This window comes from Lonchura striata, chromosome 15 (assembly GCF_046129695.1).
Source record: "Lonchura striata isolate bLonStr1 chromosome 15, bLonStr1.mat, whole genome shotgun sequence".
NCBI lineage: Eukaryota > Metazoa > Chordata > Aves > Passeriformes > Estrildidae > Lonchura > Lonchura striata.
The window spans coordinates 17,315,113-17,456,363 of record NC_134617.1 but is presented as its reverse complement, the minus strand read 5'-3'; the positions used below and the strand labels follow the sequence as shown (position 1 = coordinate 17,456,363).

The window sequence follows — 141,251 nt, the reverse complement described above, 5'->3', positions numbered from 1 at the left end:
CATTTCAACCATCTGAATAGTCATCAAATAGCGGGATTTATGTCCCGGGAGCTGCCTTGGGCTTGCTGATGTCTGTGGCTGGTGTCTTTGTTCCCGATGAGCTGTCTCGAGGTGCATTTTGAGCTGTGCTGAGGACGAGGGACACAGGCTGCCTCGTGCATCCCTGTCTTGTACGACAAGAGTGCATGGGTGGTACAGGGGCTCCACGTGGGTCGTACTGAAGGGGAGGGTGGGGGTTACTTCCAATTTCTCTGCCCAGTTAATCCAGTGTTTACAGGAGCCTCAGGGAAACAACAGTTGGAATAAACACAGGGTATTTATCCCTGTGGATGAGAGCAGTGTTCCCTGCCAGCCTGGTTCAGGTGAGACAGGATTGTCTGGCAGTCCCTGCTGTGTCTCTCTGAAGGTCTGTCAACAGAGAGAGAGAGATACCTGAAGGGACCTGCACAGACTTTAGGCCCTACCAGCTTGAGCTTTTTCATTCCAGGAATTGTAACTGTGGAGCATGTGGGTGCCCGGTGGAGGAGAGGACACATTTTTGGGCTGGGTTTTGATCTGATCCTGTTGATTGTCCTGTCCACGTTTTGCACTTGGGCTGTGGGGTGGACAGCTTAATCGAGCTGTTGTGTACAGCCAGCTGTTTGACTTCCCAATTTCTGAAACACCCTTCTGGCAGCACAGGCCCTGGCTAGCTGTGGGGGAGCATGGTTTATCTCTCACTCCCCCACTCATCACGAAATGCTCGTTTACATCCGTGGGAAACTCCTTAAAGCACTCCAGTCAGCCGAGGAAGAGATCAGTGGTGTGCAGGCAGAGGGAGGGCAGCAGAAGCTCCTGCAGCTATACCGCAGCATGGCTGTTTCAGGGGGAGTCATTTAAGTGTAGGCAGTGAAAGTCGTGATGGAGATGTAGTCTGAGAGTGCTGAAGATGCTGCACATCCCATCAAGCTGAGTTTTAATCTGTTGATGCTTGATGCTGCTATGAAATTGATAATTCTTAGCATTTGGATGATCTTTCCCAAGCAGTCTTAAATCTGCGAGTGAAATACCTCTGTGAATTTATGTTTTGTAAAGCCCATGCTATATACCCAAATTCTTTTGTTCAGAAGTTTTAAGCTCAGAAAAACTTTATTGAACAAGGATGGAAAAATGGAATGAGAATTAAGGATTATTGAACTGTCAGTGGGACTTAATTTTGGGCAGCTGGTTTTCCAAGCTTTGCTTAATTGTTTGTGTGAAAGATCTCCCAGGAAGGGCTGAGCAGCTCTGTGGGTGGATGCAGAAGGCAGAGCTCGGCATAACTGGAGGAACACCAACATCTCAGAGCTCCTCCTGCCTTTGCCTTGAGCCCCAGCCCAAAGCAGCCCCTGTTCCATGCCCTCATGCACAAACCCTCAGGATAAAAATGGCTCCACAATTTGCCTCTCTAAGCATTATTTTGTGCCCAGGGTATTAGATGTTACAAAGTAATGCGTGGTGATCAAATCTGTATAGGCAATTCTTTTCCTAAATGGGCCCTAAAATCAATGGGTTATTAGCTCTCCTCCACTCCGTGATGAAAGCCTGGTCCTGTTAAACATGCAAACTACACAATATTCAATGCTTTGGTTTAAAAAAATGTTTTGCTCAGCTAGGTCATAATTTAGCTCATTTATAGCTGACATAAATAATACTGAGATTTACACCACACCTCTGAACTTTACTCGAAGCATGTATTTCTTCACCAAAATCATCCCCACTGCTGAGGAGTAATAATTTAAGGGCTATGACTCCCCAGGTGAGCACTTGCTCTTGAAGCTGTTCCTCCTCAGTCAGTAGATTCCTTCCTTATGTGCTGCCTGAGGTGGACCAGGTAGACGAAGTATTTCCTTCTGTGCAGGTGGGCATTTTTTGAGGAAGAGGTATTTCCTTGGTTTAGGATATTTGGAGCATTTCCCTTCAATGCCATGTGTTTTCCCTTGCCCAGTCTTTTAAGCTCCTATCTTTTTCCTGACTCAGCAGCAAAATAAATATTTCTACTTGGTGCCTACTTGTTTTTTGCCTCCTGTAGGCACCCAGGTGGCTTTGATGGGCAGAGCTATAGTGCACTTTGTGGCAGTGTGGCACCTATGCTTTTCTCCTCTTTTAGAGGGGGTCTCAGCATTTCTAGACATTTCAAATATCTTAAAAATCTGTTGTTAAGGTCAGAGCGGTAATGGTATTTAGATAAATACTCCCATGAATTTAAGGATAAGAAATAAAATAGTCTTCCCAGATCATTGTGACAAAATAAACCAGCTGCCTGAAGGCATCTCTGCATCGTGCATTGTCCATGTGTCCTTTGCAGGCTGTGCCCAGAGCTGGAAATGCTGGGTGTGCCAAGCAGAGACACTTTGAGAGGCATCTGTGCTCTTCAGGCAGCACAGATGGAAGTTTCCACACTTCTGCAGGAGGGGTGTGAGCTGTGCTCCACCTCAGCCTCACAAACTGTGTGATCACAGAATCATGGAATGGTTTGTGTTGGAAGGGACCTTAAAACTTATCCTGTTCCACCCTCTGCCATGGGCAGGACACCTTTCATAGTCCAAACTACTCCAAGCCCTGTCCAGCCTTGAACATTTTGGTGTAGGTGATGTTGGGTGTCCACCAACTGTTCTTCCCTCAGCAAGCCTGAGCTTGCTGGGGTGCTGGAGTTGGGCAGGTTCTAAACACCCTCACAAGCTCAGACCTTAGGCCATTTTTCAAAAGATAAAAGTAAAGCAAATAGCAAAATCTGCATGTGGAAAGTGGACTCTAAAGATCTCCCAGTAACATCTGCAGTATCTATACAGACATCAAGGATACTCTGCTTGTCCTTGAAGAATGTTCTGAGCTGAGCCTGCAAGTATTTATCTCCTGGGAGTTCAAAGGAGTGATTTTGCACCTCTGTGGAGGATGTCCCACTTCCACGTGAAGAGGCAGAGAGAACAGGACCTTTCTTATTACCAGCATGTGCAGTTTGCTGGGTCCTCCTCCGCTGCTCTGCCCAGTGGCTGGACCACAAGAATCAGACCCCCCTGTACCTCAACCTAGTTTGGGCCAGTTTGCTGGAATGATGGGTGGGAGAAAATCGCCCTGTCTCCAGCTCTGCTGCACATCTGAGCTCCCTGAACGAATCTCTGCAGCTCATCAGGTAGTTCTGGATGGTGCACGTTGGCAGTGAGATACGTTTTGCTCTCTGCTATGACCAGATTTCTTCATGAACTAATCCAAGTAGGAAGAAGTGCCATGGTAAATTGGTATGAGCCCTGTGGCCAGGTGAAAGTCTTCACGTTTAACAGGAGGTTGGACTGTCTGGTCCATCATCTGTGTGCCTGAACCTCCACCTCTTTGCTCAGGTGAATCTGCATTCTTATATTTCCTAATAGGGATACCATGATCTCATTGCCTTGGTTTTCTTATCTCTCATCTTTGGACTGAGTAGCAGCTGGACAGCAGGGATAAATTCATACCATGGCTTGCCTACAGAAGTACTAGGCTTCCTCAATCTTTTGAAAACAGAAGGCCATCAACCCTGCCAGACTCCTTAAATGACTTAAACCCAATGCCCCAAGTGTTCCAGAATGCCCATATGATCCCATTAATTTGGCATCCAGTATATGCTGCATTATACATACCGACTTCCATTGGCACATGCCACATCCAATCCATTAGTTGTGCACAAATGCACTTAAGTTTTTTATTGCTCTTAGTTTTGTGTCATCAGCAAAGAAAGGTAAAGTTGATCTTCATCTAAATCACTGACATGGATTATTGCAATTGATTACAACTAAGAAAGAGCTTTTCAAGTTTCAAAGTTATGTTTTCTTTTATTTCCCCAAGTAGTAATCTGTACTGTTTAAGTTATTGCACAAGAACTGTCTCAGTGAGAGCTGCTCATATTACATTCCTTGTTGAGAACATTTGTGTGCTAGGCTGTCGTGATTCCCCAGCTCTGTGCAGAACTTTTATTCCTTCTGGTGGCAGAAAGGCACTCGATGTTCTTCACTCAGTCCAGACAGAGAAGGAGGAAGAGGAGCATTAGCTGAAGCTAATGTTTGGGAAGTTGTATTTTAATCTATGATTTGAAAAATCCTATTTTATTCATAGTTTTAGCCACCATTCTTCCCAGGCTTAACTTCCTAATTGGACTAGTGTGTTACCCATCTCAGGACACTTGTGCCACCCAGGTATCCAGAGAGCAGCATACAAAGGAAAGATATGACTCATCTCCACAGCATTTTTCTGACCAGTGATTATGTACAACTGAAAAAAAAAAAATCAGGGTAGCTGTTAGTCTGTCTTCTCAAATCATCCTTCTTGCCCTGTGTGAGCTGCTCCATGCACTTGGGCCCTGCTTTACAGCTTGATGCCCACCAGCACTTACACTGTGCCCTGGTCAGGCAGAGACTTGCACCCAAACTAATCTTTGCACAGCTCAGGAGCCTTGTAGGAATTACGGGGTTAAAATCAACTCTGTGTTTGCGGGAGTGATCCCTCAGCTTGAATTTAAGGTGCTGAACTCCCAGGTACTTCCACAGGACAATAGGTGCCAACATGGTTCTGAAAGACCCTCTACATCTTCAGGGCAGCCTGGCAGTGCCTCTGCTCTGCTTCTCTCCACTGATTCAGGTCTCTTCAAAACTCTACATCAGCTCTAAGGGCAGCAGTTCTTAAAACATGACCCTGAAACTAAACTGAAAGACTAATTATTATTAGTTAATAAAGCTTATGGTTTATGGACTGGAGTGATAGAGAAGGCTGGCTCAGTGTGGAGCTGTTAAACACCAGGGCTGCTGGAACGGTTCAGCAGCTTTATACGAGCCAGAGGGCCAGCCCTTCAGAGGGTGTAAACCAGCAAAGATCCATTAACTTCAGTAGATTTCATCTACTTTACATCAGCTGAGGACATGACCCCAAGAACTTAATTGGTGGTATAATGTAAAGCCATTACAGTCCCTTGTTCACCCACACACACTGTTCCCATTACTGGAGATGGGATCAGTGTGTGGGGGAATGCCAGCTGCAGGTGGGCATGGCTGGTGCCAGTCCTGGGCTGCTCCCACCAGGGCTGCTGCCCTGCTAGGCTGCTCCCAGCCTCCAGGGAGCCCATGCTCTCAAGTGGAGTGGGAAACCAAAGCAAAACAGTTAATAATTAAAGAAGCCTTCAACTCCCTTGGACTGGTGGGATGGAGCAAGAGCTCCGAGGACACCTGCGAGGGCTGGGCATGTGCTGTGGGCCTCACCAGGTGGGCACCCTGCCAGGAGGGCTTGAGGCTGGAGTGGGTGGAACAGTAGCTTCTCTCATGCCATCACTGCAGATAGGTATGTCATGAACCATGGCCTGACCTGTGTTTCCCTTGGAAATCTGGAAAATAGGGAATTTTAGCACAGCTAAAATGTTTCTAGATCTGGCAAAAGGTATTCCAGGGGCAGCCTGGGATGAAGCCTCCTGACTGCAGCCCACAGGCAGAGGCTCCAGGTTGTGCTGTTCCTCCATGCCAACCCTTCTCCTGCCCCCCAGATGTGCCCAATTCTGGCTCTGGCAGTGTGAGAACCCCAGGCTTGGTCAGGGGTCTCATGTGGTGGTAAAGTCTCTCCTCCAACCCCTGCTGCCAAAGAAAAACTGCGCAGGCTCTTGTTGTTGGGTCTCAAGGCAGTTTATTGTTGGTTATCTAAAAGATTGTCTTCTCGGGCTGTGGCTGCTTGGTCAGCGGCCTGGGCAGAGGCACACACACACACAGACATCCTCCCTGTCTGCTGTCTTCTTCTCCCCCCACCCAGGGCTGCTGCTATCTTTTATATGATATACTACGTATTACATGTTTATAGTTTTCCCCCAATACCTACTACCTATATTACAAAGTGCTTTTCTACTCTAAACCAATCTGTGAGTGCCAACATCACCAAGAACATGGAGGCAAGGAAGAAGAAGGAGGAAGAACAGGATCAGCCCACTTTCCTCCATCTTAGAATTTCTGACCCCCATGAACAAAGTAAAAACCCCCCTGTACAGGTGCTAAAACCCCCCTGTACAGCAGTAAAAAAATTTCCCCTCTACTTTGTAGCTACTTCTACTATACTATCTAACCTTTTGTTACTGCTTGTTCCACCTTCAAAGTTGGTAACTCATTCCATGGCTGAAACTCAAAATCACAGCTGTTTCCAGCTGCCTGTCAGGGTCTAAAATGCTTCTGACCAAGGCCTGGAACCTCCAAAAATGTCTGAGGGACATTTTGAGTTCCAACATGGCAGCACAGGAGCACCAGAGCTGCAGACTGGGAAGAGGAAACAGTGATTCTTTCATCAAATTCCTTTTCTTATGTCTTTTATATCCTTGAAGTTGGCACATGGGCAGGCAGGTGGGTGCATCTGCAGGTTGATGTGTAGGAGATGGTTCCTTCATAGGCATCAGAGATGTTGTGGTAATTAATCTTGTTTATGGTTCTGGTACCTAAAAATCTCTTTGGGGAGCTGCAGTCTTGCACCCTACATCATGGATTATCCTAATCTGTGCTCCTGAGCAGAACTTCAAAGCAGTACTCAGTCATGCTTTTCCTGGAGTTTCTAAAAATACTCTTTTTATCCTTGGGCATCCTGTCTCCATGCTGCCTTTCTGCTCCTGGCTGAGGCACATGTTGTTGTCTCTCAGGTCACAGCCTGCCTATTTCTGGTCTTGTGCAGCTCCCCAGCCTTTATTTTCAGTCAGTTTTGGCAGCTTCTGAGCCCTCTGATCCCAGTGTTCCTCCATTCCCAGCTTTCCTCTCCGCACAGGTGCATGGTTGCTCTCTGCTTGCAGCCAAGAGACCCCTCAGCATTTCACTGCTCAAACGGCATCCTAATGCTGCTCAGTTTTCTTTTTGTAGGGTTGCAGGGTTAAAAAATGTGGGATGTTGCCTCTTGCCCAGAGAAGCTGAGATGGGTAATTGATTCTGAAAGCAGTTTGCACAGTCGGGGACTTGCTTGCTGAAGCTGTCGTGTTGCACTGGGGAGCTTTGCCATTTCGGTGCTCCAGCAGAGCAGCTGTTGTACCCAGCATTGCTTCAAGATTGTCATGGGCTGTGGAGGTTCCCCTGTCCTCAGACTGTTCATCAGGACTGCTTTCAACTCAAATGTGTCCCCTTTATTCAGCAGGAGGTCAATGGTGAATGTGGGGCTTATGGGGAAGGAGCCTTTTCTGTGTTGAATCAGCATATCAGGGTTAGTGGTTTCACTTTGAAACTCCATTTTAGAGCCTTCAAGCCCAGTGCATCCATGCCCTCTGCTACCACCCATGTGGAAAGGGAGACTGTCTCTGAAAGCTTGAGCAGGGAAAAAGTCTTTTCCACCCTTTCTAGGCTGAAATATTTTGGAGTACCTGAAGTAAGTGAAGTGTTCAGGATAGAAATGCTTGCAGGACATTTTTCAGAGATCTGAAATGTGATCCTCCACTAAATCATCAAGGGTACAAATGTAGGGGTTTAGGAGTTTTTTTCTGCCGTGTCATTCTAGTGGCTTTCCTACATTGATCTCTGTGAAGCTGACCTTCTCTGTCTCCAGCCAAGTGCTCAGAGGGGAAAGGATGTACTTTTGCTAGGGTGAAACCACTACCCCTTTCCCCTGCCATAGGGAATAAGGCAGGGAAAATAAAGCAGCCTGTGTCCCTTCCTCAGGTCAGGTTTTCCTTCAAACTGCAGGCAGTTTTCCAAAAACATTCTTAGATGGGGCTTGCAACCCCTGTGTGATTGACTCTGTCAAACTGCTCTGAGGGAGATCCTTCTGGCACAAATCTCTGTTTCCTGATAAAGATTTTACCTTCCTGTGCTGCTCAAGATTCACATGTACAACTGGTTTTCCCTGTTTGCTCTGCAAGGTCCCCAGACAGGTCTGCAAAGGCCTTTGTCACACCACACAGAGCAGAGTCTGTCAGCCCCTTTGTCCATCCAGTCTTGTGGTCCTACATCTCAGATGAGATTTCCATGAGTGGGAGCGAAACCAGAGGAAACCAGGCTGACATGCACAACACAAATTACTGATCACTAGTTCAGATGGAAAAAAGAGACTGTCCCTCACTCTGGTCCATCTCTGTTTACTTCTGCTTCCTGTCTTGCTTTGGATGCCAAGCCGCAGTTTCCCAGCTGCAGCTGGAACACCTCCCACACTGCCGGCTCATTTTCTCAGAGGTATTTATTGCTTTGCTCATCTTCTTCTCTGGCCAGGACTTTTCCTTCTTATCAATTCAAATTAACAACGAGGCAGAAATGCACGAGGTGTGACCCACACTCTGGCCACATCAGTTGTGGCACTGAGTAAAGTGGGAAAACTCTGATGGATTGAAGGGGAATGGAGCATGAGCTGGTGAGACTGGTGGGCAGGAAGGGATGGAAATGTAGCAACTGGGAAAGTCACAGGGGAAGATCAGAGAAAGGAGACATCTCAGACCTCTGAGCATGCACAGAAAACTGAGAAGGAGGGGGAAAGCTGGGAATGAACAAGAGCAAAGCTGGGAGAGAGCAGGGGAAGGGCTGTGCAAAGCTGCAGTGGTGAGGAAGAGACATGAGGATGCCTGGAGCAGTGGGAAGCTGTGCCGGGGAGCTCTGCTGGACTTTCAGGTGGAAAAGAAATCTTTTTTGTGTTTAAAACCTCAGTGCAGTGGGGCTGTATGTGAGCAAGCAACCAGGTACTGCCTTAGAAATGGAAATCGCTCGGCGTGAGTTCCTGATGAGGGGCTGATGAGCGGCAGGGAGGCAGTGCATAGTGCACTGAGCAGTGCTTTGGGGTCCCACTGGACAGCTCCGTGGAGAAATCACCGTCCCCCCGGGCAAGACAGAAAACAGCGAACGGGGTAAATTTCGGCAAGAAGGACCCAAAAATCCCGCAGAGTGTAGTAAGCAGGGGTTACGGAACAGCTGAAGAAAGTGGCTGGGAGCAAGAGAGAGAAATGGGGCCCGAGGAAACGCAGGCAAACGCCCCCGAAGAACAGGAAGCTCCGAGAAGCGGCTCCAGCAGCGGCTCGCAGCGAGTGGCTGGAGCACGGCCGGGGGAAGCGGGGCCGCGCTGCCCAGCCGACATCTGCTCTCGGTGACAATAGCACGGCCTGACAAGTTCATTGTGGCTCGGCACTGGGCAGCAGGTGGGAGAGGCAGCGTGTGCAGCCACCTGCTCGGCCGCCTGTGCGCCCGTCCCCCGGGGCTGCCGCGGGAGCTGCGCCGCCTCCCAGCCCCCGGAGGGTGGCCCAGCCCTGGGGGTGGTCCGTGCTGCCCCCAGGTAGGGAGGGAGACTGACACCCACTGATGCGGGCTGTGCTGGTGGGGGGCTCTTAAAGTAGCTGTGGAAGAGCCGAGCTTGTACCTTTTATAGATTTCACTTGGGTAGAGAGCAGCATTTCCCCCCCCCCCCCCCCCCCATCATCTCAAAATAGTAAATCTCCCTTAAGATAATTTTTGTGTCTGGAATTCAGTGACGTGTCATGGAAGGCTCAAATGAATGTATGTATGAAAATAGATGAGGCAAAAACAAAGCAGCCAAGCCAAATCCTACACCTGTAACTCTTCCTGAACCCACCAGGCAGTGGGAGAGCTCAGCTGCTCCCAGCGCTTGGCTGGTGCCTCCTGAATGTCATTAGTGTACAATAGGGTTTGATCGGAATTGGCACCGCTCGTCGCTCCTTGCCAAGGAGTGAATAGGCTGAGAGCGACTGAAGCAGCCGAGGATGCAGCCTTCTGCACCGAGCTCAGTAAGTACTCGAGCAACAGTCAGCTCTGGTTTTGAGGCCAAAGTCAATTCTGAATAACACAAATAAACTCGGGCTGTGTACTCCCGATCAGCCCTGCCGTAGCCCAGGCAGAGCCAGGAGGGAATTTTCCCCCTTCTCTGTGTGTAAGTGCCAGGAACAGCAGGGTCTGTCAGATTCGGGGCAGCATGAGGAACTCGCTGTGTCGTGATGTTTGCTGCTCAGGTCTTTTCGGAGCTCTTCGACGATTCCTCGTATGCTGGGATAAAGCGTTCATAGAGCTGTTCTGTTTTACTGAAAATCCGGCTCACGGGCCCCATTTCACAATCCCGTCGGCTGCCAAATTCTTCAGCGCACGTTTCACTTTGAGTTTTCACCTTCCTAAGTGCATGCGTTGTGTTTTGCTGATCGCGGGTGCGAAGGCAGGTCCGGAGCGGGCGGCGGGGCGGGCGCAGTGACCCGCGGTCTCTGCGCGCCCCCGAGGGCGCTGCTGCAGGGACGCCCTCGGGCTGAGCTGCACACAGCTGCAGGGAGCAAACACACACCCGACCGCACAGATCCGCTTCTATGGTGGCGTTAAAATAGCAGGCTTGCCTCTGGTGCGACAGCAAACCCCCCCGCTAATGGGGAGGGGAAAGAGAGGCTGGAAATGTTGATGTTTTCCTGCAAAAGCCAAGCTCCACGTTGCTGATTTTGATGCCAGATACGGTATGGCAGAGCTGGTTTTCACAGGAACCAGCTGTGAAACAGGAGCTGTTCCTCCTCCCGGGAGCTCGAGGGGGTGCAGCACCTTTCAGGGGGGCACAGCCTGTCTGTCCATCCTCCTGTCTCCCCATGCCTCCGGTCTTAAACTGGTCCTTAAAAGGATTGCAAGGCTCGCTGCTTCAACCGTGCTTACCCAGCTCACAGAGTATAGCATCTGAGTTCTCTAATTAAAGATGTATTTCCAGATTTCAAGGGATCTTAGGGTTACAAGTTTTTCGATACCAACCTCCGACGTTTTAAGATGTTCGCTTAGAACAACAGGAAGTTTTAAATGGGTGTTTAAAAAAAAAATCAGCCTTAGGTATTTAGAGATTTACTTTTAATTATGAAGAGTAAATTAAAATGTAGTTGTTCCATGGCAAGGTCATCTTAATTCAGTGTCTAATTATACAGGTATTAAATTTCTCCCAAATAAAGCCTTATTTGAGCTAAGATAATTCGTTTAAATAGTAATCCAGTCTTGAATGAAATATCCCTAATGATGAAGAATTGATTCAAAATTTAAGTACTTAATCACAGCCACAATATAAATTAATATATTGCTCCAGGGTTTTTGTTTGTTTGTTTGGTGGGGGTTGTTTGTTTATTTTTTGTTGTTGTTTTTGTTTGGGTTTTTGTTGTTTTTGTTTTTTTCCTGGATTTGTATAATTCTAGCTTCTAGCCCTTGGAACCAATGGCACACTTGTTTACTCAATGCTGCTGAGCCCTATACAGGAGACTCAGGTTTACATCACCTCCTGGTTTCTCTTTGTTCAACTTAGCAAACTGCTCCCATCGTCTGTCTTTACTTCTAGAGGAGTCTCTTCTGCTGGAAATGTACTTTGCTGGAAGCCAAGGCAAAGTCCTGGAGCAGAGGATGCTCTCAGGAATAAGTGTGATGCTTCCCTGCTTCTCACATATTCTCTTGAACAGCTTCGGGTTTTGTGCTGTGGCTCATCCAGTGTGTGAGTTTGCTGAATTAATCTTGCCAACATTGAAAATTAGCAAACAGTCTGTTCCCAGGACGGCTTAAATTTGATTCCCTAGGAAGTTATACAAGCGACCTTATTTTATCTTGGGATGGCGTGTAACCACATCACAACCCAGAAATTAGTGGGGGACAAACTGGAGAACTCCCAGCAGCTCTGAGAGCATGAAGGAGTGGTTTTGGAAATGTGGGATAAGAATTGTAGTTAGATCTTGATTATGCTAAAGTGGGCAGGAGTAAAATAATTAAAGTGTAGATATTTGCTTTCTCCTGAGTTTCAGCGTTAACAGCCCGTTCTGCCAAGCAGGGCTACCTCATGTGTCAAGCTTGCATCCTGGATGTTTCAGATACAGAAAGTCTCAAGAATATTAATCTCTCTTATTCTCGAGACTCGGGGGTAGTCTGAAACCGATTAAATTAAAATGTAATTCTTGAGCTGGGTTTGTTTGGCTCGGGGTAAAGCCAGGTCCGGGTGTTTTGTGCTGCTGGGCCGGGCAGGGAGCGGGGTCGGAGCTCACCCGGGCAGCCGGGGCCCGGTGACGCCCGGGCTGCCGCTCCGCCGAGGCGCTCTTGTCCTGCCTCCCAAAACGAGCTGCTGCGAGGGCTGGCAAGGGCAGGCTCTGCAAGCTGCACTGCGGGCTCTGCGGCGGGAGAGGAGCGCGTTCGTGGGGCATTGCGCGGGCCGGGCCTGGCTTGCGCCGTGCGCCGGCCAGAGTTAGCCAGGAGGAGCCGCGCTCCTCCCGCGCTGCCTCCGCCAGTCACCGCGGCTCCCCGAGCTCGGAAGTGCTGCGGCATTCCCCAGTAAACAAGGGTGTATGAACGATTCTCTTTCCCTCCTCTTATCCGCTCTTCCCAAACATGTAAACTCTGAGCAGACTTTATTCTTCTTCAATGATCATTCAATTGTCTCCAGACTGTACCTTTTGGTAAATTTATTGCTGGCTATTTAAAAACAAAACAAAACGAAACAAAACAAAACAAAACAAAACGAAAAAATCAACTCAAATGCATTTTGCATATTAACACGTAACTCTTGTTCCTGTCTGCTCATTTTGGAAATGGTTGCATTGCTTTTATCAACAAAAAAATGGCTAATAAAATTGGCCTCAGCACCGTTGCTTTGCAATTCTTATGAACAGTAAAGTGCCTCTTACAGTCATTGATGTTAAAAGCTATTTCTAAATTATGGTGCCATTTATTATCTCTAGTGTCCAAAGTAAGTTTAAATGATGCTTATAATTCATGTTTTACCAAATTTCCTTTTCCCCCTGAGGATACCTCTGATTAACTTATGCACATTTAAGCGCTTTTTAAAATCTTCTTTTATTGCCATTATGCTCTGAAAATCTCAGCAATTCTCAAAAATGGGTAATAAACTTGAGATAAAATGCTGCAGTTTTAGATCAATGCTGACATATCACTGTGGTGATTTCTTCAGAGCTAAAATGATAATGCTTCATATTTACAGAATATATACTAGGTTATTACTACAGCATTACTATTTTGTTCTAAGATGAAATGAGTAATTTACCAATTTATTAAACAGTTACATTTAAGTATTGCTTAGGACATTACCACACCAATCTGTTTACTTAGCTTGAAGAGTTACCATTAAGAAACCCTGTTTATTTAGGTAAAATTTGTAATGATCATTCCCTTCATTAAGAAACTTATTTTTCTGCAAGCCTAATTGCCTGGAAATGAGTTCCTCCTTATTTACTATGGTGAATTTTGCTAAGCCAGCTAAAACCATCACCCTCACAAGAAGTGCTGGAGAAATTAATAATACATACACGGAACTGTTTTAATTAGTATAATACCAAATGTTAATAAAAGATTTATGATCCAGTTAAAAGTTTTAATGATCACAACAGGAAAAGGGCTGAAATGTGGTGGTGGTGATCAGTTAAAAATAAACAAATACTGCCAAACTCTCCAAATTGAGGATAGAGGAGATTTTTTTTCTTCTCCTGCCCTTATGCATGTTCTGGCTCAGCAATATGTAAGGTCAGGCTCTGACCCCATGGAAAGCAGAGTAAGTCCAGAATGGCAGGAGGATAGCCGTGGGGATTATCCTGTGTGACAGCAGGGCAGGAGACCCCCAGTGCAGGGGGAGAGACTGCATTTAACTCAGCTGCTGCCACTGGGCTGGGAGTAGCCAGCCCAGGTGGGTTTAGCAGAGCTCCAGCATCACTGGCACAGCCTTTTAGCCCAGTTCTAGGAATGTAGTCTGTGTTCTAAGAAGCTCAGAAGGCCAGCAGTGGGGGATGCAGACAGAACCAGCTTGACTCCAGCCAAAGGCAGATGCAATAAGCAGTGGCTGAATTTCCAGATGTTATTTCCTCAAGAAGAGCACACCAAAAAGCCTCTCAAGTCCCAAGTATCTCATATGCACCCTGCAGCTCTGCTCGTGTGTAGCATGGACAGCCCCTGCCGAAGGCTGAGCCTGCGGCCAGCTGGACACGCAGAGGGAGGAGCCCTTGCAGAGCTGGGCTGGGGAGGGAAGGCAGCACAACACCCATCCAAGTCTTTGAACATTGGAATGAGGATCTCAGGTGAGAGACCCTCTGTAACTGCATGGGTAGTGTGGCTGGGAAAGGAGCTGTGTGGGGGGATATCGAGGGACATTGGTCACTGCTGAGACCTGCTCTGAAGGTATTTAGTCAGATGAGATAAATTAAGATCCTGCCTTAAACCCCCTGGAATGTGTTGGGCATCGTACCGGTGTCTTCAAGATGAAGCCCCAAAACGTGATATTGGAAGCATGAAGACTCTGAGCAGAAATGGATATTGCTTGCTTGGATTTGGGGGATTTAGGGGAAGGAACAAGTGCTGTGATCCTTATTGTTTTCTTGAATGCTGCCTGGATTTGTCTCCCAGCAGCACCAAGAGGAGTGGGACTTTTCAGGCACAGTTTGGAGATATCAAAGCCAGTATCAGAAGCCAGTCTTGTGCTGCATCCCATCAAAGTGCTCAACCTCAGATGGCACATGCTGGATCTCACTCCCTGCATGGGTCCAGCAGGAGTGGAGCTGCTGCATGGTGCACAGGTCATGCCTTACCAGGGGCAAGTACCAGCACATGCCAGCAGTGTGTCTCTGACCTGAGGGGCAGCAAGGGCAGAGGGGAGCTGGGGAAGAACATTCCCAGCAGATTTTCTCCAGTTGAAGGCCTGCTACTGGAGGATGAATATGTGTAAGATCACAGAATCACAGGATTAAATAGGCTGGAAAAGACCTTTGGGATCGTTGAGTACAAGACAAATATCCTGCTGCTGGGGCTGGGCTTCCTTGCTGCATTGGGTGAGGCCAGTACTCCAGAACAAATAATTGATGGGAAAGTTTGTGTCAATAACAAAATTGGATGTCCTATCCCTGTTACAGCCTTTGCTTTTGGAGCACTGAATGGCTAAGCAGTAGTAAACCAGAAGCACTTTGTCATTACCTTTTGCCAGCGTCCCAGGCCAGGCACAGCTTGGGAAAGGTTGGTGAACTCCTCTTGTTCCCCAGCAGTAAAAGCCCTTATTGCTTTTGTGCCAAGCCCTTCACCTTGACACTCAGCATGCTGGAGTGGATCTACACTGTTTTCTTGGGCCTGTTTCCTCTTAGGAAGTTCCCTGTGAGAAACCTGAACTGGGATCCCAGGCTGAGTCCTCAGTGTTGCCTGTGCAGCTCTGGAGAACAAATGAATTATCAAGAAATTTACTGAATTGTCTGGGCAATGTGGAGATTTTATTCATTCCTAAACTTCAGAATGTGACTTTCCTTATTTGTTCTTTCCAAGGCCAGAAAAGGAAGCACCATATTTATTCTTGCTAATGTAGCAATATTGATTAAGTCATAAAGCACATACAAATACATATTGACTCACATTAAAGTATCTATCACTTACTACTTGTTCCTCAATAGCACTACAGTTAAATTTAAAAAATGCATTAAAATTGGCATTACTTCAAGGAAAGTAGGATCTGCCATCATTATTAATATTAGGTTTTAGTGGGGGAAAAAAAAGCTTTAAAGAGGATGCAAGTGTTAAAAATGGAAACCCACCTCTCTTTTCCCTGAACAGTGACCAGATACTTCTGGCTGTCCCAGTCATTTGGTCCCAGGTCCTGAGCTGTCAGGTCAGTACTTCGGTTGTGTCGGAAAACTTTGTTGTGGGTGATATCCTGCACAATGGGATGAGGGGTTGGATATCCCTCAGTATCAGCACATCCCTGCAGAGCTGGGGGCTGTTGCTGTCCATGGTTAGAAGGGGAGGGCAGGTCTGTGCTTGGCTGGCTGTCAGAGCACAGTGGGCAGCCTCCTGCCCAAAGATGGGTTTGCAACTCATCTGCTCCCGCTAAACTGATGTTTAAAGCCTAAAATTAGTATTGAGATGCTCACAACCTCTATTTAATTCTAGAGGTTCCTCCCAGTGCTGTGCCCCCTGCTTTCTTCCTCCCAAGTCTCTCAGGTGCCAGGATTTTGGCAGGTCCCAAAGGCTGTCACAGATAACCTCACCCTGGTTGTGTGCAGCAGGCTGCATCCACATGGACCCCAAGCAAGGAACAAGCATGGACAATGCCACCACCTTTTCCCACTGGAAGCCATGTGCTTCTTCTCAGAAGCCAGAGTGTCCCTTTGCCCTGGCCCCAACAATGACATGAGGTGGTGTGGAATACCCTGGCCAAAGCCAGGAAAGAGAGATGAACCTAATTTCTGGGAGTACAAATGGGGCAGAAATTGCAGAAAAGGCACTCAGTTTATCTCTGAGGGGAAATCAAGCACCTTTGGACCTCAGGGCTGGGTGACTCTGATGAATACACCAGGTTGATAAGGAACTGAGTGTACCCAGGCTCCAGGAATCTCAGGAGCTTCTGTGGCTGCTCCAGAGGAGGAACATGGCCATGGCAGGAGGGTGAGGAGGAGGTGGTGGGATGGGCTGTGCTGCCTCACTTCTGCTCTGCAAAGCCTCCAGGACCTGGAATTGTGCTCCAGGTTGACTGCAGAGATTTAAGGATTTCTATTAGTTTGAAGATGCTGGATCTCTATGAAGATTTGGCCGCTGCTTCACACAATCTGGGAGGTTGAACATGTGCTGCCTCCTCACGTACAGCACTAAATTAGGGAAAACAGGAGAGAAATTGTTTTAATACCCATATATCATATAGCCTTTTCTGTGCAAAGAAAAACTCCAGGAAAATACTGTCCACATGTCTATTTTATGGTTCTGGCTGTCTTTTCTTTTCTTTATAATTAGCCTAATGTGATATCTGATCTCTGCTCTTTTTAGTGTTTGTGTGCCAGTCTGACAACCATAGTGCTGTTATTTCTTAGATAAGTTAATAACTTCTTAACAACTGGACAAGGTATCTTTATTTAACTGCATAAAGAGATTTAACTTTTCCTGTTAAGCTGTGACCACTGGTTTATGTTTTGTTAATGACATGTAATGTTGGTGTGAGGCTCAGCTGGTACACACGTGTCAGAGAGGGCCTGGATGTCTGGTTTTAGAGACAGTGAAAGGGGTGGGGAGGAGGAACTTGGTCTCCATTAATCTGATTTTATTAGGAAAGCCCTCTTATGAGCCTGGCTAGTTGCTGCTGTGGCTTCATGGCCAGAGTGTGGGCCACAGGCTGGTACTGCAAAATCAGGGTTGGGCTTAGGTCACCTCGCCTCCCTTGTGCTTATGGTTGAACACATGCACAATTGTTTATTTGTAACATTATTTAAGTGCTTACTGCAAGATTGTTGTAAGATTGTTATCTTCTTATAATCAGGATAAATGTATTACTAAAATGTGGAAGCTCAAGGAGTGGTGCTCATTTAGATCCATGAGTGTGCAGTGCACACTGGCAAGGTGCTCACAGGATCAGGGCTTTCTGTGCCGGGCTGGTGGAAGGTGGAAGATGCTGGGAGCAGGACTGGGGAGAAGACAGCTGAATTTAAAAGCTTGATTCCCGCTGCCCTGAGATAAAGAACCCAGACACAGAATGGGCTGTTCACCCATTATGAAAAAATGTGCTTTCAGGGTAAGGTGTAATCTGTGTAAAAATGAAAGAAGAGAATAAGGCCAGTGAGAATAAAGCAAAACATTTATCTGAGCTCCAAGAAGTTACTGAGATTTGTCCAGGAACAAAACTCCCAGCACCTCTGAGCTTAGAGCTTGTGAGTCCTCTTGTTCCATCTCCACAAGCCTACATCTATAAGGGGGGATGGGTTTGAACTGGTTTTATCTATCAACCTGCTGTGTACATGTGCTTTTGAGTACTGGATGCAGCTCCAAGCTCATTGTGGGGCTCTGAGACTGGTTTTCTTTAGCCTTATTTAGAGCAGAGCTTGTGGAAGGCAGCAGAAACATGAGATGCACCAGCCCCGAAACCAGATGTGCTGGTGCCTTCTTGGGGCTGGGTCCTCTTCTGGGGCAGGAGAAGGAGTACTCAGATGGAAGCCAGGCCCTTTAAAGCATCTGAAACTGGTCTTAAAATATGAAGGCAGCAGAAACCTTTCCCTTCTTTATTTGAGAGTTTTGTCCCTGACATTTATGAATATCTTAAAGTGTATCTTTATGAATATCTTAAAGTGCTCAGCAGGGAATCTGTATACCTGCCTGACAAGAAAAAGCCAGGCCATTCCTTGGAGTTTTAATTTTACTGGCTGCTTCTAATGTCAGTCCTATCAATTATGTCTTTTCTTCCTTGGTAGGATATTCCAATAAGAAAATAAATCACAAAAACGCTTCTGGCATCTCCATTTTGTGGGCTTTTACCTCCACCTATGGTATACAAGAAACATTAATTGCTGGAGTGCTTGCTTGCAGCACAGAAAGAGCTGATCCAAACATCTTTGAAAGCAAGGTCCTGCTTTGCTCCACAGCCAGGTCCTGGGATCAAACCCAGACCAGGCTCCAAACCACACCCTGGAGCTTTGGGCAAGGAGGAGCAGTCAGTGAGTCACTGCAGGGGAGCAAAGGGATCATTCAGCTGTACGTTTGCAAGTGGGTTGTGCATGCATAGAGCAGAAATGGGGCTGCTTGGTCAGATTTATGAGGGTTTCACACCTAGTGCAGTGCGGGTGGTGAAGCAGTCTGAGTGTGAGCAATGGAAATCCAGTCCAGAAACACAAAATTAGATCCTAGCTGAACCCTGCTGGGGACACAGGAAAGTAGCAGCAATGGGGAAAAAACGTTTGATAGTATTGTGTGCTGTAAGGAGCTCTTCACACAACAGCATGGGTAATCTCAGGGTGTTTTTAGGATGCGCTGCTGCAGAGCTGTGAGCAGGGCTGGAACAGCCCGTGTCAAACCCACCCCCACCCCCTGACTGCCTGTGTGTCAGGAGCATTAATACCCTCTTTGGAGATCGGAGAATGGAGGTAGCAAGAGGTCAAGTGGCTCCATGAGGCCCCAGAGGGTCTCGCAGCAGGAGCTGGAGGCGAAGCGTGGCGCAGCTTTGTGCGGCCCTGCCCTCAGAGCCGGCCCTCAGCTCCAGCCCACTGAACTCTGTCCCCCAGATCCCGGCTGGACGGGTGCTGAGGGCTTCTGACAGGGCTTCTCAGGGGTTCAACACCCTCGCCATGGGGGCTCCCTGCTGGGAACACTGCCGCTGCTTGTGCTGGGATTCAGCCTCCCCCAAACCCCGCAGGGGCACAGGGAGCAAGAGGCATCTCTGAGCAATTCTGGCATCAACTGCAATGGTAATAACAATTAGCAATTACGCAGAGTTATATGCCTTTGGTGCCTGTTACAGGCATCAATGAGGAGTTCTGTTTCTGTTTCCTACTTGTAGCTGGCCTGATCTTGCATTTTAATGGCAGATGCTCTGAGATAATTAGAGTGGCTGCAGATGAACCCCGGGGGTGGTTTGCTGATGCTGCAGTGTGGCATGGCCACTCAACCTTCCCAGCCCCCCAGTCTGTGCCAAGCCCTCGATGGTAGAAAGCCACGTGCCATACCGCCTTGTATTTTGGAGAAGGAGGGGGGGAAAAGAGAAATGATTTCTGCTGCCCACAGCAGAGCTGTGCTGGGGTCCATCTCTGGGTGACGGAATGGGGTGGCAGGACCCCTCTGGAGCTGTGGGGCCCACGGGGATCAACGCCATTGTGGTCTCGCCTGCTGCACTGTCTGCAGCTGAAGCTGCTAACAGAGAAGGTGGAAATGAGGGCTGGGAGGCTGCAGAGCTCCTGCCAGCCCGCAGCGCTCCCTCCCCACCAGCGCTGGGGGCAAACACGCTCTGCGAGCAGAGGAAACGCAGATCTGCAGCTTCTCCTCCCTCCCTCCAGTTCCCAGAGAAAAAAACAGTTAATGTAATATTACATCAGATTGGACTCTAAGGAGCAGAAAGCCAATTTTGGGGGAATGTGAGCCAACCTACATTTAACTGGGATGCTGATATTTACTGTTGCAGTGATCCGGGCCTGTAGCATGGGTGAAGTCGCTGGTTGGGGATTCAAAGTCCAATTAGACAGTGTTAATAGAGGAGGCAGCAACGCTTCATTGAGAGAAATTACTAAAATTGTACTTTCAGGACAGTCAATTAGCTGTGTTTTGACAAAGCAACAAAAAGATGAAACTGAAGCCCTTGGAAAAAAGAATGAGAGAATTCAGAGGGAACATGTCTGTTTGGGGAATCCTAATATTTTTTGTTGAAATCATTAAGTGAAATTAAATACTATTTTAAACCGAAGGGATAGAATATCTAATTAAGATAGAAAAAAGGTTTGGGGAGGGGTATTGTTGAGGGGATTAGAGAAATAGTTTACAATTCATGTTGACTGAGGCAGGGCCCCCTGAATGTATTAGCTATGTTAGTAACAAGGATGGGAAAAATCTCTCAACAAGCAGACTGAAGTTTAGGAAAGGGTTTCTTTAGGTGACTCCAAGGCTCTCAAACTCCAGAATGAAGTGTGGGAATGAAGCCAGAGAAATCAAGGAAATTGAGGACAAGGTTTGTTTGGAGCTGCACTGGGGCTCCTGGGCTGTGCCGTGCTCCCAGTGCTGGTGTGGAGTCGCTCCAGCAGCAAAGGGGCTGCAGGGCTTGAGGAACCCTGGGGTGGCCAAGCAGCGAGAGGGAGGAGGATGTGGGCAGTCCAGGGCCCACAGATGGTGGGAGCAAGGGACGTCCTGCCACAGACAGGGCAGACAGCAGCCCCATGGTACAGCCTGTGCTGCAGAAGCCCTTCCCTGAGCTGCTGCCAGAGCCCCAGAGAACACAGGGCCGGAGCTTGGGCGCCTTTGTGGGCTCACTCTTGATCCAGTTGTGCTTATTCTGAGACCTTCACCTCTGCTTTGCCATTACAGCTCCAGGACTTGGGCTGAGCCCATTGTGCTCTTCCAGAGCAGAGGATGGGTGATGGGCTGGGGGTCCCTCCTGGCCTTTTCCATGATGATTTGTGAGACCCTTGCACACATCAATCCCTAGAGCAAAGGCTCAATGCATGGACAGGGCTGGCTGGAACTGTGAGGAGGTTTCTTGAGCAATTCCTCAGTAACCTGGGATAATTTTCCCATATTTTGCAGCCAGTGTTCCCACTCTTAATACACAGCTCTAGTAAAACTCTTATGCCTGAAGACCTGTCCTAAAGAACTCCATTTTTGACTGATATCATCCCATCGCTTAATTCATTTGATATACAGAGACAGTTCAGTGAAATATGCATGCTATATTATATTAAAGAGAAATGTAACCTTCAATTGGTATCTGATGTGCACTTTGCAATAACTGCTATTAGTTGTCTATAAAACTCCTAGACATCATTTGATTTTATTACCATTATATTATTTTACTTGGGAACATACATAGGAGGAGTGGTGATTGCAGGTCTTCAAGTGCTTACTGGGAAATATTTAACACAGGATGTTTTATTTATTAGCATAAAGAGACACAATGGATTGTTGGTGATTAAAGTGATGATACTGCTGCCATACTTGTCAAAAATATAGACCTAATTCAATAGAAAGGCGACAGTCAGTCTCCGTGTTGATCTATGCTGCAGCAAACTGCCTCTGAAAGCAGTACAAAGCCTGAATTGGCCTCTTAATTTTGTGCTCTAGGGCATAGCATAAAAAGGGAATTCTTTCTAAGTGCCTGTAATTGCATGTTACCAGAACCTAAAATATAAGCCAAATTTTTGAAATCATAAGTGCTAAGTTTTCCATTTCAATTCCTTCCCTTCCTCCTCCTAAAAAAAAATCATCAAAATAAAAAGCTTTAAAATGCCTTGCTACCCCGCATCATTAATAAAATATAGAGTATACTCAGCCTTTAATTGCAAATGTACACTTTAAAAGAAAATACTTTAAAAAAATAACTAATTTTCCTTCTCTCCCAGGTGTCAGGCACTGGAGCGGGGACCCGCTGGCCATGCTGCACATGTCACTCTCTGTTTTGCAGGGTGCATTTCAAGCAGCAGCAGCGTCCTGCCTGACTTGGGTCTGTTTGGATGTCCTGGACTACTGTTTCCCTCCCTAAGCTGGGGAAGGCTGGCGATTAGGTAAAGCATACAGGTCACTGTGTATTAAAAGGAGGGAGGCAGCCCCACAGCCCCCAGGTGGGTTTGGGGTCTCCTGACCCAGACTGGTGATGCTGGGGCTCCTGCCACCTCCCAGAGGCTGACTGAGTGTGGTGATGCCAGGGAGGTGGGTCAGCAAGGTGGGTCCAAACCACTCAGGTGGCCTAGCTTTCCACTGGGAGTCTGGAGTGGGAAGGGCTTGTGTCCTTCCTTTGCCCTGTGCTAAAATTGGATTCTCTTTGCACAGACACAAATCAGCATTTGCCTCGAAAATTTGCACAGGCACAAATCAGCATTTGCCTTGAAAAAAGTTCAGTGTAGCTCCCCTGCCACCCTCCTTGCATGGATCAGTGTTTACAACTTCACTCCTCTGAACAGACAGCAGGGAAAAAAAATAAGATTAACCATTTTGTACACTTGATGCCTTCATTGGACTGGCAATAAATCAATACAATTGAATTGAAGCAGATAGTGTTCAAATGCTATTATCCGTCTCTCCGTTATTGAGCTGGGATCCTCGGAATGACATGGAGAGATCCCTCCAGCTCCAGGATTCCCTTCCCTAGGAAACCTGCAGGATTCAGCCTGCTCCAGGGCTCACCCAAACCCACTGGGCAGCACTGCGTTTTGCTGCAGATTTAATCCTTTCTGGGATTGTTACTTAAACCTCCTCCATTCTGGGTTTGCTGTTCCACAGTTCAGTTGTTGCACACAAGCAGAAAATCATCCTAAATGTTAGCGCTGGTGATAGTGTGAGACACTGTGCCCATCAGGAGAGAAGTCTGCTGGCAGAGCTGAGGGTGGCAATGCCGTGTGGTCCAGGAAGGGTTTCCAGGGCTGGAAGCAGAGGCTTTGGATAACTCATTTGCTCCTGTGTGTATTTGTTGCTGGTCTCTAGCAATGAGGGCACCAGAGAAGGTCTGGCTGCTGCAGTCTCTGCAATAATGGCCATTTATTTATTTACGCCTGCTTGGAGAGCACAGGGATTTTACCAAGAAATTTCTTGGTGCTCCCTGCCTGCTTCAGGTGTCTGTATTTCTATAGATTCTCAGGATAGATGATGGTACTGGAAGTTTGGTTTTGCAGAAAATAAGTCATCTGTAACAGCTTAAAATACCCAAAAGGCCAAATTTAATGTTGATTAAATGGGCCTGACTGCAGCACAGTTACTGATAAGTTACACCTTCATAAAAGCAAGGTAAATCCAGTTGAGTTCAAGACTTTGGCAATGTTTTGTTAGCATAATGTTGTGTTTCTCCAGCATAGGGTTCAGTGTTTGTGGGCCACGCTCCCATAGGGATACAGTTCAGGTGCTGTGTCCACAGTTGCTGTCCCTAGGTGCTGTCCCCGGTTTCTGTCCCCACCCTCTGTCCCCCCCTGTCCCCCCCTCTGTCCACAGTTCTGTGTCCCCCTCTGTCCCCCCGTCCCCAGTTCTGTCCCCAGTTCTGTCCCCCTCTGTCCCCAGTTCTGTCCCCCCTCTGTCCCTCCTCTGTTCCCCCCTCTGTCCCTCCTCTGTTCCCCCCTGTCCCCAGTGCTGTCCCCAGTTCTGTCCCCCTCTGTCCCCAGTTCTGTCCCCCTCTGTCCCCAGTTCTGTCCCCCCTCTGTCCCTCCTCTGTTCCCCCCTGTCCCCAGTGCTGTCCCCAGTTCTGTCCCCCTCTGTCCCCAGTTCTGTCCCCCCTCTGTCCCCAGTTCTGTCCCCAGTTCTGTCCCCAGTTCTGTCCCACTCTGTCCCCCCTGTCCCCTCTGTCTCCAGTTCTGTCCCCACTCTGTCCCTCCTCTGTCCCCCCCTGTCCCCAGTGTTGTCCCCCTCTGTCCCCAGTTCTGTCCCCCCCCGTCCCCAGTTCTGTCCCCCCTGTCCCCCCCGTCCCCCTCTGTCCCCCCTGTCCCCAGTTCTGTCCCCCCTCTGTCCCCCCTGTCCCCAGTTCTGTCCCCCCTGTCCCCCCTGTCCCCAGTTCTGTCCCCCCTCTGTCCCCCCTGTCCCCCCTGTCCCCAGTTCTGTCCCACTCTGTCCCCCCTGTCCCCCCTGTCCCCAGTTCTGTCCCCCTCTGTCCCCCCTGTCCCCCCTGTCCCCAGTTCTGTCCCCCTCTGTCCCCCCTGTCCCCCCTGTCCCCAGTTCTGTCCCCCTCTGTCCCCCCTGTCCCCCCTGTCCCCAGTTCTGTCCCACTCTGTCCCCCCTGTCCCCCCTGTCCCCAGTTCTGTCCCCCCTCTGTCCCCCCGTCCCCTCTCCGCCCGTCCCGCCCCGCTCCGGCCGCGCTCCCTGCGCGCTCCGCGGTTCCCGAGCGCCCTCTGGCGCCCGGACCCCGCGCGGCCCCGGCGGGTCCCGCCCGCTCGGGTTTAACCCGTTCGTCCCCGAGCCACGGGCGGCCCGCGGCCCCAGAGCCAGGAGCGGCCCCGGACCCACGGCTGGCCCCCAGACACACGAGGGCCGCAGGTGCGACTCCTCAGCCTGAAAGGCATGCACATGAGCTTGGCTTGAGCCCCTGGGAGCTCCCAGACTTTGCATTAACTAGGGAAGAGTTCTGCTGATCTGGTGGTGACATCAGAGCCAGAGCTGTGATGAAAATGGTTTCATGTTGCTACTGATGAGAAGAAGACCTGGAGCACGGGGCCTTGGAGAGCAGGGGGCTGTCTCAGCGGTGACACTGTTCTAGCTCAGTGGGGATCCTGGGCAGAACATGGCTGCAGAACTGATCCAAGTATTCCAATATATTTACAAGAAACCAATGAGCCAAAATCATCCTTGCTCTACATCCAGGGGGTTCATCTGGAGGATGATATTATACAGACTAATGACATTTATGTTAGCTGAGACTCTGATCTGTTTTTCATTACATGCAATGACTTTTAAAAAGGTCTATTAGTTTTGGAAACATAAGTCTCCAACAATGCTATGTCCTGTAAAATAAAACATTGAATGTCTGTGGGCCAGAGGCCCCAGCAGTACAGGGAGGAGCAGGTGTATTATGGGATGGTTCTAGGAGCACAATGGCACTGCAGGGACCTTGGATGCTGGCAGCAAGTGTCAATAAAGTGTGCCAGGTCTAAAAAATGGGTGTCAGAGACCCCCTCAGTTGACTTCTGCTCCTCTGTGGCCAACATAGAAATTGTGGGTTCGCAGCTGCATCTATTTAGATTGTGTCTGACACAACTGATTGTGTCTGATACAACTGGTTGTGGACACCACAGTGACCATGACAGCACGTGGAGGGATGGCACTGTGGACTTCATGGACCCTCAGGAGCTGATCTACCTGGTGTCCTACTCAGCTCCAGCACTGCCACGTGCCACTTGCTCTGAGGATGCCTGGGCACATGGAAAGTGTTCCAGCGTGTGCCAAGACCAGAAGGTACAAGATTATGCAGGTGAGTGTAACATAGTGACAGCACGTGGGTGTGACACAGTGGCAGCATGTAGATGCAGTACAAGACAGATAAAAACTCCTATTTTAATGTTGCTGTCAGCACTCAGACTTCCAAATTTTAGATGAAATTGAAGAATTTCTTCTTAAGGAAGCTGGAAATGCTTTATTGAAAGGAAGTTATATGTTATTCTGAGAGCTAACATACCACAGGGCCCCAACCACTGGTAAACCCACTACCCACTTTTTGAAAGCCTACATCTACCAGATATGCACCATTCACGACCACGTTCCCAACTGGTTTGGGAAATGCAGAGGATTAAACATGGAGTCTGTGTGTTTTTCATTTGTGTCATCCAGGAACCAGGGCCCTGGGTAACCTTCCTCCAGGGATTAGTTTTCCCCACTATCAGATACAGTTGTGAGATGAATGTTGAGATAATTGTGTGAATATTTTGTCACCCCTCTGTCTTTACCTGCTGCAGATTACTAGCAGCAGTACAACAGAGACTCCATCTGAAGTAGGTTTCCAATGCAGGTGACAGTACAAGCATGTAGGAGCCCCTGGTATCACTGAACAGCCTTCCACTGTGGGGTTGCCAAAGCTGGCTGCACCTGGGTGGAAACAGCTGGCCAGAATATCCTAAACCTCTACTCTGTATGACCAGCCTCAAAACTGGAGTCTTTTCTGGATGTGGATCTTGCACCCAGCACTGTGAGGCCCACTGGGCTGGAGCCAGCCTGGGTCCAAGGGCTCTCGAGCTGCAGGTGCTGGATCAGCTGTCTGTGACACCAGGTCACACCAAGTGCTCAGCCTGCCCGGTGTCTCCAACAGTGCCTGGAAGAAATGTCTGAGAGCAGACTAGGATTACAGTGATCTTTTCCCCAGAATATCTTTCAAGATGTTCAAGGATTTATTGAGTCACAGAACAGTGTCTTTTGCCTATTCTCCCTTGCTGCCTTTTCTTTTCCCATGAGCATGTCTGATGCTCATGAAATTCTGGCGTCTCCAGCATCCTGTGGTAGTGACTTGCACAGCTCTGCTATGTGTTGGCTGAGGATCTATCTCTTTATTTTTTTATATTTAATCTGCTACCTACAAGTTTCATTTTATGTCCTCTATTTCTTGTATTAAGGGAGACATCAGGCAGTTGTTTCTTGTTCTCCATGCTTCTTGTTATTGAATAGCCCTTTATTTTGTCTTTTTTCCCCCAACATGCCTATTGCTACCTACAGTAGTCAAGATGTGGTTGTACCCCACACTCATACACTGACCTAATGATATTTGCTGTTTATCTCCCAGAGCTTCCTGCCATTCAATTTGATTTTTGACATTTGCAGTGCTTCACATAGATCATAGAGATATGTATTACATCTCTAAACTCGTGATCAGAGATCCAACCAGAGCTCATTGTTTGATCTGTAAGATTTTCAAAACTGTAGTTTGAAAATGTGGGAAATGTTCATTTGTTCAGTAAATATCTTTGTCCAAAAGCCTGCTGAAGTCCATAAGCACATATATATACATACTGATATGCATACAATCATATCAAGTGATCTGCGGGTGTTTTTTGTGCCGAGCCAGTAACGCACCCTGAATGCTGCTGTGATGAGAAACTACCATCCTGCTGCCCCAGCTGGACACATTCAAACTAGCCTGCAGAGCAGTTTCATATTGTTGCTCACATTAGATAAGCTCAGGAAAGTCCAGGAAATAAATTGATTCAAGTGTATGGCTTGAAATATGCATCATGTTCTGCATGGCTTTGGAGTCATTTTGAAAGACCTTCCCCAGATTTGTCTCTGCAAATTTGAGAGCTGTGATCCAGATCCATGTGTATAACACATGGCTTCAGATTCCTGGTTTCCAAGAGTGTCCTCCAGCATAAGCTGGGAACATGGAACCCTTTTAGCCTAACGATCAAGTAGAAACACAACAGCTTGCCACATGTATCCAACATAGTACGGTTTTCCTGGCCATGACTTTGTTGGTGGAGGAGCTGCTTGATGTATCAAAATTCCTTAACAAGAGCAGTCAGAACCTCGGTGTCCTTCTGTTTCCTGCCCTGCAGCATCTTAAGCCTGCAAGATGCCCAGATGAAACACCAAGAAATTGAGAGAAGGCAGTAGTAAAATTTGCAGATTGTCCCAGCTAGGAAGAGTAGAGGCACAATATGATATACAATACCCTTCTGCCTTTTAATCCACCACAGAGGCCCCAGAGACTCTTGTGGACAGGGTGAAATGCAGCAGTGCAGGAACCAGGATGATAACAACACATCAACCTCTTCAGGTTTGTCTGTGGATTCAGCAGATTTTTTTTTTTTTTTTTGGTAGGGTATTTTGCAGGGGGTGTAATGGGAAAAAAACAGAAGGGCCCATTGCACTTTGGAGGTATGGAGCTACCTGTCTGCTTGTGCTCAAAGTTGAGAGATGAGAAATAATGTTGGCCAAGCTTTTGACTCTCCTGACATCTGCACTATGAGCTGTGCACGCCAGTGGGACCTTGGAGAAAAAATGCCACCTTTGACTGGTGTGCTTGAGAGGTCCTTACACAACATGTTGGCTGAGGTCAAACGTAGCAGAGACCCAAGGAAAGAATGAGAGGGATTATTTTCTTACCCTGGGCAGATTTATTTTAAATGTGGAATCTGCCCAAGAGGGCAGGTAAAATTCTCACTGAGCCAAATGGTGTCTGGAACACAGCTCTGCCACATTTTCTGGCCTGGGATTTAGTTTGGATCCTGCCATCCCATCTCTGAGGTCTGTGACAGTGGCCAAGGGAAATCAGTCTCCCCATGCAAGACCTTCCAGTAAACAACCCTCTAGTAGGAAGGGTGTAGTAGGTAGGCACAGACAGGCAAACCTCACCTGGGACACCTGGGCATGGATGACACCTGGGAGAAGGCAGGCAGCCATGGAGGAAGCTGATTTGGGATCACTAGATGGTGCTGTCGACCTTGAAATGGGAACGACAGCGCTAAGACGAGGGAACAGCTGAGCTTACAGCCAGAGCATCTGCACAGAGCTATGGTTGACTAACAGCATCCTGCATGCTGCTCAAACACCAGATGGACCTGCCCCTCAGGCTCTGGCAGTGAAGCTGTAGAATGGGTTGTATTGCTCTGGGGAATGGTTTCTCCCTCCCCAGAGACCTCTGTAGCTGTGACCTGTTAGTTTGACCCTTCCTTCCTTTCCTGACATAATTGGCTGGGAGCCAAGTAGCCCTTACTGTACTGAGCCTAGATAAGGCTCTGCCCCTTCCTGGTTCTCTCTCTTTCCCTCTTCCTCCTATGGAATAAACATCTTGGACCACATTGGGGGTTGGAGCCTCTTTTGGAATCTTCACCCAGCTCCTGGAACACTCTCCCCTCAAGGCCTTACAGATGTGGGCTAGCCTGGTAACTTCGGGGGGCTGCACAGGAAGGTGTCTCAGAGATGGAGAATAACAAACACAGGAAAATCAGGAACTGGACATGATCATGCTGTGCCCCACCCCATGGCCTTATGTCTGCTCTTCTACACCCTGCAGGAACCATGGGGAACAGGGACAATATTTCAAAGCTTGTGCTGCAGTAGGAGTAGATGTGAAAAGGGACCACCAGAAAAGGCTACTTTGATGTGGACTATCAGGTGTTATCTCCCATCTCCAAGGCCCTGGCTGCCCATGAGTGCTCAGCAGAACTCATGTACCCTGGCAGTGATGCAGAACATTGTTTTGGGATCAAGCTCATGGAGTGTAACAAGCAGAGCAGTGCCATGGGCTGGCAGCAGGTATAGCTTCAGCACACAGCAGCAAATGATATTGCAAGGGGAGTCGTGGCTCGTGGCACAAGGGCAGCTGGCATCGCTGGGGAGAGGATGTTAGGTGCAGTCTGCCTCGCCAGCCTTACAGACACATGCCTGATGGAGATCTCTGCTGCCACCCCCTTCCTGACCCATGCCAGCCCCACCAACTCCAAACTCCTACTCCTCCTACTGGGAAGTGGCCTCACCTTTGAGACCTGCAGGACACACAAAGTTTTAAAGTATCCTGATTTTTCTCCCAGTTTCAGTCAGGACAGTGTTAATTTTTGCAATAGCCAGGAAGGGTCATGGCCAGGACCTAGAGGCTATTCTGTACTGAATATTTAAAGAAAAAAGAAAAAAAAAAATAGAGACATTTCAGGCTATCTTAATTTTTACTGTTGTGGACACTGACACCTGTAATCTATCTGTGTAACCTTACTTCATTTCATCACTGCAATACCTGAGTGCCTCCCCTGTGGATATCCTGGCTCACCTGCCATTCCTCTCTTTTACAATTGTATGTCTGAAACTGGGCCTTAATAGGAGAAGAATCCTCTCAAAGCTTTATGCAAAACCATAGAAGAGATGGAGCAGCACCGGCTTGTGCTGCCATAAGCAGAAGCTGGGGCACCAGACTCCCTCTGCTTCCCTTATGCAGCATTCTTTGGTGCTGAAGGACCTTCTGATACAGCTCTTTATGGTGCTCTGCATGAGTAATATGCTACAGGCAAAGCTGGGGATGGAATAGGCACTACAGAAAGAGGGAAGATGGAGAAAACTTCCAGTGCTACTTACAGCAGGTTCAGCAGCAAAAAGCAGATTGTGGGTAAGAAAGAAGACAACCAGGTAAGGATGGTCCCTCCATCCCAGCTCCTTGTCCTGCGCTGGCTGCAAACCAGCCTGGAGGTGAAGGGAAATTACAAATGCAAGGTCAAATCCTCCCAAAGCAGCCCCAGGAGATGCAGTTCTCACCTGTGTTCAGGGTGTTCAGCTGGCACCCAGCCAGGCGGCTCTGTCCATGCTGCCCCTGCAGTGCCTAGACAGCACATTGCTCCTGCTGCTGCCCCAGCTCATGGGACCAGGAAAGCCAACACCTGCCTCTTGCTGCCCTATCTGGGGACAGCAATATGCAGTTCTTTCAGGCTAAAGTGAAATACTTGGATTTTCTGGTGTGCAAGTGATCTTTTTTTGAGATCAAGAATGGTGTTTTGATGCCAGTTAAGATTTTGGCCCTGGGACAGAAACTGTTGACTAGTGAAGGGCGGGGGAGGCCAGTGGAGAGGCTATGTGACAGCCATGGGCTAGGGCAGCTGAAGATTATTTCATTACGTCAGCATGGAAATTAAGATTGCATAGGAAATCTTTACTGTCTCTATACCTTCTGATCGTTTGATTACAACTGCACTGTGGTTTTAATCATGCTCAACATAAAATTTCCTGAATTTTGTACATGTTCACTAAAAAGAGAATTCCATTAAGCAAAGTTCTGATTTTCTCCTAGTTGTCCCTGTATGGCTGTTTCTAAATCACTTGTAAGCCTTTTCTGCCATGCCGAGTATTACACAGCACAGAGCCAAGCAAAATAAAATGATCGATATTGTAATGGACTTCTCATCGTAGTACCATGGCAGAAATAATAAATGTCATGATATATGACAACCCTTCTAAATCCCTATGGAGCCAAATGAGACACAGTAAGCATATATCTCCTACTTCCTACCCCTGCTTTTCTTCTCTGTGTGTGTTCCTCCCACATTTATTTCCTCCATAAAGGAAGACTGTAATTGTATTGAACGTGACTCTGCAGACAGGAGAATCTGCTGTGGTTCCACTGTTCCCTTCAGCAGACCCAGGTGGACTTCTGGAGCTGCAGTTTGTGAGCTGCTCAGTGCCCTGCGGGGCAGGACTTTTGGTGGCTTTGGCCAGCAGCCATGTCCTCCTGCTGGCACTACAGGTAAATGCAATTCACTCCCTTCCACTATTACTGTGTAGGATTCACCTTCCAGCTCCAGTCTGACATCTGCCTCATGCCATAACTTCATTTGAAATTTAGATAATAGTTCCCATTTTCAATCCAGCCCAAACAAATGCCTTATCTGCATCTTTGCAGCTTTTAAGGCTGAGATGTCTGATCAGTTAATGATGTCTCTCTCTGCCAGGGACACCAGCCACTGCACTTGTTGGAATTTCTGCCTCTGCTGCTCCACAGATCCCTGGGCGTATCTTAGGGCAGCTGAGGGTGTATCTATAGTGGCAACTATTTTCCCATAGTTGCCACTCTTCCTACCCAGCAGTAATTACTTCGTAAAGGTAATAAGAAATTAACCAAACCAAATGTTAGAAAATGAAATAAACACTGTTTGTTCTCTGGTTCCTTGTGAGACTTTAAGGGGAGTAAATCACAGAATCACAGAATATCCATCCTCACTCATATGCTAAACTGTGCTCCAATTTATTCCTGTACCTTGTTTTCACACACAATTTAACTATTATTGAATTTTGGTCAGCCTGTGGCAACCACCAGAAACACCTCAGTGGACAGCCTGCCCTAATGTTAATAGGATGGTAGGGGATCATATCCTGGTGAAACCATGTGTATCCTGTGGAACTGCATTTGCTGTTTGCAAAGGGGCCAGCTTCATGGAAGAGCGAGGAAGGGGAGTCTTTGACAGCGTAAGTTTCATTTTCCCATTGTGCCAGTTATTCTTCAGTTTGTCTCATTTTCAGCAACATCATTTAATGTTGATCCTTTATGAATTCCAATGAAGGTAACTCTACAAGTTACACATTTCAAATCAGAAGGGAGGTAAGAGCACCAAGAGCCTATAAACTTTTATTTTTGCAGAGTAAGTGTTCAGGTAAGTGTGAGATTAGTACACAAGTGACCCTTGTGCAGATCAGCCCCAGGACACGATGGCCTGGGATGTGTGGATGATGAACCCAGCCCAGGGGCAGTGATGGGCTCCCACCACGGTGGCAAACAAGTGCTTCCAGGACTAGTAGATCTACGTATAAAATAACCCTAGAACTTTTAACTTTGTTGTGACAGCTTTCCCCGTGCGCTAATTTCACATTAAAAAGTGGTTTGCCCCCATCATCCGCCAGCTGAAAAGGAGGTTCCCAGAGTGTTGTTGTCCCTGGCCTTCAGAGCCAGTGGCGCAGGGAGCAGTAGCTCGGGATGGGAGCCCATCCTGACAGGCAACGCACAGGAAGGGAGCTGCTTTCGTTCCTGTATGATTTTAGTCAGAGATGGCAGCAGCAGCCAGCTGCCGCCACAGAGCGAGCAGGGCGCGTTGCACCGCAGCACGGCTCTGCGGCCGGGGAGCCGCTCGGGCCGGCGCGGCTGCAAGCTCTGAGCCGGGCCCGGGCCGCGGCCGCGCCCCTTCGCTGTCCGCGCGTGCTGCGCGGCCGGGAGCGGAACGCTGCGGTCCGCACCCACGGCTCTGCCCCACGTGTGGCGCGGCTCCCCGCGGCTCCCCGCGGCTCCCCGGCGGCGGCCGCGGGCCCTGCGGGCGCGGCGGGCTCGGCCCCTCACACGGCCACGGCCACGGCCATGGCCCCGCCCCCTGGCGGCCCGCGCGCGACCACCGTCAGCGTGCGTGCGCAAGGGCGGCGCGGGGCGCCGAGGGACGGGCCCAGCGCGCGGCTCTCGCGAGAACACGAGGCTATATCAGCGAGTGGGCGGGCGCGAGGCTTCCTTTAGTGCGCGTCCACCCGAAGCGTAGTGTTCCCGGTCGGTCGTGCCCCAGCCCCGCGATGGAGGACAGCGCCATGGACATGGAGAGCATGGGCCCCCTGCGCCCGCAGACCTTCCTCTTCGGTAACGCTCGCCGCGGCCACGCTTTCCTGGGGCCCGCTGGCCCCGTCGCCCCCGCAGGCCCCGGGGCCGAGCGCCGTGCGGGGCCGCGGCCTGTGCCGGCCGAGCGCCGCCGCTCCGCGCGCGCGGCGGGGCCGGGGGCTCGGGCGGGACCGGGGGCTCGGCCGGGGGCTCGGGCGGGGCCGGGGGCGTGCGGCGGCCGCTTCCGCGCACTCCGCACGTGGCGCGCGGCCCGCACGTGGCGGGGCCCGTCGCGCTCTGTTCCGCGCTTTGTTCGCGGTGTGTCCCGCCGTTCCTAAGGATGCGGCGCCCCGGCAGCGCCCGCGGAGCACGTGGCAGCGCGGCCGGAGGCGGAGCACGTGGAGCGCCGCGGCCGCGCGCGCCTTGCTGCTCCGGGGCAGGCCCGGCCGCCACGGCGGCGGTTCCGGAGGTGCCATCGTCCCGGGCACCGCGGCGGACGCTGGGCGGGGATGCTCTGGAAGCTGCTGGGTTTAACCGGGCCGTGCGGGGAGCTGCGTGGCCGCCAGCAGGCCGCGCACTCGCGCGGGGTTTTCTTCACCCCACGTGTTCCGCTCCTTGCGTGCCCGCAGCGTGCCGCTACTTCCCTGCGAGTACGCGGCCTGGGAGCAGCAAGCTGCCAAGTAATGCTGTTTTAAATAAAGCAGGAGGCTTATAATTGGATTGTTTTACAGGCTGCGAGCTTAAAGCAGATAAGGAGTTTCAGTTCAAAGTAGATGATGAAGAAAACGAACATCAGTTGTCACTAAGAACGGCAAGTAGTGTTTGTTTTTTTTTGCTTCCCATTTAAATATACTGGTGTGCTGTGATGGTGTGTTTTTTAACGTGTCATTTATTTCTCCAAACATAATTCAGGTGATAATTGATATGTAAATCTGTATAAAGTAAACATCTCTTACTAGCAGTGGGGCATATTCTGTAATTTCAGATATTTTCTGTATTGAAAACATTTCTTCACTGATGTTTCATTCACAGCAAACAAATGCAAGGCTGGAAAACGTTAAAAATCAACTTACAGTTAGCTAGTAAATATCTGCTAAATTGAGAATTTAGGCTATACATGAGGCATCCCTAAGGTAAATAATGCAGATGCTACAGGAGCAGAGGGAGAAAGATAGATGTGTAAGAGTCATACATAGGCACACTCTTGTGGACTACTATAAACCTGATTTTGAAAACCATTTCAGTGTGTTCCATAAGCTGACTCTAACTCTCTCTTTCCCAGAAGCAGATAATAAGTAAATCTAAATTAGACAGCAGAAGGTTTATGTTTTGACTTACTGTCCTTGGTTTGGCCTTTCCAAGGATGTAACTGGGAAGCCCCATCTTTCATTCAGATAATTCATCTAGCAGACTCCCAGGAGTTCTTGGGTGGGTCCTTGGAGCTTCCTGAGGCCACACAAGTCAGACACAATATTTCAAGGCTTTTGTTCTTGGCTGATCATGTTTTTTTTGGGTAGCAAATCAATAATGTGCACTGTCTTAGCCGTCAAGAAATTAAAGAGTTGTAGCATCTTCATGGCATGTTCCTGTGTTTATTTAAATGCAAGGAAATGCTTTGATGCCTGGAAGAAGAAAGTCTTAAAATTGTTGACTAATTCCTACAGGAGAATTGATTCCTGGAGGTCACTTGCATAATGAGTATCTCCAAACACTTAATGGTGTTACTTAAAACACTTCTTTTTTTTATGTGAGTCATGTGTTTTCCATACTATATTATGAAAAGTACAGCCTGGACTTGACAAAGAGTAATTTGTTGTTAATTACAATTCCTTTTGATGGAAGAACATAGCAATGTATAGGGCAAGTCCACATGCAGATTTCTTGTATCTGAATATTTGTTACATAGCCAAAATTAGTGATACTTAAATTGTATTGTTTTACTCAAGAGTTCCTTTTCTATTTATACTTTCAAAATTAATTGTAGCATTTCTTCTGATGTTGTACAGATGGATGAAGCAGATCAATCCTCACCACTACTTTGTTGCTAGGCTTGTGGGGGGAATTAATCTTCTGTCAGTAACTTCTTTCCATAGAATAAAAAGGGATGATGCACTGGAGAAAGGGTTAAGATACCAAAGGACAAACTAGGAAATGTTTAAGATACTTGGAGGGTCTCAGACATGGTTTAAACAAAAGACCTTGTTGAGTAGAGGAAGGACTTAAAAAAAGGTAAAGGCGGCAAAAACCTGCGGGCTGGTCTATGCTCCCGATAAAAGCCTAGATGAGTAAAGACAGTGTTAAAATACAAATGCAGTGGGGGACTTGGGCATGAGGTACAGCAAGATGGGAAGAAAAGGGTAAAAGGGAAAAGAGGTGGATAAATGTAGGAGGTAAAAGTGCCATGAGTTTCTGTAAATGTCTTACTAATGACAGTTGTGTATAGGGATGGTCACTGATTCATCACCTATTTGGTGTGCATTCCTTCAATATAGAAGTTAAAGCACAGGCATGGATGCTTGCCAAACACAGAGAAATAAATCACAAATAACTGCTATAGTATTAAACTAGGGCAAATGACAGGGTATGCACTAAAATTTTTGTCCCACTAGCTGAGCAATTCAGTGTTGTTGACAGCACATTTGAGAGGTGAGATCAGAGCTGCAATTTCACCTCTTTGAATTGCTAATAACAAAATTTGCCAGTAGTGAATCCAGTGTTCTGTTTTCCAGCCTTCAGTCTGATACATCTAAATCTGGACAATTACAGTCTCATTAAAGCTCAGCTCTTGAAGAATGGAAACTTCCGTGCCTCTGCCTGAAGTGTTCACACCTACATCTCCTGTGGGGGTTGGAAAGATTTCTTGTGAGGGGTTTCAGGAAAGGAAACACAGAGCCTTTGTGCACTGCTGTTGGGAATAGTTGTAGTATGAAGGATTTGTGGTTTTCACATCTTCTGCACATAGTCCTGTCTGAGAGGCCCAAGGATCAGTGAACTGGAATTTCTGGCCTGACCACTGTCTGTCACTTGTCTCCTTGCAGCTATGAGTTTTGAAACTCGTAACACTCTTCTCATACTCTGAGTAAGGGATCCAGGCACTTAAGTTTAGAAATGCCTTGGGACAGCAATTCTCAGTCCATGATGAATTACAACAAAAGGCATGTGCATAAATCTGTATTCAACTAAGCTGCTGTTGGACTTGAGTCCTCAGTGAACATCAAGTAAGCAAAAGGTGCACAGTGTGGTAAAAGGAAGCAATTGGCAGATAACATGTGCCAGGAGGGGGAAAGCTATAGGTGTGATTCGGTAGAGGAGATTATGTGTTTATACTTTCCTTGGACCAGCTGTAGACCTGACTGAACTTGTCACTGCCTCTTTGGTGCAGTGATCCATGAGCAAGTGACCTGATTTCACTGTCATCAAAATATGCCTGAAGGTGCCCCTTGGAAGTTTCAGTGTTGTGGAGAAAGGGTGTCAGATTGGGATGGAGTCTGATGAAATAATTCGTAGACAGAAATGCAAATTTTAGTATTAATTTATGCAGAACAATGAATGGAGTTATTCCGGTGAATGGAATTTAGAAGATTTTAAAATATTCGGGATGCTCAGACTGTGTCCTATTCTTGACTTCACAGGTTACTTTAGGAGCTGGAGCCAAAGACGAATTACACATTGTAGAAGCAGAAGCACTGGACTATGAAGGCAACCCTACTAAAGTAGTACTGGCATCTCTGAAAATGTCAGTGCAGCCTACAGTAAGTACAGAAGCTTAGAGAATCTACTGTAAATTTGGTCCCTCGTGAGAAGAAATTTAGAAATGGGGTCAGATGAACTTCAGTGAAACTGCAGTCTGTTCAGAGAAGTGTCTCTTTTACTAGATGTAGTAAATGCATATTTTTTGTGCCTAGTAGAGTACTTGAGACGAGTGGAGATAACTGACATGCTCAAATTACACTTTTTAAGCAATAGTAATTATTCATGGCATTTATATATAGACAAGTCTAGCCATATGCAAGCAGATGCCTAGACTGCACACTTAGGTTGTATTGCTTCCTCTAAAACTGTGATGAGAACAATTAGTTTTTTCTGCAGGTCCCAAGCTCTTAATGCTACTCTGAAGATGATTGCTGCTCTATGGTTAAAGAGCACCTTGTTGTCATTTCTGCTATCTGCAATATAGTTTGACTCAGCTGCTGATAGCGTAAAGTAGAACTACACAATGCTGGGGCTAGTGGGAAATGTGTATTGGTCTGGCCTTGGTGTGCTTTAACTGGGATATGCAACGAGTGTAGTCAACCCCTATGTGTGGCGTATTGACGCTGAGTTGACTCTAATACTTGCAGGATACTCTGTTAAATGGGAACTTGGAGTAACTGTTAGCCATGGAGTCTCCAGCTGTTGGTGCTCATTCACACTGGGGTGGAGCGTCTGTTGAGTACACTTTGCATGGAATATTTGACTGAATGCCATTGCTGTGTCTCACAGGTTTCATTGGGTGGCTTTGAGATCACACCGCCAGTGGTGTTGAGGTTGAAATGTGGTTCGGGGCCTGTTTACGTCAGTGGTCAGCACCTTGTAGGTAAGTATGGCTGGTCACTGCTGTGTCCTGGTGCCTGGCAGCACCGGCAGGACTTAAAAGGATTTACAGCTGGTGCCACAAGCAGAGCTTTCAGTGTACTGACCCTCTGAACATTAAAGGGACATCCTTGGCATGAAGTGGCTTTAGGGCAGAGGTTGAGAGGAGTGTTTGCATGCTTTTCCTTGCCACTTGGTTTGTATGGATAAAGGGGTATTTATCATCCTTGCAGTTTTGTTTCTAACTTCTCCCCTTTGAAGTGGGTGTTGGTGTGTGTCCTACTGTAGGCTTTCTGCTTATCAACTGAGTGTGAGAAGGCTGCCCATGAAATAGTTCTGTTTTTTAACTGAAGTAACCAAGGACTAGTCTTCTCCTTTAAGAAATTGTCTTTGATCTTTCTTTCTACTAGTTTTCAAATGTGTCTCCTTAGGAATGGAGAAAATGTTATTTTTGATTTTCTATTGTCTGTTCTGTGTGAAGAGTGCTCTGACCAGTATGTGGGGTGGTAGTTCAGCTGGTTTGTATTTCCCTGTAGTAGCACTTGCTTCAGTCAGCTGGAAAACCCCCTAGTAAGTGGTTAGGTCACTAGTGGGAAGCGTCCTGCTGTCAGTTCAGCACCTCAGCTAGACCAAACCTACTTAGTTGTGGGTGATGCTGTTTGTTTCTTACTAGCAGTCTTGCTTTATATTGTTAAATGAGGTGAGGTTTTTACACTTTGCTGTGGTTTTATCAGCATTAGAAGAAGAACCAGAATCAGATGAGGAGGAAGATGATTCAAAAATTGTCAATGCTTCAGCAAAGAGACCAGCAAGTGGAGGAGGACCTAAAACACCACAGGTATATGGACTTGCAGTCACTTTGTTCACAGCATTTTCTTCTAGTTTGGTATTAGTGCTGCCACTAGGAGGAAGAATAAAATACAGAAGATCCCCAAAATTTTGCTGAAGGATTAGATATAACGACTGCTTTTGTGGAAATTCTGTGTCCTGCAGTAACTGCAGGTTCTGGTATAAATTTCAGAGTACAGCAAGAGTTGAAATGCTGATTGAAGCGCTGGACTATAGAGGAAAGGCTCACATGTTCAGAGCTTATGCAGTGAATATGTCAATAGCTTTGGACTTCACAGCCCTAACTTCCTGGGTTTAGCGAAATTGATGGAAAGTAGCCTTGGACTTACGCCACAGTTGTTTTCTATGGCAGTTGCTATTTATTACCACAAAATGGTATCAACACTTAACAGACTTTCTTTTTTAAAGAAAAAACCAAAATTAGCAGAAGATGATGAGGATGACGATGAAGATGAGGATGATGATGATGAGTATGTATTCCTGTTTTTCTAATGTATTTTCAATAATGTATTTATACAGGGCTAACTTTCAGAACATGAATTGTGTGACACAACTGGATGCTAAGTGAAAAAGCTGTATCTTGGCTAGGGAAAAGGCATCCTTGTCTTTTTTATCTCTACAATGCTGTCTAAATTAATGTTCTTCAGATATGTCATACTGGGCTTCCTGTTACTCATTAACTTCTAACAGTAGTGGAAGTCCTAGGATATATCCCTTGAGTATTGAAGAGGAGGGAGTGCATTTAACTGCTTCAAAGGTAGTGCTTGCCCTAGCACTTAGCTATGTGTTAAGGTATAAACTTGGAAAGATTGCTTGCTTTCTTTGTGAATAAAACATTTTATTGGGAGGGAGGGGGAAGATCAATTCCTAATGTGGATCTTGAGTTATGGTGAGTGATTTCCTTTTTAATTGTAGTGATGAGGATGACTTAGAGGATGATGAGGAAGAAATTAAAGCACCAATAAAGAAAGTAAGTGGCTAATACTGTCATATGATAGTATTTGGGCATGTAGTGCCCTAAATCAGTGAGTTTTAACACAGCTCTCTGGAATGTGTGAATGGAGGATGTGCTAGGTTTAGCTCAGTCTGTGTAAAGAAATTGTATTAGGGTGTGAGAACACTTTAGTGTGAATATGCACCCATCCAGTCCATGTTTTATTCTTTGGCTGCAAAGGGGTGACTGGGTCTTACCAGCACAGAGATGCAGCTGTCAGACTGGTGTGGGCCTGGATGGCTTTTGAGCAGCAAATGAAATCCTGCTCAAAGAGGGTTCTGCTTTGCATTCCAGTCCTGCATGCTGTGGAAAGGAGCTTTCAGCAACTTCAGATGCAAAAGAGGCTGTAAATGTGTGAGCTGCAGGGAAGGGTTGAATGCAGGCAGGAAGGTGCCAGGAGGGGCTGTTCCATCTCCATCGGCCCTCCAGGGCCATCTGGTGCTGCTGTAAACACACAGCATGGCAGCTGCCCCAGGAGAAGGGGGAGGCGTTTTCTTGTTCTCACTTGTGTACTTCGGCTTGAATTTTTGTGTTCATACCTACTGTTTAAAAACAGGTAGTTAATGTTTTTGCTTCAGCATGTGCTGCTCTGTCTCTGCTGAATTACCATGGGTGATAGTGCATGGCGGCCTGGTGAAGACAGTGAAACAGATTCCTGCCATCTGATATGATCTAGGGTGACTGAACAAAATGGTCCCTTGATTTATATAGGAGCTTTAGACTGGGTGTCGTAGATACGTGTATGGTGTCATGTCCCATGCACATCCCAGACAATATTTCTGGATGTAATGCTTAATGAGGTAATGATTGTGCTAAAAAGAAAAGATAGCACTGAATGAGGTAACAGGACTTTCCTTGGGTGTGTTATTGTGCTGCACCAAGAGGTTTTCCTATTTGACAAATGAACGTGTGTGTGCTTGCTTTTCAGCCTGTTCGTGAGGTTGCAGGAAAAAATATGCAGAAAGCAAAGCAGAATGGAAAAGACTCTAAGCCATCCACACCAGCATCAAAATCAAAAGTGAGTGAAAACAACTGAGTAAAAAAAAGGTTTATTCTAGTTTTCTTGCCTAATGTGAACTTCAAACAGCATATTAACATTCAAATTAGATTTTTAGATCTTGGTATGAAGCATGTTGAAGATACTGTTCACTGTTTGGTGTTCTTTCTGAAACTCTTCAGTGATCAGTATGTACGTACCTACAACAGTCAGGATCTGAAATCAGACATAGTGTCCCTTGGGAGTATTGTTAATTCTTTGGTTTGAAACACTAAATCTATTGTTCTTGTGCAGCACCTTGTACAAGAGGGTGACTGCCATGTGTGTTTCCACTGGAGAACACTGGAGGCTGCTGCTGCCACGGGGCTCTCGTGACCATGAGCCACTGCAGGACTGGCAGCTTCCTTGTTAATGCTGTCTCCTGATTCCCTGTGCAGCTTCTCTGCTGCATGTACTCGGACATGATGACAGGAAGGTTCATAAAGGAATGAGCATGGGATCCATGGCAGGACAGCATCTGAGAAGCACTGCAGGTGGTGTGCCTTTTAAAGCATGACCTAATCTAGCTGCAGATGTGGAGTAAACTCTGAATCACTAAATATTTTGGCTATTTTTGGTTTAATTTCTATTCAGAGAGCTGTGGAGGCACCTGCCCTGAAGCATAAGATACCAGTTATGCTGACTATAATAACTCTAGGTTTGAAAATTGTTTTTCATGCTTCTAAGGAATGTGTGGGAAGCATAAATTTAGGTTTTGTGCCTTTCTGAAAACTATATGGACTTACCAGTTCGATAGCTAGTTACATAACATATATCTTATATTCTCTGTAGCTTTTCAAGTTGCTAATAAAATGAATCCTTTTCAGACTCCAGATTCCAAGAAGGATAAAACTCTAACTCCAAAAACACCAAAAGTCCCTCTGTCATTAGAGGAGATAAAAGCAAAAATGCAAGCGTCTGTAGATAAGGTGAGTCTTTGGACATGAGGTTTCTCAGCCTTACTTTTAGAAGTCTGCAGATGAGAAGAATTTGATGTTTTAAGAAATGATTAGGATGTTGCTGATTCCTGTGCTGTTGCTATGAGTGTGTGTTGATGTTGGAAGTTCAGAGAAATGAAAACACATTTGGAAAAAAAAGCTTCTACTCATGAGAAACAAAACCACTTTGTATTTGTCCAGTATTGCTGATTAGCAATTTGGTATTTCTTGGTGAACTGTCTCTGTTTAAATTAAAAAAACAAAAAAAACCTCACCTAACCCTTATGTTATATTTATTGTAAAGATGACTTAAATAGTGCATATACACTTCGGTTTACTAAAGTGGAGTGAGTTCCTCACGTGATTGGAATGCCTTGGTCTTGAAGCAGTATCCTGATGCATGTAAGGCTCAGTAACTTCCAGAAGAGGGAGACAGATGATTGTGGTATGAACTGATGCACTGCTGCAGACCTGAAAGCATTTGTTTTCTGGAGGGTTCTGGGGTTGAGTCTGCCTTCAGTGGATGCTTCACCCTTCTAAGGTGTCAGGGCAGTTATTTGCTCTGGTTGTTACCAGGTTTGACCAGCACTTGGTGGTCACACACATCAGTAGTGTCCTTAGCAGCTATTTAAGTATAAAATAGAAAATCCAGTTGCATGCTGGTTGGGTGTAGCAGGTGATTCTTTTCCTCCTGAGCCAGGGTTGAAGTGCATGTGCCAGCAAGGGTGGCATTCTGAGTTGCTTCTCTGCTTGAAGCAGATGGGAGTGAGGGCCTGGCTATGGCAGTACTTGGCTGGCTCAGAACTGATGTTGGTTTGCTGGTGGGGTTTTTAAATTCAAGGTGTAGTACACTTTTTAACCCATACAATGGCAAACAAAGGTCAGTTAAAGAATTAGGATCATCTTCTGCTTAGATGGGGCTGCTTTGTTACAGGCATGCAAATGAGACCAGAAGTGTTTAAATACACGGTGGATGCAGAATCATCAATGACAGACTGTGATGAGGATGGAAATGCACAGCCCTGGATTGTGAGCCTGACAGGATGGATGGGCCCATCCTGATGGGTCACAATAACTCCTGGATGCTGCTGTGGTATTAGGAATGACTCAGAGGAGCTGTGATGAGTGGTACTTCTGCAGTGTGAGCACAAGTGGCTGAGCTGCTCACAGTAGACGTGTGCAGAGGGAAGCATGCAGAGCAGATAACTGGCAAAAAGAGCTTTAAAATCCATTATCGGGGGCTGAAGAGTGCTGTTGGGAAATGCTGTCTAGTAGGGAACAGCCAAGTGTGCTGTCCTAATTGGCATGGGATATTTCAACTGATTCACTTGAGAAATTGGAAAGGATTTCTTTTGGGACATGGGGAAAAAAAATCAGTGTTTCCTAAAATAGCATGCTGTATTATTTTCCCTGGAGATACTGGGAGACAAGATGATAAACCTATATTTATGATTTATTAACTGAATCTGCCTTGTACATTTGAGCATGTGCAAAGACAATTCAGGGATTACAAGGAAATGTTTTTAGAACAATTATTTAAATTAATAGACATCATGTATTTGAGTAGTGTATTAGTGAATTTTAAAGGATAGGTGGGAGGTAAGGTTAATGTTTTGCTTTAGAGAGCTGAAGCTAAAAACATGCTTGTGAAGGGATGGTCTCAGGTTGTGTGTTGTAGTAAGAGTCCATAAATATAATTCTAATTTATCTGAGTAGCATGGGACTGACTACAAACAACATGATTTTAAGTGGTGAATGCTGTTGTGCTCTTCAGCATCAGCAAAGAATCTTGGACAGCAATTCCGTGTGTAGCCACTTCTGTGACAAATATGTGGGCTTGGTAGAAAAACAAGCTTCCTAAAATGGTTTAAAGCAGACTAGTGTGGGAAGTCACCAGGTGAGTTCAAACTCCATGTATTGCAAAGCGTTTTCAGCATCATAGGTTATTTATTAAAAGCATTAAATGACCTGCAGACCCTAAAGCTTGCTTGTTTGCCTACTAGGGTACTACCCTTCCTAAGCTGGAGCCTAAATTTGCCAACTACGTTAAGAATTGCTTCAGGACGGAGGACCAGAAGGTAATGGAATTCATCAGAGCTTGATAAAGTCCAAAAACTTGTATAACCTTAGGGATTCTTTTCCACTTCTTAGTCTTTACAAGCTTTGGACTGTTTTAAAGGGTTGCAAACCACAAACAATACTTCAGGTTAAATATATGGGAATGGTTTTAAGGGTTTTAGTTGGCTAAGATTGGAAAGCTAATATTTTATTACATTTTTCCAGCTTTTATATGGTTGGTAAATTATCTCTTGCTCACTTAACCCACAGAATTTTCCTTTTGGCACCATATTAGTTAAGGAAATGAGCTGTGGTTTCCCTTGCTGCTGAATTTGGCCACCTCAGCCAGTCTGGTGTTCAGCCCTTTGTTGGGGAGGGTGTCTGGGATGGTGGAGCTGTTTTGTGATGGAGATTATGGCATTCTGGCCACTTTCTCTCCCAGAATGAACGCAGCTCTTAAAAGAGCACACGCCAAAAGGTGATACCAGGAAGCGAGTTTCTGAATTAGTTATTACTTCACACAGACTAAGCTGCAAATATGTCGTAGATTTCCCTATCAAAATTCCATCAAGTTAGTTTTGCAGTGACAGGATTGCTTGTGCTTTCCTGCTTCCCTCAATGGTTTGGTGTAAACTTGTCTATGGACGAATTAATATGTTCCTGAAGGAATGCTGAAAAACAGCCTCAGCTACTGGACTTGCTGTAGCTTTAGCCAGGGTAGGCAGAGTTCAGCCAGTATTTGCCTCACTGGTCTACACCCATCATCTCACTCATCTTCACTGAAGTCTTACTATTGTGACCTAGTGTGAATAATAATCTTCTAGCAGAAGGACCCAATGTCATGCTTTCAACTTGATTTTCTCTGAAAGGAATGTACTTTTATAATTTATTGTTAGTACTGTTATAATTTATTGTCAGTATTTTATTAAATAAGTGGTGATAGTAAGCTAGAAATAATATTTAAAAATTGATTTCAATTTCTAACTTTCTGTGTACACTTCCAGGTCATTCAAGCTCTCTGGCAATGGAGACAGACTCTGTAAGAAAAGAAAACAGCTTAAACAGTTCATTAAAATCTGCAGTCTTATTTCTGTAACCATTATTTGGCTGTTCTTTTTACAAATACTGAAAGAGCTTTCCCTCCTGTGTCTGATAAATGTCATCCAGATTACCTTGCCAAGAATGTGTTGTCCAAAATGCCTGTTCGGTTTTTACAGACAGGACTCCACCCTCAGCTTCATTTTAAGTATGTATGGAATGTTTTGATAAGGCATGGTGGTGGTCAGACAAATGGAAATGGTGGGGAGACTAAATGTATGTGAAAAAATAAAATTTAGTATTTTAATAAAGTACTATTGTTTCTTTTTTTATGCATATGGGGAATCTGCATACTGAACCCAGAGATAATTGGACTTTAAAGTTCTCTGAGGACCTACCTTTGAGTATTTTAGTTGCTTCCTTTTACCAAGTACACAAAAACTATCATGTGTTGTCAGCTTCAAAAACAACTCCAGTTCCATAAGCTTTGGAGCTACTTAGCAGATGATTGGGAAGAAGACTGAAGTGGCAAGTGGGGCATTGTTTTTGTCTGAAAGTGACCACTAATTATATAATTGCCTCAAACAGCCCTTCCTGCATCTCGGTGTCTGACCTGCTTCACTGCACTTTGGTTTATGGTTTCTAGCTGCTGGGTTTATAGGGCCTGGAACTCCACTTGTAAAATGCAGTACTTCTGATCCGAGATTTGCTGGCTGTGCTGTTCCTCTGAGGAGCTGAAGAGTCTGAGGCTGCCTCACGTAATGACTCCTGTGAGGATTTTGTGGAAAGAATTAGCTTGAATGCTGTAGGGTGTACCTAGAGAGAGAGCTCGCTGAGTGAGTTCAGAGCCTGTGGATAAATTCCTGGGAGTGCTGAGACTGATTTCCAACAAATCCAAAAGCTTAGACGAACAGGAAGTCCTTTCAAGTTCCTTGGCCTACAAGTGATGCTCAGAGCCAGACTTAATATTTTGGACCATTCTTGTAACATGAAGTAAGAGCATCAATGGTTGTAAGGGCTTTCAGGTGAAGGGAAGCATGGATGTGTGTGCCTTGAGGATGAGACTCCTCAAGGCTCCTGGGTCTATGCTGTCAGTTTAATGCATGACTCTTCCAACTTGTGTCCAGTAACGGAGACTGGAAGAATACTCAGAAAACATTGCAGCAGTTGTAACTATCAAACTGCTTTAATCCTTGCTGTGTTTGTCAATTAACACTACTGACTTGTATTCTAACAGGAAACCCCCTGAGTAAAGCAGGTTGAGTTTTCCCCACTTGAAGGACTTGCACACTTCAGTCCTGTAGCAGGTGGCTTTGCAGGACACGTGAACATGCACTGGCTTGTGCTAATTGGGCTTGGGGGTCTGGTCTTCTGAGCATTCTCTACGGTTTGTTTAGGTAAGGTAAACAATTTGTTTGTACAATTGCCACAGATTTTTTGTTTGCTATTATAAAACTCTTAGTTCATATTGTTGAGATCCTGGGTGCTGCAATGGAAAGTGCAAGTCTCCAGAAGCAAATAGTTCTTTTGGGAAAAAAAAGTCAAGGGAAGTGCATGGTAGACAAGCAAAATGGTGCAAGTCTTGTGTCAAAGATTTGTTTAAGCTTGAGTATAATTGCAGCATGTGAAATGGCAGAGTATAACAGGTTTGAAACGCCTGTTTTGGTGGGGTTATGTCAATAGATGATGTCATATTCACAAGTGAGAGCAGATTTCCCTGGTGAAACGGAGCTAATGGCACAGACAGGCTTATTTAAGCAAAATTGCCCTCAATTTTGGCTGAAAAAAGTGAAAATTGTACAGTAATTTCAGCAAGAAATAACTAGCCAGTAAAATACTCTGCTTACTAAAGTTATAAGAAAAGCCAGGGTGTTGTCTGTAGGTGACTGACCAGTGCAGCTCTGGGGTGCAGCCATGCTCTGCACAAGCATTGCAGGGGGAAGGTGGAGCCTGTACGGGCAGCTCTGGAGGAAATCGTTGCTGTGCTGGTGCTGAGGTATAATGTAGGTCAAGTCGTTGTCAGGCTGCTGTTGAACCTCATGAGGCATCTTTGAGGCACCCTCATACCATAAAAATAATTGGCCCTGATTAGGTCCTGCATTGTTCTCTGCCAGTTTATGTAGTAGTGAGGGGTGGTCACTGCCCCACTTCTGGCCGTGGGTCCTTTTCCCTGCCTCTGCTGTTGTGCTGGTCACATCTCCAAACCCTGGCTCCTTTTGGGAGTGGCTATCTGATGACTGGATGCAGCTGCATCCTCTTGGATGTTCACATGCAGCTGCCGGCTCGTTCACTTTGAACAGAGCCTCGAAGTTTGATTTTAAAATAAGTTCAGATGTGAAAATACCTGTTGAAAAGAAAAGACAAATACCAGGTGTAGGTTTTTGAAGTACTGCTTTTGAATGAGAGTTGAAACATGTTCTTGCCATGGTAATGATGACAACAAAGCTATAGAGTTTTGATAGCTGTGTTGAGGGTTCTAATCGTCTGTATGATCCTGGTCCTTGAGGATGGCTTATTTGAGGATGTGGAGCTCTGCAGCCGAATGCATTGCTATTCCTAACACTGATGGGAAAACGACTTCTTTACAGGATGATTAAATGCCTCTCCAGGTAGCGGTGCCTTTCCTTTGTATGTGAATTTCCCCTACTGCTGCCTTTCCTGTTGCAGATCCTGTCTGTTCCGGCTTTTTTCATATTTCATTTTCTTCTGCAAGTTTTTCATTCCCTACAGTGAACAGGTAGCTGGTGTCCCCATGTGTGGGACAAAGGGGAGGCCACCCAGCTGAGTGGGTGTGTGCAACCGTGCTATGTTCGCTGCATATAGAGCTGCTCCATATAGATCTCTTTGATCTCCAAGTCTCTGGTGTCTCTTGGCATCTCACTTCAGAAGAGGTGATAACAGAAGGACACCATCCTGTTAGGAGCTCTCGGTCTGTGCCTTATTCCTAGGGGTGTTCAAGAGAAGTGTTTGTGGCCACCTTAGGTCTATCCTGGGATGGGCCTGGCTCTCAGTGGCCACGGGATGGAGGCTGGCCAGGAGCTGTCCTGCGAGGGGCCGGAGGGGAGAGATGTGAGGGGCCGTAGGACAGACACACAGGTGGCTGCAGGACAGACACTGGTGGCTGCTCCCGAGTCTCTGCTGACACTGCCGCGGGTGGCGGCGATCGCTGCGGGTGGGGAGCGCAGCAGAGGTGCAGAGCATGAGGAAGCCGAGGCACAGGAATAAGGGAAGGACACTTGGCTGAGTCTCCAAGGATTTAATCTCCAAGGGGGGCAGAGCAAGTGACAAATCTGAACATGAAAGGACTGCTTTTAAAGGGTAGGGGGAACACGGGGAGGACACAACCTTTGAGCAACAGGATGGCATTAGGGGAGGGGTGCAGGGTAAGGGCTCTCCAGGAGAAGGCAACACGGGGAGGGTGCAAACCTCACAATCCAATTCTGCTTCAAGGAAGGGATGAAAGACAGAGAACATTCCAGAGCCAAAGGAGTGTGCAATCTTTGACAGACAGGGATAAGACAACGGAACAAGGGATGTATACAGGTGGATTGACATGTGGATTAACATACATTTTGGTGGGGAAAACTCTGGTAAACAACTCAGGACTGAACCATTAGGGAAGCCAAATGGGGTATGGAGAATGAACCACTACAAACTTATATCAAGGAATATTAAAACATACTATAGAAGAACAAACTGTAAAATAACAGACTCCCACACTGGGGTTCTCTTTGCTCCTATGAGCCAGCAAACCTGCCAGAGTGGCTTTTCAGAATCCAGGGGCTGTGATGAGTGCAAGGCTCTTTGCCTGTGCTCAGCAATTCTTGCAGCCTTTGGAGAGAAGCAACTCAAGCACGGCTGGCAGGAGGGTGGGAGTGTGTGTGGGCTGAGGTAATGGAAAACAGGGCCAGGATGGGTGGTGGTTCTGGGCTCCTTGCCACCCAGACGGTCCCTCAGGGGCTAAGTTCATGCTCCTACCCAGATACCCCAAGCCATGTCCTGTCTCTTTTGCATGTCCCATTACTCACTAGCAGCCAAACTCTCAACTTTTCCTTCCTTCTCTGTGGAACCAGCACCTAGATCCTTATTCTAAAAAGGGTGTTAAAGACTGGATCCTACTTAGAAATGTCAGAAAAAAGCTGCAAAAGATTGGGGTGGTTTGGAGCTCAGTGTTGGATGGAGCACAGCGCCTTTACTTCTGCCCTTGGCTAGTGGGCAGTAGGTTCTGGCAAGCAACAGCAAGTGCAATTGATTGTGTTGAGTGAGGTTTGGAGGTTTTGTGATCTGGTATTTATTAAAGATTGCTTTGTCTGAGCCTGGTTCTCAATGTGAACACAGAGAACTGGAGTGTGTGTGATGGGTGCAGGAAAAGTGATGCTGGATTTGCAGGTGTGCCTGAAGGGGCCTGACTTGTCCTCCCGTTTGCAGGTAGCACAGGGAATACCCTCCTGGCTGCTCGCTGGTTTACCTGCATGGACACTTTTGGGAGCAATTCTGTGTTATGGTGGATCAGCTCTTCAGTGACTGACCTCAGCAGGGCACCTCTGACAGTGCCCACCCTCACTGAGCTGGCCGTGCCAGCGCTGTGTGCTGCTGCCCACAGCCTTGTCCAGGACAAGGGCATGACCACCACCCTGCTTGAATGCAAATGGCAAAGAGAGGGAGCAGAGCTAGCCCACTCAGAGTTGATGCGTCTGATTCACCTCAAGTGATTACGCTGGTACTAGAAACAGTCTTTGTTTTAATTGAAGACAGTTTTGTTAGAAGCGTCCTGGAGTCTTACTCAACCAATTCCTGGGGCCTGAAGCCTGCTGAGCCCCATCTAATTCTGTTGACTTACTGTATTTAAGAGAAAACCGTTTCTCTTGCCTGTTTTCAAATTAAACCTTAGGTTTTACATTGTTTTTTTTTGTTTTTTTTTTTTATTTATTTGGTTAGTTGGTTTTTTGTTTGCTTGTTTGTTTTTAAATGAGTAATAATTGCAGGGAGAGTTGAAGTAGCTGTTGAGGTATTTGGCATTTCACCACTGCAGCCACCTTTATCTGTGCCTGTTTATGAAACTTTTCCCACTGCTCTTTACATTTGTCCCAAAGCTTGTAATTTTGCTATTTTCCCAGGGATGTCTTTGATAAAAGGCTCCTAGCAGCCCTTACTGTGCTATTTTGAGGCAGTGAATGTTATCTGGGCACTGCTTTGAGCGGTGTAAAGCTGTTTCCTGGGTGTAAATGTGTGTGAGGACACCAACAACAGTGCACAGCTACAGCAAATGAATATAGCTTTCAATTTAATAATAAGGCCACCTCTGGTGTTTAGGACATTCTTCCTTGTTTCTTAAATATTTTTCCCATACTTTCAAGCCTTTTCTTACAATTTTCTACATGGAAAATAGATTTTAACTAAATGACTGTAGCTAAGGGCAGTAACATATAATCGGACCACTATAGTGCAGGGCACCCAGCCAGTCCCTTTGTGATCTCCAGAGAGCACAGGACAGGGAGACTGGGGGATCTTGGCTTCATTTTTAGGGTCTTGAATTAGGAGAGATGCTTCTACTTGTTCCCTCTGGCTTCATGGTTCTAATTAGTCCTTTCCAACTCCTTCCTAGTTCTACATCTTGCCACAACCTTCTTGCTTAGTCCTTCACTGCTCTTCAGACTTTTCACTCTTCTGATCCTTTTCAGTTCCTCCTCCAGTCTTTCCTAGCCACTACTGTAGGAGCAGCACAGCCTTTCCCTGATCTCTAGGAAAAGCTGAGCCACCACTGCAAACACGGTGCTCCTGTGTGAATCTGTCCCCTTTCTGGGTTGCTTGGCAGTGTCCCTGAGAGCCCGGCTGTGGCCAGTGCCCTCACTGTGGCCATGGTGGAGAATGCTGATAAAAGCCCTGCTGCTGTGCCTCCAAGTGGGTGGAGCTCTGCTTGCAGGAGACCATTGTGCGTGCCCCAGGAGAATGGGACTTCCAGAGATGCCTCTTTACTAATCTGTGACATTGCTTTTCCAGAAAAATGGTATTTTCCAATTTTTTTTTTTTTTGTGTGAATCCACCCATGTGATGTTTTCTGAATTCTTGCTGTGATGCAAAGTGTGGCTACAGTTCCTCTGTAGAAAGATTAGTAGAAACATAGGTTTTCCAGCATCGTTTTCAGAAACTGCCCTGTCTCACAGCCCACCCTGAGTTCCTCCAGGGTCCCTCATTCACTTGTGTCACTACTGGGGACAGTGACACAGGGCATTGAGAGGTCTGTGATGTCACCAGTCAGTGCCTGCAGCAGCCCTGAACTGCCCCTGCAGTGTCACTGCCAGCCGTGGGGACGTGGGTGGTCACGCAGGTTGGGGGAGGTCCTGCCCCGAGCCAGCAGCCGGTGCAGAGGGCAGCCAGGGTGGTGCTGTGGGGAGGGATCACTCATCCTACAGACAGGGCTTGAGATGGTGACCTGCTGGAGACAGCTTAACTCCAAAGACTTCAGTCAAAGAGGTTTATGTTTAAGAGCTGTTGAGCTGAAAAGCTCTAAGTTAAGGAAATATTAAGTTTTGAAGCTTAACAGCTTGTGATTTTTAATTTTTTTTTTAGGGAAAAGTGAAACCATAGAGGAATATAAATCCAAGGAGCCAAGCCCTAGGATTTAATGCAGTGCAAAGGCTGAAAAGTGGAATTTCTCACTGGTTTGTGTAGGGCTGTCTGCAGAGGTTGGCCTGTTCTTGCCTCCCTTCAAAAGCATTCTAGCAGCTGTTGCATGCCCTCAGAGGAGAGCTGCAGTGCTCCTGGGCATGGGGATCAAGGAAAGCCCCTGTGTGTCCACCCTGTGCTAGTCACTGGAGCTGGGGGACACTGTGGGGGCAGGCTCTGGGCACTGGAGAGGGGCTGGGTACCCAGGAGAGCAGAGTGTTGAACCAGCCCCACTGGGCTGCCCTTCAGCTTGAATGCCTGAACGTGGTGGAGCTGGGGCTGAAGTGCTGTCCTCCTGGCCAGTTCAGGGTCATTTTGAGGTGACTCTTCTGTCAAATGGCAGTAACTGCAAAGCATCCCTCCTTCTCTGAGTGTCCAGACTATGTGGCAGAGGCGTTCCTTACCTTGTGATGAAGTTGTCTTTTTGTGTGTAACTGGATAAAGACAGAACATGCACCCCAGTCAGTCTGAAAGTTGTCTTTCCTCTTACCAAGGCTTTCAAATTCAGAAAACCTCTTAAAATGGATTTTCTGTAAGGAAAAGTTTGCTTATAGGAGCAACACAAGGCTGGAGATGCAAATAACAGAAGCAAACCACACACAGATTTGCTCCCTGTCAGCAGGGCTGGGATGTAGAGTGATCTTGATCTTTGTACATCAGCCCAGGTTTTTCATTTTAATTTCAATCTTGGTGTGCCAAATGTAGCAGGGCCAGATCCTGGCTGTTCCTGCTGGCTTCTCTTTCACATTCCTATCTGGGGTAGGAAGGCTTCCCATTCAAGCATGCTCTCAAGTCCTTGGCTGCACTGGATGGGCTCCATGCTCTATGAAATGCCCACTCCTCGTGAGATGTGGACCAGTGGAGCAGGGTGAGGGAAGCTCATTTCACTGGGGGCACCTTCACTCCCTGCAAGTGAAAGGTCAGACTGCTCAGACTTTGATTTGAGCTGCTGAAGGGTGGTCACTAATCCAGTCAGCCACCGAGGGACTGTAGGACACAGCCTCAATTCAGGCATTTGCAAGGGTGAGTGGAAGGCAGCAACCCCAGGAGCTCCTGGGGTGTCCTGCAGTGCATGCTCCTACCTGGCCTTGTCTTGGTTTATAGTGTTGAGAACATCAGGCTCTCAGGAACATGCTGCACCAGCCTTCAGGCCCTGAGTGTGCTGTAAGAAAACTAAACAGCCTTAAAGGTTTTCCAGTGGGCATCAGCTGCTCTGGCTGGATTTGTGCTGGGAATCTGATCACACAGGAGCCTTCAGCAGTGGAGCAACAGGGTTGGGTGTGGAGCTTTTAATATTAGAGATATATACACATACACACACACTCATATATATTCATAACAGTATGCTACTAAACGATATTTCTATTTTTTCAGAGACATGTATGAGCTGCCTCTTCTCTATTCTGTTCCCCATCTGTGTTGTTCAAGACTGGTAGTCTGAGATTCACCCAATATTGGTATTATTCTCCGGGTAACTATTTGAATATTGAAGGTTAGGGGTTTTGCCAGACTACTGAGGCACAAAGGATGCATCTATTTTACAAAAGAACTTTTGTGATTACAAATACAATAATTGAAAGAAGAAAACCCTCATGTGTCCTTTAAAACAATCCCTGGTGTTGCCCCGGCAGTTTTTGCTGTTTGTGGTGTCCAGGTCCTGGCCTGTGTGGATCCAAGTCATGGCTGTGGGGACAACTGTGCTGCCAGCACATGGCTTCTCAGCCTGGTCTGGGCCAGCATCACCTGGGATGAGTTTTTCCATGCGCAGCTCACAGCTCTGTTTTAGCTGCTGTAATTTTACGTGCTGTTGGGGCAATTAAAATGACAAATGTTACCAGCAGCTTTACAAATTCCTTTTTGAGCTGTTCTGCTTCCAGCCAGGTGCAGCAGCCCTGGGGCAGCTTGGGTGCTGGGCAGAGCCATCAATGGCCATCTGAGGAGCTTTTTCTCAGAGGCAGGTGATGGAGCTGCCACGGTGAAAAGCCTGAGGAGCAGTCAAAGCTCACGCCCACAGGTGACTGTGAGGGTTTTGGAGAAGTTACTATCTCTGGCTTTGCAGAACTCTTGTGTGCATTGGGCAGCAGATACTGGATTTAGCAAGGTGAAGGGCTGGTGCTAGGCATGACCCTGTGCTGTGGGTACCTTTCCTGTGGGGCTGAGCAGCACCTACTAGCATAAGATGGCACAGGCTGGGCTTCTGCCACCCAAACTGCTTCCAAGAAATGAGGTACAGGTGATGATTAGGGATATATGGGATATTTTCACATCTACGCTAAATACTGTGATCTTGTGAATCCCCAGATTCTGAATTATTCCAGTGTAGGCATCTTGGTGTGCTCAACTTGTAGGGCTCAGGATGGTGTCTCTAATCTTCTTAGCCATGTGTGCAAACAGCTTTCAGCTGCGGCAGGGTGCCATGGGACTGCCAGGACAGGGATGGATGGGGCCTCTGATGTTGGTGACATCAGCAATTGACAGTTTTGGGTTTTTTTTTTCCTCTTTTAAACTTGTAGATCCATAAGACCGGAAGTGTGAAGTCTGTTAGATACATCACAGACATGTGTTAGTGCTGGAAGTTTTATAAGGACTTGCTTTGATCACTGTTTTAAAACTTAATGTTTTCTGTGCCTCTTGGGCCTGAAACTATGGGCCAAAAAACCCTGTGACTTGATACCTGAAGGCTCCCCAGTGGTGAACTTCAGGGATTAAAGATACTGCTTGATTTGTGGCTGAGACTGCTGGGGGAACAAGCACCTCGGTCCCCGCAGAGGTGGGAGCAGCTGGGCCCAACACGCTGCACTGATGCGTGCTGTTATTTGAGTGGAGAATTTGGAAAGCTCAGAGTTCTGAGCTATGGTCATGTTCTCACTTAATAAGGTGTTAACTGACGTTGGGTGATCTTTGGAGACTTCGGCTATGTGTGGAGGTTAACTGTTCCTGGCATCTTGTCTGCTATAACGAGCTTTCAGACAACAGGAAAGAGTTACCACACGCTATCAGGGTGTGATTTTTTTTCTTAACCTAAAGCAAAGCCCCAAACAAACAGACAAGCCTCCCCCGAGCTGAGGCGGAGGAAGGCTCTGGGCTGTCCCCGGGGCCGCGGGCGGTGCGGGGCGGCGCAGCGGCCGCTGGAGGGCAGGCGAGCCGTGCGGAGCGGGTCGGCAGCGCCGGCAGCGCGGCGCTCTGACCCCGCCGCGCGTCCCGCCGGGCAGCGGTGCCGGGCCATGGACCGGGCGGCCGCGGCTGCCCCGGCCCGCGAGGGGCCGCTCCGGGGCCGCTCCGGGGCCGCTCCGGGGCCGCTCCGGGGCCGCCGGGCGCCGCCGCCGCCCGCCCGGGGCTCGGCAGGCACGGGACGCGCTCCTTGCCCCGTCGGAGGTAAGGGCGCACCGGGCAGCCGCGGCCACACGTGTCGGTGGAACGGGGCAGCGGCCGCTGCGCCGGGGGTTCCGAGCCCCTCGCGTCCCGGGCGAGCGGCGCCGCCCGCTCTGTCGGGCCGGGGAGGGCTCGGGGGAGCCCGACCCCCGCCCTCTCTTATTCTGTAAGAAACGCTGCCCGCGGCCGGGCGGTGCCCGCTCCGCGCGGGCGGTGCCAGCCCGGGCGGTCCCGCCTCCCGCTCCGCGCCCCGCGCATCGCTATGCCTCCCGCCGGAGCGCGCAGCGCGGCGCGGGGCGCGGAGCGGGGCGCGGCGGCGGCCGAGAGGCTCCATCCGCCCAGCGGGGCCGGCCCGGCCCGGGGGGACGCGGGGGGGCACTTGCTGATGATCGGAAGTTACTGACAATAAGCACCTTCATCCCCCCCAAAGGCGGAGAGAGGGAGAGGAGGAGGAGGAGGAGAGACAGGGGGAGAGGAGAGCTGATGCCTGACGAGTCACTCGGCGGAGGCAGAGCGGGCGGTACCACAACTTCCCGGCGGCGCGGAGCGGCGCGGAGCAGCGCGGCGCGGATCGGAGCTCGCCGGCCGGATCGCTCCCATGTCAGCGCGGCGGCGGGGGACTGCGCTCCGCTAGCGACCAGCCGCCGGCCAACCCCCTCCTTGCCCAGCGATGTATTCACTGCTCTCAGCCTGCACTTGCCTGTAAGGATTATGGCATATTTCTAATTTTTTTTTTTTAATTTTAAAAAATATTTTAATTTTTTTTAACTTTCATTCTGGAGGCTCTGGTTGCATTTTCCTTGCAGCCAGGTGGTAATGGGGACGTGACCCTTTTTATAAGCAGAGCATCGCTCTGAGCCCTTTAAAAAATTGCAAACAAAAACAAAGAAAAAACCAAACAAAACAAAAATCAACTTTAATCATTCTACCGCATCATTTGATCTTTTGTTGCTTTTTTTTTTTTTCTCCTCTCCAGATGTTTACATTTCCTGCTGCTGTGCTTTCAGGTACAGGTACGTGTCCTTTCTGTCCTCTCTCGCTTTTGGTTGTAAAATAGAAACAAAGGCGGCGTGCTGACCTCGAGTGCCAGGCAGGTTTAGCTGGGGCTTTCACTTGTTTCCCTCTAGTTTTTATAGCTGTATTAAACCGAGCCCCGCGCCAGATGCTGGAGTGTCACTTGCCCTGGACCGGGGCTTCCCCCGTGCGCAGCTCCCGTTCGGTGCCCCGTTGTGCTCGGCCGCCGGTACGGGCAGGGGTGCAGCCGGTGCGCCGGTATCCTGCCGTAGCGGCATCCTCTGGAGTGCATTAGCCTGGCTAATGATGCGAGAGGGAGTGCTGGACTCTTCTTGCACAATGTTGATTGATGCACTTGGCTTGGAAGAGCAGGCGCTCTCCTGGTCACCCTTCTTTCCCTTTTTCTTTTTTTTTTTTTTTTTTTTTTTCCTCTTTCCCTCTTCGGTAACTCGCTCCCACTCCCAAAAACCGATGCTTTGAAAAACACAAGTTTTCCTAGCCAAGAGAAGGAGGCTGCGTGCTCCCTCCCCATTATTCAGTAGAACGCCGTCCAAGTCAGCTCCAGCCTTTGATCCTGTCTCGGCAGGAATGAGGCCGTTGGAGGAACACCCTGAGAGAGGCTCTGCAGCCCAGGTGCCCGCGGGATGGGGACGGCAGCTGCCCCACTGCCGCAGGGATTTTGGCTGGACATCCTGGAGCAGACCCACCTGCGGGGCCGGGCAGAGCAGGTGCCACTTCGGTGGCCCCAGCCACCTTCCCGAGCCGGGGGACACTTGTGCCACCCTTGGCCCCGAGTTGTGCTTTGGCCGGCATTGCACCTGCTCACCCTCTCACAGATCCCCAGCTGCGGTAGGGGATGGTCCTGGCTGATCACATCCTTGGAGGGGGCTCCATCCCTCTGGCCAAGCTAAAACCCCAACCAGCCCCATCCCGTGCTCTCCCATCCATCCAAAAAATGCCCGATCACGTTTTTTTCCTCATCCCCTCCAAAAACTGCAGCTCGAACCCGACACCAGCAGAGCCTTCCCTGGTGGAGCAGCCTCCTCAGCAGGAGAGGATCGGCAGCTGTAAATTACCCTGCGGTCGGAAGGTGTTTGCTGTTTCTCTGGTGCGTGTGTTTTTCAGCCCGAGGAATCACAGGCTGCGCAGGGCTCGAAGCGCCGGAACCCTTTGCAGCGGGGAGAGGTTTTTTTGCGCTTGTGCGGTAACTGAAGTTAATCAGCCATCCAGCCCCCTTCCTCTCCCCCTCCCTTCGGTGCTTTTAGTGAATCAGAAAAGGTTTGGCTGGCTGCCTGGAAAGCACTTGCTAAAATCTGATCTCTTACTTCAGCAGCCTTAAAACAAAGTTATTGGCATTTATACAGTTGGAGCTTGCAGGCTTCCAAAGCAATAAAATAAAAAAAAAAAAAAAGGAAAAAAAGAAGAAAGCTCTGTGCTCTGGTGCTATTAGAACCATACTTGCTACCTTTTGTGCTGATTTTGCAGCGTTTTGGGGGCTGTGAGGTAGGATGGCTGCTCTGGGCTCTGCAGAGGTGTCCTGGCTGCGGCCGGAGGGGCGGCGGAGCGCTTTGGGTGTCACACGCAGAGCGGAGCTCCTTCGGCAATTGGTGTGGGGAGCCAAAACATTAGATTAGTCATACTCGAGGGCCTTCGAGTGAGTGTTTACAGTATTAATGGTAGATGAAAAGATGTGAATGCTGTAAGTTTTTATTGCGCATTTTGTTACACTTTCTTTCTGGATTTATTCGTGGGATTACATGTTTTGAGCCTGAATGGGAGCGAGGGATTATAGGATTTCTTTAATAATGATCAGTTTGGGTAAGAGTTAGCCTTTGGTGAACTGGAGTAAATTAATGCATCACTTAGGTTTAATATTTATTTAGTCTAAAGGAAGTTGTTTAGTTTTGCTTAAAGGGCTCTGTGTTGTATTGGGGAGATTTAAGAGTTCCTGAAGTGGATTATGTTCTAAGGCTGCCTTTTGCCCTCCGTTCAAGCCATGATCTGTGGCTCATCCTGTATGCTTGTCTTAGAATTACTCCGCTCTGCTGCTGCCTGGTACCCGTGTCTCTGTGTGCAGAGGTAGAAATCCCTCTAGTGTGTGTGGGGCTGGAGGAATTCTGGGACAAAACACCATAGTTTGGGTATGCTCTGTGTGATCTGGTGGATCCTTGTGTACGAGGGCTGTGGTGCACTGACGTGTGAGCTGCTGCAGTTCTGTGGTGGGGGCTCAGCTCTGGCCAAAAGCTTTCTCATAGACCCAAGGCCATGCTGCATTCGCCAGTGGGTGATGGGGCAGGTGTAGTATATGTCCTGTGGGCAGCACTGGGAAGTGTTCCACAACCCTAGCCACAGGGAGGTTGGAGGCTTGAGAGTTTCCAGGAGCAGGATTTAGACCCCTGGGTGAGTTGGACTCCTCCAGGGCTTTGCCATTGTGTGACATTTCCACCAAGGAGCATGGGGACTAACACATGGTAGGGCAGAGGGGAGTACTGCTGGAGCGTGGGTGCAGCACAGCCCTGGGAGGGGCCCTGGACCTCCCAGGCCTGCCTGGAGGAGAGGTCATTCACCTTCCCCTGTAACAGCAATGCCCCTGTCTTGTTTTCTTCTCTTGCCTCTTAGGAAGTCACTCTGATGCTTGGAGTTCCTGCAGTTCCAAAGCAGGGATGCTGGATACCCTTGCAGACCCTGGTGACAATTCATTTCTTTATGCAGGTTGTTCTTAGGAATGCTGTGTTGCTGATGGTTACTGAACTCTCCCTCTATCATGTCTTTAGCATTCTTCAGTTTATTCTCCTGCCTCTTCACGCTTCCAGGAGCAAGTTCTCTTCCATGTGCTTTTTTTGTTCTGTATGTCTCAGAGTGGTTTTGGGTTTGGCTTTGGAATCAATCTCTGCTCTTCAAGCAGGTGAGAAACCCCAGAAGCACTTTGCAGGGTTGGAGGGGATTGCCCCATGCTGTGCTGGCTCTGGCAGCACCAGTGACCCTGAAGATAACAAATTTGGGGACATGGGACCTCAGAGGCCCCCTTTGCCAGGGCAGGTGGGAGCTGGAGGCAGCTTCAGTGTAAGTTGAGCAGTAGGATCTGAGGTTCTGAGTGCTGTCCTGGTTTGCAAGAGCTTCCAGCTCTTCTGTCCCTGAGCCACCTCGAGTGCATGGCCAGGCAGAGCACGGGGCAGTGGCTGGGCTGCCCTGGCTGTGCTGCAGAGCAGAGGGTGGTCCTGCCTCAGCCTCTTCCCTGCCTGATAAACCTCACCATGTTCTCCTACACGGAGTGCATCTGTCTTAGATTATGAAGAGGTCCCTGATAGGGCCAAATCCTTTGCTTTTATGGCTCTTGTAGGTTAAGATCCAGCTTTGGAATCTGATCCAGAAGCAAACAGGAGGTCAGAGGAATGCACAAGGCAGCACTCGGCTATTTTCACATCTGCTGGTGTTGTGTAAGAGGAAGGCTGCTGTGTGCCATGCCAATAGCAACTTATGTTTCTCCTAAGCTCCTGTGCAGCGACAGACAGTTATTGTTTGGGACACTGTAAAGTGAGACACGGAGAAGTGTTGCTTCCACACGTTCAGTGAGCCAGATCCTGCGGTCTGGCAAAGCCACACTCATGAATGCCAGAAAGACATGTCAGAGGCATGAGCCTGCTGAGCAGCTCCCTCCCCTCTCCCTGCCTGCTGCTCCATAGCCATCCTCCCTGGGACAAGCAGGACGGGTGGTGAGTGCCACCAAATGGCTCTGGGGATTCACTGTGCAGAAGCTAAAGGAGGTCCTGGTCACAACCTGCCCATCTTGCCTTGGCTGGCCACTCTTTCTGCGGGTGTGCAGCAGTGGTAGAGCCACAGCCCCCTGCCTGCCCTGTCCGTGCCCTCCTGGTGACAGCACCAAAGTCAGGGTGCTGGACTGCACATCACCAACAAGGTTATTCTCATGTCTCCCCTCCCTGCAGATGGGCACACACCTGCCTTTGTCCTCTCTGGGTGGCACAGTGTCTGTCTTGAGGAGGTGCCAAGGCTGCGTGTGCTGCCAAGGATGGAACTTTGTGCATCCCCACATTGTTCCTGAAGCGCTGTGGGATGGGGTAGGTGGTGCCTCCGTGGGCTGCTCCCTCCTCATAGTCAAGTCCTACGTGCCAAGACTCAGTGGGGCCCAGAGCCCACCAGGCTGGGTGATCCCTCTCTGCTCTGCCTGGATTGGGAACAACACATCCTCGGACAGCATCCCTGTGTCAGTACCTGCCTCCTGCTCCACAAGGGTGGAGAAGTTACGCTGAGAAGGACAGAATATGGCAAATGTGGTCTGTGAAAGGCTGGGCAGCTCTCTGTTGATTTTTTGGATTGCACCTGCCTTGATTACTAGGCAGTGAGAAGACCAGAGAAGCTGCGTGAGCAAAGCCTGAGCTAATGAGCAGCGGAGCTCAGCGATGCAGAAGCGCGTGGCCCCATCGTGCTGGAGTTGATGGGATGGGTTTAGCTCTGGCTTGGTGCTGTGCTGCATTCCCAGCACTGAATGCAGTTCCTGATGGTATGGCTCTGCTGGCCTGCAACCTGCAGAGGCAGGGTCCTGTTGTACATGAAATCATTTGTTCCAGTGCCCTTGCTCTCCAGGAAACAACCATGTGACTTGCCACAAGGGATTTTTATTCCCTGCTTCTGACTCATTGCACCAGACTATGAAGTGTTGTGTCCTGAAGCTGCCCTGTGTATCCTGCTTCTGCCTCCTGAACTTTGGAGAGCTTGGGCTTGTAAAGAAAGAGGAAGCACATTAGAGCATTTGCCTGGGCTGGAGCAGGGAAGCTGAGTGGCAGTGGGCTGGTGCTTGAGCTGATGAGTGCTGGGGTTCTCTGCAGGAGGGGCGAGACTCAGCTTAGCTCAAGTGAGTGTGTAGGTGTCGGTCTTGCTCCTACACAGATGGGGATGTGCAGCCTGTGGTGATTGCTGCCTGCTCCAGGACAGTGTAGATGAATGGAGATGAGAGATCTCTGAAGGCTGCTCTTGGGGTATAGGGTTTATTGGGGATGGAGAAAGGTCTTGCTTGGAGCTGCCAGACGCAGCACGTGGCAGGGCTTGAAGGGATGGGGGCGGGGAGAGACAAGAGGATGCTCTAAGAGAGGGGAAACTCCAAGAGGAGGGGAAGTTCCAAGAGGCCGTGTGGCCCCTCAAAGTCCCCTTTTCAAGGAGCTTCAAGGTGGGCTGGAACAAGGCTTGGACCAATGGAGTTACAGACACTTGGTGTTTTAGGGGAGGGTTACAGGTATGGGGTGAACCATACATTTTGGGGGTGAGATGGAACAGTCCACTTGACCCCTGGACCCATCTGTAGGCAGGGGCATTGTCTGGCTAGCTGGGAGGACTGTTCTCATCCTGGCTGTATTATTTGTGAATAATTATATTTATCTATCCTCTCCAACAGTAGCCTGTGCCCCACCAGCAGCTCTCGGCTGCCTGCCCTGGGCACACCATGCCTTTGCTTCTCACTGAAGGTCCCCAGTCCTTCAAAGCACTGGGACAGGTTCTCTGCCACAAAGACCCCTCAAAGACATTTAGCAGGATGATTTGCAAAGCTGTTTCCAGATTCTTACTCCAACAAGGCTGACACAAACATGAGCTGCTTCATCATTTGGGGGCTTGGATTTCTGAGTGTGCTGTGGCAATGGGCAGCAGAGCAGAACTCCTTGGGGCTTTGCTCTGCACCCCTGCGTGAGTGCAGTTTGCTTTTCCAAAGCTCCAGAGATGGGTGAAGGGCTTCAGAGGAACAGAGATGAACAGGGGCATTGGTGAGGAGAGTGCCTAGAAGGACACCATGAGTTTCAGATTTTAATTGGATGCAGTGTGATGGCTGTATTTTATTTTGGTTTTGCTTTCCTTATTGCACCTGACAAGTACAAGACTGGATGGAGGCAAGGGGCAGGTTTGGAGTAGTGCAGGATTTGAAGTGGTGTGAGGTTCAGTGCAGGGTTCAGAGCAGTGTGGGTTTCTGAGAGGTACTGGGTTTGGATTAGTGCTGGGTTTGGAGTGGAGTGAGATTCACAGGAGGAATTCCTGCTCAAACTCAGAATTAGTTTTTCTTATAGAGTAGCTTGGCTGTAGCATTCCAAGGGGGGAGAGAAAAGAGCCGAATGGGCAAAGGGTGGCACTGCCTGAGCTCTGGGCTGTAGCTGGCATGTGGGATGCAGCTGGTGGTGGGAGTGACTGCTGAGGGTTGCAGGAGGCTCAGGGAGGATGAGCAGCACTGGGGGCTTGGGCAGCCACACTGAATCTCTGATTTTGCTGTAAGCTGATAGCGCCAAACTGGTCAGCCAGGCCAGTGGGTATCTCTCTCTGCTGTGGGAGGCTGAGCTCAAGAGAGGGACTCACCTGGAACCAAAAATCATTATTTTGGATATATAAAGCTACTTCCCAGATCCTTGGGAGTAATTTTATGTATCTCTTCCTTTCCTTAGGACTCTGTTTTGCTCCCTCCTCACTTGCAGAGCTGTTTTTGCTTTGTTTTTCCACAGATTTAGATACTTTATTATGATAAGTGAAGGTGAAAAAATGTGCTCATGGAATGTGATTTAAAGAGGGAAAAGAGGAATGCCTGCTGTTGGTGCCTGGACAGAGATGGGGATACCTCCTGCCAGGGTCCCTGCCTGGGGTCTGCAAGTTGCTCTGGCCCTGGGAAGCCTGGGGTGGGTGCTGGGGGAGCTGGAAGCCCTGGGCCCAGGGAGACACCTAAATGCCCTCCTGCCTGTGAGATGCTATGCTGCAGGGCATGGCCTTCCTGTGCTCTGATGCTGAGACCTGGGGACTTCCACCTGGGTACTCGTGGCCTGGAAGGTCCAGAGATGATTGTTTTTCTTTCCTTCCCTGGGTTTTTGTGTTTTGGTCACCTGCTGTGCCATAACAGCAGGTAGAAGCAGACATTTTGCAGAGCTGTGCAATGTGCTGCCTACCTGGCATGTCGCCTCTGTGTCCTGATGCCTCTCCAGATGTCCACGGAGGATTAGGCATCCAGCAAAGTAGCTGGAAGGAAAGCAAGAAAAAAAACCCCAAAATATAAAAGACTGTCTGGCTCTGCAAAAGTATTTCGCTATTGCCATTCAGCAGCCTCGCCATAGCATGAAGAGAAAGAAAGGGGAACACAGAGGAAGGAGGAGGCTTAGCCTGTCATGGTCTGTGTGTTTCCCTTTGTGCTACCTCCTCACAGCCCCAGGGGCTGCGGCGTGCCAAGCTTCCCCCTCCAGGGGCTGGCCTGTGCTCTGTGCCCCTGTGCTTCCATGGGGGGCTGGTTGCCTGGGCAATGCTATCCCAGCCCCTGCCTGCTCTGCCTACACAAACAGCTGCATTTCAGGCTGAACCACATGGCAGTGATGTCCACGCAGTGACAGCACATCCTCCCCTTTGCCAGCCTCTCTCACACCCTGTGCCTCTTGCTGTGCCTTCTCATGGAGTTACTGCCTTGGTTCTGCTGCAGCCAGGAGAGCCAGAGCACCTTTGACTTCTGGAGCCCAGGATGCAGAGCAGCTCTGATGATCTCCTGCCTGTGGCACCTTGCCTGGGCTGGTGCTGCTCTGGCTGTGGGACCGGAGCTGTGCTGGTGCTGCCGAGTTTGCTGCTGATGCTGCTGGAGGTCAGCGTTGCTTTGGAGGCTCTGGGAGGAGAGGGGAAGATCTGAGGCTGTGGCATTGGGGTAAAAGGCCTCAAGTTGTGCCAGGGAATTTTTAGATGGGCTATTAGGAAAATATTTATTCAACAGAAGTGTTTATTCAAGCACTGGAAGAGTGCAGCCATCATCCCTGGAAGTGTTCATAAGATGTGTGGATGTGGCACTCAGGCATCTGGTTTAGCCATGGGCCTGGCAGTGCTGGGTTAACAGGTAGATTGGTGATCTTAGAGGATTTTTCCAACCTCAATGATTCTGTGATAGGAAGTGGTGGTGGGGAATGGCCCAGCACATCCTGCTCACTGTTGTGTCGCTGGTGATGGACAGGAGATGGGGCACCGCCCAGCCCGTGGGCTCACCCATGTGGAGATGGAAGCAGGGGCAGGCTGGGGTGCTGGCACTTGCCCCAGGCAGACCCAGAGCCCCATGATGGCCAGGCTAAGGAGCTGGATCTGGAAACACTGAGAAGCTGGCCCTGAGGGGAAGCAGTGTGGCAAAGGGGCCCAGTGTGCCCTGTGATTCCTTTGCTCATCTTTTAAAATCCAAATGGATGGATGCTAAACCTTGGTGAAGGTGCCAGAGAAGTCATTTTGCATGGACACAAATGTCAGGATGCAGCAATTAATAATGGATTGCTCTTCCTACAAGGTATTCCCAGCACTCCTTAGTCCTCCCAGTTCCTTTTCCTCCTGCAGCGTATTTGAAATCCCTTTTTTCCTGCTAGAATGCTATCTTTGGCATCATTTTGAAGGACAGCTTGTTAAAAAGCTTTTGTATCTTTTGGAATACCCTGAGCTGCTCTTGCACAGAAATCCAGAATTAACAGAAAAACACAGGGAGCAGTGGTGACCCTAGTCAATGACTGGGTGTAGTGTGTGTGCTGGGTGTCTGCAGGCATGGCTGCTGGGATGGGAAGCCCCAGGAATATAAATTACAAAGTGGATGAAGGACGTTTTTGGTAGAAGGGGATTTTGCTGCTTCTCTGATGCTTTTTATCCATTTGAAGAGAGGGGTGGTCTGGAAAGCTGGCAGTGCTGTGACTCCAGGGACTGGGGTCACTCCCCTTCTGTCACACCCCGGGTGATCTCCTGACGGTGTGGCTGCATCGCTTCTCCCGTTGGCGTGTCAGGTACAATCCTGATCAGACAGCTGTATTTGCTTTCCCAAGCTGAATTCAGACCACAGCTGGAATTCGACTGCGCTGTAGGAATGAACAGTGAGTGGAGGATGTGCTCTGTTTCCAGCCATGTTCTCCAGCTCTAACACGAAGCTGGGTTCAGCCCCCTTACTCTCCCAGGCTGCAAGGTTACGATCCCACATGAGCAGCCTCAGTCCCTGGGTGCGAGGCTGCACTGTAGGACTGCACAGGCAGTGCAGTATTGATTAGCTGTGCAATAAATTATGATGTATGTAGCGCAGGTTTCTGACCCCGTGGTCCGACCTTGTGGTGATTGAGAGAATCCCGGCCAGCTGAGATCAGAGCAGCAGGCAGCCCCCAGCAATCGATGGGGCAGCAGCAGCTCTGCTGCAGGGCCAGTGCTGGGTGCTGCAGGCACGTGGCACCTTTGTCCTGGGGAGTAGGCAGTGCTGCAGGCTTCCCCTGGAATTCCCCCTGGAACTCCGGGCTGGGAGATGGGCTATACCAGCCTGACCCCAGGCCGTGGGGATGGGAGGGACTCTGTGCAGGTTTCCATTGGGGTTCTCAAAGCTGGAACATCTCAGGCTGGAAGGGAGGAGTGACAGCAGCTCTGGCCAGCATGGAGAGTCTGCCCTGCTCATCACAAAACCAGATTGGTTTGTGTTGGGAGGGACCTTAAAGCCCACATCATTCCATGGCAGGGGCACCTTCCACTGTCCCAGGCTGCTCCAAGGCCCAGTGTCCAACCTGGCCTTGGGCACTGCCAGGGATGAAGCATCCCTGAGGCTGCCAGAGCTCCAGGAGAGTTTGGACAGCACTCCCAGGAATGCAGAGCATGGGACTGTCAGGGGGTCTGTGCAGGGCCAGGGGTTGGACTGAATGATCCTAATGTGGACCTTCCAATGCAGAATATGCTGCAATTCTTTGGGCAATCTGTGCCAGTGCTTGACCACCTCTGAGGAAAGAATTTCTTCCCAACATCTAATCTAAATCTCTCTTCTTTTACTTTAAACCCATTCCCCCTTGTCCTATAATAAATGGGAGCAGTCTGCCAGCAAGGCAGAAGGCTTTCTTTGTACTGTTTATGTTGAAAGAGTAGGTAATAAGAATTTAATTGCTATTTAAATGTAGCAAACAAGAAAATTTAATTTATTTGCTCAGCTTTCATTTCTGGGAGCCTGATTTCCCCACTGTGCACCATCACCATGTGTGCCAAGACACTGAGCACCATCAGGTTCAGTTGTGCGGTTTCACTTCCAAAGGAAATTTGTGCAAAGTCTGATCTGAGGTCAGCAGGGCTGAGCTGGAAGAGCTGCCCTGTGCTGGGTAGTGGCCCAGGGGAGTGGCATCTGAGAGTGTCCCCAGACCAGGCAGAGATCTGGGGCTGTCTGGACGAGGCACGGGGCCTGACATCACCTCAGTGCTGTGGGCGTGGATGCTGGCTGCTGGTTCCCTCCTTCTTGTGTCTCCAAAATGGGCTTTGGTTACCCTTGGCCTCTTGGGTACAAACAGCTGTGTATTTGTGTGGTATGGATTTAATCTGTTTATAAATAGGCGACACTCTCCAAAGTGAGTATCTTTTTGTCATTACTGTGTTTCCTAGAAAGAAAGCGGGGGGGAAAAAGTTGGAAAATTGGGAATGGGGAGCACCCAAGGAGGACCTGGGAATTGCTCACTGCCTTTGAACTCTGTGCCTCAGCAGCTCTGTGCCTGGAAACCCATCTGCAAAGCTCTGGGTCTGTCCTCGCTGGAGGATCCAGAGAGCTGTTGTGGCTCATTCTGTGGCCACCTCCATTTCTGATGCCAGTGTAGAAACTTCCAAATGGGATTATTTGATCAGGATGAAATGGATCCCAGAGTTGTCTTTGGTGCTTGAGGGTAACAGGTGCTGGCAGGACCCGTTGGGTGATTGTTCAGTGCTAAAACTGGGCACTGGAAAAGTTCTGACTTGATGGTGATGCTGAAAGCAAGTGAGATACCTGTGCCAGCTGTATATTAACTCCCTAGAAAATGGAATTAATGGAGCTGAATGTTGCCTGCATCTGCATTCACTTGAAGCTGCCTCCAGCAGCAGGCGTGCCCAGCAAGGAGCTGGGTGAGCTGTGCCCTGAGTGACAGGTGCTGGGACGGGTCATGGACTGAGGTCCCCGTCCCTCAGCAAGTGGACAAGGGTCCCTGTATCACCCTGCACCGGCTGAGTCGGGGAGCTCCAGCCTCAAATGGGAAATGTGTGTTTGCACAATTAGCGTGGTCCCTTGCTTCCCTGGGAGCAGAATGGTTTATTGATTTCTGTGGCCCACTCACCCCCACCTATTCAGCAATAATGACCCTTCCATCCCAACTCTAAATCACCCCAGCATGCCTCGCCCATAAGCCCTCTAATCTTTTTGGGTTGTTGTTGGTATTTATGCTCGTGGAGGTTTATGATCTGTTGGTGCTGGCTGCTGAAATGCTTTATTTATCCATAGGCTGGGCCACACAGGGAGCGTCCTTATTCTGGTATCATATTCAGGATGCTGTAGTTAAGGGTTGTGTCAGCACTTCCATGCACAAATCGTTTTATTCAGGGGTTTTGCAATTCCGTGGAAAAGAAAACCAGCGACCTGGCACGGCAAGGGGAGGCTTGAAGGCAGACATGAAAGCCCAACAACCCGCTGCTCATTTAGGGACTATTAGATGGACAACCTTTTTCCTTGAGGAAAGTAGCCAAAACCATCCTCCTCCCTTGGTTTGATTTTGTGCAAAGAAAACCCTCTTTTGTGTGCTTGTGTTGGGGTTGGATGGGGAGGGCACAGTGAGGCAGGACACGGGCTGGGATCCTCTCTGGGTGCTCGGGAAACAACCCTGTGGCTGGTGCAGAACAGAGCTGCCTTCTCCTGGGAACTGCAGGTGTGGAGAGCTCGGGAGCTGCTCCCAGGCCTCCTGGTCCAGCCCGGCCCACAGCCCTGGCAACAGCAGGTGATGGGTTATATAAATGTGATTTATGGCCCTGTTAGTGCAGGAGCTTGTGGGCTTATAAATTATTTGGAGATTTCTCAATGATAGAGGGAGTGTGGTATAAACAGGAGAGATAATAGGGCTTGAGAATGTATTTCAAAGGGCTTTTGGAGAAGGAGAAATTCTGTGACTACTGGCAGGTATGGGGTGATCCTGGCTGTCCAATAAAAAGTATCCAGCCAGGATATTTTTTATTTCTCCCTCTTAATGCTGATGGGGTTTGCGGGCACTCCATGGGCAGCCTGAAGCGGAGTTCATAACTTGGAGCAAAAATGCTCATAAAGCCTTTTGGCCTGGGACAACAGAGTGGGGCTGGCATTGAGGGTGACTCATGCAAGCAGAAGTGATCAGTCCTCATACAGATGCAGGAAGTGATGAAGCAGTGAGGGAACTGACAAAAAAGATGGAGAGACAATTTACAAGGTGATATAGTGTCAGGCCAAAAGGGAATGGGTTCACACTGCCAGAGGGCAGGGTTAGGTGGGATATTAGGAAAAGTGCTTCCCTGTGAGGTTGGAAGGCCCTGGCACAGGGTGGCCAGAGCTGCTGTGGCTGCTCCTGGATCCCTGGCAGTGCCCAAGGACAGCTTGGACACTGGGGCTTGGAGCGACCTGCTATGGTGGAAGTTGTCCTTGCCCATGGCAGTGTTGGAACCAGGTGATCTTTAAGGTCCCTTCCAACCCAGGCCATTCCATGACTCATCCTGTGGTTCCTCAGGAAGGGGACTCTGCACAGAAGGAAATCAGGATGCCATACTGCTGCTCATTCCTTTTGTTAGCAGGTCCCGGGCTGGTGTAAATGGCAGGGACTCCTGAGGAGGTCCCTTCCCCTCAGCACCGTTCCCACAGAGGGTCACTGGTGTTACCTTGTCAGAGTGAGCAGGAGTGGAACTGACTGGGGCTTAGTAAAAGGTTCCCAAAGAGGACACTGGTAGAGGAAAGTGATGCTGAGATAATTCAGTCAAGTCCCCAGGCATCTCTACTGAATCAGCTTTTAGAGGAGCCACCTCTCACCTGAGGTCAGTACTTGGGAGTTGCTGTGAGGACAGTTGCTGGACAAATCTCTGTTTTCTTTGCAACTGCAATGCAAAAAGGCATTTTGTGAGTTCTGCCCTAACCTGGTGTGCAGTGCTCCGTAGTTGCTGTGTTTTACCCTAGAGGGAGTTGCTTTTCTGCAGTGGGAGCAAGGATCTGTGTTCCTTGGAGGATGTCAGGGGACCAGATGAAAGGAGCTCCCAGGATAAGCACAGGATCACCGCTGAGGTGCTGCCCCTGCATAACTTTATTCTCTTGTGGGGAGGTTGGTCTTTGATGAACTTCCATCTCCTTCTGAGGCAGAGTTTTCCTGAGTATCCCTCAGGTCTTCTGTATATTGTTCCTTTGCTTCTGTTTTTGTGGAGGTCTCAACTGGGCTGGTATCAAGCAGAAGAGCAGAGATGTCACCTTGAACCTAGCAGGCCTGTGCTTCAAACTGACATTTTACATCCTCGTGGTGAATAACTCTGCCTTTTTACAGGTTTTAGGAAATGCCTGACCAGTTTCAGGGTAGTGGGCTCAGGGTTTCTGCTCTGCCCTGCTGCTGTGGCCAAACAGGTTTGCAGCAGGAGCATCTTCTCCAGGGAAAGGGGAGAAAAGGTCTGGGGTGCTTTGAACCTGGCAGGTTTCTCAGTAATTGGACTCAGCTCCAATTGAAGAAGTGAAGTATTTTTAATGGGGTGCTGCAGCTTTTGTCCCAGGAACACCCCACTGGGAGCTCTGCCCTGGACTCCACTGCTGTGGCCACCCAGGCTCCTCCAGCGCTGGGTGAGCAGCAGAGGGTCATGGGGACAGCCCCTGTGCTTGGCCAGCAGCACCCTTGGGTGGGGCAGGCAGCCCCTCAGCCCTGTGCTCACCTGTGCTGGGCAAGGGTTCAATTCCTGCACACCAGGGCAGGTTATTTCAGAAGGAGTGCTTTCTCCATTAAGAAAATAAGTTTTTTTTGTTAAGGTCGTGGAGCCAGTTGTACCATGCTGAGCTCCCCAGTCCATAGTTTCACAGGGGTTGGTTGGGGCTGTTCTGCAAAGCCTCTTGCAGATTTCTTTGCAGCAGTACCGATGCTGCGAGGAGGGACAGGGACATGAAATGAGTTCTGAGAAATCAGTGCGTCCTGGTGTGAGCAGTGAGGAGTGGTGGCAGCAGCACAGAGCCTCTCAGGGATGTGGGGTCCAGGGTGGCCCAGGTGAAGGGCGAAGGACATTGCCACTGGTCAACAGAGTGCAGGGGACATGGATGAAGATAAAAGCTTCCTCTGGAGCAGAGAGTGCACCCTGTGCAGAGATGAGGTGCCACAGCTGGAGTGGTCACACCTGTGTGCTCTCAGGCCAGACCTTCCAGCTCGGAGCTCCCTCGCAAGCCCTGGGCAGCGGCTCAGGGAGGCAACACTTGGCCAGACGCAGGGGAAGTCAGAAAGACCACCCAGTTCTGATAAGGGCAATTTAGAAAGGAAGGGGAAGATTGTGAAAAGAGGGGCAAAGGGGCACAAAGGGAAGAAAAAACCCACCCCACTGCCGAACAAAACTGAAGATCAAGACTGCTGTTAAACACACTGCCTGTGAGGGAGGTCTCACCGTGCCTTTTCTAATCTAGAGCCAGCCAGGATTGTATTAACAGCTTCAACGCAATGGAACAAATTAATCCCTGATGTAATTGAAATCGGTGAGGTCGCACAATAGGTGAGTTTGACCCAGTGGGATAGAAATAGAACAAGTATTGGAATGAAGGAGTGAAACGAAGTCACACTGTTCAGCCATTGGCATTTCATTCCTAGAAACAAAGGCCGGACAAATGCAGAGAATACATGTCTCTGCTGGGCATGGTTGAAAGCTGCTCAATAATATCAAGCTTTGAAGGGATATTTCTGTGTGGAGAGGAAGTATATAGCAGAGATATAACAAGCATTAAAAAAGAAAAAAAGACAAAGAAAGAAAGGAAGAAAGAAAAAGCCCTGCTTGCTCCTTGCCTGATGTATAGCATGGTAAAATAATACCAATTGTTAACTAATAATCATCACCATTATCCTCATCAAGATATATCACAATTGGAGAAAAACAAGAAAAGAGTTAAGGTCTAAACTATTTCTGGAAACTCAAACTGTCAGGAGCCCATGGCCAGCTGTGGCCTCCTGCAGATCTTCCTCAGCTGAGATCCATGGGGTTGGGGTGCTTTGGTGAACACAGGTAGCAGGAACTGGTCCCACTGGGAAAGAGCCGCCTTTGGATGCTGGGAGGGGGCGCAGTCCTGGCCCCTTTGGTGCTGCAGCACCAGGGCACAGCTCAGGGGCACAGGGGGCACTGGGGCTGCCTAGTGCAGGCAGCTGAGCTGCTGCTGCTCGTGGTGACATTGTCAGTAATGTGAGCTGCTGGCAGTGACCTGTTCTGAGCCAGTGAGAACAGACAGGTGCAGGGGGAGATGGGAGGCTGGGGGCGTTGGAGCCCCTCTGGGAGCTGCATTTCAGCACCTCAGCAGCACTCTGGCGCTGGGCTGTGCTGCGAGCTGGGCTCCTAAAAGTAATTAATCAAGGCTGAAACCCTGCTCTTCCCCAGGATTAACCATTTCCCAGGGTGCAACAAGTTTAGAATCTCACCATATCACACATGGTGCATTTTCACAGTTCTGGCTATGGCTCATTCCACTGTCAAAAGGAGAAACTTAGTTTTCTTGAAGATGGCATCATCTTTCTCTAGAAAATGGTCAAATACTGATTGATGGGCCATAAAACATTCATTTCCTTGAGCTCTCAGGTTCCAGTTGTTTGGCACTCCCTCCAGCCTCCCTCCTGGTTTCATACCAGGCTCAGTAGCACATGCCTTGCTTTTGCAGTGGTGCATGGCTTGGACAGCTGGCGGGGTCTCGGAGCTGCTGCAGTGTGGCTGAGCCATGGCTGCTGCATTTCTCAGAGGTTGTGTGTTTCAGAGGGAACAGAGGTCTGACCCTGCCCGAGGAGATTCAAGCTGCCTTTCTGGATGCACAAGGCAGCTCTCTGGAGGAAAGGAGGCTTCGCTTGCAGAGCAGCTTTTGGATCCAAGTATGTGTCACCTCATGGAGCTGTGTCCCCTTTTCTAAGCCCTGGAAATGTGTTCTCCTTGGGTCTTATTTAACATTTCTGAAATCCAAAGGGATGGGCAGGCTTGACGCCTGCATCACCCCATTTCCTTCTCCTTTTCCAGCTTTCTCACCAAAAAGAAATACCAAACAGCATTTCAAGTTAAATACTTTGTAAATCCCATTGGTAGAGTTTTTTTGTGGAATCTGGTATCTGATCACTTTGAACAACCACTTCCACAGTGCTCCATGCCCATTCTCACAGACCATCCCAAAGGGTGCTCAGTCACCATCCATGGTGACATCGCCCATAATTTACCAGTGCAGTTTAAATTTTTGGATATTTATTTTTCAAGAAAAAAAAAATATTTCTGGATGGGTATCAGGAAGAAACAAACAGGAAAGCAAAGCTCTATGTTCTGTTGTTTGGAAAGGCTTAGCTCCATTTGTAGAATTCTGGTACTATTGCACCATGGCCTCTCTCCCACTGGAGCTTCACTGCAAAGTACCTTCTCTGCAGATTCAGAGCATGGAGCTGCTTTTCCAAATGTGCTCCTAAACCCACAGAAGGAACCACTCTCAAGCACTGCTCATCCACTCCCATCTGGCTCTGGGAGGCTCTGTGACACGACGGTAACAACATCCTGGTGGTGGATTGACTTTGCAGTTAAATGGAGGAAAAAGGACTGGATTGTGCTTCACTGTGTGCTGAGGGTGGCTGTCATGGGGAGCTAGCAAATCCTGCTGTGATTTGTGCACAGGAATTCTGCCAAAGTCATGGAAGCAAAGTGGTTTGTTACTTGTCTTTCAGGGCTTGAGAGGGAGAGCTGTCTTGGATATCCTCTTGTTGACATTATTGAGCTAACTTTCATGTGTTTAGAAGGTCACGGAGAAAATTATTAATATTAGGTTGATTTGATGGCTGAAAGGTAGTAAGTATTTCCTGCTTATCAGATGGGGTTTGAGAGGACTTTGAATAGCCTGATTTGTTTACCTTTTGCAATTGGTATGGCCCTTAGCTAGAGGGATTTTGTATTCCTGGTTCAGCTTGGGGAATGACATAGGTAGCTGTCTATTGAGTGTTCCATAGCATAAATAGCAAAACACAGGAAATTCTCAAGTCCAGCTCCCAGCTAACTTGGGTATGCTGTGGGCCTTGGACATCTCATGCTGTAACGCTTTGTGACATGAACAGTAACAGATTAACATCCCCCGTTACTGGGAAGCTTGAAATAGAAAAATCCAAAGTGCGTGGAGGGTGGCTGGGTGGAAAGCCAAATCCTGCAAACATGGCTCGGCATGGCCGGGGTTTCACTGACCTTGGCGAGGCTGGGACTGCTCCATTCACAGGAGGCATCTGGGAGTGCAGAGATGGGGCACCAGCCTGTGCAGGGCTGACATCAGAGTGCTGCTGTTGGAGGCTTTTGCCACTCCTGAGCTTTTCTTGGATTAATGCTCAGTGAAACCTTAGGCTGCATCAGCAGAATGGTCTTTCCCTCAGCCTCCGTCTGGGATTTAACAAAGAGGGGAGTCATTCTTTAAGCTGAAGGATCATTTTAAAGCCATTCAGAATGAATTCCACTCTTATTTGAGAATCATCTAGCAAAAAAGCACATGAAAATCTCCTGTTGTGGACTTGCTGGAAGACAGATGTCATTTCTGGTTCCTTTGGCTTTTGGGAAAGGAGGTAGGACTGAATGCTGCACCTTGAATGCTTGGGCAAGGACAACAGACAAGGGAGAGCAGCTTCCTTTCATGAGTGAGGCATTTCTGTTTCTTCTGGGGCTTGAGGTGATGGTTGTTTTTAAAATAAATGCTATTCATTCCCTTGTATAAGCTCTGGATAGCCAGCTGTATTTGTAGGTGGATATTATCACTGAAAGGTGTAGTGAAAAATAAATAATAAATGGATAAAGAACTGATGGAAAAGGAAAAGAGAAGAGTGAAAACGAAACTAAATTCAATGCTCTGATTGGACAACTGGGATTTTGCAGGTTATAAATTGTTGCCAAAGAATGAGATGGAGTTACACAAAACCACTGTCCTGAGATTCTGAAATCAACACGCACAGACAGCAGCCCATACCAGTTGGACAGATGCCAGACAGACCATAATACGACCCCAAATCCCTGCAGGAGTCCTGTCTCCTGTGACGCACAGTGCTGCTCAGGAACTAGAAGGGGCAAGCACCCCTTCCCTTCAGAGACCTGTTGTGTGGAGCTCTGGACCCAGGGTCTGTTTTGCTGCCTACATGGAGATGTGGATTATCAGACTGAAAGGCAAGAAAGGGGCTTGTTTTGTGTATGATCTGTTATGTGCTGTAACAGCATTTTGAGAGTGAAAACAAAAAAGGAAAACTTGCTTTGGTGAACAGGAGTGAAAGCCCTTCATTTTAAGGGACTTAAAGATATTTCTGCATTCAAGTGTATTTGAGGGTGAGTCTGCTTAGTTTCAGGTGACCTCCCTGACTGAGTGTTGGCAATCAGTTGCCAAAGGAGACATATGTTACTAATTTTTTATGAGATTTATAGAAGAGACTCTCTTTTGGTATTTATACATGGAGTTCCTTATCTCAGAGAGGTTTGCTGCTTGAGGGAGTGTACCCTGTAGAGTGCTGTGAGAATGGTTTTTAGCAATGATCAAACAAGTTTTATCTCATTAAATCAACCCTGCATGATTTTTTTTTTTTTTTTTTTTTTTTTTTTTTTTGGGTATTGATATTCTCTGCTGCAGGGCTGCAGCCTGGGCTGGCATGGTTAATTCCCTTTGGCCACCCTCCAGCAGAGCATCCTGTTTCCACAGGGTGGTTAAGTGTGAGCTTATCTTTAAGCAGGTGGCTAAATCCGGGTGGTTTCACTGCTGCTCTTACCACGGCTTCCGGCCAGGAGACAGCTCAGCTGCAAGAGGAACCTGTAGCCTGCTCCTTTTCCAACATTTCTGCCCTGGGTCAGAACTGGGCACTTCTAGGGAAGTGGTGGAGTGATACACGCTAGACTGACTGTATTTTAGGGTCAGCATCACCTGTTGATTCCTACATCAGCTGCTTCAGGGCTTGGCTAGGGGTGATGCCAGCCAGCTCCTTGGACAGGGGAAGAGGAGATGTGACCCCCTGTGCTGCTGGTGCCCTTCTTGCAAATGGAAGGGGTGCTTAATTAGCTGACCTTAGGTAGGACAGTAGTGACAAAGGTGCACAGGTGTGTTGGTGACATGCTGGAGCTGAGCACTGTGCAGGATGATCTGTGGGTGTTCCTGGGCCCACTGGGGCACTGCAGCTATGGGCTGGGGCCTCTGCAGTGTGAGTGCTCCAGAGACAATTAGAAGAGAATTAAAACATGTTTTGGAAAACAGATTGCATTTTCTGTTGGGAGTTTCCAAAAAAGCAAAGCAACCTGCCCTTCCCCCCACTTCAAATCCCACCTGTTTTGGTTTTTTTCCTAGAAGAATGTGAAATTCATTAACATGTGGTGAAAGCAATGTAACGACGTCATCTTGATTTAAAATCTGTTTTAAATCTTAAAATAATGGAGCCAGAATTTTAGCTGCGAATAGCCTTGTTTTGTGGGCACAAGGCAGTCTGTCAGCATGACTGGAGCATCTCTGGGTTTGGTAGTTAAGTATCCTTTGCCACAATGGGATTTGAAAAGAAAGCAAGAAAAGACATAGCAAGGAGAAAAATAAATTAATATGATTTCTATCAAAAGTCAAGTCCTGTGTGCTTTGCTCAGGTGTAGCTGTGGTGCCTGGGGAGGGCAGGGCAAGCAGAGCCCTGCTCTATGCTGGCCAGAGCTCTGTCAGCCTCCTGATGTGGCACCCTGCCATGCCCTCTGGCTAGGGGCTGCTCCTCCTCCCACTCCCCAGCTCTGGCTCACAGCTCCTGGCCACCCTGTTTTGTGAGAGTGGGAAATCCTGTGACTGCTGTCTGTCACCTCTGACATTGCTGTCCATGTCCAGCACTGCCCTGAGCCTCCCCTGCCCAGCCTCTGCCTGTGCCTTCAGCTCCCTATGAGCATCTGACAGCCAAATCAGAGATAAATCACTTTCTCCCCAAAAGATCAAATACCAAAATCCCAGATTTTAGTACCAGCACTGAAGGCAGTCCCATGGCATCACTGGGAACCTCACTGCTGCTGCTGCTGTGCTGAGCTTGGGCTTTGGCTCAGGGTCTGGTGCTCAGCAGCACTGCCTGCCTGAGATTTTCTTCCTGCTGCTGCAGGCTTGGCTGTCCCCAGGATAACTGGAAATGCTGCAAAGTTCTATTGAGGTTGTGACTTTCAGGCTTCACTGTATTTGCTGGTATGAGATGATGTGCAGGAGGCTCATGTGGGGCTCTTTGGGGTGTTGTGGCCACTTTCTTTATGTGTTTTAGTCAGGAGTGGATCTTAACAAGGATTTATTGACCTTTTCCATTTTCATTGCCAGTTCCCTCCCCACACTGATACAGCAGAATACTTTTGTTTGCAGGCCATGTTTCATGTAATTTATTGTCCTGTAAAGGGAGTCAGCCACCAAAATGTTGCCCAGCCCATCTGTGAGTTTGGAGTGGATGGTGTGGATGTTGTGGTGCAAATGCTCCACAGATCATAGATGGACAGTTCGTGGAGCAATTTTTGGGCTTTTCTATTGTTTGGATGGGAAGGGCTTTTTGGATACATGCTGTCCAGTCTCCCCTTTGGGAAGGCACCTTGAGAACAGTGGTGTTGTTGGATCCTCTGATCTTGGGCAAGTCAGGACAACTCTTTGGAAGGAAAAGTGGGACTCCTGTTTTGATATTTCTTGGGAATACTTAAAATAGGAAACAAAATTAAAAGTTTATGGTAATATTTTATGGTGTAGTGAACTAAGATGAATCTACTCTCTTGGCCAGAACAAACAGATGAGGTGGCTGAGGCTGTCAGACCCCTGCTGATCACAGCCACTGGTGGAAAAGCTGGTTTGACTCTCAGCACTCCTCCTGTGGCCCTTTTGAGGTGGGCAGAAATACATCCATGGCTGGTGACCATGAGGTGACTTCACTGCAGAGCAGAGCTAGACAAACAGTTAAGCTGAAGGGCGTACAAGTGTCACTTCTATTGTAGTGGATTTTATGCTAGTGTGAAGTTCAAGTCCAGACTGCTAAGGGCATCACAAAGAGTTTTTTTCCCTTGATTTTTTTTCTTGTAGTTAACCCATACAATGAGTGCAGCTGCTGAAAGTGATGCACCAAATCTCTGAGAAGGGTTTGGCTGTCCACACTCTCCAATTTGTGCCCATGTAACCTGGTAGAGGCTGTGCATATGCAGTGGGGAGCCTAATTTATGGTCAGCGTGGCTGACTGGGATTTAATCAAAGCAGGGATGAGCAGAAGTTTTTATTCAAAAAACCCCAGTTTGATTATAATGGCTCAGGTTTGTTTTTCTGTGGAGAGCCAGCTCTGGGTGGAATTACACACGAGTGCCTGACAGTGCTGCCAGGTGAAAGGCAGCCAAATCTGAGTCCCCCAGTGCCAGTGCCCTTGGCAGGCGAGTCTGCAGTCCCTCTGCCCCAGAGCCTTGTTTTGTTCATGGTCTGTTCTGCTCTCTCTCCCCACTCCCCACCCATCTCAGATGTTTGCTGCTGAGGAGAATGTGGATTTTCGGATACACGTGGAGAATCAGACGCGAGCAAGGGACGATGTGAGCAGGAAGCAGCTTCGGCTCTATCAGCTCTACAGCAGGACAAGTGGGAAGCACATCCAAGTGCTTGGCAGGAGGATCAGTGCCAAAGGAGAAGATGGAGATAAATATGGTAAGAATGTTTACTGGGATCCCCCAGACTTCAGGTCAAAGGCTTTAATCCAGAATGTTGTGCTAAGAACCTCTTGGGAGAAAAGTAATAAGAGCAATAAAATCAAAATAAAAGAAAAATAATATTTCCAGGTTAAGAACATGAGATTTGTTTTGCTGGTGCTGCCTCCCAGCTGCAGGCAGTTCCCACAGTATTTTCGTGCCCCAATTTATTAGTATATGGTTGAAGAAAAGAATGTCTTTCTCCCCAAGCCATGATCTCACAGTGTGTTTCCTGCAATTCATAAATGATACCTAAATTGGTGGTTGGGAAAGTCCTTTTGCCATGAACTCTTGGGCTCGTGTTTGGGTGAATCCAGTGTTTGAATTAAGCACTCTCATCTTTTCGGGTGGTGGTATATTTGGTTTGAACTGAAAGTAGACTTTGAGAGCTTTGAGAGTACCCCAGAGCTCAAGCTGTGTGTGTGGATCTTGCAGGAAAAACAATACTTTCCCTGTGCTAGCAGTGCATTCAGCTGTTCTTCTTGTGATTCACACACAAGCAACATGCTGGAAATGCTGCTAGAGGCTGGGCTATGAAAAATGCTGAAATTCCAGTTCATTTTGAGATGTTTTCTGCTGAGATGCTTTTAATCTAGTTGTCTGTAGGGAGGATTTTAGGACTGGTGAGAACACTGGTCCTGTTTCTTACACATTCCCGGTTTGGGATGTGCAGCCCTGTGTGCTCCTGTGCTGCTGCAGAGGGGCTTGTGAGAGTTTGCTGGCTCAACCATTCGTGTGGGATTGTCGGGTGCAGCACTGGTGAGGTGGAGCTGAGCTACGAGGAGGGCAGGTCAAAATCTGGGAGCAGTTGTTCCCTCAGGAAGCTTCAGGATGGATGAGGCACACGCTGCGCGCCGAGGGCAGCTGCTGCCACTGCCGGTGCAGGAGCAGCGGGCTGTGCCAAGGGAAGCGACGGCCCGAGAGCACCTGGCAGGGACAAGTGACCCCCAAGGCACTTGTATAGGGTCAGCCTCTCAGAGAAAGCCCTGCCCTCCGGTCTCATCAACCTTGTCCTTTGTCATTCCCAAATTTTCAGATATTACAGGAGGGAAAAGTGCCACTTGGCTGCTGATTATTTTGCCATGTCATGGCGTTCATCCTCCGGAACTCTGATGTGCAAACCGAGGCGCGGGGCGCTGCCGCCGCCCGGGTGCGGCTCCTGCCCGCGGTGGCTGTCAGGTGCCGTGATGGAGTTTTCTTCTCGGCGAAAGAAGGCGGCATTTACAGTGGGTGCAGCAGGGAAGTGTTCCCGGGAGCAGTTGACAAGTGCTAATTTATGTGTCAAAGCCCATCTTGTCCCCTTCATACATATGCAATCGTGCCTGAACAACCAACCCGCGCGTGCGGGAGCGTGCTCGTGGCCGACGGTGCTGCCGCGGCAGAGCCCGAGATTCCGGGCCGGGAGCCCGGCATCCCTGCTCCAAACCCGCGCCCCCGTCCCTGTCTGTCTCTAAGCCCTGCCTCCCCTGCTTCCCCGAATCCTTCCCTGCCTGTCGAAGCCCCGCTGCCGGTGTGCTCCGTGGGTTGCTTGCCTGCAGCCGCAGACCCCGCCCGACCCCGTCCCCAGAGCCTCCTCGGCAAACGCGCCCGAGGCCGCGGGGCCTTCTCGCCCCCAGCGCTGTGAAAGGTTATGGAAATGTGCTCTTGGTCCTGCTTGGCACGGAACGCTCGGAGCATGATAATCGGGGAGACGGTGAGGTGGGACACGGCAGGCCGGGACGGGGCCGCGCAAAGCTCCTGTCGGGGATAATGGAGCGGGGAGAGATGTCGGAGTTACTGAAGTGAGAACCATCTGCGTTACAGCCCAACCTGGACACAAAGGCAATGACACAGGGTTCATTATGTGCCAGGAACCCCTCCCCCCGAGGCATTATTATGGAGTAACCTTTGATCAAGACCAGAGAGGCTTAAACCGGGTCTGGGGATCTCAGCAGTTGCAAACTTTTGATCCACATCTCCGTCTTGCCGGTCAGGTCTGCATTTGGAGGAGGACACCTCCCACGCAGCAGATGGCCGAGTGTCCCCTGCCCCTTCCCCGTCCCGGGCTGTGCCATCCTCGCAGATGGCACCGGCTCCTGCACGGCGAGGCCGGTGTGGCTTGGCCTAAGGATTGCAGCTTGGGGAAGGCTTTAGGAGGAGAAACACGTCTAAGAAATGTCTGGGAAAAGGTGCCCGTGAGCTGGCTCCAGCCGTGAATTCCCTCAACAGCCCGGTCCACCTGGGAGAAGGTGACATCCCGCAAGGGTTCAGGGTTCACGTAGGAAGCTCTGTCAGAGAGAAGGTCCCTCGGGCTCATCACCAGCCCATTAGCACCATCCCGTTTTAAGGATAGCAGAATAAATAATGTTTTAGCGCCTCTTTCCCCTCTTCCCTTACATTCACAACAGTGTCCAGATGTTTCTTTTTTCCTTTTATTTTTTTCCTTTTTTTTTTTTTTTTTCTCCCAAATATCCAGCTTCCAAATGGGAGGGCTGTCCTGCCTTTGAAGGGAGGTTACTTTTATTGCAAGGTTTATTGACTTCTGTAAACCTTCTCGCCTCTTGGTTGCAGAGAATACCCAGAATAGAGGGGAAGTGCCAGATCTCAGGCAGGGAACTTCTGCTTTCCAAGCAGCCACCCCAAGTCCAGCAAAATGAGCAGCCAGCCCTGATTCAGGGAGGAATGATGCTGCACGGCTGGGGGACCCAGCCAGAGGAATCCCCGTTGACTGCTTTATCCAGGTGTGCAAATGCCATGCGCAAGGCAAAAATGCATGCTTTGTTATGCATAATTCTGCTGTCATAATAATTCTGGTGTGTAATTTTTGGTTTATACATTCTTTGGGCCAAGATCCGGCCCCGTGTATCGGATTATTAAATGGCAAATTAAGTCAGTTAATAGAATTAATTGAGTCGATATAATCCATTTAATCAGATGGATTTGATCCCTTCTCAGATGAATTACAGTCCATTAACACATAAGTCAATTATTGGACTAAATTAAATCTAATAATAATGCCTGCTGCTCACAGCAGCACTAATTAATCTAAATACACTTACCTATCTCCCAAGGTTGTTTTTTTTTAAAGGCTTAATTGATGTTCCTAAAGTGCTCTGAGATCTTTAGATAATAGATTATCTGTGTGAGCAAAATATTATCTCTTATCAGACCATAAACTAATTAAAAGACGGATCTATTTACAAATTGCATTTTTACTTTAATCCCTTCAACCTATTCAGAAAGAATTTGCACTGGCCCAGAAAAACAATATTCCTATTATAAGCTTATTATTACTTTACAGGTTCTTAAGTGGTCCTTTCATTCAGAAAATGAAAGGGTGAAGGAGAAAAAACAACCATTAAAGTGCTGACAAAAAAAAAAAAGGACCTGGAACCTTTATATTCTACCTCCGATAAATGGTACAGATAGGGAAGAGAGGGATCAGTGACCTGAAACCTTAGATCCTTTCATTTATTTTCATTTCACAAAAGGCAGAAGACATTCTATCCTGTTTGTTCACCATCTATGTAAGCGGCGCAGTTGGGCAGGCAGAGCTCTCTTGGTTGGCTGAAGGCATTTTTTGCCTCATTTGTATTTCACAGCCACTGGGTTTTTGGTTTAATTTGTCCCCAGCTACTGCTGTCCTGGGGGGCACTGAGCAGCGATAGCCACCAGTGCAGAGGTGTGCGAGCCCTCGGCTCCTCTCGGTGGAGTGAGCTTTAATTCGCAGAGCGTGTGGGTGTGCCGGAGCTGGGCTGTGGTGTGGGGTCCATCACTAATCGGCACGTTCCAGGTGGTGTTTGCCCATGGATCCATTCCATCACAGCTCCAAAAATACTCTCAGGTCCCTCGGGAGGTTATAAACCTTGTGTTTTATAAACCTTCCCATTGATAAGCTCTCTAGTCTACAGTGTGGAGGCTTTATTTGGGGCAGGGCACAGGTGGGACATCAGCACAGGGCACTGAGGCAGTGCCAGTCCCTTGAGAGGCTCCCCCGGCTTCTGTGGGTTTAGCTCCGAACCCCCGTGGGACGGGTTTGGGGTCTGAGCAAAGCCTGGGTTTGTCAGTGGGGACCGGAGGGAAGGGAAGGGAAGGGAAGGGAAGGGAAGGGAAGGGAAGGGAAGGGAAGGGAAGGGAAGGGAAGGGAAGGGAAGGGAAGGGAAGGGAAGGGAAGGGAAGGGAAGGGAAGGGAAGGGAAGGGAAGGGGGTGTGCACACGATGCCGGGTGTGACCTCCACATGCCACGGTCGTTCTGGGCACAGACAGATGTACTTCTTTGGGTGGTACACAGACAGCAAGGCGCTGAGGCAAACGGGTGTCACTTCCTGGGGCCGCTCCAGCCGGGCTGGTGAGCCCTGCAGCCCCCACCTCCTGTTCGAGCTGGAGCTGCCCGGAGATGCCAGTGGACCTGCCCACGGAGAGCACATTACAGCTGTCTAGACATCAGCCACACTCCATCCTGCCAGAGATTTCATTTGTGGTAGAAGTGGGCTCTGTTCCATAAGGAGGTGTAATATGTGTGGAAAATATTATAGCAAAATAGCCTCCTTTAATTGACTCTAAATTTTGCAGGATTCCTTCCTAGGTTTGGGTAATCCGGTGCTCTCCAGAATTAATGGCTGACATAGCACTTCTTCGGGCTTGGCAGCCTGACAGCTAATTTAGAACTCCCTAAACTCATTTCACTAATGACTCCCATTTGTTCTATCTGAAAGCCTGGAAACAAATGCAAAATACCAGTGCCATTGTCCCATCTTTAGCAAGTCATTCTTTCCCTCAGCATTTCTGGCACCTTAACAGCAAGCTGCCTTGGGAAATCTGATTAACCCTTTCCCTTCATGGAATAGTTTAAATCAATTTTGATCCCTCTCCTGGAAAGAGCAGGAGAAAAAAACTAAACTTATTGTGGCTGGAAGGCTCAAAATTTCTGTGCAAGAAAGATAAGAGATATAGTCCAAACATCAGTTTGGATTTGTGAAACATCGCTGTATTTCCACACTTTGTCCACGTGTATTTCCAAGCTGCTTTTCTTGCCAGGAACAGGTGCGTGCAAGGGTTTGTCTGTCAGCACAGCACAGCCCCAAATCCCGAATGAGCTGGGATCTGCTTTGTAATTTATTGTGCTGGCCCATCAGGATGGCTGTTTCACATTTAACTGAAGTATCGCTGCCTCCAGTCTCTTCCCATTACAGTTTTGACATCATGACAAGACAAATAAAATTTTTAAAAGACCTTTTATCTTCTAAACCATTTATTTTCACTTACTTAGCCCGGGGGCAGAGCTGACCTCAGCGTAGGGGATGATCATTCACCGTGGCAGCTGTACAGTCATATGGGTCCTGGGGACAGGGCTGAGCCCTCCAGCTGCTGTGCTGCGGCTCTGGCCTTTTCCCTGCTTGCCTGGCAATCCCTGAGAGCTGTGTTATTTTTTGTTCCTTAAAACGTCTCCCCTTTTCATTTGCAGTGGGGCAGTGGTGAAGCTGTTCCTTGAAAGCAGATGAGGGGATGAGCTGAAGCTTCAGGCAGCTCAGGGTTTTGCTGAGCCAGGAGGAGCCTCTGCATGAGGCTGGGGATGGGGCTGGGGATGGGGCTCCCAGCTTGCTCTGGGCAGCGAGGGCTCTTGGCTGTCCTCACCTTCCTGGTGGCTTTGAAAGGTTCAATTTGAAACACACTGTTAGCATCTAACACAAACCATCTGTACACTGAAGACATTTTCGGTTTTTATTCTGCCATATTCTGTGCCCATGCCAGTTGGGGAAAAGCCTTGCTTAGGCAGGATGAGAAGTTTGAGAAAAATCCTAGCCTTTTTGATTCATGACAAACCTGTTTTGAACAATTACTTTGTTGCCAATTTCCTTTACTTTTGATTTTGATAGCTGCTCTCCTGAGCTCCTGCTGCAGCTACCATCACACCTGAAGTCCAGTCTCTCTGCAATAGTCCTTGTTTTGTACCTGCACTAACAGCAAAACCTTAAACTTATTTTGCCTCTGACATCACACTGATTTTGGATTTCCCTGCTCCTGGATCTTGAGATAGCTTAAAGAACCTGACTTTCATCAGGAAAAAAAGAATCTCCTTTTAACTCTGTGTCTAAACTTCACAAGTCTCCACAAGCACTGGTCAGGGTTTGGAAAACATAGGCCTGTCTGTCAGCAAATATTAGAGACTCAGAAATAATGAGGAGAGGTAATTTAGAGATCTGCTGATAATTTGTCATTTTTAATTCCTGTGTGGAGTGGAAAGTGAGCTACAAAGTGAAAAATCTTTATTTTCATGCAAGTCATAAAAGGATTTTTGTTAACAGTTTGTGTGTGTGTATAATTCTGCCCTGTGATTTAAGTGTTCTCATTAGAAATGCAGAATAGGAAATAGGATCCCATCTGTGAGCAATTTAAGAGGAAGTGAGACAATGGAGTCGATCGCTGCTTCAGTTTAGATAATCAATACAAATATTATTAGTATAGTGATTTATCTTCTTAGACACTTTATGAAAATGTGAATGCCAGCCCCTGAAGACAGGTCAATATGATGTTATCTGTTCTTGCCTTGCTGTGTTTATGGTGCTTTCCCATGAAGGTCAATCAGCTGCTTTGTTAAATGTTCTTCCCTGGATCTGATGAAATAACACAGAAACAAACTTAGGGCTTTCTTTTCTCCTCTATGGCTCCAGAAGTGCACTGTGCTTGTCAGTATAGTGATTTCTTTTGTCCGAAATCTGTACTGGGGACTGCTAGGGGGACACTGGGAGGTGATCTTTAGGGTCCCTTACAACGCAGACTATTCTGTGATGGAGCTCTGGAAGAAGTTTTCATTATTTTAAATATTTTTCTAGACCAGCAGTGATTCTGTGCAAAAAATGCTGAGAGCTCCTTTGGGTTTATTGCAGTTGTTCTGTGTTGGTATTTGTTACCAAACCTCGTTTTTTGCTCTCTGAGGTTTTCTTATGTCTAAGCATTTGGCTAGTCATTGATTAATTCAAGTTGGCTTTTGGGGTGCAATTAAAAGTACCTTACAAATAGGCTAGTCTGCATTTCCAAAAGGGTTTTTAATTGCTTTTACTTTAGACAAGAAGGAAGGAAAACATTGTCAACAAATGGTCTTGTACATTTTGCTTTGGGTGAACATTCGCATACATGATGTCACGTGGCCAAATATTTCCTTCACAAGAAACATTTGGAAGAAATGAGAAATGTCAATAACCCTGTTAAGAACTGCCTAACTAAAGACAGGATGGGGAATACAAAACCTGATGTGAAGATTGCACTTCTCCTTGAAGGTACCATGGAACCTCACCCGGCTGTTGTTCGAGGTTCCTGAAGTCAGATTCCTGGAGACTCATAGTGGTGGTGACATCGGCCACATCACTCACCTGGAGCATCTCCTGCTCTCCTTGGCTGATCTGGAGTGGTGGGATGCTGGGGCTGGACCCTCCAGACACTGGACACAGAAGGAATTTTGTTCCTCACGTATAATGAAGTGGCATGAATTTCATCGTCTCAGTGTCCTCATATGTGCCTCCTCAGCCCAGAACCGCCTCACCCCCTGGTGTGCCAGCAGGATGAAAGCTTTGCAGATGGAAAGATGCTAAGGAGAAGTGCTAATGGAGACCACACTGGTAGCCTGGTTAGAAGTAATTATTTGGTGCTTTGAGATGCTGTGAGACTATTCCTGTTTTCAGGTTGGGGTTTCCTCAAGAAAGTTGTTAAATTTATAAAAAATAAGGCACTTCAGTCACTCCGATTTCATCTCAGCTCTTTGAAAAAAATAGATAGTCAGGAATTTCCGCAGCTGCAAGGTGGAGCACAGCAAACATTAACAAGGCCAGTAGCATTGCGTGGCCGTCTGCAAGAACAGGGAAGCGCCCAGGCCCTGCAGAACTGCACCGGGGCTCGGCAGAAAGGTGAAAAATAACAAAGCTGTGAAGAGGAGAAACTGCTGACACTTGGAAAGCTGGAAGAGTCCAAAAAGGGAGCTGAAAATACCCCCCAAAAATGACTATCTGTGGCTTGAATGAAATAGTGTCCGATCAGCATACAGAAACCGCTGAATCCAGGCCGTTCCAATACTGGCATTTTCCAGACTGCTTGCCAGTCGGATGCAGAGGAGAACACGTGTGGAGCGTCTGCAGTCGCAGTGCTCTCAAGAAGTCCCAGTAAAAAAGAAGAAACACCTACTTGTTCCTCCAGTGAGGAAGAGTGGGGGTATTGGGGTTCAAGGAGATGGGAAGGTAGCTGCACTCTGCGAGCATCCCTTTTAATGAGCTGTGCCAGCAATAAATAGTGCTCACTTTGGTCCCTGAAGAGCTTTCAGTATTTTCTGAATGCCTATAATAGACAGTTCATGCTTTTATGGTGAACATAGGAGCTGAGACCTTCTCAATATATCCTGAGCTTGGAGTCCCTGAATTGTGCTGTAGCTGCCTTGGGGATGTGTCTGTCCTTTGTTGATGCTGCCTGGAGTGGTGGAGCTTGGACCATAACACGGTAGTGCTCAGATATTTTTGCCCTTGTCTCTGTGAGCTGAAATGTATGCCCAGAAGCCTTCTCCTCTTCTGCACTTGCAGCTGCCAAGAAAGGTGCCTTTCTTCCCAGAGCAATATGAACAAAACCACTGTGACCCTGCCTCTTTCAGCTGTGATGAGTTTTGGGTGTTCTCCAGCAGTGACAGCAGCTGTGCTGGCTGGAGGGCTCTGGCCCCAGGTAGCACTGTGGAGAGGAGTCCTTGTTCTCCTCTGCTGCTCAGCTGCTCTGGCCTCATCCCAAAGCTGGGCTGGTGGGGCAGAGAAGGAGCAGACGTTGCTCCTGAGCAGCTCGATGGTGATGTGAGCCTCTGGTGTTTGACCACACGGTGGGTGATATGCTTGGGATCCTGGCTTCGAGCTGGTGCGCTTTGGTTTACATCTGATGTTCTCAAGTGCTTTTGGAAGGACAAGCAGGAGAGGAAATGGCTGTTGGAATGTGAGAGGGGAGCTGTAGCATCATGGGATGTTACTTACAGCCTTTGGAGGTTGTGAGGAACTTAGAGCAGAAGCAGCAGGGAAGGGCTAGGAATAGGATGGCACGTAAGTACCAGACAAATCTAAAAAATATTGTCCGGGTATCCCCAGTGCTTGGCCAGGGATAGCTGCAAGGCTCACAATTTGCAGGGGTGAGTGCTGAAGCAGACTGGGGGATGCTTGAGGTTCCTGGTTTCAAATCACATACTTGGTTAGTTAGAGGGGGAACACTGCAGCTCCCAAAAGCTGGTCTTGTCCTGTTAGGATCAGTGACGTAGGACCAGGATCCAGTGCCGAAGGAACTTGCCTAAAGGTAACTTCAGCATAAATCCCCAGTAAGGTTTCTGCTGGTTGCATGGAGGGATCACAGGGCTGGATCTCTGTTACAGCCAAGGCTTGATTATCCTTTTTCCTACACTCCTGAAACTCCACCGATTTCAACAGAGCCATTCCTGGAGCTCCTGTGTGAGACTGAAAGGAGATTAAGTGCCCAACAGTGCCTCCCATTCCTCCTGTGTCTTGCACCTTTGTTCAGACCTTGCATTTCAAACCATTTTAGCCGGTGGGAGGCAAATCAAAGCTGTTAGGTTTGAGCCGGTGACAATGGCCTGGTGCTGTGTGGTGTGCCCAGCCCCTTGCCTTTGTGCAACGTTTGTGATTCTTGCCTTTATTTCATTTGCTTCGGCATCTGCATTTGTAACCGCTTTTTTCCAAGTGAAGTTTCTGACTGGTGATTCATTAGGAGTAAATAGGCAAAAGGATATTGACTTTACACCTACTAATTTGGGGGTGCTAACAAGCACATGTAAGAGCTTTATAGTCACCGGGTAAATTGTCCCACCTGGGGGGGCTGGAGGAGGGGAGATAAAAAGCATTACAAAGCAGCAGCACTTTTGTTTCTAGCTCCTAGTCTTGGCTGTTCCTGCTGCTACTGGAGCTGGGGTGGAGGTTCGATGGTTACCATAGCTAGAGCCTGTTCTGAGCTTCCTCAGGATTTTCCAGCGCCATTAGACCCGGGTGGGCACGGGACTAAGACCCTAATGATGGGTGCCTAATGTGTTCACTCAGAAGTTGGGTGTCCCTTAGCCCGGCTGAGGGAAGAAGCCCTCCTTCCCGTGCTGGCCGCAGTCGCGGTGCTCGGTGCCCTTGGGCACGCCTTGGCACGGGCGCTGCTGGCCAGGGGCACCCGCGTCCCACGGGCACGGCCGGGGCAGCCCACTCTGCTGGGGCACTGCTCAGTCCTGCGGCTGCAGATGTGTCTGTCCCTCTCCAGCCGTGCCAGTGACACCGCAATGCCACCCTCAGGTGTGCTCAGATCAGGATGCACTGGCTCAGAGAGTGACCTGTTGCAGGGCAGCTGGAGCACAGCTGAGAAGCGACGGTCCCCAGCCCTGGTGGTCCTGCTTGAAGAAGAGGGTTGAGCTGGGTCACCTCTCGAGAGCCTTCTCAGCCCGAGTTACTGCTTTGATGAGTGTCTTTCAACACTGATTGCCAGAAAAGAAATAGCAGGTAATGCCACTGGTGATCCCTTTGCTCTGAAGGCAGTGATTTTCCTTTGGATGCATTCAGGGCGACCCTTGGGAAGTGACTTTTGTGGTTTGTCCCCATTTGTGATTTTTGTATTGAGATTTTTAAGAATTTGTATTACTTTAAAAATTGGAGATAGTCAAAAATTTTCATTCTTCCGCTTGGGTCCTTCTGCCCTTTTGCTCAGTTGGGGTGACCCCCCTGTGTGGAACGGATGATACCATCTGCACAAGGGTGTGTAAGCTGTAGTTTATCTCAGAAGATGTGTGCTGGGGAGGGGAGAGGCATGCTGTGTACCAGGGTGAGAACCAGCTCTCATCTCTGCTCCTCTCTGGACATGAGTCTGGTGTGCTGTGTGCTCAGAACAGAAGGAAGCTGTCACCTGATGTCAGGCTCCTACTCTGTAGCTGTGACTTCAGCCTCACCCATTCTCCTCCTCCTCTGTGCCTGACCTGGCTGCATCCAATATCTATCTCTCAGCAGGAGGAATCTGAGAAAATGCAGCAAACTTCGGCTCCTGGGGCTAAATTGTTGTGCTCTCTAACAGCAAACTGTGTTGAACTAATTGACAACCAGCTTTAAACGTACCCCAATCAAGCAAACACATTGATTTATTTTTTCCTCTCTTGCCAAGCACTAAGCAGCTTCCAGCTTGGTTTCCTCCCCAAGAAGTGGATAACTCATCTATTGTGTAGTAAAACTGATGGGCAGTGTTGACTTCTATACAATCCTTTCAGTATGCTGAGGGAGGAAGGAGTCCTTATGCTTCTATGAATGTTTGACCACTTAAATAAAAGCAAAACAAAAAAAGCCCAACCCAAAACCACACACAACAACAAAAGATGATCCATTTTCTCTGGATGTCTTTGAAAGAAGCTTAGTTTAGAGACAGACTGGAGAGAAAGGCTATTGATTTTGTTTGACCTCCAAAGAGACTGCGGTCAGTATATTTTCCCTGTTGGAGGTGGTTCAGGGCTCTGAATTTCCGTGTCAGCGTTTGTATCCTGAAGCACACTGAAGCTTTTGCTGCTTCTTCAATAAATAGCAAACTGTAAGGAAAGGTAATGATGGAGTAAATTTCTTTCCCTCTAGATCTGCCCTTCCATTCTTTTTCTTTCATTTGTAGTGTGGTCATGTTGCTGATGAAGCATTTACAACCTTTTTCATTGAATGCTGTGCAGATTTGTGGGTTAAACTGAGAATACAGGCATAGTTTTGTAATCCCTCTCTTGGTTTTTCTAGGGCTGAGCCAGGTCCTTTCCCAACGTCTTGCTTGCACCAACAAGCAGCAAGATACCTTCCTGTGTAGAGTAATAAATGTTCTAAAAACTGCGATCCTCTCTTCTACCCTGATTATTCTCAACCTTTGCCGAGGAAAGCCTTCCTGAATTTTGCTTAGTCTCCTGAAGAGAAATAGTCTCTGGGGACTTGGTTGTACTGGAAATGCTCTGCTTGGTAAAAGTCTGTGTAGTTTTGTAGATGTTCTTGTAAAATGGCTCATGAAAACTGATGTGCCCTTTCTCTGGCAGCCATCTACCAAAGGATGTCTTCCAGGGGTTGCAATACCCGTGGGTTAAGTCGGTTGTCAGGTCTGAAGGAGCTTCTCGGAGCTCCCTGTAAGATGAGCAATGCCAGCAGGCATCTCTCCATGCTGAGGTGTCAGCTGTGTTATCTCCTTCTCATTTAACAATATGCCTCACGTGCTGTGATTTTGGGGTGCGTGCTTCCGCCTGCGTGGCCACAAGTTCAACACAGCCAGTTTGCTGCTGTCAGCACATCAAAGGGCATCCTGATAAAGCTGCCACAGCCTAATCAAGTCGTGGTAGAGAGTTGCTGATGCTGGGTACCAGCTGCTGAGCTCCCCGGTTGCCTTTGCCAGCATGAGTTTCATTTCTAACCCACACAGAGAGAGCTTCTTCTTGGAATCCCCTCTTCAGAGGAAGGGCTGGTCTTCCTGCCACTGCCAGCCTCACCTCTACTTCTGGCTGTGCTCTGGGTCAGGGTGGAGGCTGCTGCTGTGGGTGTGTGAGCCCTGCAGTGTGTGTGGGCTGCTGACAACTGCATGGCACCGGTTTCTAACTTTAGCACTCCATTTCACTGGAGCAGTGGCCGAGTACATCCCTAAAAACAATGAATGGCTGAGCATTTATTTGTGCAGTCTGGGCCAGGCTGAGGCTGCAGCCCGTGTTGCATGTGTAACTCTGCTGATACCCCAGAGCAGGACTTTGAGGGTTCCCCAGAACCTTTCCCTGCTGTCTTCAGCCCAAATGCCCCACTCCCCACATCTGAATATTCAATTATATCAACCCCTTGCAAATGGCTCAGCAGTCACCTCCAGGAGTGGTGAGAAGAGAGAGCTGGAACTCTGTGTTAAGCCTCTGCACAAACACGAAGGCAAGGAGCTGAAGGGAAGAGCTTGTGGGAGGGGTGGATTTGCAAATGATATCCTCCTGTTTGCACTGGACCACTGGGAAGGACAGGGCAATGCAGAGCGGCTGCCATGGGACAGTTTAGTAGTATTTATTACTAAATTAATACTATACTTATTATAATTATTGTATTAATTTATAATTATTACTTATAATAATATTTAAAAATAAATACAAACATTATTATTAAAATAATACAACATTCAAATCAATGCATTGCTTGCTTTGGGAGTAAGTAGTCCTGAGCTTGTGGTCTGAGCACAGACTGGGCTGTTAGGTATTGCCCACCTCAAGGTCATCATGAAGCTTTGTTAATTAATAAGCAGGAAGTTTTGCTTAGAGCCCTGAGTAGCAGATGACAGGCCAGCTGAGCATATTGCTGGAAGGATAGGTAATCACAGGGAAAGCAGCCGTGCTCTGTGTTACCCTGTTGCAGTGGCTTCTAGCAGGTGGTCAGCAGGACATTGTGATGACAGATCAGAAATATGACAAGTTCTTGTTAATGATCAACATCAAAAACTAAGAACATGTAGTAAAGCAAAGATGTACTTGTGTCTTAACTGCCTGTGCTTCTCAGAGCTGGGTACCAGAATATCCCTTTGATTCTCAAAGGTAATTGCACCTCTTAATTAGCTGGAGAAAAAAATCCCACAGCCTGAGATCTTGCTATATAAATTATAATTAACCCCTTGGCACTGGAAGTTGAGATTTCCTGCCCCCAAGCACAAATGCAAAACACATTAGCAGCACTTGACATCAGGCCCCGAGCAGCCAGGGGTCAGGCTGCTACCCCAAAATCCAGGTGCACTTCCCAGCGCAGCAGGGAAATGGCAAGGAAGCCACAGGAACCCAAGGGGAAGCTCTAAATACACCATTTTGAGGAGGTTTGACCTGCTTTCTTTTCAGAGCTGCAAATGTCCCAACAGGAAGGACAACACAGAAAAAACAAACCCAACCCCGGAGAAGAGCCGGGAGCGAGGAGAGGAGTGGATTTGTGAGGCGACATGGCCGGGTGCCCCGCCGTGAGAATGGCGCTGGCGCTGCCGCCCCACACACCTCCAGCCCAACCATTGTCTGGTGCCAGACACACTTGGCTGTGCCTGTTGTGTGCAGGGCTGGGCCACCCACTGCTGTCATTCACCAGCATCCTGTTTTTTTGTCTCCTTTTCATCGCGCCTGCTGGGGGATGAGCGTTAACTCCTCACACCAGAGGTGACCTGTGGGGAAGTGCCAGGTTGGGCAGCTGGCGGCAGGGAGGTGACAGCATGGCTGGGGGATGGGGCTGCCCCAGCCTGTCTGCACCTGTGGCACTTCCCTGCCCTCTCCCCTCATCCACACTGGGACCTTGGAGGAGGGCCGGGCCTGTTGAACACCTGGAAAGCCATGCCGGAGTCACAGAACGGTTTGGTTTGGAAGGGATCATAATGTCAGGTAGTTCCCCACCAGGAGCTTGCACTGAAGCTCCTTAGTCCGTGTTAGCTTTGCTCCTTTGGGATCCTGCATGGAGAAGGGGCTCCCTTCTGGCACAGGTCAGGCTGCAGCTTTGTCCTGGGCTATAAAGCCCTTGGAGAAGGTGTTGTTGGCCAGGGGCTGTCTCTTGTCCCACCACTGTGGTGTGTCCTCAGGTTCCTCTGTTCTGGTGGTGCTGGCCATGAGTGTCCCAGCAGCAGTTGCTGAGTTCAGGTGGTGGCAGCAAATATGGGGAGACTTGTCACCTTGGCAGGGTTCAAAGGTGGCTTTGTCCTCCCATGCCAAAAGCGGGGACAGCCCAGTTCTTGGGCTTGGCACACAGGTGTGGCCAGCAGGACTGCCTGCAAATATTCAGGTCTGTATAGGTGTAGGGGTGGGCAATTCTCTGTGCACTCCAAAGGTTGGAGGGTGATCAAAGAAAGGGAGTCAGAAGGTGTCCTGGTTGGGAGGAGGAATGTGCTTGCTGGTGTGGGGTAGCGAGTGTTGGAAGGAGGGTCTGGGTTTGTCCTCTGTCTGTATGTCTGCAGGTCCTTGGAGTGAATTCTGTGCTGATTGCAGAGCTGATCACAGAGCCCTCCAAGCTAAGTGAGCTCTGTCAATCCCAGTTTGGCTGTGGGCTGCACACCTACAGCAGAGATGTTCCCTGCCAGTGCGGCACCCAGCAGCTCCAGGGATCTTTTGCCATGCAGGTCCTTGGGGCCACCCCTTCAGGGTGGGGAGAGGACGGCAGGATGGTCTGTCCCAGTGAGGACAAGAAAGCGTGGAGAGAATTTTGGATGGAAACATGGGGCTGAGTCTGAGCTTTAAAGCTGGTCTGGATCTCTAGAGAAATAGCAAATAATATAATGCAATACAGATTATCTGCTGTCAGTGCTGCTTCTCTAAACTTAGAATGCCCCCCCAAAAATGCTATCGGAGATATTACCTCTTTTCTTTGCTGCTCTTTATAATGCCACAGATGAGGACTGGCTTAGTTCTGTACTTGACTTATTTTTTATATTAAGATTTAACATGGGATCTGCTTTTCTTAATCCAAACACTTATGGTTTGAATGCAGAATTATATTTGAGATTTTTAAAGTACCTTTATTAAAACGTAAAACTAATTTTACAGTTCTGACAGGTCTTATTTAAATACACAGTGCCAGATGCCTTTTGTCCCAAATGACTTCAGTAAAGAAAAAAAAAAAGACTTTTAAAACTTCTCATGCAATTAAAATGCAGTAAAAGGAAAGTATATAGTCTTACATAGGCTGAGGACTAGGGGTAACAGTTTAAGAGAAGTCCCATGATAAATGTTTCCAAAAATAAATATGTGAAACCAAAGGTGTTAAAGGGAGAGTTAATGTGATACCTGATTTTTGGTGGTTGTTGCATTATTTCTGTTGCTCATGCCCTGAGAACGGTTGTAAGAATTGTGCTGTGTCTGTGGGGAGAAACTTCTCCAAAGGGGCTGGTATAGAGGACTTTTCTCCACCGTCCTTCCCCGGAGGTACTCTTCAGGGTGCAGCTGATTCCAGGTGTCCCCAGGTGCTGTAGAAGATCAGTCCTTGCCCACATCTTTTAACCTGTACTCCAAAATAGTCACACTCTTATATCCCCTGACCTAAGAGCGACAATTTTCTATACTTCATTTAATAATAAGTTATCTTTTATCTGGCAAAAGGAGCTTCAGCAGCACATGCATTAAGAAGTCAGGTATCTTTGAAAATGTGTTTGTGACCTTGTCTAAGAGCAAATTCTGCCTAAAATCTCAAAACAGAAAGGAATTTTCCACATGTGCCAGAATATTTTCTTCTGGTAGGTTGTGCTGCTGCTTTTTCTCCTTTGGGTTTCAGAGCCACAAGAATCCCACTTAAAACACCAGAGCATCCTGCAACTTTTTCAGCATATTTTTCACTTGCTGAAAGAAGTGAATGTTACAATGAGTCCCTTTGAGAAAATCCATAGACACACTTATACTCTGATCCATAAAATTAATTATCTTAATTTCAGCTTTTACTGGTGCAGAATAAGAACCCTGCTTGGCAGAACCTGACATCTTTGTGTATTGGGCATATCTGAATATCTGATGATCTTAATTCAACCTATACTGCAGATGCTTTACACATTTCTCCTGATCAGTCCCGTTTTGGAGCACTCACAAACACAACAGTGGAGCCTGGACAGGCTGAATTCTGGAGTGTGCAAAACCATCTCATTAGGATGTGGGAGAGATTTATGTGTTTGGGACTCCTTGGAAAGAGGAGATGGTGGTGATGACATCACTCCTACTTCATCCCTAGGGATGAGCAGCCTGCCAGCAGCTGCCTGAGGGAGGTGGGCAGTGCTGCAGGGTCCCTGTGTTCTGCCCTGAGCTCCTGGGCACACACGGAGCAGCTCTGCAGAGACATGAGAGCACCTGGGTTGCTGGGCTGGTCATTCTCTCCTTATTGTTATTTTTGTGTACATCGGTGTTTTTATTGGGTGCACCTGAGACTGGGAACAAGAGAGTCAAAATACCTTCGTCAGGGTTTGTTCTTGCAGTAATTCTAAGCCTCCACAGGCACGGGAAAGGTTCACACTCTTTCCAGACCCAAGAGTCTCCAGCACTTTGGAGTGTTTCAGCGAGGAGCTCAGGGCCAGGTTCCGAGGTCGTTGTCTGTTGGGCTTGACTGTGTCAGTAGGAGTTTATTCAAATGAGAATGATCAAAGGCGTCAGAGTTTGGCCCTTTATTTTTCATTTTAGGTGCTTTTTCAAGCATAACAGATCTTCTGAACTTTTTTGAGGCTCATCCTTCAGTAATTCCAGACTCAGAGCCTGGCAGCTTGTCAAGCAGTTTTCCTGCCTCTGTATAAATACTGTCCACTTGAGCTGTGCTTGGAGGCAGCAGGACACCCTGGTGAGATAGAGGAATTTCTGTGCTAACATTCTGAACGTTTCTCTTTCCAGGCTTATTTCTTAGTCATAGCAAGTTTGCAGGTGGCAAAGTTCAGGGCAGAATTTGTTCACAGCTGTCACCGCCCAGGCGTTTTTAAAGCACACAACTTCCCCGCCTCCGCTTTTACTGAATCTTGTCTAGATAAGCTTATTCACCATCGTTGAAGCAACTGCCAAAGTATTTTTAGTGTCTCTTATGGTGAATTATGTATAAAACATCTCCAAGAGGTCAAGTCTGACTTCCCACTTCTCAATCCTGTTTTCTTACATGTACAAAAGCGTGCAAATGGCTCCATGTTAGAATGACAGTATTTTACATTCATTTCTCACATGGCTAAGGGATGACCAGCCTCTGGGTAGTACCAGTAATAGGATACTTATGGCTCCGATTGGAGGGGAGGTGTGTGGGGGGATGTTTCTGTGTGTATTTGTTTATTTGTTTTGTTTTTCACAGAATTACATATTCAGGGATTTACTAAAGTTTTATTTAAGTTGGACAAAAATCTCTTAGGCCTACCTTGGTATTTATTCTTGTCTGATTCGGTCTTATATCTGCTGAACTCTCAAACAATTTTCATATGTGTAGGCTAATAAAAGACCTCAAATTAGCACATTTTCATTTCAGCTTCTCCCAAGATGTGGTAACTAGAGTGAGTTTGTAGGGACTATGTTTGGAAGCATTGTCATTCCATAGGAAGCTGGGCAGACTGGGGAAGAGGAGTTGTATCTTTTAGAACCTCCTTCTTACCTTGATAATGCCATTCTGGCATAAACAACACATCTCTACAGGATGGGGAGGGAGAATCTGCCTGAGATGCTTGGGGAACACCAGTTCAGCATGTCCCCTGGGTGTGTTTTGTTAGCCGCTGCTGAAGTGGTAGGGAAATTTTTTGTGTGGGCATCCCTACATGTAAGAGCCCTGTAAAGATCCAGGCCATGTTGAACAGGGCTTAGAGCAACCTGGTCCAGTGGAAGGTGCCCCTGCCCAGGGGGTTGGGACTGGCTGAGCTTGAAAATCTCTTCCAACCAACCATTATGTGATGTCACATTTCTAGGAATGGTGTGTTAGGCTTAAGTAGAGAGTGATATTAAATAGAGGAGAATGCTATCAAAGAGCCTGAGAGTGATACTTTCTGTCCTGACCATCCCGGGCTGTGCACCCTGTGGGGCTGACTGCAGCACGGCGTGTCCTGCCTGCACAGCTGGCCGGGCTGGGCACTCGGGCTGGTGTGCTTGGCACCAGCTCAGAGATTTCTGACCGTCTTGGCCCTGTGTGCTGCAGACGAGCCGGGGAGTGCCAAGGGACAGCTCAGAGTGCTGGATGTGGGGCGGGAGGTCGGTGCTGCGAGGCGGTGCTGTGGGAGTGGGAGCGGCCGAGAGCATCGCCCGGAGGCTGAGGCTCCTGCGGGCAGTGCAGAGCACATCCCCGAGGGTGTGCCCGGCAGCGAAGGGCTCTGTGTCCCGCAGGGAAGGGCTCTGTGCCCGCAGGGAAGGGCTCTGTGTCCCGCAGGGAAGGGCTCTGTGCCCCGCAGGGAAGGGGCTCTGTGTCCCGCAGGGAAGGGCTCTGTGCCCGCAGGGAAGGGCTCTGTGCCCCGCAGGGAAGGGCTCTGTGCCCGGCAGGGAAGGGGCTCTGTGCCCGCAGGGAAGGGCTCTGTGCCCCGCAGGGAAGGGGCTCTGTGTCCCGCAGGGAAGGGGCTCTGTGCCCGGCAGGGAAGGGGCTCTGTGTCCCGCAGGGAAGGGGCTCTGTGCCCGCAGGGAAGGGGCTCTGTGCCCGCAGGGAAGGGCTCTGTGCCCCGCAGGCAAGGGGCTCTGTGCCCCGCAGGGAAGGGGCTCTGTGCCCGCAGGGAAGGGGCTCTGTGCCCCGCAGGGAAGGGCTCTGTGCCCCGCAGGCAAGGGGCTCTGTGCCCCGCAGGGAAGGGGCTCTGTGCCCGCAGGGAAGGGGCTCTGTGCCCGGCCGGGAAGGGCTCTGTGTCCCGCAGGGAAGGGGCTCTGTGCCCGCAGGGTAGGGCTCTGTGCCCGCAGGGAAGGGCTCTGTGTCCCGCAGGGAAGGGCTCTGTGCCCGGCAGGGAAGGGGCTCTGTGCCCGCAGGGAAGGGCTCTGTGTCCCGCAGGGAAGGGGCTCTGTGCCCGGCAGGGAAGGGCTCTGTGTCCCGCAGGGAAGGGCTCTGTGTCCCGCAGGGAAGGGGCTCTGTGCCGAGTCCGCACCTTCCCCGTGCCGCTGCCCTCGGGCGGTGCAGGTGGGCTGAGCAGCGCGCAGCCCTCGGGAGAAGCTGTCCCCAAGCCTGGCCCAGGCTGTTCTCCAGAGGCAGGACCCTGAAGCCTCCTAGGGGTCTTTATCAGTACTCAGGGACTTCCGATGTGTGCCAAGTCCTTTGTGTGGAAGTATTTACAAAATCAGGTTGCTGTAGTGGAAATGCCTTTGAGGTCTTTGCCGCATTATAGATTTTCTTCAGATGTCTCCCATGCAAATATTTAACCTGTCTGGTTCCTGAGAGCTACTGAGGCTGTTGTGTGGGTGGCAGGTTGTGTCTGCAGCCCGTTCTTTGTTCACACTGAGCCCTCGCTCCTGCTTCCCTTCCCACCCCGTGATGGGGCAGGAAAGCGTGCCGGGGACTTGGCACTCGGTGTACATTTTGATGCCCTGAGGACCTTACACCCCAAAAAGTCTTTGTCCCCAGGTGCAACAGTTAGGGTGCTGACCGAGTGAAAGTTACAGCGTTTTTTAAAAATCCTCATTTAGAGTAACAGCATCTTTCAAACCTTGGGTCGGAACTGGGAGCTGCTCCCTGGGCAGCTTCTGTGCTGACACCGAGCACTTCCTGTCTCGTGCAGCACGGTGGCTTCAAACAGACAATATCTGGAGCCTGGACCTCGAAGCTGCTCTTAGTCTTCCTCCCCACGAACATACCTTTTAATAATTTGATGTGCATATGCTGTGCTCAGGAGAGGCAGGATGAGCTCAGGACAGTGGTATGTGGGTCAGAGCTCTGCCCTCCCAAGCACCAGCCTCACTGACTGGGGTGGTTACTCCTGATTTGCATCTGAATATTTGAGAAGGGAGCTGGGTTCTGTGGATTATAACTATTAAATACCACTTAGTTTGCAGGACTATGCAAGTGTGCAGACAAAACTTAGGGATGCAGCCTTGATTCCCTCACTGGGCCACAGCCAGCAGGCTTCATTAGATCCTCCAGACTTTACCTAATTTTGGTGTTATTCCCTCATCGTTACATCATGACTGTTGAGACAAGGTCATTCTCTCCTGTGTTGTGGTCATGGAAGGGATTCATGTGGTTTTGGTAGGGGTAGGCAGTGTTTGAACAGATTTAATCTATTTTAGGCACTGTTGCCCATGTTGGGAGTCTCAGGAGGAGATTCAGCAGTGTGGGCTTTGCTCTCCCATCAGATGTGAGCTATGCACTGTGAACGGTGGGAATGTCCAGGTTCACAGCACCAGGGTAACAAACTGGGAAAGCTGCCCTCCATCCCAGGTGCTGTGCTCCCAGCCTCAGTGTGTCAGTGCACCCTCTTCATTCGCTGGAAATGGTTTCAAGTCTGAAAATGGATCTCCTGACTGTTTCAGAAAAAGAAGTGCAACCAAAGCAACAAAATCTTTGTCCCCTCTGAGATCCTTTTCCCCAGTGTCTGGCCAGCTGCGAGGTGCCTGGGTGTAAGCAGCTGTGTTCCTTCTCCCTGTGGCTCCCTTTTCAGGGGTTTCGCCTGCAAAAAAACACAAACCAGTGGATAGACTCAAAGTATCCAGTCCTTCTGCACCCTTTGTGTGTTTCCCCCTTTATCTCTTTCTTTATCTGGACCTGAGAATTTTGTGATTGGTACTTGTAAACTTTACACTTCTCAGGTGCTCTCTTTCTCCTCTCTTTCCCTCTGCCTTTCTGCTCCTGTCCTCCCACTCCCAGGAAATATCTGAAAGATAATTTGGCATATTTTCTGCCACCTTCACATATCTCCCTGACTTCATGTTTTCTTAGCTGGTAGATAGCTTTTCAACATATACATATATATGTAATCCTTTTCACCTAGACTTGTGAGGAATTCCAGTCTCTTCCAGTGGGAGTTTTCAGGAAGGTTTAGGTTAAATGGGCCAATAAGGCAAAACATGTAGCAGGAGATCTTACCCTCTAAAGACATCTTTTCTTTTTTGCTCTTTATTTTATTCCCCTGGAAAATATATCAGAATATCTAGCTGTCAAAGAATTTAAACAATAACACCTAATCTGAAGACTAGAGCACAGGGCCTTTGAAAATAAAGATTGCAATCTCTGTGTGGTGTGTCCAGGGACAGATGGGGCTGGAAGTCAGGGGTGCTGAGCAGCAGAATGCTTTGGGGCTGCTGCTCTGGCATGGCGGCACTCATTTCACCTGAACTGTCCTGTACATTCTCTTGGATTTTCCCTGGCACTTCCATTATGCCATGGCGTATTTATCACAGGACAGGACAGCATTCCAAGTCCAGTTTGAATTAATGTAAAATGTGTTGGTGGTGGCTGAGCTTTTCTCCTGCTATGTGTGAGTAGAGGGAGAGACATTAGCAGCCCCTTGTGCTGGGTCAGCTCCACCCCCCTAGGAACTCTGGCTGCGTCCTTGAGGGCTGGGATTCATCCCAGAAGAGTTCAGATGTGCTGTTTATGTGCTGTTTAAGGCGCCTGTCCCCACTTGTGAGAGCACTTAGGGAGGATGCCTATTGCACAAAGAAGCATCAGCTGTCAGGGGTGCTGCACACCCCTTGGGTTATGGCCAACTGGGTTATAACCCACCCTAAAGCTGCACTGATCTCTCTTGTAGAAAAGGGGGTCAGGGATCCCTAGAAATAAGATGTTTCCAACATCTTAAGACTCAGATTTTGCAGAAGTGGGAAACCTCTGTGAGGCCTTGGCCTGTCTGAGGGCAGCTCAGGTCACAGCAGGGAACAGACATTCTCTGCTGAACCTCCTGGCCTCTGTTCCCACTCCTCGGCACGGGGTGCAAGATGGTCCCTGGGGGTTTGGGCTGTCTGTCGGGGCCCTGGGATGGATGCTGCTGTGTTTGCCAGCACAAATACCTCACTAGATGCCTGCTTATCCTCTGTTGCTCGGGCTGTGCTGTGGCACTTGCCTGGGAGGGATCTCAGCGCTGCCATAACCTCTGCAGCCTGCAGGAAAGGTGACTTCCATCTAGTTCTAAATTATTACATTATTTTATTAGAGCTTTAAACTTTAGTTAAATTTTTTATTTAAAAATGAGGAGGAAGGTATCATATTTTAATTAGTAGCGGTGCCAAAGGAGTCCTAGATTAATTATTTGAAATCACTCCATCCAGATGGTTATAATTTTCACAGCAGGGAACCGGCATCTTTTTAAGGTGATATTTTTCAAATTAAAATCAGCTTGGATATTAGTCATACTGGCTGCAGAGCGAGGGGGTGGGGAACATGGGCCAGTGTGCCCTGTGTTTGTCTATCTGAGCACGGGCTGCCAGGAGAACCTGTGTCAGAGGGGTGGGAGCTGCTGGCTGTCCCGTGGGACCACGGCTCACAGCTCTCGTGCTGGAGGGTTTGTTGGTGTTAGCTCCTCCTCTGGCTGGCCAGAGCCTGTATCTGATGTTCAGAGTCACTCTCAGTAGCTCTCTACTCTCAGGCTGGAGTGGGCAGGGAATGCCTCACAGCTCAGAGGGAGCTGTGCTGTCCTGGTCTGGCCTGTGTGGAGCCCTCGGCTGACCCCTGTGCTGGGTGGTCCCACACCAGTTTGTGCCTGGGTGGTTTGGCCACTGAACATCTGTGGGCAGCTCCTTGGTGCTCTGGGTGTCGGCCATGGCTCCTGGACCAGGCATTGCTGGCTCCACAACCTTCACTCATATGTTAGCTGCTGGTCTCGAGACAAAATGAAAATTTAACAAGGTAGGAATCCATTTAGATTTAGGTAAAATGTGCCACTTTAAGCTTACTAACATAAGTGAAATATGCTGTTTAGTCTAGTAACTGCAGCACTAGCAAAGTTGCCCCAGCTAAGGAAAAAGAATAAAGATTTCCACACTAAAAAGATAAGAGATAAGAAAGACTCCTTGGACCTTAAAACAGACAGCACAGAGTGACCCAAGAGTTCTTTCTGTACTTTCTGACAAAAACTAAGTACAAGTGTAGCTAGCTATAAGTGTAATGCAAAATCAGCAGAATAAATATTCATGAGCCTATTGTAAAACTCTATACATATAGAAATTAGTTAAAAGTAAACAATTAATTATAAAGATCGGGAGTTCTTAGGGGTGTGCACACCCTTTGAAGGGAAATCCCTGTGTGCGCCCAGCACTATAATAAAAACATACAATCCCTACAAATCTATATTAGAATTGTAAAGTTTTAATTTTTCATCCATATTTCAGTCTCCCGCTCTGAGGCTGACCTCCATCCTGCTCATGTGAGGAGAAGCCCTTTCAGAGTCACCTCCCTCTTTAAAGGCAGACAGTCCCACCTTTGCTGCTCCCTTGCCTGTTAATGCTGCATTGCACCTGAGCAGCCTCCCTGAGCTTCCTGGAGCAGTGGGCACTCGCTGTGTTCCAGCCACACTGCTCAGCCTGCCCTGGAGGAGCTGTCCTTGGCCCTGTGCCCCCTCCTGGCTGGCTCACCTTGGGATCCTCACATGAAGGGTTATTTCTGGCTCGGGGCCCTTCCTCACAGAATAGTCACAGGTTGGATACTGCCCTGGCAGGTGAGGGGACAAAGTGGGCAGCACCCAGGTGTTTCTTCAGGCTGCTCTCCATCACAGGTACCTAAACCTATGAGGTGTTTCTGAAAAACTTCCATAAATATCCATATCTGTGCATGATTGCAAGTAATATCCTGCTGTAATATAGACATTATCCCACTTGCTGTCAGAAAGAAGTTATAATTTAAATATCCCCCATGATAACAGGTTTAACAAATAGATCTAAATAAATGTAAGCAGCTAAAAACTGGAAACCCCAGAACTTACAGATGTGATTGAGCTGTGAGGGGAAAATTGTTTAGGGCCCTTGTGAGATAAAGGTTTGTGATATTTGCACTGCTGCAGAAGCCAAAACCTGACTTTACAAGTGGGAAAAATATTAATGTGTTTAAATGAAACAAACTCCTATTTCTATCCCCATGGTAAATCCTTACAATGAATATATTTGCTCTTAGAGGGCTTTAAAGTTTGAAATATGAATGCCAAAAAGAATGTGACTTTCTGCAGCACAGATCAAACATTCTCCAGAGTTTGGCAAAAGCTGTATTTCTATGGTGGGGCTTAGCACTCGCAGGCGTGAGTATTTCCAGAGCAGGAACATGGAGCTGCACTTGCTGACACTCACACATTCTTGCATTGTGTTTCAACCATGTCTCCCTTCTCATCCTCCATGTCAGAGATGGATCTGAACCAAAATGTCCAGTCTGCCTGTTCCTGCCTCTCCAGGGAAATTCCTGGAATTTGAGTCTTGAGTATGACTGGAATTTGTGTTTAGATTAGAGATGGAATAAAAGGCTGGATCTGTCTGGGTTTTTGAGATGATGATGATGGCATGCTGCTTGTCTGGGTGTCAGCCTGGCCACTTCTGCAGGTACAGCAGTGGCTGAGCAGGGGGTTTATGGAGATGCAGCAGAAATCTGTCCTCTACCCTGGCTCCTGCTGCAAACCAGCTCTGGCATCCATACCCTGCAAGATGCTGAGATTGGCCACATTTCTCCCAGCTAGAGCCTGAGACCTTGGCCTGGACTGCCAGGAAGAAATTAGTGACCTCCTGGATGCACAACAAGGCATGGAGGACACGTTCAGGGTGGGTGTGCATCAGACAGAACAAGCAGTACCAAATTTCTCCCTGCTAGCTGTTGTGGTGACCCTTGGGAGGTCACTGTGATGTTTTGCGCTGGAGTGTGTGGCTGAACCACTTCTGTATGGTGTCTGAGGGATGCTGACTGTGGGAAAAGGATTTTCTTTCTTGTCATGCTAATCTTTCATCTTCATGAGAATAAAATCCATGTTCTTACCCTCCAAGAGTCCTCCTGCAGCGTGAAGGAGAACATTGTAATTGGAACAGGCTGCCCAGGGCAGTGGTGGCATCACCATCCCTGGAGGTGTTTAAAAGCCATGTAGATGTGACACCTGGGGACAGGGTGTCATGGTGGCCACAACAGTGCTAGGCCATCAAGTTGGACTTGATGATCTCAGAGGTTTGTTCCTCTCTGGTTCTATTAACACTGAGCTAACATTGCTGTGGTGGTGGGGTTGGTGTGGCAGATGAAGCCCACACATGTGTTGGTTATTCTGTGATAAACCAGCTTTAAATCTAGGGTATCTGTGTGGGAAGGAGTGGAGAGGTGTCAGTCCTGCACCGAGCCATAAGCTCGGTCCCTGGGTGGTCCCCGGGCTGTCCCCTGCAGAGCACTCGGGCTCTGCTGGCATGGTTCAGCTGGGCAGTGGGAAAGTGCCCTGGGGAGCTCTGCACCCTGTGCCTTCATGGGACCACACTGGTAAATGCTCTTTTCTTCTTCCTTTCCAAGCCCAGCTTCTAGTGGAAACAGACACTTTTGGAAGTCAAGTCCGGATCAAAGGGAAGGAGACAGATTTCTACCTTTGCATGAACAGGAAAGGCAAGCTAGTGGGGAAGGTAAGTGTTTCCTATTAATTCATCTAAAACCCGAGTGTTACCTTGAGCAGCCTCCTCAAGGCTGTGATGATGTGTTTGAACCTCGTCTGTCAGCCCCAAATGAGAAGCAGGACGGGAGATGTGGGGTTTGTGGGGCAGCTCCTGCTGGCCCAGGGGCTCTGTCAGCCCCCCCAGGCTCTCAGGGAGCCCTGCAGCCTCGTGGGGCTCTCCAGTGCTGCTGCAGGTGTGCACGGGGTCGTCCCTCACGGGAGAAGTCACCTCAGCGTCCCAGTGCCAGGGCCACCTCCACAGCGCCTTCCTCGCCTGGTATTTCTTTGGGGGGACATTCAAATATGAATTTCCCCCAGAATTCCTTCTGGCAAGCAGAGCACTGTGCTGTGGTTCATGCTGGGCAGCAGAAAGCTCCTTCCTGCCAGCCAGGAGCCAGGCACTGGCACAGCACAGCCAGGGCTGGAATCTGGACATCGGGGATGCCTCGCCAGTGGAAGTATGTAACAAATTACAGCGTGTTCACCCCTTCAGCCCAACTTGTGTGCTGAAGTAGGATTTTTGTAATGCACACGGTCCTTCTTTATTGTTGGAAAAGCTGGAGGCTTGCTAACCAGGCAGAGGCTTGCGCAAAGCTAAAGTACCGCCAAAAAATAAATGTCAAATAGAATATTCCAGCCTTCAAACCTCTGCTGTGCTCACTTTGCATCACCAGGAATTCAAATGTAGCATCTCTGTGGTCCTGAAAAAGGGAAGCAGAGTTTTGTTTTAGTCAAAGCAGTGAATGCCATGCTCCCAAACAGAAACCAGAAACCAAATGGCTCTTGTGAAAAATTATTTACTGTTGTGGTCCCAGGAGAGACCCCTGTGGGACACTGCCTTCCCTGGAGGATCCCTCCCTCTTCCACTTGTGCTGCCTTGGGGAGCGATGCTCTGTGGAAGCTAAGCCCAGGACCCTGTGCCTGACCTGCTTTGGAGCTATCTGTCGAGGCAGGAGGCATCCAGACCACTGCTAAAAACAGGGAGAAGTGGAAATCAGCACTCTGGGAGGGTAGGGGAAAAGCAGCCAATTGTCTCTGCCTCCTGCACTTGTGTTATCACTCTGCATGGGACCCCATTGTTTGGTCTTGGACAGGGAAATTATTTTAACTGGTTTTAAACCACTTTGGATGCTTTTGAAGGTTGCATTGGACACAAACCTACCTTAGGTTTTTCCGTGCCTTAATTTTCCATCTTTCAAATGTGATCATAGCATTTTCCCCAGAAATATTGCAAGGATAATGTTGTTAACATTTATGAAGTGCTGATACCAGTCATGGAGACCTTAGAAGCACCCAGGTGGAGTAAATTGAGCACAAAATCTTAGAAAAATCCTTTTCTAAGTGGGTCAACAGTGACACAGAGCAGCCTGCAGCCTTTTCTGTTCTGAATGGAGTGTCCAGGAGCATCCTGACAAAGTCAGCATCAGTTTTTCCAAACATAGCATATACTTGTATGGAGTGTGTATTTAAGGCTTATCCCTTGATTTGGCTCACTGGGCACTGAGGCAGGAGTGTTGTTTCGCTTGTCACCTTTCAGGCAGCATGAACCTTTTTTTTTCTCCCCAATGTGCTTTTCAAGGTGTTAAGCTGGCAAATGTTTTGTTACAAAGAATAAATAAGTCTGTTCCTGTAAATACTACTGCCCTCCCACCCCAGCCTATGACAAGATCCCAAAGCAGCCAACCTGGGCTGGGGGGAATGTGCTGTGTAGGAAAATGTTCCAGATGTGTTGCCCACATTAGCAGCTCCTCATGAGCAACAAAAGAAAACAATAGCATGTCTTCTTGATACCAAAGAATGTGTTTTTAATTAGTGTCATGGTTTCAGCTCTCTTTGCGGCAAGAGTTTGAGGGAATGCTTTTTAGCCTGGATGCTCTAAACAGCCAGTAAACCCCAAGGAAAACATGAGATAAAAGTTATGCCTGGGCTTATACAAATATTTAAGTTCAGTGTGGAGGTGGAGGGGAATGAAGCCCACAAAGTGATTGTTCCATGGTTGTCCTGCTATGTTCGTTTGGCCGGAGAGGAGCCATGGGACCAACCCAGGCCTTTCCTCTGCTCCTTTCCTATTGCCTTGCACTGCAGAATCCCCAGCCAGAGCAGCACGTGCCATCTGGCTTTGTTCTCCTCGCTCAGCAGTTTTGGATCCTCCCCACTTGAAAACCTGCTTTGAATTTAGTCCCTTTTGTGTCCAATAATCACCTACAAAGAGTGCCATGGTCAGGAGCAGGTTGTTGTTCTGGTGATGAACACAAGAGCTCCAGAGGTAGACAGGGCTTTTCCCTACCTTGGAGCTGGCTGTGTTGTAGGGAAGCAGATTAACCCACGGGGATAAGAAGAGCAGCCTTTGTGTCCTTATTTCTGATGATTGCACCTCCACCAGAGTTTCTTAGCAGAGCCCTCTGATGGAGCCTGCTCAGGAGCCCCGAATTTGGTGGGTTTTGCGTCTCTCAGGTGCTGCTGTGTGTGTTCCCAGAGCAGTGACCAAAGGGCTTGGAGCTGTTTTGGGCAGGTTCCTGACTGTTACAACAGCAGCTGCTGCGGTCACTGGCACTCTGTGGTGCTTTGGAAAATGAGACAGGGATGTGTTGTACAGCAATGACTTCTCTGTTACAGGTGAGCAGCACCTGGGGAAAACAGTCTGGAGTGTGGTCTTTTGTGGATTCTTGGTGTTGTTTTGAAGAAGGCCCAAGACACATTTAATTTTATTTCCTTTTACTTCTGCCCATCTGTTTCTTTGATTATGGGTTTTTTTGTGCTGCATAAAAATTGTAGGTCCTGAGTTTTCTGGTCTTCCTGAGGTTTTCTTTGGACTACTGAACTTTATTATAAAATTACAGAATTTTTTGGGTTGGAAGGGACCTTAAAGCCCATCCCATTCAACCCTGCCGTGGGCAGGGACACCTTCCATTATCGCAGGCTGCTCCAAGCTCCAGTGCCCAACCTGGCCTGGCACACTTCCAAGGATGTTGGGGCAGCCACAGCTTCTCTGGGAGACCTGTGCCAGTGCCCTCAAAGCAAAGAGTTTTTTCTTTATATCTTGTATAAATTGATCTTATTTTAGTTAAAGCCATTACTACCTGTTCTATTGCAACAGGTCCTGCTAAAAGATTTGTCCTCATCTTTCTTTAACTTTTTTAAATACTAAAAGGCTTCAATAAGTTCTTCCTAGAGCCCTCTCTTCTCCAGGCTTTATGGTGGAATCACACTACAAGGAGAGAGACTAAAATATGAAAATTCAGAACAAGAATGCCAGCTGCTTTTCTTTTTTGTAATTAAAAAAAAAAAATATTAAATCTGTTTGTTTATCTCATTCTTCTTAAAAACACGGGGGATAGAGGACTGAAAGGTGCAGTTCTTTTTCCAAGGAGAGTCACGATGTGACTTGTCCACTTGTGACAAGTCATCTAGAACACAGCAACTCTGAATTTTGGCAGTAATTCAGTGGTAGAGGCAAAGAGGAGCTGATGGTCTCTTTGGAGGAGCTCTTGAGCTTCTAACTAGTTCTCCTGGGGAGTCCTTCTGCTGTTTCTGCCTCAGCTTCTCTTACCTTGTACATTGAGATAAGGGCAGAGTGGGGATTTGTGTTTCTGAGGCTGGCAAGGGTAAGGCACTGAAGTCTCCCAGAGCGAGGAGCAGCCTGGGCAGAGCAGGTGGCTCTTTCCTGAGCTGGGCTCCAGCTGAGCCTGTCCTTACAGCACATCCAGCTCCCCAGAGCTGCGGGATGCTGCAGAGATTGCCTTTCCTGTGCTGTCCCATCTGGCAGGAGAGCATTTGGGTCTGTGTGAAGCCTGAACCATCAAAGGATGGCCAGAGCCTGCCCTTGTTTTGGACACAGCCAGGGTCAGTGGCTGCTGCAGGGGGAGCAGAGCATCTCCTGACCCCAGCACTGTGTCCAGGGAAGTCCCATGACATCCCCCTGTGGGATGAGGCAGTCTGGCCAATGCTGGTGCTCAGGCTGCAGCAGGTATCTGTGGGAAGGGTACTTCACTCCCACCTTTTTTCAAAGATCCCCAGTGATCTGGATCCACACACTCTCAAAATCATGGTAGTATTGGAGGCAGGTAGGGGCATTATTTTTGTAAAAGCATTTTAATGAGTTTGATTTTATTCCTCCATTCTCTGAGCTAAATGTGAGCAGAGGGGAGAAGCTGTTTGGTGAAGGGTAGGAAGCTGTGGACAGCTGGGTGGCTCCTGACAGGTGACAGATAATTTGGGTGCCTCTTGGGGATGTGTCCCCTGACACCACATCTGCAGAACTGGCACCCTCCCAGCACTCCCAATGAGCAGCAATGAGCAATGTCCCCCGGCACAGCCCAGCTCCTGAACAAAAGCTGTGCCAGCCAAAGCCTGGCTGTGCCAGGGCCATGCCATTGGTACAGGGGACAGAAGGTGGCATGGCTGTGCTGGCCACCAGTGCCTCTCCCAGCCCTGACCAGTGCCACTGTGTTGGTACCACTCACAGCAGAGACCTGCCTCTCAGACACAGCATTTTTACTGGTGTGATAACTGCTTTCCAAGCCAATATATTTCTTAATGTTACCAGAAAGTTGCTAATACCATATGGCAAGGCTCTCTGTATTTTTGCAGGACAACAAACAAATTGTTGCTAGATGCCAGACTGCTCTGGCAGAGCTTTATCACTGATGCTTGCCAGCAGTAGCCTTTAGGGGATAGTAATAATTTGGGGTTGTTTACATTACAGCTTTAAAATAGGGGTTTTCTTGAGGCATGAGTGTGTTTAGTCAGGAAAGTTGGCTAAAAAACTCTGACAGCACCAAAGACTGAAGGTGCCCACTGTGGCCTGTAAATGTGCTCTTGGCCCCTGAAACTCCTCTGGCCCCATGGGAGAAGGAGCTGTGGAGGCTTCAGCAGAAGCCTCCCTTTGTAGGGAAGGAGACTCACTTCGGTGGGAGACACCAGGGGATCCTCCAAAGCCTTTTTGCTGTACCTGGAGCAGGTTTTCATCAGCTGTTAGCCGAGAGTGAGGTTCAGCTTTCTTGAAAAGTTGTTGTCTTTGAAAAGCTGTTGGTGGAGAACCAGTTCCTCACTGCAGGGCTGGGGGCTGAGGTAAGGACAGTCCAGGATGAGCCCCGAGCCCGGTGCCCTCCAGATGCCCCAGTCCTGTGTGACATTTGGGTGCCAGTGCTCCCGGTGCCTGCTGTGCCAGGGGTGCTGCAAAGGTGCCAGGAGGTGTGTGGAGAGGGCAGGGCCACCCTGGGCTTGCAGTTTGGAACTCTGGTGCAGTGCATGAGGTGTTTTCCCTCCTCAGCTTGTATATTTAAAACCACACCTAATTGCATCTTGGATTTGGGGCAGAACTCTAAGTTTCACTGGAGTTTGATGCTTATTCAGAATTTTTCCAGGAGTTACACAGTATTTGGGTTGCTTGAAAGGGGCTTGTAAAACCTAACCATTTTGAATGCTGAATTTGCAACATAAACATGAGCAGGGTTGGTGGGGTGTCAGGTTTAATAGCATGTGTTTTGTGGATCTCTCTATGACATGCTCAGCCATAAACCATTCCAACTTGGCATCCCATGTGAAAGCAAAACTTGACATGGCTTTTGCTGGATCTCATTCAGATCTTGTTTGGAACTGCAGTCTGGGTCTTCGCTCTCCTATGAGTTTTTTTAGTTTAAGTCATCTAAATAAACACATGCACTGGACCCTGAAGCCAACCAACTTTGGACATTGCCATACTTTGGACAGGGAGACCTGTTTCAGAACTATCTCAAGTGTCCAAAAATCTGGAATCAGAGCCTTCAGGATTGTAAAGGTCTTAAAAGCAATGAGATGAAAAAAACACTTTTATTTTGATTGGGCCATCAGAATCTTCATTTACCTGATCAGGCCTTTTTGCTGCAACCTGTGGAAAAGAAATGGAATTATTTTTCTGAAAATTTAGAAGCTGAGATTCTCATGAAATTAAAAGTGGAATTGGAAACTAAACCACCATCCTCCATTCTCAGACCCCAAACATCATTGAGAAGATGGAGAGGAGCTGCAGGAAGGGACCTGGGGATCCTGGTCCGTGGCCAGTTGGACATGAGTCAGCAGTGCCCTGGAGTCTGCTCTGGGCTGGGGCAGCCTCAGCTCCAGTGCTGGGGCAGTTTTGAGCACCAAAATATATGAAAGTCACTTTTTATCTGTATGTGAACATCTGCAGTTAACTTAAGCTTCTCAGCACAGCCATAATTCTTCAATTGTTTGCTCTGAAATAAAGCAAGTGGTCCTTTTACTTAAAATAAAATTTCTTCATGGTATTATTTTTATGATGAGGACTCAAAGGTACTCTGCTGGGGATGTGAGCATTTTGTGTCCTGGCTGTGTCAGGTCACCAGAGAGCTGTGTAACACATTTATTGGTTTATTGTGATTCCTCTTTAGGAAATGTGTTTCCTTTGTATATTTCTAAGAAGCCCCAGTTCTCTCTCAGTCTAAGCTTTGCAAAGTCAAGGTTTACTTACAGACCAAACTTGTAGGCTTGACCTCTGAATCATTTCCTTATCCCATGGCTGGAAGATGTCTGTCCCCTTCCAGGGAAGAAAACCATCTTCTTGAAAGCTGTGTGATAATTTAATTTAATTTAATCCTTGCTGTGTTCAGGAAGCAAGTGTCACCATAAAGCTGCTGACCTCTTGTCCCCTGTGTTTTGTGGTGGCTGCAGCTGTGTGTCCTGTTGGATTCTTTCAGTTCCCTAAGGTTTAATATTAATTAAAATTACTGATGGGGATCCCTGAGCTCTGGTCATGCCTTGTCTTGTCTGGGTGGAGAGGGTGTGCTGCTGAATGCATCTTGTGCTGACAGTTATCAAGTTGGATTTAATTGCTTTCCTCAGAGCATCTCATCTCCCAAGTGCAATTTTTTGTTGGTCTTGAGCATCTCTTAAGCTGAGGGTGATGTTTCTTCTAAGCACTACTTAGCAAACACTGCGATGTATTTAACTGCAGGAAGAACGAAGCAGTTCTGGTCTCTCTCAAATGGGTGCAGTGGAGATCACGTTCAGGGGCCTCCTGCTCCTCAAGGACTGTTTCTCCTTGGCTTGCAATTTGGTTTTGGAGAGGAGGTGAGAAAACAGAGGCTATTGTTGCAGTGGAGAATAAAACCTGTGCTCTAACAGGAGCAAATTTTTTTTTTTTGTATCTTTGGGTACCCAAAGATACAAAGTTTTCCTTAGAGAGGACAAATCTCAAGCCTTGCATTTGTTGCATAGGGTTGGAAGTTGGTCACTCACAGGCTGGAACAAATCTGGATGTTAATGTTCTATGGATGGTACTTGATTTGATGATGGATTTCTCTCTTTTCTTAGTAATATAACTTGACATTAAGAAAACTAATGCCATCCTCCATACAAGCAATGACCTTTCCGGTTCTAAATTCCCCCATTTAAGCTTGCCCCAGGGAAAGTGGTGTCACTACTGGAATCTTGCCTGGATGAGATTGCATTTGTTTGAAATGATAACTTACAGTAAGTGTGCATGTTTGTTTAATGTGAATAAATCTGGGACAAATGCAAAACTTGATATGAGGTCAGCAACTGTTCTAGTCATGTTATCCTGCTCCACTTATCATCTACACCTGATGTTTTAAACACATTTTAAGAACACATTTCCTGTAATGGCACAACTCTGTCTATCACAGAACCACTGAAGCTGGAAAATCCCTCCCAGACCATTAAATCCAAGCTGTGCCCGATGCCCTCCTTGTCCCCAGCCCAGAGCACTGAGTGCCACCTCCAGCCCTTCCTAGGACACCTCCTGAGTTGGGGACTCCATCTCCATGGGCAGCCCCTTCCCATGTTTAACAAATTCCCCCTGATGTCCAGCCTGGATCTTCCCCAAGCTGGAGTCTCTGTCCTCTCATCCTGTCACTTGTTCCCAGGGAGAAGAGTGACCCCCACCTTGCTACAATTATAGATTGAATTGAAGCCTACATCAAATATGCTGCTGCTCTTAGATGGCTTTTATAGAAAGTTCAGGACTGGTCTGTGGAGGCTGGAATGACTGCTGGAAAAGAGCTCCCAGCAAAGCCCAGCAGAGCCCTTCAGCAGCAGGCTGTGCTTTGTAGAGAGGGGTAAAAGCACCTTCCAGTCCCTTACCACGTGCAGCCCCTCCCATCTTCCATGTAACTGGACCTGGTGGGTGCAGATAACAGAAGATGGCTCAGATATCACATCTGAAACCTACCTGGGGATTCAGACCTCCTGAAGAGCAACAGCATCCTGCTCCAGGGAACCTGCAGTTTTGACTTTAAAAAGTTAATTTAAAAAGCAGTTGATATTTCTTCTCATTAAGTACATGCAGCTCTCTGAGATGAAGTCAGGAATGTCTATCAAGCAAATGTGCATCTTTCCAGGTAAAGCCACCTGGTTTGCCCTAATTTGAGCTGTGGCCACCCTGCTGGAGTGTTGGCAGGAGCCATGGCAGTGATGGAAGGAGCAGGTGAGGAGGCCTGTCCTGGTGTAACCCCAGCCTTGCCTGGTACAGCCTACAGAGACTCCTTTCATCTGTGTCCCATTTATCCTGTGACAGAGAGCTCTCCCAGGGCAATGTGAGGATTGCTGAACTTACTTAGAAAAGGGGAATTTTGGAATGGAAGGTGGAAAGAAAGAAAGATTTTAAACTGTTCTCTTCCTTCCTTGGTTCCTGCAGCTTGTGCCTGGCACAGACAGGCACAGGGCTCTGCCAAGCCCGGATGCCCTCACCCACACATGCAGGACCATGCCCTTTTTTGCCTGTTTTCATGAGGGATGGGGTGTTCCCCCCATGCAGGGGCAGCTGGGGGCAAATCTGTGCAGGGCTGCTTTGGAACGGGGCCTCTGGAGGCAGATGTGCCCTCCATGGGGCATCTCCTCTGGGACACTTCCAGGGTTGGGGACTCCATGTCCATGGGCAGTCCTTTCCCATGTTTAACAAATTCCCCCTGATGTCCAGCCTGAATTGAGACCACGAGAAAGTGTGGTTTTGTGTTACTTCCCTGCCTCATGAATGCACTTAGATGTCCTGTATACATAATTAACTCTCCGCTGTGCTGGCAGACACTTTTATTGAACTGCCCATCATGACTCCTAAGTATTTTCCTCGGAGGATTGTGCAGGTTCAGAGGGCAGAGAGCTGGAGGAAATGCACATGAGGCTGAGTGACTCTTGGCAGTTATGGATGCAGCTTCCCTGATTTACAGCCTGCTCTAGGATCAGGAATGTGCATTTGGGTCAAGAGGTGTCTCTGTGGTCAGGATGCCTTGTCATAAATCCAAGATGCTGAGCATCAGGATGCTGCTGATGGATCTGTTCCGATAATGTCCATAAAGTGCAGGGGATGGCTGAGCACTCAGGCTCAGTGCTGTGAGTGAGCAGGTTCTGCCACCCCAGAACTCTAGGCTCTGGCAGGGTGTGCTCACCTCCCCATCGTGTTTTCTGACCTGCCTTTAGAAGTTGTGTGTCAAGGGGGAGAGGGGCAGTGGTAAAAGCTGACATTAACACAGCTCCTGTATTGCCTCCTTCCACCTGGCATTGTCCAAGTTGTGTGGAGTGAGTCTATAGGAGGCTCTGAGCATTGGCCCTCTGGCAGAGAAGGAACTTCCTGAAAGCCTCAAGTCTCTGGGCACTGCGGGGGTTCAGCTCCACAGCTGCCAGAGGTTGGCATTTAGGGCACAGCCCTGGGTCCTCAGCTGGGCATCCTTCAGGAGCAGCTCACGGGGACTGCAGAGCCATGCTGCTCCTGGGAACCCTAGCCTTCCCTGTTGTCACTGCTGTGAAATTTAGGAGACAGGGTGGGATTTCTTCTGTGTAATGTAATGGGTGAATCTATCAGGGTCAGTGTCCAAGGGAATTTCAGCAGCCCTTTGAAATGATTGCTGAGCTCAGTGGGTGTGCCTCACACCTGGGGGTGGCATGAAAACCAGCATGGTGGGGTGCCAGGGCTTGGGAGCCCCCTCTGTCTGTCTGTGGAGGGGGAGAGAAGGATGGGTGCAGGAAAGGTCCATTTTCAGCAGTTTTCCTTGTAAAAGCCTGGGTGCATGCACCTCTGGGAAACCTTTTGCTTGAGTGGTAGCTTTTCCTGCTCCAGGATTTTTGGGAGGTGGGGGCTTGCTTCCCTCGCAGACGGAGATGCTCTCCATTGTACGGGGGGCTGGTGTCACCACAGTTTGACTTTGAGCCTGGGGGCTGAGCTGGCAGAAAGGTGATAATTAAACCAGAGACTCAGCCCTCTCTCACTTGGGGTGCTGACACTCGCTGTGCCCTGTGCCAAGCTGGTATTCCTGGGTTGTCACAGGCGTGTTTGGTAGTGTTTGGGGTTTTTTGTTATTTGCAGCACATCACCAGTCGCTCACCCAGAGAGCTCCTAATTGCAGCAGCGCTTGAGGAGGGGAAGTGTTTTAACCTAAGCTTAGCTAACAAAAGCTTCGTTTGTGCCCCGATCGTTGCAAACAGAGAAACTATTCCGTCCTGGAGGCTTCTCTGCCCGCTCCTCGGTGTCACCCGAGCTGCTGGCGGGAGCTCATTGTTCTGTGACAGCCGAGGGAAGTTTGGGTTTCCCGGTGCCTACCGCGCCAATGAGAAAGGCTGGCCCGGCCCCGGTGTGCCGCCCAGAGCTGCTGCGGTGGCTCGGCGTGCCGCGCTGCGGGGAGCGCGGGGGCGGCTGCGGCACCTGCTGACGCTTGGCTCGGGCTGGCGGCACAGAGCGGCCGCGAATTCCTCCTGAGCTGCAAGCTGTTCGTGGCAGGAGTGCCTCGCTCCGAGGAGAGCTCCTGCTAGGACAACAAAGAGCTCTTTGATCCTTTCCATTTGGAGAACTTAAAACGAGAAAGCCAAACTACAATAAGACCAAGTTGGGTCATAAAAAGGAGAGCAGGAGCACCAAAGCACTCCGGAGTGTAATTGTAGAAGCAGCAAATGCTTTGGCACTTAATTCTGCGTTAGTGTCAGTTCAACATGTTTCACGTTTAAGACTGGAGAGCCGCTCACCAAATGCTCTGCACAAACAATCTGGGGCTGCTCCTCGGTGATCCCCATGTGCTCGCAGAGCCCCGGCTCAGCTCGGCCCCTCGGCTCTGCTGCGCTCTGCTGCGCGGGTGGAACTGGCTCACGGCGCAGAAACTCTCCTCGAACCCCTTACTGCGGGGCGAGCCTGGGCTGCTGCTGCTCTAACCCTGCTCTGTAAAATCTCTGGCACCACTCAGGTCTCTGCCTGGTGCTGGGCACTGACCCGCTGCCAGCGAGGCTGCTCCCCAGCCCTTGTTCCAGGAGATGCTCTGCTGGAGCCAGCCCTTGGTGCTGCTCAGGCTGGGCTTTCACCTCACTCTGCACAGACCTGGGCCACGCCCCAGAGCTTTCCCTGGAAGGTGGCATTTAGATCAGGCGTTTTAAAAGTCATTTATCAGAAATTTTGCTAACAGATAACACATCTTCCCAAAGTCCTTAGGCTGTGTTTAAACAAAAACATGCTCTGAATGATTTCTTTGCAAAGAACTGACCTGCCAGGTGGCACGGTCTTGTTGCATGGCCACGCAGCAGCCCCTGGGCCAACACCAACAATTTGGTCTCTGACTTGCAGAGAACCTTTGCAGGAGCAGGGTTGTGCCTCTGCTGTGTCCTGCTCTGAGCAGGGAGCATGGCTCGAGTTGCTGCCAGTGGGATGGTGAAGCCAAAAGGCAGGAGCAGCCAGTGGGGCACACGAGGGTCTCAGGAAGCCCTTATTCCTGCTGTGGAGGGGACAGGGATGTGGGGCTGGGTGTGGGACTTCTCTGTCCTCTGACCAGGCCATTACACTGGGCCAGACAGCTCCTGTGAACTCTGAGGCTTTAAAGAATTTATTGTCAAGAATCAGTTGAAAACACAAAGATCCGTGTTTTGGAGGGCGAGTGCTCTGCAGGTTGCATCCCTGCCAGCACAGTGTGTATGAGATGTGCTTGGCAGCAGCTCCCAGCTGGCATTGGTGATGGAGGGTGCAGCCATGGGTCGGTTGCACCAGGAGCTCCTGGGGAAGGGTGACCCCGTGGCTGGAGCAGCGAGTGATGCTTGGCCAAAGCTGTGTCCCTTTTCTCTTTCCCCCCTCCTCTCTTTGGAGGAGTGAGGGGATGGCTGACAGACCCAAGGAATGATTTGCTATGGCTTAAATAGGGAACTGATTATATTTTAAATGTTGGGCACCTGATGCTTAAAAATTACTGAAAACCCCCACAAATTGATTTTTCCCCTAATATATTGCTGTGTGTACAGCTCTTCATGGTGTAGGTAACTTGTGTGAATGATTTATCCTGTTGGGGACCATAAAAGAAGCTGTAAAATTATTTTTAATATATTTTTATAAATTATTTTCAAATTCCTGTGGAGGCTTAGACTGAAGCTTGTAATAATGGACTGAAGCTTGTCAGTATTTGAAAATAATTTGTGTGTCTGTGACGTGTCTTAGCACATACAGGAATGCTCCATTTGGGGAAGTGAGGTCCTTATCCTGATTTATCTCTAGGTACTTGTAAATGCTGCTGTAATTTCATGTTATCAAACCATTTAGCTCTTCCTCTTCCAGAACGAAGTTATTTTATCTCATGCACCTTGTTTACTTCAAATTAGCCCTGAGGTTGGCCTGAAGTTGCACCTTGTTATTCCTCCACCTCCTGTCTCCATCTTAGGCTCTGTTGGCAACTTTGAAGGTATAAGTAAATACTTTTTTGTTATTAATAGAATAAATTCCCCCCTCCTACACACATTTTCTTTTCACTCCAGTCCTCATTTTCCGTGAAAAACGAACATTGCAGTACAAGCAGAACCCTTCCAAATTGCATGAAAACCCCTTAATTCTCCTAGCAACAAGGTCAGGGCTCAAATCCCATCCCTTCCCACGAGCATGAAGGGGACAACCCTGCAATTACCTGCAGTATGGATCCGGTCGGTTCACAGGCACCTGGGCTTGGGTGGATTTGAATCCCAGCCATGGTATTGTTTAAAAATTCTCCACTCACTGGGGAAGGGTTTGTAGTGGGCTGGGCCCTGAGAAACCTGGAGCTGGTTTTATGGCTTCCCATTGAAATCTGGTGGAACCCTGTGGTGTTGACTGATTTCCCCCTTTGCCACTTATGTGGCTTTGATCAAACCCAGGACTTGGAAAATGACACCCCCAGGAACTGGAACCACTGAGCTTTGCCCAGTTCTGCTGTTCATTAAAGCATTTGTGAGCTTCCAGTTGTGGATGGTAAAATGAGGACCTTTGTGCCTATTCTGGATGGAGACTGCTGATCCTAGGGCAGAACCCCTGTGCAGACCCTGGATTAGCAGAACTGTTGGAAAAGTTGCCAGAATTCACCCTCTTAATGAGATCTTCCCTGGTGCCGAAAGCCTTGAGGCAGCAGGGTGCAGTGCTGACTTCAGGGCAAACATCACCTTCAGTCACACGGATGGAATCAAAGCTCTGCTAAAGGCATGGAGTCCTGGAGGCTGCTGGGGACCAGCCATCCTGGCTTTCCTCTGTTGCTGCTCCAGCCTGGGTCATGGTGCTTGATGGTTCCCCTCTCGTGGGTGTTTGGCGCTTAGGGGTGCGGGGAAGCCTGTGCAGCATGGCCCAGAGGGGTTCCCTCCTGTTCTGTGATTGCCTGCCCGTGCCACAAACTGCAGCAAGCTCCACAGGGCTTGTGCAGCACATTTCAGAGTGGCTCCCCTGGCAGGGCAGGCTGAGCTGTCCTTGGGGAAGGGATGGTGACCATGCAGGGTTTGTCTCCTTGCCCCAGCCTCGTGCCTAGAGGAGCCCCTGAGCAGAGCCGGGGCTGGTGGCTGAGCAGCTCACGCTGCTGCAGCTTCCCTGTCCCCCCCAGATATGATGAGTGAAGACTGAGAGGATCTGACAGTGTTTAGTTTGGGTGGGCAGGGTTTAATAGTAGTATATGTAGGCCTGCAGTTCCCAAAAACTCATTTGGTATCAGTGGGAAGCTGAATTGGGCTACAATGGACTTTGACTTTGCTGAGCTTTAAATTAAGTCTTGTGCAATGGCTTATATCTACTTATCCTGTATCTACTCCTGAATATCTTCTGATGCATAAATCAAAGTGCAGGTGTACATGACATGTGACATACAGCAGCGGTAACTCAGCAGTTAAAGGGCAAAATGTTTTCTGGCAAATGTTATGGGTGAGAATAATTTCCTTTGTGCTCAAGGACTTGAAGATGCAGTTGTGTGATGCTGTCACTCCCTCCAGTGCTGCCTGTGCTGTGTGAGAGTCCTGGATGCAGAGATCCTTGTTTTGCCATGTTCAAAGCCCAGTTCTGGGTCTGGTAGGATCTCCAGGCTGAGCTGAGCCCAGTTTGGCTTCAGGGCTCTCCAGGGTCCCAGGGACCCCAGTGGCTCCAGCACCCCTGGAGCACCACGTGTGGTCCATCTGCCAGGGGATGACCTGGGATCACATGGGGGAGAGTTTTCAAATTGCTGTGGAGGCTGAGACTGAAGCTTGTAATAATTTTAGTGGGATTTGGGTAGTTGTGGGTGAAAGCCCATAAGGTATTTCAGAAAACATCAGAAGTGAGGAGTAGAAGGGAAAACGCTCTTGTTCGGGCTATGTGAGTTTCTGGGGTTTGGTTTTTTTCTAAGTATGATGTTTCCCTGGCACGAATTCAATTCATCCTCTCTCCCTAAGGGAAAAAAGCAAAGCTGGATGTCTTGCTTTGCTTGCAGTTGAAGGCACTGGACTGGATAAACTTAACTGTTGTCTTTGAAAAATTTTTCTCCCCTTGGATAAGACCATTTAAAAAAAAGAAATTATGACCTCACACTTTCATGCTTTAAAAAAAAAAAATCTATTTTAGCCGATGCTTGTTATGGCTCTTATTAACAATGTTTGAACCAAAAAAGAGGTCCAGATGTGATGATTTTATTTATGCCAAATTGGGTTTTGGTCACTGAGCTTGCATTTGGATTATTTATTTTTTCTTTCCTTTTTTTTTTCTCCCCTTTTTCAGCCTGATGGCACCAGTAAGGAGTGTGTCTTCATTGAAAAAGTCCTAGAAAATAACTACACAGCACTGATGTCTGCAAAATATTCAGGCTGGTACGTTGGATTCACCAAAAAAGGGAGGCCACGGAAAGGGCCCAAGACCCGGGAAAACCAGCAAGATGTACACTTTATGAAGAGATACCCAAAGGGGCAAATGGAGATACAGAAACCTTTCAAGTACACAACAGTCACCAAGAGGACTAAGAGAATACGACCTACCAACCCCAGCTAAAAACGGACAAAAATAGTGTCACAATAAGAAACCACAAAAAGAAAAAAAAAACTGCACCAGAGGAATATTTTTACATTAAAAATAAGGAAGAAGCTCTATTTTTGTACATTGTGTTTTAAAAAAATAAAAATAAAAAAAATTAATAAAAGACTAGATGGCAAATGCTGGGGAAAGCTGTTCGGGATTTATTGTGACTTGAAAAATGAAATTAACTGCTCTATTTAAATTGACTTCTTATTGTTGATGACACACAGGTGCTTCTTTTGCTTTTTTTGGAAAGGACAACTTCTCAAGAATATCCCCAGAGGAAAAAAAAAACAAAACAAAACAAAAAAAAAAAGGATTATTAAAAATAAATAAATAAAACCAAAGAAAACCGAAGTTCTTTCCCAAAGTTACTGAGACCCTGCCCCGCTAAGTGCCGGTTGGCAGTAATTATTTATTGCCTGCTCCCCGCCGGCCAGGACAGGCGGGGGGAGCTGCAGGGACCTGACCCGTGGAGCTCCCGGTGCACCGATCCTCTGTAACCCTCCTGACGACATAGGGACTCACAGCTCCGTGATCCTGCATCCCGCTCACTTCTGGAGAATGCTGCTAACTACATTCAAGTGACTACAAGATGACCTAGTACACCAATGATAAGGGAATATTTTAAAACCAGCTATATTATATATATTATATATATATAAGCTATTTATTTCACCTCTCTGTATATTGCAGTTCCATGAACCAAGTATTACTGCCTCAACAATTAAAAAAAATTATTTAAAACATATGTACATATTTTTGCTGTTCACACTTCTTTCCCCTCCCTGAGTAGTGGTTTTTAAATGCATATTTATCCTTTAAGCAAGGCCAGCAGAAAATGTTCAGGGCAGTTTCCCCACTATAAACTTAACTGTTGATTCTGTAGTTCCTCCTGTTCCTTAATACCATCTTCCACTTCCTCTCTGGTCATTGCCACAAGGAAGAGTCTCTGTGGGGTGATGGTGGGCTGAGTATGGGGGAATCCGTGCCAGCGTTGTTCAAGAGCAGCACATTTGATACCTTGCAATCCAAGGAATATTTCCTAAAGCTGTAGCCAAGCAGAAAGTAAACTGGAAAATTAGTATCTGACTGCATTAACACGTGTGGCTTGTGTTTCCTTCATTAGAGCTTTTAGAGGGGCTCTTGCTTTCAGCTGTTTAATTCAAAATTGTGCCTTTTAAAACTTGTCCTTAGCCAGACAAATCCCTCTCCCTTGTCCTGCATGGTTCACCCAGCTCATCCAGGAACTTGTTTCCCTGGTCAGTCCAGCCAGCTTTCCTTACAGGAATTTTGCACAGGATATGGGTGATGTCAAATGTCCCATAAACAGAAAGTGGGGAAAAGAAGCAAGATGAAGTACCAGATTTTAGCTGGAATGGCGATGGAGCCCAAGTAAAGTTTTAAGGAGAAGCTCACTTGGCTTTTCCTTCTCTCTGTCTGCAGATATGGCTACACTCCCTGGTTACAGCCAGGGCTGGAAATGCTCAAAACCACTAAGAAAGATTTTCTTGTTAATCAGGAGACTCTCCCCAGAACAAGCTTTCCCAAGATAACTTTGAGAGCTGCAGCCAAATCCTGCAGATCAAAGCTGGGAGATAGTGCAGATAAGCATGCAAGCTTGAGGATGCTTATCTGAATCAATCTCCAAACCTTGCAAGCCTGGAGAAAAATGAGCAGTGCTTAGCAGGGTTACTCCACGCTGCTCCAGGAGGAGCTGGGCAGCTGTACAGGTGATGCCTCACGCCAGCTAAGCACTGGAGGTCACTGAACAGCCTCTGTCCCAGGGGATTCCTGGGAGCTGCTCTCCTGGGGCACCTGGAGACAAGCACAGGAGCAGGACCCAAGGGTGGAATTGGTTGGTGGGGGCTGGAAGGCTTTGCCAGCTTTGTCTTCAAATTGATTCATGTGGGAAGAGTCTGGGGAAAGTTCAGAGGAGTGCTGGGGTGGAGGATCGGGAGCAACTGGAGATTTGCTGTGTTAGTACCTCCAAGAGGAGACACCCAGTTGATTTCCAGAGTGAGAAAGGCTTTATTGGTGCCTTTTTTCTCCTTGAAATATTGCCATGGCCCTGATGGTTTCACTGTTAGAACAACAGAGTTTGTTTGCCACTGGAGAAATTCAAAGGGGTGGGGGCATTAAAGGCTGGAGTAGTGTGGGCAGAAGGGATCTCCTCTTCCAGACTGAGGCTGTGAGCAACCAGGGAGGATCTACTCCCTGTCCCACAATGGGAGATTGGCACATGGGAGTGATGGGCCATACAACTAGTATGCAGCTGGGGCCTCTGTGTCTCACGTCATTGGTTTGCAGGAGTATTTCCTGGACAGTAGTGGTACAGGTTCCTCAGGCTGGGGAAAGGCAGTGTGGTGAGGAGATTGATGCTCATTTAGATTAGGTAATGCTAGAGGGATTTGTTGGCTGATGGTTCCCATTAAGTGTTTGTATTTGAACATCTGCTTTCAGGCTTTATTAACAGCAAAAGCAGGGGCAAAGGTGAGAAGAATTTGCAACTTATCCCCTTCAGAGGGCCATCAAGATGGACAAAAGGGTGCTCTGGGTAGGAGACATTCAAAGACTGAACAGAAATAGGGGAAATCCATCCTGTGCTCAGTGAGGGACATCCCTGTGCTTGAGCACATGGTACTCCTGCCTGGACTGTGCTCGGGGATCGAGCCAGGAGCTGGTTAGAGGTGGTTGTCAGCAGCCCTGCTGGACAGGTCCCTCTCTGACATCCAGATCAGAGAAGTAGCTTGTCTATGGTGTTTAACCTCATTTTGTCCTTTCAGAAAATCTTCAGTCATCCTGAGATTTCCCATGGAGACCTTGCATTTGGTTTACTTTATAACTGAAGATTGTTAATGAGGATTTAATTGCTATTCTGGGATTCTCCTCAAGAGCAACTGTCTGTGTTTGAAAAGACAGGTGTCTGTTAAGGAAGGCAGGAGCCTCCCATGAAATGGAAAATGTAAACTCCCCTCCCTCTGAATTGTTATAATTTTGAAATTAAGGGGCTCTCAGGCAAAGGTATGAGAGCAGGAATAGTAGTTCTTTATTAGGGAAGAAAATAAAAATAAAAGAAACAATGCACTAATACAAAACAACACTGACAAGAGTCAGAATACGACCTGACAGCCTGTGGGTCAGGGTGATTGTAGCAGTCCAATTGAAATGGTGGCTGCAGCCCTCCTGCAGTGACAACGGTGGTTCTGTTGAAGCAGTGAGCCTGTAGAAGGGTATACTCTTCCTCTGAAGATCCTGTGGAGAAGACAGCTGCTCCTCTGGGAATCCAGTGGAAAAGGCTGACTGGGGTCTTCCATATAGTAGATTACATCCAGTTATGAATGCTTGGCTCCTCCCCTGGGCGGAGCTTCTCCCAATGGGATGATGGAATTTTTATCAATCATGCAGTGACACTCAATGGCCCATTAACCAAATGATATCTCCCGGAGGGAGGATGGGTTGTGGAAGAGATAAAGAAAATGGCCCAATTAACAGAAGATAACTGCCCCATAAGATAGAAATAACTGCCCCATTTCCAACCAAGACATGCAGGGATTTAACAGTCTGTGATGGCATTAATATGTGTGGCGCTCTGACCTGGCACGCTTTAACCAGCACTCTGCTCAATTTGCATTAATAAAAGCGTACTGGAGAAACTGCCTCAGAAACACTGCTGGATTAGTCACACTGCTTTGATAGGCAAGACCAGAGAGAGGCATGGGCTCATAACACCTGGCTGGCTTTGTCAGGTGCAGAAGCAACTGAGCCCAAGAGGGAAACTCCGTGGGTCCAAGGAAGTTTTTTGAGCATGTTGCACAAACCAGAGCTGGTTGATGAGGCCTTCTGGGTGGTAGACCTCTGGTACTGTCCCTGTGAGGGTGAAGGGTCAGTGGTCACAGCTCAGCTAGGCTCAGTGTCTGGTCTAGGCAGGGCAAACCCTTTACCCCACAACCCACCATGGTAGTGTTCTGCCCTGCCTGCAACTTACCACTGGCCAAGAGGATGAAGAGTGTCCTAGTCCCTGTGCAAGGTACGTTCCAGCCCCCTGCCAAGTTGTTCTAGTCTTCTTAGCCCCTGCCACAGAGCTGTCAGTGGGTGGCTGAGTTCACATCCCTGCAGCTGGAGCCCCAAAGTTGGTGTGGTCTGTCCTGCTTAGCAGCAGAGTTGTTCTGTTCAGTGTCTGCCTTGTTAATGCAAATGCAAGTGCCATGGTAAGCTCTGACCTGAGTCTGATCTTCCCCTCTTGGCCAGCAGCTGGCTTTTGGCAACAATCCTTTGAGTGCCATCCTTACAGTCTCTAGCTCAGGATCACTCCCCTGGTGCTAGGTCACACAGACAGTTTGGATGAACTTTTCACAGACGTGAAGCAGTGCAGTAGCCTCTTTCAGGAGCATGTTTGCAGATTTAGTCCTTCCCTTCTGTACCTGCCCAGGTGTAGCCTACCTGTGATAGGAACTGATCCCTTCAGCTGCATCTCTCACACATCAGCATGTGTGATATCTGTGCAGTTGTAGTTATAACAACTTTTGGGAGCATGGCTGATCCATCCTCCAATGAATGTCATGAGGTGGGACGCGGGGAGAAGGAAGCAGTCAGGTCAAAAATAATGAAGTTTTGGGAAGGGGTGCTGCCCTAGTAGTTAAGTGACAAGAAGACCCAATTTCTGCGTCCCTGGCTTTTGGAGTTAAGGCCGTAGTCTAAACGGGCCAGATGCCCTCATGCCTGTGAGCCCTGTGTGTCTGTGGGTGGATGTTGGAGAGGGTCAGAGCTTGGAGAGGACCCCAAAAAATAGTGTGAGGCCTGAGCTCAGGCCAGACTTGCCTGCTGCACTGCCTCAGTCTTTGCAGCAGCTTATTTACCTGCTCATGGAAACATGGCAAGGTGGAAGTTAGGTCTGGCTTAGGCAATCAGCCTAGACCAGCTCTTGGAGCAAGGCTTGACAGGCCATAGGGATGGTGATCTGCACCATGTACCTGGTGGTTGATCCTCTGCTCAATTTGGTGTCTCTGTACTTTCAACAAAAGCAGTGGAACCGGAGTTCAGCCATGATTTTAGACTCCAGCTGGAGAAGATGGTGTTTATATTGTTTAGGAGAGCTTGTCCACCAAGGCAGATCTGACTAAGCAATTGGAGTCAGCTCTAATGGGACAAGTTGGGTAACAGAAAATATGGGTTACTCTGGCTCCCACAACAGGCTGTGTTATCCTGCCTTCCTTTGAGAAATAAGGTTAGAATAGGTGAAAATGTGTGTGTGTAGTAGTAGTTGGGCTTTTATAGGCCAATGGATTACTCTACAACACAAGTAACTGCAGATAGAGAGGAGCTCTGTGTGTGTGGGTCTGTACATTCCCCTGAGCCCCGCTCAGTCATGCTCATCCAACAGAGGGAAAAGGGTCAAAGCAGGGATGTCCCCTGGGAAAACAGCTTTTCTCTGCTGTCCACTCTCAAGGTATTAAACACCATGGGTTGTGTCTGCTGTGAGGCAGAGCAGGTATATTCCTATGCAGAATTTCCTGGTGCTGTGCCAAAGGGTGGAAGTTTATACTTAAGATTCACAACAGCTGTTTAAAGTGCCTATGTCTTGTGCCAGCCATACCACCTGAATGGCCAAGGGATATATATAAAACTTCAATTATTTTTTGAATGTTTGTTGTTATTCATTTGGAGACGGATGAGAGGAGATTCCTCACAAATGATGTAACCTATGTAGTCTGTTATTTCCAACAGTGTGAGCTGAAAAATTAGGGAGGAAAAACCAGGTCAAACTGAAACTTTTCTTTTTTTTCTTTCAAGTGAGACAAAGTTCTGAGTGGAGTGATTTGGGTTTACCAGAGATGTTTAATTTACTGTTATTGAGGATTTATTTAATTTATTTAAATACATGTGATTTCATAGGGGAAGAAAAGAGAAATAGAAGTTTCGAAGGTAAAAAACAATTATGTGATGAGTAAAATAGTCTCCCCTGCCTATTTGTCAGTTGAAGCTGATTTGAGTCCTACACTGAACCTTTAATCCTTTGGCAGTTTTCTGTTGCTTTAGCAAATGCTGTCTCTCCACTCGCTGAGGCCCTGGATGGAACCTTTTCGGGAGCCCACAGATGGGTGCAGAGCCCGGACCTTCTCCCTGTCCCACTCATTCCTGTTGCCCTCCTTCTGCCCACCCCTTTTTATAAGAGGCTGAATGCTGGGTGATGGGAGCAAAGTTCAGAACACTGGTTTCTTTCTCCTGTAGCATTTTAAGTGCCTGTGTTAAGGTGCCAACACAAGGAGATCTACACTATGAGCATCCTCCAGAGTCCCTGTCCCTCAGCAAGGTCTGGCACATACTGGGAGCTCCATGGCCATCAAGACCTGTGAATTTAGTGGTTACTGACACAGACAAGCCAAGCTGTGAGCTCTGGTAGTGACTGGTCCTTGACTGTTTGTTGTGGGTGGGACTCGTTTCTACTCAGAAAATTACGGAAAGTTTAGTCCAACCAGTGCAGCGTGAAGGTGGCTGACACCTGCCTGGGCAAGGGCTGATTCCCAGCCTTGGAGCAGACTAAAGGGTAACTGTCTGCACATCCCAGTGGCTGCCAGGCTGGAAGACCTGTGGCTGAGCCACAGGAAGCATAACTGAGTTATGCTGGGCTTGGAAAACAATCGGTTGAGTTTCCCAAGCCACATCAAACCCATCTAAAGAGAGATGAATTGGTCTGCTCAGGCCTAAAGCATAGAAAACACTGCCTTTGTTTTGAAAAAAACAACCGCAGCGGTCAGGAATCACAGAAGACGTAACCACACCAAAGCCTCTGATGGGAGTTTCCTCCTGGGATAAGCAGCTCAGGCATCCTGAGGTTCGTGGGATGTTTTGAGGGATGTCCTGGATGCAGGACAGTGTGGCCCAGATGGGGAAGCACTGCAGGTGATGCTGATGTTCCCCTTCCCATCTGAGGGCTTCTTCTTCCCTTGGAATGGGTTTTCAGTGGCTTGTACAATACCAGTCTTGGAAGGGCCAGATTTTTTCTGCCAAAGAGGAAATTCTGAACCTGCTTTTGTCCCGAGTGAATGCAATGAGCTATGGCAATCATGAGAGAAATTTGTAATTGAGAAATTTCACCCCAAAACTTTGCAGCTTGGGGATTCAGAGACATGTGCCCATTTTGGGGTACACCCCTATGACTACCCAGGAGAGAGGTGCCACCAGAAACTCTGGCATGCGTGGAGCATCAAGGGTGCAGGGAAAGGCTGTCCCAGTATGTTGTGAGGCTGTGCAGAGTCAGTAGCCCCTGTGGTGGCTGGTTTGGAGCTGGATGGGAGCAGAGCCCACAGTGGCCAGCTGGGAGGTGACCATGGTACAGGCCTGGGGCTGCTGCTGGCCAGAGGGATTTGTGTGTGAGGATGGAGGGAGTGGCCAGGAATCAGAGGGAAGGCAATGGTGTTCGAGGGATGGGCCATGGCCCAGCCAGCAGGGCCTGAGTTCCAGGAAGGTAGCATGTTACTTTGATCAGATGATCGTATTTGCATGAACCAGAATGTAAAAATCTTGGCTAGGGTTTACAAAGGAGTCTAGAGAAATGAGCTGCCTCTTTATGTGTGTATCTGACACAAGCACAGAGTTAAAATCCTTCCACTTCTTGGTGGGACCATTTTCCAAGGAGAGACAGCTATGTCTTAAACTTAGATGTTGTTCACAGCCATGGCAGGCTTTTGGGCTGTGATCATCTCTGCTCAAGAGCTTTCAAAAGGATAAAATGAGCCTCCTATTATAAGGACTGAAAATAATCCTAAATGAGTAACACACATGCAGCTTTCACAGGCACACATTTCTGAGCCATTGGAAATGTTGGCACATGCAAACAAACAAAAACACATGTCCCAGACCTCTGGTTTTCATAGATTCCTGCATGCCATGACATTTGGGGGGTTGGCATCTCCAAGAGCTAAGGAACCAGATTCCTGGGCTTGACTTGCAGAGCTGGCTTGGGGATGCAAAGACAGAGAGGGGAGACCTTTGGGCTTTAGACAGGCTCTGGGGATCACAGCACTGTAGGAGAGCCTGCATGGGGTTCCTGTCCCATGGGGGGACAGGACAGGGGTGAGAGCTGATCCCCATGGGGCAAGGCAGACAGTGAGGAGGTTCCAGAGAAAGGTGTGCAATGGGGAGGCTCTCTAGAAGCAACCTGAAGCAAGGGATCTGAGACCAAACTTCTTTGGAAGGCAAAGAGGTGATGGAGAGCAATTGCTTGGAAACCCACAGCTGATGGCAGTGCCTAAAGCACTCCCTGAAGAGAAAGTTGGGGTGAGTTGCCTGTGTGTGACTCCATCTGATCTTAAAGTTGCTGTGACAGTGACAGTGGCAATCACCATCAGAGCCAGCACCAGCCTCTGGGGACCCTGAGGGCGAGGGATAGGGACCCTGCATCTGCCTAGAGCTGGCAGAGAGCTGGGCTTGTGCAGGCTGTGCCCTGGGCGCACGAGACCCAGCTCGTGTGCACCATCCGTCTGCCTGCCTGCCTGTCTGGATTCCTTGGGAAAGGTAAAACACCGTTTCCTGTAGAGTCAGATATTTTGGAGGGGGAAGAAAGCAATTTGTGGCTGTGTTGTCTGCCTGATCAAAAGTGTTACTGGACTGAACTACACAATGTGCGCTCCTTAAACCAGTCCCAATTAGCCATTCTTGCTAATGCTGCGTTTCATTCCTGGGAGACTGCACTGGGAGAGCTGTTATGACTTTGTGATTGTGCACATACCTTTATGTGCTTTCATTCTTAATCCCCTTTTTGCAGAAGCCAAAAGGTCTTGCAGCCAAAAAGGAAATCAAAACCTTTTGTTGGCTCCTTCATAAGAATTAAGGGTGGGATGAAGGTTGTAGCAGGATCTTAATTAGCCATTGTAAATAATGAGAGCGGCAGTGCCTGCAACCATATACCACCTTGGGTTGAGATATTGTCAGACCACACAAAGCTAGGTGAATGGGCAGCACAATGGCAGATAAAATTCACCCCTGATAACTGCAAGGCAAAGCATGGTGAGGAATAATTCGAGCTGTGCCTGCACTCTGTCGGGTTCCATGTTAATTGCAGTCATTTACACTCACAAAATGAGTGCAATAACAGCCACTTTTTTCATCTTTGCTGTTATGAGAGTAAAACAAAATATGAGGATGGTTAAGGAGAGGGATGTAAAACATTCCCTAATTCCTGTCTGCTCACAGCATAGGTCCAGAGGAGACCCTTGCTAACACACCGAGCTTCTCTCTGGATATCTGATCTCAAAAGGGGATATAGTGGAAATAATAAGTGTTCAGAGGCTGACAATGAAAATACTTAGAGGCCTGGTGAGGGAATGCTTTATGTAGGTATTGAAAGGACTGTGCCTGCTTCATTTAGAGACAGAAAAGTAATGAATAGTCTAGACTGCAGAGAAAGTAAATTAGGATCTCCCATTCACCTGCTCTCCCAGCACAGAGAAATTCAATGAAAGGCAGCAAATGTCAAAACTGCTGAAAGAGAGGGGTTCTTGACTTGGGGAAAATTAACATGTAGCATGGAAATTAGCTTTGGGCTCAGACAGTGGGAGCCTGGAGAGCAGCCTCAGAAGGGCAGGGTTTTGGGCAGCACACCCCTGTAGAAACTGGTGCTTCACCCATCCCACCCAGTGAAAACCACTGGGGTTCAACTTGTTTCATCCACGTTAAATAGCTCTGGAAAAAGAATGAAATAATTGCATATGTGCTCTGAGTCCTTGCCCTATCCTGTGTCACAGAGGCCTGCTGTTCTCATACTCCTGTGCTGGCTGAAGGAGCACCAAAGATGTTCCATGATGGCCTTGCAGGACACCTGTATGGTCCATCCTCACTCTTTTACCTTTCCATCCCCACAGGAAGCTCCACAGGCACCTCTTTACAATGAGACCTTTGAGACCTTTACCCATGTGGCAACCCTGGTTGCAAACCCTACCTTGCCTTTTCTCTCAGTGCTTTTTAGATTCCAAGGCCCTTGCTGTGTCAGAGAGGGACCATCCCATTTGCTCACCATCAAGACAGCATCAGTATGGGATGTGGCAGGGATGTATGGCCATGTGTTGCATGGAGTCACAGAGGAGAACTGTCCTACCCCTCCACAGGGTGACCCAGACCTTGCTCAGTCCTTGCTGCCTTTCATGTCTGCCAGCCAGTCAGCTGAGTACAAATGGTCCCAAGTGGAGGTGGAGATGTTGGGATTACTCGTCTGTTCTTGAACATGGCAAGTTTGCCGTCTGTGTTTCACAGCCTGATCCTCCAAGCTCCTCGCACACATTTGGACTGAGATCTTTTGTGGCCTGGGGGATTTAGGTGCTCAAGTCCCATCCGTTTGGTGCCTTACAGCCAGATTTCTCCAGTGGTTTCAGGAGGACATCCATGCACATAACAAGCCTTTTGCTCTGGAGAGCTAAATGGCTTCATGACATGGTTTGCTGGGAAGCACCACAAACAGCTGCAGGGCGGATGCGAGTCTGTCTCCAGAACTCTGGGCCCTGCCAAGACTGGTGTCGTCTTCAGGAGCATCAGGGGCTGGGCTGGGCTGCACGGCTGTGGCCTGGTTGTGGCTCGTTTGTGATCTGACTGTGATCCAGCTGTGGCCCGGCTGTGGCTCGGCTGTGGCTTGGCTGTGGCTGTGCCCTGGCTGTGGCCCAGCTGTGGCCCAGCTGTGGCCCGGCTGTGACCCGGCTGGGACCCAGCTGTGGCCCAGCTGTGGCCCAGCTGTGGCCCAGCTGTGGCCTGGCTGTGACCCGGCTGTGGCCCAGCTGTGACCCAGCTGTGACCAAGCTGTGGCCCAGCTGTGGCCTGACCGTGGCCCAACTGTGATCCAGCTATGGCCCAGCTGTGACCTGACTGTGACACGGCTGTGGCCCAGCTGTGGCCCAGCTGTGGCCCGGCTGTGACCCAGCTGGGACCCAGCTGTGGCCCAGCTGTGGCCCAGCTGTGGCCCGGCTGTGACCCGGCTGTGGCCCAGCTGTGACCCAGCTGTGACCAAGCTGTGGCCCAGCTGTGGCCTGGCTGTGGCCCAGCTGTGGCCCGGCTGTGGCTCGGCTGTGGCCCGGCTGTGGCCCAGCTGTGGCCCGGCTGTGGCCCGGCTGTGGCCCGGCTGTGTCTCGGCTGTGGCCCAGCTGTGGCCCGGCTCTGGCCCAGCTGTGGCCCAGCTGTGGCCCGGCTGTGGTTCGGCTCTGGCCCAGCTGTGGCTCGGCTGTGGCCCGGCTCTGGCCCGGCTCTGGCCCGGCTGTGGTCCGGCTGTGTCTCGGCTGTGGCCCAGCTGTGGTTTGGCTGTGGCCTGGCTGTGGTTCGGCTCTGGCCCGGCTGTGGCTCTGCTGTGGTTCGGCTGTGGCTCGGCTGTGGCCCAGCTGTGGCCTGGCTGTGGCCCGGCTGTGTCTCGGCTGTGGCCCAGCTGTGGTTTGGCTGTGGCCCGGCTCTGGCCCGGCTGTGGCCCGGCTGTGGCCCGGCTCTGGCCCGGCTGTGGCTCGGCTGTGGTTCGGCTGTGGCCCGGCTGTGGCCCAGCTGTGGCCCGGCTGTGACCCAGCTGTGGCTCAGCTGTACATGCTGCCAGCAGACGCTGCCGTGGGTGGTCTGAACGTGGCTCGAGGTGCCCTAATCTCCGATCTGCTGCAGCAGCCAAATGATTCAGGGCTGGAGGTTTGCTTTGTACCTGTGCAAGGTGTGAAGCCAGACCCTGCTCGTGAAGCAGACAGCCTGCTCGTGAGACAACACAGTGAGGACAGACCCTCACTCTTTCCAGGTGGCTCCTCCAAACATGGGGTGGCTTCACTCACGTGCTGGGACCACCTGCCAGCAGCTGAGCCACAAGCCAGCAAAGCCCTTCTTCCTCTCAGGGCATCACTTTCCATGTGCATGGAGCAAGCCAGATCCCACAGGCAGCTCCCAGCCGCCTCGGGAGGCAGGGATCGCCTTCAGGAAGTGACTTACTAGGCAAATAAACCAAAACCCTGCCCTTGGGTGGAATTCATGACGTGGAAATTTATAGGTGACTTCTGTGTAGCGAGGGAGCAGTGACAGAGTGAATGCCTTACGGTTGTGCTTCATTGAACACCCAAGCCAAGAGGTTCCTACACCAGAGCAGCAATCAAAGCCTCTGCTGGCAGCCTCACGACCACAGGGAAAAGGGCCAGCAAGCTCCAGGGTGGCTTTGGCTGTGAGCAGAGCGGAGCAATGACATCTGAAGCAGCCCTGCTGCTGGGGTGATGACTTTGTGACCTGTCCTGCTCAAAGAAGTCAGAAAATCATTGATCCAGGAGAAATTACCCCAAGTTCTTGAAAATGGCAGAAAAAATGGCTCAAAGGAGTGCATGGAATGAAAGATTAAAAGTCATTTGGTTTCCAGAGAAGTGGTGGTTGGTGCCGGTGGAAATATGACTGTGGCTGGAGATTAGAGAATCAGGAGAGGGCTGTGCCTCTGTCTGCTGGCAAATATCTGGAGCATTTTGTTCTGTTATCTCCTTTTGAGGGTGCATTATCAGCTTCACATCTGCCAAACAACTTCTTTGCTGTTTGAAAGGTGTAGCTGGTTCCTGAGCAGGAAGTTCATCTTCCTGGAGGGTGCAGGCACACCCACTAGAGATGCTGGATGTGTTGGGACGATGGAGGGGACAATGTGAGCACCCACCTGCACCAGGAGAGTGCAGGGCCTCCCTCCAGTGGAGTCTCTTGCTCTGCTGTATCTCAAACACATTCATTCAGTGTCCTGCACGGATATCAGGGGTAAATTGAGTCAATTATCTCCCACCATCTCTGTTGAACGTGGTACTTAATCCTTTCCTTTAAACCTTTTATCTGACATTAAATGGTCATTAATTTAAAAGAAAAACGTTAAGTTGACTCACTTTCCAGCTGGAAAAACCTTTATAGTTGCAGTAAAAATGCACCGAGGGCATGTACTGATAACATTGTTTTAGGGAACAAACAAAAACCACCATCAGTTTTGTATTCATTATTTTTCTGGGCAAATGAATGAAACAAACAGGATCACTGGTTTGTAACCTGTGGGCACATTATTGTATTTACTATTAGACCTTCCTGGAAATTTCCTGAGTTAGAAGAAACTTTTAAATTATAACCAGCAACACATTTCGGGTGGGAATCTTTCCCAGTCATAAATAATAAGGAAGTCTTTAGGCTGATGAGGAGGAACTCAGATTCATCTCCCCAGTGTTTTCAGTCAAACCCAGGAACCCAAGACCCTTCTGCTCTGGGAGTGAGGAGGGGTGCTGCTGGAGATCCAGGCATCCTTGCTCAGGCTGTGGGTGCAATGGAGAAAGCAGGAGACCTGACTCACCTGCCTGTCCTTCTCTATGGACTCATCAGCTGTTTGCATGATTAAGGAACAAGTCTTTGCTCACCTACATCCAACACCTCCACCTACACTGTACCACCCTGGAGGAGCTCAGATTTTCTCCCAGGGTTTCTCTGGCTGGGATGTGTCACAGAATCATAGATTGGTTCAGTTATTAAAGCTCATCCAGTCCCACCCCCTGGCAGGGCAGGGACACCTTCCACTGTCCCAGGTTGCTCTAAGCCCCATCCAACCTGGCCTTGGACACTCCCAGGGATCCAGGGGATCCACAGCTTCTATGGGCACCCTGTGCCAAGGCTTGCCCACCCTCGCAGGGAAGAATTTCCTCCTGCTATCTAATCTAACCCTGCCTTCTGGCAGTGGGAAGCTGTTTAAAGGAACAGGGAGGGAGCCAGACTTGGCGGGAGCTGCTGGGGGAGTCAGTGCTCCTTTCTGCTCTGACCATGGTGTCACCCAGGCAAGGATGGTTGGTGCAGCTGGGGCCCTGGATAAGCTCCCACCACACTGTGCACCAGTGACCATCTGCCCTGGCACACAGGGACACCCTCACTTGTGCCTGGTCCTGGCACCACCTCAGGGGACACCTTCACCAAGGCCATGCTGAACCTGGGGTTTGACTGGGATGATTGAACAAGGACTAAACATTAAATCAGGAATCAGCTAGAGGTCTGGTGAAATATGACTGGGAATTTTGTCCTTTGTGCCTTGGAAAGTACAGTTAAAGGAAAAGGATTAAGTTTTGCATTTTTTAAACCAATTTTTTTCTTGGAAAATTCTTTGTCTTTTTCCAGCCTAGAAACAAAATCTAAAAATACTGAAATGTGAAAAGAATGCATTCCGTGTCTCAGGTTTTCTGCTTTTGACAAAAAAAAAACAATCTTCCTTCAATGAAAAATTTTTGCTTACCTGTAAATGTGTGGAGATTTCCAGCCAGCTCTTACATTGATTATTCAGTTCATAAGATTTGAAAAGGCAGTGCTGAATTTTCCCATGGTTAACAGTGCAGTGCCAGGCCCTCTTCTTCTGGGCCCAGCCCTGTGTCACCCATGTCAGGGCAGCAGTGAGCCAGAGCAGGGGACCAGGGAGGAGGTCAGCTGCTGGGTGAATCAGGGCTGTGTTGACATGGCCAGTCCAGCTCTTGCCATCCAAATGTTTGTGACCAGTTTGTATCAGAAGCCCCAGAGCAAAGTGTGCTCTGACATCCTTCCCAGGATCCATGTGCTCAGTGCTGGAGGCATCATTTCCAGGAAGCAATCCTGCTCCTTGTTTAATTACTTCTAAAGTATCGATTGTGTGGTCCATGAACCACTGCATTGGTGCTGCTGAATTTACAAGGGACGGATGAAGTTCCTGCATGAAACCTCTCCCATGGTGGTGTGAGCTCTACTGTGCCCCATGAGGTCCTGCCAATGAAGGTTTGTCACCAGGTAAGTCAATGAGAACTGGCTCCAACCTTTAGGCCTGGGTCTGTTTCTGCATGTGGACACTTTACTAACAAGCCACACACCCTGGCTGTGGCCACCCCCTTAACGTTGGGCGAGTGGGTTATTTGCACTTGTTTGAGCATTTTGCTTGTGCTGGCAGGGAGCCCTGCATCCCTTGCTACCTGCTCTACTGCGTTTGTCACAGCCAGGGAGCTGGCAGGACCAAAGGCTCGTGGAGTTCCGTGTACGTCCCAGGAATTCAGTCCTGCCAGGGTTTTGTGGCAGTAACAGCCATAAAGCAGAATAGCTGTGACAGCAGGAGCGAGGGCAGCCCCCATCCCCGCTGCTGCTGCTGCTGCTGCCCGTGGCTGCCAAGCTCTCCATGTCGAACCAGCCTTTACTGAGGCTGTGCTTTTTGGGGCTGGAGGTTTGCCCAGCATTTAGCACACCAGGGGCTTTGCATGAGAAAAGTCATGGTAACTGAAGGGCAGGACAAAGCACAACAGAAATTACGAGGAGCATGAGTTCCTTCCCTGTGCACAAGAGCTGCTGTGAGAGGCTCGTGTTTGCATAACGAAGAGCTCGGCTTTTGCTGTCTGCCTGACTCATTTATGCTTTTCTGCAGCTCCGAGCCCCAATCCAGCCAGACTTGACATTAGCAGATGCCAAATGAATATTTGCACAAATGTTCACCAGAGAGTTTTTGTGCCGCTCCCTCCCTCAAGGTGGCAAGTGTGGGTGGGGAGAGCTGCCCTGCCCCTGTTTGCGAACACGTCCCTTTGAACTCCCTGGCGGGAAGGGTGAAAGAGAGGGGAAAAGGTTTTCCAAGCAAGAAAATAAAAATAATTATTAAAAAAGTCACCTGAACAGGTTCCAGCCTGTGTTATTTTGTTGTTAACCCAGAAACCTGTGAATACTGAAATCTGGGAAAGGAGTGGAGGAATGGAAATGGCCTCAGTAAGAGTGGGAATGTGGGAAGAGAAAGAAAGCAAAGCTGGAAAAGCCTCAAATCATGACTTTGCTTTGTTGATATGAAAATTAGACACATATAAATTAACTAGGAAATATCCTGTTTCTTTCAGGGTGCTGGGGGAGGAGGAGGCATTAACCTTAGAAAGGGAGATCTCTGGCCACCCCAGGGAAGGTGGGAAGTAAGTGTCGGGTGATGTGTTGACTCTAATGCAGGAAAGAGCCTGCTGCCGGGAGCAGCACTAATCCTGCATCTGCCTTTTGGGCTGCAGTTGTTAACATCCTCCTTTGTCTCCTGGACGTGAGTGCCTCATTCCAAGGGGTACCCACACACTGTCCTGGGCAATGGGCCCCTGCCTTGGCTGAGAAGGGCAGAAAGGGCCAGCTGGGCAGGGGTCTGCAGCTGAGGAACCCAGAGCTGCTCACCTGGAGGCCGCCCGTGCTGGCACAGCAGCGGGTGCTTTGCCACGTACAGGGAATCGCATGGATTTGGTGGTGGCTCCCGTGGGAGCAGGGCAGACCCTTCCCCTTCCCACAGCCCCTCAGAGGCTCAGGTGGGAGGCAGGATCCAGCTACCTTTCCCAGACCTCCTGAGGCTCCAGCTGGGTTTGACATGAGCCTGGGATTGGGAGTGGCAGTGAAACGCCTGAGGATGGAAGAGTTAAGCACACCCTGGCAGCGCTCCCCTGCCTCCCCTCCCCAGGCTCATCTAGCAGATGGGGGAAATACTAATTATCCCTGAGCGAGTGGTAGCTGTGTGGTGAGGGTGATGCTGTCCTGGAGCTGTGCCATGCTGCTCAGCACGAGGCAGCGCTGCCGAGGGAACGGGGTGAGCCCATCCAGGGTGACCCGCGGGGACGTGGTGGCACCAGCCTGGCAAGAGGATGCTGCAGCAAATCCCGTGTTCAGGAATCAAAACAAGGGCTGGAAATAGACTTGACTTTTCCTATCCTGCCATACCCTTGCTTTGGGAACACTGATATCCCTAATTCCTCCCAGGAATTCCAAAAGAAAAAGTAGTTTTTAACCACTGCAGTTGGTCTTTGCAGGTAACTGTAAAGCTGCTCTGGCAGAGACGGTTTTGTTAAAAAAACAAGCAAACAAACAAAAATCCATGGATTTAGCATGTCTGAGATGCCAAAGCTGCCTTGTCAGCAGGCATCTTGTCCCTGGGGTTTTCAGGGTGAAGAGACAGGTTCCAGTTGTGTTTTTTGAGTGAGGGTCTGTTCTTCTGCCCCTCCTTTCTCCCCCAGCTCCCTGCCACCACTCTGGGCTCTGCAGATGAAAGCTGCGTTCCAAACAAAGCATTATTGATTATTATGCCCTCAAATTTCAGAGTGGGTTTGCATTTCATGTACATGCCACAGTCCATGGACTTGCTGGAATAAATAACACATGGGAGCTTGTTCGTATGCCGAGTCAATAGGGAGCTGTCGGCTTTCATGCAATTTCACACATTTTTTCAGCTAGCTCAGCAATCCAAATGCAAAAATCCAGCAAACAAGGACATGGTGTTTATTTCTGACAATCCCTGGAGAGGTCTGTATCTGTAAACCAATGAATGGATTACACTCATCCATAGATGATGGGTTTTTTTCCATCTGTGACAGATACTATATGGAAAATCTCCATTTAATATCTGATCCAAGAATAATTCAATGCAAGTGAGTAATAGAAGTTAAAAATGCTGTAAGTTCTGCTTAACTCCTTCAGGGTGGGAGGCAGAAGCTGATGAAATGGAGCTTGTGCATGGTGTCTCCTCTCAGTGACCTGACATCCATACAACTCTGAGGAGCAGAGCCTGTGACCAAGTGATCAGGTTTGGACCCTTCTGAAGGACATGCTAGAAGCCTGGCTGGGAAATGGACAAGGGGTCTGAAAGGCAGAGGTTGTAGGTAGATCTCAGTCAGTGTTGTCATGATGGTCTTCTGGAATAGTCCAGAGTCCTGGAATCAGAGAATCACAGAATCATTTGAGTTGGAAAGGACCTTAAAAATCACCTCATTCCAATCCCCTGCCATGGCAGAGATACCTCCCACTGTCCCAGACTTCTACAAACCCCAGTGTCCAACCTGACCTGGGACACTTCCAGGGATCCAGGGGCAGCCACAGCTGCTCTGGGCACCCTGTGCCAGGGCCTGCCCACCCTCACAGGGAACAATTCCTAATTCCCAGTATCCCACCCATCCCTGTCCTCTGGCAGTGGGAGCCATTCCCTGTGTCCTGTCCCTCCATCCCTTGTCCATTCTCTCTCTCCAGGTTTTCTGTGGCTCCTCCAGGCCCTGCAAGGCCACCCTGAGCTCAGCCCAAAGCTTCTCCTCTCCAGGTGAACAATCCCAGCTGTGCCAGCCTTTCCTGCCAGCAGAGCTGCTCCATCCTCTGCTCATCCTGGAGCCTCCTCTGGCCTGGCTCCAGCAGCTCCAGCTCCTCCTGTGCTGGGACAGGGCTGGGGCAGCTCTGCAGCTGGGGGCTCACCTGAGCACAGGGGCAGAATCCCCCCCTACCTGGCTCCCCGCACTGCTTTTGATGCATGATATAGATAGATATAGAAATATATACATACACATGCCTATGCATCCATAAACACAGACATACAGCCACACACCCATTGTACATACAAATACACATATATGTGTGTGCCTCTCTGTATTCACTGGTAGCCTCCCAGCATCCCAAAGTTTTTGTCCTTGACCCAGTGACGAGCAGGAGAGGAAAGGCAGCAGATGGGTGCAGACAGAGAGCGAGCACAGGGAGAGCCGAGCCAATATTGCTCACTATGATAGACAGTGGTCTTAGCACACCAGCAGCCTAATGCAATGTTTCTTGCTGTCAATTTTTTGGTGGATATGCTGGCAACGGATGGATTTAAGGAGGAATGTGAAGTGTCAGATCTTGCTGCTGTTTCCAGGGATCTTCCTGGTGCAGAGGAGGGCACTGGAGCCCATCAGTGTCAGTGGAAAGGAGCAGGCACAATTGCTGAAAGTCCAGCTGAATTTAATGTATGTTTTACTTGTCTTGGAGACTGGTTCTCCTTCAAATAAACTGGGAATGAGACCTGGGGCTGGCTGTGGGCAAAAACAAGCAGAGGAGAAAAATAAAGTTTTACTATTATGATTGAATTTTGTATGGGATAGACATTTTGTAACATTTCCCATTTTCATCCTGCCCCTCCGCATTCTGATATCCCTGAGTACCATACCTTGTCCTTTCAGTCATGGACTCCAAATAACTGTGCAGAATTCAGGAATATTTTGGAACATATGTTCCCCCACCTCTCTGGGGCCAAATATTTCCTTTGTTTTTTTTCCCCTAAAAATACAAGGGAGGAAGTAGCTGATTAACACATTCATTACTCATTTTTGGTATGGTACAATCCAAACATCTCGGGTATATTCCCTGATTTTTGTTGTGAGCACATTATAGACTCCCTGAGCAACAGCTGTGGAACACTTGGTTCTTGAGAAATTAATTCAATTTTGTGTCTTCCCAATAAGCAAGAATTATATCATCATTAGTGTGGAGTAGATTTAGCTAAACCTGCTGCCTTGAAGATGCTTGTTTATGGTTAGAGCCCTCCCAGCTCTGGTGCTGAGGTTTATGGAGTTGTATAATGTTTGTGTGTGTCCCTGTGCCTTTACTGTTCAATCAGTTAGCAAAGAAAGAGGAAATCAGATTTGTTAGCAATAAAGCAGTGTACAATAGCTATTAAAACAGGGTAATTACATAATTAGCACGGTAGTGGTAACTCACCCAGCATGAACAACAGTAAAACAGGCCCCTGTTTCCCTCGGTCCAACCTGAGCCGGGACCCTAACAAAACTTCCAAAATGGTTATTTAGTAGAAACACACACGAAAAACTTAAAAGCCATCGTAAAACTGAGAAGGGAGGCCCAAAAAACCACAGGGAAGCCAAACACTTTCAAAGAAACAATAGTAAATTAGGTGTTAAAGATATAAAAGCCTGTTCCCTAACAATTTAATTAGGTAGCATGTCTGTTACAGACATTATGCTGCTAGTTTTGGAACCCATGGCAGGGCCTCACAGCTCTCAATTCACACTAGCCCCCAAGAGAGGAGTTTGTTATGAAGGACTGATGTTTTTGCTCTACAGAAAAGTGTGATGGTAATCAAGTGAAAATGGCAGGTAGCACAAGAAATTACTATTTTTCTTTGCAACTTTCCTTGACATATATTTACAGTAATTAAAAGCCCAGTTTGAAGAATTGTTCTGGTTTTAATTAGCACCTGCTTCAGTTTCATCTGAGCTCAATCCCTTGAAGAAGGATCAAAACAACAACACTTTCCTGAAATGAGCTTGAGTTTGAGCAGTGTGAGATAAGGCTGCCCCAGCTCCTGTCCTGCTTGCAGGAATGGTGCTCAGCCCTTGCCTGGGTGTGCAGCCTTGCCTGTGGTCTCCTTAACTCCTCCTGCAGCCACACAGCACCTCTCTTACTTGAGAGTGAGTCTCTTCTTGCCCATCTGAAATCTGGCTAGTGGGATTCTGGCTCCACCCCAAAAAAAGGGAATCCTGGTGGCTTTCATAGAGTCATAGTTTTGCCTGGGCTGAGACCACTGTTAGTGACTTTTACGGTTAAATTTGTGAGGTGGAAGTGGGGAGAGGAGTGCCAGGGAAGGGAAGGGTTTTGCTTGTTAAGAGGCTGCTGTTAAACGGAAGGGACAATCCAAGTGCCTCAGTGTTGCTCAAAAAGTCACCTCATCACTGGAAACTGTGATAAAGCCTCTGCTTTTACCTCTGAGGCTCTAAAGATGTGTTTTTTCTCTTGATGGCAAAGAGGGTTGCAGTTAATGACTGCTGTAGAAAGAAAGGGATATTGTGGGAAGATTCTCCCTGACCTCTTCTCAAAGGTAGGACAGTCACCAGTAATTCCTGCTGTGCTCAGGGCAATTTTTAGGGATAAAGTTTCCATCAGAGTGTTGCTTGATGGTTTGTTCTTCCATCACCTCCTAGCAGTGTTTATACCCAGGAATGGAGAGGCATTACAAGCTGAGGTGTCATTTATTTTTAGTGGAGTTTCTTTGCTTAAAAGTGATGGCATGTCTTTGATGGAGTTAACCAAAACAAGTGAAGAGGTCCTCTCATGAGCTCACGGTTGGTTTGCAGGCTTTGCCTGAACCATCAGTCTGGTTTTATGTTGTCCAAAGGTGAACGTGCTGCCCTGTACTCAGCACACCACCTTGGTGCTGCCTGCACCCCTCAGTGCTGCCACTCATCCAGCAGATCTCAAACAAGTGGCCTGGTCACCAGATGAGACCAAGCCCGTGCAGAAATGGGAATCTTCAACCTCAGTTCAGTATTTGTCCACTCCAGGATGCAAACATGCAGGTCCACTTCAACACTGCCAGCTGTAGGAAAAGTCAGATCTTTCTTTCAGAGCTTGCATGGGGAAGTGCAGCAGCTGCTGGGCTCAGCGCACTCCAGAGAGGGGTGGCAGTTCTTCCATAGCATTTTTTGAGGCTTCTAAGCCTTACATATACTTTTGCACTTCCAGATCTCTAATGCTGTGCTCAGCTGGAAAAGGGAGGAGCACTTTAAAACAGGACAGGTCTGCTTCAAGAATCTCTTTGTTTCTGATGACAAGGTATGGGGGCAAAGCAGCTCCCTTGAGGAAGAGTTGCTCCCTGCAGCCCAAGCAGGGTCCCTGTGTTTTGGGAACATGCATCTCCTTGCATTGTATCTAGAGAAGGAGCCTGGGCTGAAGTGCCTCTGCTGGCGAGAGGCGCTGCAGGGCCTGGGGCTGCTCCGTGGAGCTGTGAGCGCTGTGCAGGCAGAGCTGCGTGTCTGTGGTAGTGACCAGCGGGGTGGAGGGACGGGCTCCTCTGAGCCCATCAGCCACCCAGCAGAGCTGCAATGCTCAGAGAGCAAAGATCCAGTGACTTCTCTTACTCTGGTATCCGTGTCCAAAATTTCTCTCCAGGCCACTGAGATTCCACTTCTCCTCCCAAATTAGCTGGCAGCAGCTCCCCTCCCCGGGGAGCAGAGGCTCCTGCATTTCCATGCTGTTTTGTGTGTTGTTTGCAAAGAGCTTTGGAGTGAAATCTTTCTCACAAGGCTTTTTTTTTATTAGCACTTCATTGTTTTTTCAGGACTGGAAACATAAGCTCAGCCATCCCGATGCTATTTTGGACCTCACACCTCTACTTGACCTAAGAAAACTAAGGACAGCTGCAAAAATACAAACAAACAAATAACTTAGAGCATTGGATATGCTTTAAACCATTAATGAGCTGAGCCTAACAACCCCCCTAGGAGGCATATGTTAATTTATATGTTTTCATTAAGTCTAGTCTTCAGCTTCCCAATTTGTCTGTGCAGTGTGGCAGGGTCCTCAGAGAGCAAGGGAGACAAAGCTGGGACTGGAACATTGGAGAGAGCTGGAAACAGAGCATTTTCTGCTATTTAACATCTGCTGAAAAGGACAGTGACAGTGTTAGGGTGGTGTAATGGGATGTTCTGGTCACTGCATGTGCACAGACATCAAGCAAAGAGCTGAAAGAATGCCTGCCATGGTGCCTGCTGTGGAGGAGGATGGCATAGATCTGCAGGGAGCTGCCTCAGCCCTCAGTGGGACTCGGGGACAGGGGTTTCTTCCTTTCTTCCTGACAGAGCTGCAAACCCCTGCCCACTTCACTTCACCTTCTTCCAGATGAGCTCACATTTCCCACAGACAAGTACTGAAACTGGGGGAAAATCAGCTGTTGGAGAAGGGGATGGTAATGTTCCCCCTCATTGCTTCTTGGTGTTACTGGATGTCAGTGGTTCTGGCATAAACAGCTTGTTCCCCCTTTCTAGCTCTATTTTCCAGCTCGTTCCTGTGAAGCAGCCGTTATTCGTGACTTCACTCCAGATCTATTGCTCTGGGATTTGGGAAGTGCTGCCACTCCCTCAGCCCACATCACTGCTGTGGGGTGGGGAGAAGGAGAAATGGAGAATAAACAGAGCTGTCACCTTGCACAAAGTGGCAGATGGAGCTGCCTGTACTGCCCAGCCCAGCTGCAGCCCTGAGGTGGGAGCCAGGGCTGTGACCAGGGCCAGGACATGCAGGAGCTGAAGGAAACCATTGCCTCCGAGTATAAATAGGAACACGAAATCCTCACACAGCAGCTGAGATAGGAAAGCACTGGACACATCTATGCCCTGCAGCTCCTCCTCCATAATTCCTGGAGGCTAACACTGTGTGTTGGGTGGTGCAGCAGCAGGGTGAGAGGCTGGTGAGACTGCTACAGCCTCTTGTGCTCACCCTGGGCTGTTTGATCCA

The 141,251-nt window shown here is 48.5% G+C and overlaps 2 protein-coding genes across 2 annotated transcripts; both read left to right on the top strand.

Moving 5' to 3' along the window:
• The first annotated feature begins 32,733 nt into the window (after nucleotides 1-32,733).
• NPM1 (nucleophosmin 1) lies at nucleotides 32,734-44,655 on the top strand. Its single transcript, XM_021540044.3, has 11 exons — nucleotides 32,734-32,898; nucleotides 33,588-33,667; nucleotides 36,489-36,608; nucleotides 37,339-37,432; nucleotides 38,163-38,266; nucleotides 38,686-38,747; nucleotides 39,193-39,247; nucleotides 40,200-40,289; nucleotides 41,135-41,236; nucleotides 43,249-43,323; nucleotides 44,308-44,655. Exons 1-11 carry the CDS (start codon nucleotides 32,835-32,837, stop codon nucleotides 44,344-44,346), a joined length of 885 nt encoding a protein of 294 aa, XP_021395719.1. The 5' UTR covers nucleotides 32,734-32,834; the 3' UTR covers nucleotides 44,347-44,655.
• Nucleotides 44,656-54,307: 9,652 nt separating this feature from the next.
• On the top strand, nucleotides 54,308-118,394 carry FGF18 (fibroblast growth factor 18). The gene is made up of 6 exons (XM_021540045.3): nucleotides 54,308-54,382; nucleotides 54,810-55,081; nucleotides 55,356-55,392; nucleotides 76,829-77,009; nucleotides 102,880-102,986; nucleotides 117,966-118,394. The coding sequence occupies exons 2-6, from the start codon at nucleotides 55,050-55,052 to the stop codon at nucleotides 118,230-118,232; spliced, it is 624 nt and encodes a 207-aa protein (XP_021395720.1). The 5' UTR covers nucleotides 54,308-54,382; nucleotides 54,810-55,049; the 3' UTR covers nucleotides 118,233-118,394.
• Nucleotides 118,395-141,251: the final 22,857 nt, after the last annotated feature.

Excerpts from the sequence above, each read along its gene's own strand:
- NPM1 (XM_021540044.3), top strand. The coding sequence starts at position 32,835 with ATGGAGGACAGCGCCATGGACATGGAGAGCATGGGCCCCCTGCGCCCG. Across the intron at positions 32,899-33,587 it reads CCCGCAGACCTTCCTCTTCG|GCTGCGAGCTTAAAGCAGAT; the intron begins GTAACGCTCGCC and ends ATTGTTTTACAG. Across the intron at positions 38,267-38,685 it reads GAGGACCTAAAACACCACAG|AAAAAACCAAAATTAGCAGA; the intron begins GTATATGGACTT and ends TCTTTTTTAAAG.
- FGF18 (XM_021540045.3), top strand. The coding sequence starts at position 55,050 with ATGTATTCACTGCTCTCAGCCTGCACTTGCCT. Across the intron at positions 55,082-55,355 it reads CTCTCAGCCTGCACTTGCCT|ATGTTTACATTTCCTGCTGC; the intron begins GTAAGGATTATG and ends TCTCCTCTCCAG. Across the intron at positions 55,393-76,828 it reads TGCTGTGCTTTCAGGTACAG|ATGTTTGCTGCTGAGGAGAA; the intron begins GTACGTGTCCTT and ends CACCCATCTCAG.